Source organism: Euprymna scolopes, chromosome 20 (genome assembly GCF_053919585.1).
Source record: "Euprymna scolopes isolate OS-2025 chromosome 20, ASM5391958v1, whole genome shotgun sequence".
In the NCBI taxonomy this organism is placed as follows: domain Eukaryota; kingdom Metazoa; phylum Mollusca; class Cephalopoda; order Sepiida; family Sepiolidae; genus Euprymna; species Euprymna scolopes.
In genome coordinates, this window is record NC_136501.1 from 12,962,899 (window position 1) to 13,107,077 (window position 144,179).

Sequence of the window (144,179 nt, forward strand, 5' to 3'; positions counted from 1 at the left end):
ATGAAAAGTTATGAAAAGTTATGAAAAGTGGGTGTATGTGTAAAGAGATAGCTTCAAACTTTTGGGGTATCAAAGCCAAAGCGACTCCCTTAAACGAACATGAGGGGGCAGTAATGGGAATCTCTACTGACACAGACGTATGAATACTAATTAGGGTTCTCCATTATAAGTGGCCTCCATGGGGCCCAACCTCCTTCATGTGAGTGAACGATGTAACCTATGATGAGATTATCGTGGCAAGTTCAGTAGTTCTACATCAAACAGTGTGAGCGTACATAGGGTTCCCATTTAGTAGTGACCCCCTGGGATCCCACCCTGTTGGTGGGGATGAGCTGTATAACCTGTCAAAACCTCTCCCCACACCATGGTGGGTTATCCTGCCATATTTGGTACCTCTACAAGTGTAAATCAAATGATATGAGCATGCTAGAGGTTTCTAGTTATAAGTGATCCCTCTGGGCATCGAAACCTTCTTCTCCCCATGTTGGGTTATCTTGCCAAATTTGGTAGCTCTATGCTAGTGTGAGCGTGCATAGGGTTCCTCCACTGTGGCCCTGACCCCGTTGGTGGAGGGTGACTTAATTATACCCATTTTTGCTCCTTGATACTTCTTCTATCATTGTATGTGGTCAGTTTAGTATAATAATTCGCACACACACACACACATACACACACACACACACACACACACACACACACACACACAGACGTTGAGCTTTATTATATAGATATATATCAGCCAGAAATCAGTATATAAGCAAATTTGGACAGGTGCGGTATCCTCTTTTACATAAACTTCTACCATCCTTTCTCTACATGACAACTGAAACATGTGTAAGGGAATAAGGGAAAACAATGCTGGTTGCCAGAACACTGGTGGGTGACTTCTCCTTAAGACACAGATACCCAGAAAATGGAGAGATGAATGCATGCTTTTCCTCAGTTTGGGATGATGCTCATTTGCATCATTGTAAAACTCTGTCATAGACTTTATTAACTACTGTGTATGGTAGAGCCCCCATGAGAATGAGTAAACTCTTTTATTGTATGGTCTGTTATGTTGCGTCAATGCTTTAATAAATGTATTTTTTTTTCTGTGTCCCTCGAGTAACATTTATGTTTTTTCTTTACAGAAACATAGGGAAAATAAACCCCGGTTCGATGTTTTATCCTGACACCATTTTATATTATGGGTTGATACAGGTGAATATTAGTTAGAATCATGTTAGTAATTTGTTAGTGAAACATTCATTGAAGAGACGAAACACACGTGATCTCGTAACGAGGAGTTTATTTACACTGAATAGAAACAAAGCAGTTTACTACTAAAAAGAGTGTCACTCAACGGTAGTGGGAGGTTGCAGTCAAGAGTGACGATGGCAGTTACTAAGTCAAAGGGAAATAACTCGTGTTTACTCCATATGTAATACCCTTAACACATGATTGGTTTGAATAAAATAAAATACGTATTAGATACGTTTGAAGCCAAAACAACGCATTATTACAAAAACAAACAGATATTCACTTCTGTTTGAAATCCACGAATACATTTCGAAGCAAAACTCCATCCGCAGCACCCCCTTCCTTCCTCCCTTTTTTCCTTTTGCTATGTTGTTGTTCACACGACATTCACGTTAGGGGTGTGTGTTCCTTGATAGAAGCGTTGATTGAGTTTGAATAAAATAAAATACGTTATAGATACGTTTGAAGCTAATCTCTGCTCCAACAACAACATGGCAAAAAAAAAAAAAAAAAAAAAAGAAACACTGAGGACGAAGCCCCACCTCGAAACAAACTTCAAACAAAAACAAATATCCGTTCACCCTCACAACAATGTATTTGTGGATTTCAAACAGAAGTGAACATCTGTTTGTTTTCGTAATAATACGTTGTTTTAGTTTCAAACGTATCTAATACGTATTTTATTTTTTTATTCAAACTCCATCAACGCTTCTATCAAGAAATACACACCCCTAACGTGAATATCGCACCGTTCCGACATTCGAAAAATACTATCGGGAAAAACAACAAACGGACTTCTACTTAGTGACTCTCTGCTGCAACAACAATATGGCAAAGGGGGAAAAAGGGAGGAAGGAAGGAGGTGCTGAGGATGGAGTTTTGCTTCGAAATATATTTGTTGATTTTCAACAGAAGTGAACATCTGTTTGTTTTCGTAATAATACGTTGTTTTGGCTTCAAACGTATCTAATACGTATTTTATTTTTTTATTCAAACTCCATCAACGCTTCTATCAAAGAACACGCACTCCCTAACGTGACAGTTCATAGCCTGACAGTGTTATATTCTCTTCAAATCAGATCTCTTTCTCATTCAGATTACAGATCAATGACATCTTAAGAATGTGAACACACTGAAGGCAGTATAAAATACAAGAAAATGTCTCTCTCTGAAGGGACTCCATGCATCTCTTTCAGTCCTTAAATAAATAAAGAATAGTGCTCGACTGAGATTCACTCTATGGTCCTCCGCCCTGCAAAATATTCACAGCAAATACTCTATACATCTATACAAATACTCATCTAGCTACCACAACTATCTTTCACGTTACAGTTTGTAAACCTTGCTAAAACATGCAATTTCCAAGCCGTAAGTGTCGAAGTAAATAAAACCCAGCATATGTAGAACGGTTTTATTCGTGGCACTCTTTCTCAAGAAATCTTCCCCAAGATTTTGGGAAGCATACGAGACGGCAACATCTCTTGAACAAGCTTAAAAACATTATATATAATATAATATTGTTGCAATATTTTTTATATAATAATATATGATCACCGTAAGTTGGAAGGTTCTACTTATAGACACTGGTGATAAAAACTAACCAATCAAATGGAGCCATGTTCTGCTCGCAACCAATCAAAAACCAGAATTGCTCCATAAAAATTTTGAATATTTTTGCATTCCTACACATAATTTTTTTTGTATTCATACGAAAAAGATCTGTTGCACTTTGCCTACAAAACTTTAAAACGAGAGACTTATACTGTTTGTCTCCAGGACTTGTACAGAATAGCTAGCCATTTTTTCTGAAATTAAACATATATATTAGGGATGGGATGATTCCAATATTTTTTCCGACTCCGATCCAATTACCGATTCCATACTAAATTCCCAATTACCGATTCCGATTCTGATTTTTTATAAATCTCTAAATATTTAGCTATAAAGTTGTTATTTTTCTCGATTACCATAAAAACACATGTTAAATGTGCAGATCTTTTCTCAAACGTAAAAATACACTTGTGAGTGATGATCCATTGATTTTAGTTTTACTAATAGTTTAAAATCAATATATATTCATTATTTTAGTATTACTATCAGCGGGAGAATATTTTTCTTTATAGAAAGTCAAATAAAAAAGCCAATTAAAAGAATCGTTTTTGGCATCGAAAAATAGGCACAAAGTTTTTCTGATTTCGATACCATAAAAAGTTCCGATTTTTTCGATTCCCAAGTCCGATTCTGATTAATCGTCCCCCAACACTAATATATATATATATATATATATATATATATATATATATATATATATATATATATATATATATATACGAGCAAATAGTTAATAAAATAAAACATGTTAAAAACACTTTGAAAAAGAGTTAAAAACATATTTAATCTGAAAAGGAAACACTAGATAAGTGGATAGTCCTTAATCCGCAGAGTTTCGAAGAAATACTTTCCTTCTCATCAGAGGGTAGGAATTAGCAAAATGCGGGATCGGATTTTGCATGCAAAAGTATTTGATGAAACAACAAGTAAGTCAAAGATCTTACTTGATAACAAAAAAGTGAAGCAGAGGGAATATGGTGAAGAAAAAGGTGATTACACGTGAATGGATAGTCTGGTGGAAGATAAATAATCTTTATTTTTAATCTTAATTAATTAATTCTTAATTTTTATTTTATTTTATATATATATATATATATATATATATATATATATATATATATATATATATATATACTCACTCAAAGCAGCTTATGGAAGCAGTAAAACTGACATATTTGCTTTTCACTTGACTTGATATCCTGTGTTTATTTGAATTTCCTCGATGATTGATTATAACTTCATCCCTTAACGGCTTCCTGGATTATTCATCTCGACCACATAGGATTGAAGTATCACCAAATTTCACCATAATCTTTTAAGACTACTTGAAACTCTGGAAACAAATATATACTTCCTTCGCTTCTTGATATCTACAAAAGAATATATTACACCTTAGAATTACCCATTCCGGTGTGATTTTTTTTTCTCCTCTTTTTTTATTCACCTTGAAAACATTCTACAAACATTTTTCATTCTATGACCACCATCATACAATGCAGTTTCATAAAATGTTAAAACGAGCAAATTTTTAGCTCGGCTATTTATAAAATTTGTTAACTCATTTCTTTCCTCTGAAGAAAAGAATTTTGTATTCTTTGAAACTCCGTGGAATAAGGTTATTTTAACCGTCTTTATCTACTGGAGGTATTCTCTCAAAAAATAAATTTTACATGTAAATTTTGGTTTACACAGTTTTCATTTATGCTTCTAGTATATATATATATATATATATATATATATATATATATATATATATATATATATATATATATATATATATATTCAAGGATGGAGTACTGCTGCCACATCTGGGCTGGAGCTGCTAAAAACAGCCTATCCTGCCTTGACAGAGTACAAAATAGACTTCATGGCTTAGTGGGGATGCCCTTTTCTCTTCCCTGCAGCCTCTCTCCCACAGAAGAGACATTGCGAGCCTGTCTTTGTTTTATCATTATTTCCATGGCAAATGCTCATCCGAGCTCGCCAATCTTTCACGAAAAACCACCCGTCTAGCTGAAACCACTGTCAGTAATTTTCCCCACTCTTTATCTGTGCCTAAATCAAAACATAGATTCCATGAACAAAGCTTCTTTCTCAGAAGTGCAAGCCTATAGAACTCTCTTCCGTTTGCCTGTTTCCCACCTAACTACAACTTGGATGTCTTCAAGTCCAACATAAACAAATTTCTGATGGACCGCTCCCTTAAGTAAGACACTTTATCAAATCTCCAATACTAACGATTACTACAATACTATCCCATTGATTACTGTACACGCAATAACCCTTATCCCCGAGTGGATTCCATGCCTTGATAAGTGGTGACCTCCATGTAAAGTATATATATATATATATATATATATATATATATATATATATACATATATATAGTGATAGGACGATTCCAATATTTCTCCCGATTCCAATACAATTACCGATTCTGTATGAAATTCCCGATTCCGATACAATTACCGATTCCGATTCTTTATAAACCTCTAAATATTTTACTATTAAGTTGTCATTTTGTCCCGATTTCTGTAAAAACACATCTTAAATGTGCATATATTTTCTCAAACGTAAAAACACACTTGTGAGGGGGATGATCTATAGATTTTAGTTTTACTAGAAGTTAAAATCAATAAATATTTATTATTTTATTATTACTACAAGCAATGACAGATGTTTTATTAAATAGATAATTAAAGGAATGGGTTTGGCATCAGAAAATAAACTAAAATTTTCCTGATTCAAATACCGATTCCGATATCCCAAAAGCTCCAATTTTTCCAATTACCGATTCCGATTCTGATTAATCGTCCCAACGCTAATATATATATATATATATATATATATATATATATATATATATATATATATATATATATATATATATAGTTGATGCTTCCGTTCAGTCTCAAAAGCCAAAGGATTCTCCCTGTAGAAGGCAGTTGCACATATAATTATGAGACAAGAGTTGCGCAATCTCCAACCGCACCTCTCCTGAATTGGCACTGTTTGGGTGCAGTGGCAAGGAGAAGTCCAGGACAACTAGAAACAATGCCGAGATAAGTGGAGAGTACATACAGCACCTGGAAGTCCCAAATGGTTACCCATCTAGTACTAACCATGTTTAACGTTGCTTAATTTTGGTGATCCAGCGGGAACTGGTGTGTCAACCTGATTATGTCATATATATTTATATATTACTGCATAAAAAGATAAAATAAAACTACATGTTATAATAAAATGAAAATAATCATCGAATTAAAAAATAATGAAAACAAATAGTGAATTAATGAAATTCACTTTTGGAAACCAATATGCAAATTAGTTAATCTTAGTACATTGATTTTATACGTTTGATTAGTATATTAGAAAAAAGATATTGTTCTCCTATCTGGAATATGAATTTAATATTTGAATCTCATTGTCAGTATGATGAACTTTATGAAGAGAGGTTTGATGGTTTGTATTATTTGGTTGTTATCCTCACAGTGTTTCGGCCGATGTAACCTCCGACCTTCTTCAGGTGTATATTCACAATGGCTGTTAGTGGTAATTGGTGAAAAAAATATTTTATACTGAAATGAGTCAACATTCTTTCCGTTTCATAAAAATATTACACGTTTTGAATTCTAACGACTATTGTTGTTTCTCGGAAAAAAAGAACAAAAACATTCATTTTCACCAGCTTTTGTGAAGATATACCTGAAGAAGCTCGGATGTTACATCGGCCGAAACGTTGTGAGAATAACAATCAAGATGAGAAGAATAGTTTGAATAATCCAAATAACATAAATTATAAAGAGAGATTATAAATTCTTTTGGTTTAGTAATTACTAGCTTTGGTGCCTGGCGTTGCTCGGGTGTTTGGAGGCGTGTGTTGAGGAAAAAAACAAAACCAAAAGAAAGTGGTAGCAGGTTAGCAAGCTTGAACCTGTACCGTAAAGGAGAAAAAGAATGTGGAAAAAAAAAGTGACGTGTTTGCCAAACCAGAAGTGGCAAAGGTTTAAATTAAGGCTAGTCAATCGAAAAGAGGGGTTGACTTTCGAAAATATCGGCAAAAAAAGCAACCCCTTCTTGTAGAAAAGTGCCCAGTTGAGGGTGAAGAAATTATGTTTTTGACCAATTTTTCGATATTTGTTGTCCGAAGGGCTGAACTTCAAAACGACACCAATCATGTGAAAATCGTTGCCTCTGTCGAAAGTGTTTGGCAAACATACATACATACATGCATGCATATGATGATGATTGCAACGTCTTGTCAGACGAATGCCACTCCCTCAGACATGACCCCAAAAATACCTTTTTTTTTTTTTTGGTCCTACCGGTGAATTCACACGCTCAAATAGGTATCACAGTGAAGACGATCATTGAGATCAATTATTACATGCTTCCAGCATTTCAAGCCTCCACACGTCACAACTTTTCCATCACCACAGGGCCATTTTTATAGACAAATGCCTGAGAGAATATCTATACACAGATAATGTTACAGAGTCTTAACTTTGTACGACAGCTAAGTCTCTCTCTCTCTCTCGGTTCAAAATGTTGAGATCCAGCAACAAGCAAGAGCAAGATAGCCAGCAACAAGTTAAACTCCAGATCAGCTTAATGCAGGTACTGGTCTCCCGCTTTATGGTTTTTTTAAATCAGAGATTTGCTTCTCCTAGAAAAGTTATCTTCACCACGGCTTACAGGATCCCTCTCCACCCCAACACACACATACATACACACAAACACACACGGTGCTAGTTGGCCTTTGACCCCGAAAAAGGGTTCATTACATACATACATACATACATACATACATACATACATACACTTAAACAGACAGGTGAGGTTTATATTATAGATGGCGGGTAACATCAAATTCTCATAACACTAATATTTGTTTCATCTTTGTATTCATAAAACTATCAGACATGCTCTTGTATTTCTGTGTGTTTCTCACCTATACGTAACTTTATAAATATGCATTGAATTAATATATATCTATATTTTTATTTACTGTTAATCAAATATTTAAGTATACAATAGAAAAAAAACTAAAACGAATTAAAAAAAAGAAAGAGAACTGTATTTCCAATCATTTTTATCTAAGTTCCTTATATATCTCCATTTTTTTCAAATTTCTTATGTTGTTTTAGCTGGAGATGGGCTATCCTGCCGGATGCCAGACTTTCAACACTCCACTATCTCAGCCATTCAAACTGAGAGATCTTTTTAAGATTCTAACTGTTCCTTTAAGTGCAATTGTTTTTATTTCTCTTGCACTTGATTCACCGAGTATATTCGCCAGGCAATTTTAAAAATTCTTTTTCATAAGTTTAGTTGCTCCTATAATTACTGGAGTCATGAAGATCTTCCTAAGATTCCAGTTTCTTTTCATGTTGTACGTCAGACTTTGGTATTTCGTTATCTTTTTCCCTCTCAGCTCTGTTTAAACCAACATCATTCGGAACACTAACTTCTACTAAGGTTGTTTCTTTCTTCTTTTTGTTCCATATCACTATGTCAGGTTTACTAGCTCCGTTTTCTGGGTGCGTAGCTATAGGTATTGTACAGTCATAGTGAATATTGTGTAACTTATTTTCAACTGTTCTTTCTAGTATCCCTAGGGATTGCTGCTACATTCAATATTCAACTTTTTAAAGATGGTTCCGTGGAGATATTTACACGTATTGCATATTAGCTATGCTACAGTAGAACCTTAAAACTAGATGACAGGTGGTTCACAATCTTAACTTCTGCGTGGCAGTAGCAGGCGGTCAGTGTGCTTGCCTGCATTTTAGATAGTGCAAGGGAGGCAACTTAGTAAAATAATTAATGTCTTAAAAAAACAAAAGCACGTCACGATTTTGTTGACCTGATTCTATTAATGGCATTCTTGCAGGAGGGACCACGTAAAGGTTGCCAACATCCCTAAGCAGTTTATGGACCCTGCTATTTTTTTTTTTTTCAGATAAGACTTTCAAGTTAAATTTTTTTTTTTTACAGTATATTTTGTTTATTAAATTATGAAGTGCAAAATAGTGAACAATCCCCCCCCCCCTTTCTATATTAAAAATGTCTTTATAAATAATAATCGGCTATCGTTGGAGACACAAAGACTTCCTTATCCAAGATGGTGACCTGTCAACACATGAACTTGCTCTCAATATCATTTCGACACATACACTTACTTCCAAACAATATCAACTCTGTTAGCCTCACAAAACTAACTACCGACTTTTAAATAACATTCCTTATTACGAACTACGTAACCTTTTCTCTCATCCAGACTCGTGAACTTATAAAAATCTATATCAACACTTGTCTATTATTATATGTTTAATAAAGATGACAAAATAAAGTCTAATATAAGATGTTGTCTTCGCTTCTATACCGTCGCTAATTTGCATGCGTGAATTGTTGCAAAATATTGAGGCAGAGTTATTTCCCTTACCCCCACGAATTCCGGTTCTTCGTTCTTGTAGCGAAATTTGAAAATTGAAATATTGAATTTCAAGTGAAATTAATGGTATCTACTGAATTGTCATGTTGCACTGTTGCAGTAAGGAACATATCCAAACGTTATGAAAAACAATAAGGTAGAAACTTAATTATTAATGAAAACAGTTTTCAATTAGCGAAAATTAAGTTTTGCTAACTTGGTCAAAAGTTTTTAGTTTTCAGAAAATATTTACCTTCCTTTTGTTACAGTTGGAACTCTTCGTTTTTTTTTTTTTTGTTGTCAAAACTCAATTCTTACTAATTATTTCCAAAGCTATTTTCATTAATAATTCATTTTCTGCCTTATCGTTTTTTTGTAATTTTTTGATCACTGTGACATGACAATACCATAGATGCCATTGTTTTCACTTGAAATTCAGTATTCCAATTTTTGAATTCCGCTAAATTAATGAAGAAGAACTCAAATTCCTGTTGTCTTGAGGCACACAAAGAAAGAGAGCATGTAGCGGCCATTTTTCAATCTTAACCGCAGCTTGTTTTTTTTTTTTTTTACCATGTAGATTCAGTGTCATGTGTCTTTAGTCATGTAACGCATCAGCGCATCACTAGAGCATAGTAAGGTATTAGGAGCGTACTAAATTCATGATTCCGATACAATTACCGATTCTGATTCTTTATAAATCTCTAAATATTTAACTATAAAATTGTTATTTTTTTTTGGCATGACTACTGTAAAAACACAAGTTAAATGTGTATATATCTTCGCAAACGTACAAACACACTTTTGTGTGTGTGGGGAGGAGTGATTTTTAGCTATATCCGTTCTTCTCATCAGAGGAAAGATATTAGCAAATAAATATAGCGAACCTATGAATTTGTTGGTACTGGCATTAAGTGAAACAGCATTATATGAAAATTAATCATAAACGCAAAAAAAAAAAAAAAAAAAAAAAAAGTTTAGTGCAAAGAGTTCATGAAATTAGGAAAAGAAACGAAAAAAAATAAAAGTGAATTAAAAATGAAAAATGAAAAATCCAGATGAAATGATATGGAGTGGTTAAGTATTTTCAAGACGAAATGATCATAAAAGTCAATGTTCTCATAAGAAGAAGAAATCGGATTTATAACAAACTAGCATTTCAGCCCGGCGTTGCCCGGGTGTTTTGAGGTGTATGCTGAGCAAAACAAAACAAAAAAAAAAACGGTCAATTTTTTTTAACTTTGACCCCTATTATGACCCCTTAAAATTTATTGTTTAGGGCTCAAATCAAGTTATTAAGTTAGATCCGTGTCCAAAGAATCTATATCTAAAATTTCACATGTTTAGACCCAAAATTGTAGGAGGAGTTTGGTAGAGTTCTCAAAGGTCAAATCGTTGAACTTTGACCCCTTAATCGCCAAATTTCTGTCCGAAAACCAATCACATCGACTTTCCCAAATCTCAGTAACCTGTATTTCAAATTTCGAGTCTGTAGAATAAAAATTGACAGAGTTATTGCATAGGGAAATGTACACACACACACACACACACACACACACACACACACAGGCACATTCACTTTTATATATAGATTGATCCAAATTAAAAATCCAAAATGTGTGTAATCCACTCTGTAGAAAGATCCGGTTTGCAAGCAGTCGAGAAAGAAAGATTATTTCGAATCGTTAAAGTTTTTTCATTTAGCAAAAGCGGATTAAGAAAATCTTAATATTTCTTAGTTGAGTATTTGTCAGACAACAACTTCTAGTAAATCATAATTTACAGTCTTTAATTGTGTTCTTTTATTACAAGCTCTGTTTCCTATGTTGGTTGTATTAAACATTTTGATTTGATTAGGATTATTATATAAATATTAATATTTATCTTTTCTTTAAGTTTATATAAGCTTTTGGCTTGTAAACTTAATTTTTAATTCTTGATTTCATATAGTCATCCACATACAGTTTTGTTTTGCTAAGTTCCAAATATCAAGTTTTCTCAGTTGGTCATTTTTTACTTTTCAAAATGCATCCCTTAAAATATTGTTTCTTATTGCAACTAACAAGTCTGCAAAATTATGTTATTGCTGCATATTTAGTCACGTACTCTTCAGATGTTTACCTTAGATATATCTATAATATAAAGCTGAACGCCTGTGTGTGTGTGTCTGGTCATGAATAGGCTCGTATATGGTTGACTATTATAGAAAACTGATCACATATAATGATAGAAAATGTATCGAGATACAGGAATAGATATGTTTGATCTGGCATAATGATGATTTATTAAAATTGTGGGGTCTGCGTACGCATCTGGTCCACAAAGTATGGAAATAAAAAATTAAAAAATTAAAAAAAAAGTTTACAAGTGTTTTTAATATAGATGTACATAATAATAATTTGATAAGTATGTTTTAACTTAAATAGAGATGGTATAATAAAATTGTGGGGTCTGCGTTCGCGTCTGGTCTCCATAGAATGGAAATAGGCACAAACTTTAATAAAGACTTTTCATATCTATCTGCGTAAGTATACTTTGATAATTATGTTTCAGTTTGAAGAAATATGGTATAATAAAATTATCAGGTGTTCGATCGCGCCTGACCTCCATAGAATGGAGATATGTTACAATGTTTAACAAGATTTTTTAATATAGATCTACAGAATATTGTGATAAGTGTTTCAGTGTGAACAGGTATGGTATAATAAATTATGGGGTTTATCTATTTTATTTTTACTTTCATCATAATTTGCTTTGGTTTTGATACCCCCAAATTTGAAGCTATCTCTTTACAACCCTTCCTTTTCATAACCTATCATACTTTCATAAATCAGAGTCCATTTTCTGTAAGCTGTTTTTGAACCCAATCAACGACAGGTACTTTTGCTAGTATATATATATATATATATATATATATATATATATATATATATATATATATAAAAGAGAAAATAGTTAATAAAACATGTTAAAAAACACTTTTAAAAAGAGTTAAAAACATATTTAATTTGAAAAGGAAACATAAATAAGTGGATAGTCCTTAATCCACAGAGTTTCGAAGAAATACTTTCCTTCTCATCAGAGGGTAGGATTTATCAAAATGCAGGATCGGATTTTGCTTGCAAAAGTATTTGATGAAACTACAAGTAAGTCAAAGATCTTGCTGGATAATAAAAAGTGAAGCAGAGGGAATAGGGTGAAGAAAAAAGTGATTTCACGTGAATGGATAGTCTGGTGAAAAGTAAATAATCCAATGACGGTAAAATACAAAAATGCAAATCCAAGAAAGTTAGTTACATTTCCATTCGCACAAGTAAAATCCAAGGGAATCGCATAATTGGAAGATGGTCCAAAATAATCCAAAAGGCCGAAATCCATGGAATAATTCACAAATAGGTACAAGGAAAAGGGGAAAGAATTCCAATAATATTATCAAAAGAAAAATAAGATATGCATTAGATTCGGCTGCCGAGGCAAGGCGTAATTTCCTATTTAGTTTTATCGAGCTTTTACATCTGGTTGAGATTACTTTATAAATATTAATTCTTTAATATTTATAATATACTTTAGTTTTACCATCTTGGATCATTTTGGTAAACTTAACTGTAATTTTTATTTTATTATTTATATACAGCACACGTTATCACTAAGGAATCTGATTTTATTAATTTTGATTTGAACTTTAATCCACAGTCATTTTGTTAAACTGGTCGATGGTCGTCAAATAAATGATCTAGTCTTGAAAAGAGGTGATGCTAAAATATCACTAAAAAATAATAAAGGCGAAATCTGTAACTGTATTCTTAAAAATGCCCTTTTCATACCTACATTTAAGCAAGACATATTTTCCGTACAGGCCACAACAAGGTGCGAATATAAAGTTTGGCCATAACAAGGCAAAACTGATATACCTGAATGGAACTCTATTTGACATTAAAGAAAATGGCCATCTATATTATTTAAAAAGTATTATTCCCTCAAAAAATATCTGTCACGACTTGGAAACCTGGGATAAAATCCTGGGACACTGCAATACCATTGATATTAAAAAGTTATCAAATGTAGTTCAAGGCATGGAAATAATACCTTCAGACGATCACCCAAACTGAAATATTTGTGCATAGTGAAAAATTGCAGAATATATAAGTAAAACAGCAGATAAAAAGGACACAAAAATTCTCTCACTTGTGCACTGAGTTGACAGACCCGATAAGCCCAATGCAAAGAAATAATTTAAGGTATGCATTGAATTTTGTTGACGATTATTCAGGTTTAATTATGGTTTATTTCCTAAAAAACAAATCCGATACTATCCTCACCATTAAGAAATATTTAGCTGATATCGCCCCGTACGGTTTGAGAAAATGTATTCGCTCAGACAATGGGACTAAATTTACTAGTAAAGACTTTGAACTTCTATTAATTAACCATCATATTAAATACAAGAAACCAGAGTCGTATTTCTCATTTCAAAATGGCACTAAAAGAACATGGCAGTTCCTTTTCGAGATGGCAAGACGTCTACTTATCAAATCAAAATTAGCCCATAATTGATGGACGTACGCTTTGATGGTGGCGGCATATATCAGAAATAGATCGTTTGATAAAAGGTTGGGCAAAACACTGTATGAAGCGTTTTGTGGTGTAAAACCCAAATTGAATCGAATGCATATATTTGGTTAAAATTGCTTTGCATTTATAGAAAATACTCATAAATTAAATATTAAAAGCGAAAAAAGTTTTTTGTAGGTTATGATAAAAGCAATCCGGCATATTTAATCTACTTTCCAGACCAAAATGCCATAAAAAAGGTTAGATGTGTTAAATTCAATGATACATTGAATTTAAAAAATGATGAACCAGTGGATGAAAAACATGAGGAAATATTACCTAGTATTTTAATCAATCATCACGAAAATATTAATACTGATGACAATTTGACTAATGTATACCTATTAACCCTTATCCTCGAGTGGCCTCTGGGCCTTGATAAGTGGTGACACCCTTGTAAAAAAAAAAAAAAAAAAAAATTGCAGTAAAACTACTGCCGTAAATATTAACCAGACGCGTTGATATTCGATAAAGGAGCAAAAAAAGGCCAAACTTCTTAAAAATTGAAAAGAAAAATCGCTGTGGATTACTGTTACTCATTGAAAAACGCGATTAATTCATGATAAAGAATGGAAAAAAACTATGAAGTCTGAATTGAAAGCTTTATCTGAAAATAATACATGTAATGGTGGCAAAACCAAAGGATAAGAATTTCTTCTCGTTGGGTTTTCTCCAAAAAATATCACAGCCTCTGGAAGTGAAACTTTTAAAGCAAGATTTTTTGCAAAAAGGTTTTCACAAATTTCTGGAGTGGAATATTTTTTGCTTTCAATGTAATTGTTCCAACTCATGTTTCCTGTGAACGTTAGGCCAAGCAGTTTGAAAGATGTACTCTCAGATAAAAAGTCACTGGCCCTTGCTATTGGTGGCAGAGAAGGTTTCTTGTAATTATTGAAGGAAACCAGTTTAGTCTTGGCAGCATTGAATGTGACCATCCATTTTTGTCCCCATTCAACTACAGATTGGAGATCATCCTCTAGTGTTTTTGCCATTTCTTTAGATATATGTTCATTTGTTTTCCTGTCATGCCTGTTATAGAGTGTGGTGTCATCAGCATATATACCCATCTCACAGACAATTTTGTTGGGGAGATCATTAATGAATATTAGGATCAATAGAGGTCCAAGGATAGACCCCTGATGCACTCCCGCATTTATATCATATTGTTTAGATATACGACCGTCGAGGACAACCTGGATTTTTCTCTTATCTAAGAAGGATTTAATTATGTTAAGTATTCTACCAGTGATACCGTATGATCAAATTTTCCTGAGGAGACCCTCATGCCATACCCTGTCAAAAGCCTTGGATATATCTAGAGCTACCGCCCTGCCCTCCCCCGCTTTGTCCAGTGAATAGTATATACGTTCAGAGATTACAGTGAGGATGTCTGCTGTGGAACGGGCTTGTCTAAATCCATATTGTTTGTCAGTCAGAAGTTTAGCATCTGTAAGGTGACGAACTAGAGCATGGTTAATTATGGTCTCTAATATTTTGGCGAAAAGTGGGAGGAGGCTAATGGGGCAATAATTTGATGGGTCAGTCCTTTCGCCAGAATTCTTGAATACTGGTACCACAGAAGCAGTTTTCCAACAGCCCGGAAAGCAAGATTCATTAAGGCATTTGTTGTAGAGTTTGGAGAGAACTGGAGCTACTTCAGCTGAGCACTTTTTTAATAGTACAGCTGGGATGAGATCGGGTCCACATGCTTTTGAAGTGTCAAGGTTTTTTATGATAGCATGCACCTAAGCAAGGGTGATTTTAGATCGTCTAGCGTGGCGTCTGTCCGCAAAGGAAAGTCAGGGAGGGGGTGGTTGGAAGGGTCCAGTGTGGAGTTTGAAGCAAACCGACTGGCAAGCATATTAGTCTTGTCAGTTGCTGAGCAAACAACCTCATGATTGTTGGTTAGTGGGGAATTGTTGATTGCCCATTATTTACTACACTGCTGTAGATTTTCCAGAAGTCACGAGTTCCTAATTTTTGTGCTTCGATGTGTTTTTTTAGTGGTTTCAGTAAATTCTCTCTTAGCTGTCGCTATTTCTTTCTTAACGTTACTTCTAGCTTCTATATACTTCTGTCTGTTTGAACTGGACTTATGTCGGTTAAATCTGCGGTATGCATGCTGCCTTTGAGCAATGGCAGTTGTGCAAGTAGAAGTAAACCATTGGGGAGAGTGAGGCTTGCTATAGAATTTCCGCATGGGAACATGTGCTTCAATTGCTATTTTGAACCATTCAGTGGTCTCATTTGCGCACTGTTCAGCAGGAAGAGAAAAAAATATTTCCCCATGGGGCTTCTCTGATAAGATCTCTGATGGCTTCCCAGTCAGCCTTTTTATAATATCTCGTTGTTTTGAGCACTGGCTCTTCAGTTTTGGCTCTAGAGTTTAGGGCAATTTCGACCATTATCAATGCATGATCATCATTCCCGAGTGGGCTGTCAGCATTTATTATACAATCATCGGGAACTGTGGTCAGAAACAGATCTAGAAGTGATGCATGTTGTTCTTGCTGGTCAGGGAAATGGGTTGGAAACGTAACAATTTGTGATAGGGAGTGATATATAGCGAAGCTATATGTTGTGCTGCCCACTGCATCTGTGTATGTAGAGAATCCAAGCCAGTTTTTGTGGTGGACATTAAAGTCACCTAATACATGTACTTGTGCGCTAGTGTCGAAGGAGAGTGCTGTGTCTATGCTGTCAGATACTTTGTTTATTATGGTGCAGTCCTGGGTCGAGGGAGAGCGGTAGAGAATATAAAAGTAGCTAATGTTATGTTGTATGTTTAGTCTAAACACATAAAGGCTTGATCGTCCGATTCTAGGTTTGTTTCTCTAGTCAAGGGGAGGGTGTTATGAATGTAGACTCCAAGTCCATGCATATGTCTGTCAGAATCCTTACGGCAGAGTGGGAGATATCCAGGCATGTAAAAGTAGTTAGAGGGGATGGAGGAGTGTAGGTTAGTCTCATTTAGTGCTAAGATATCTGGGGTATTTGTTAGGAGAAATGCTTCAACATCAGCTAAATTAGTTCTAAACCCACGGATGTTCATGAATGCAAGCCTCAAGGGAGGAGGCAAGTTGAATTTGTTTGTCCCTAGGCCTGGTTTAAGCTTATTTTTTTATTGTACTGTCATCATGTTTTTAAAGAGTTTCAGTTAGGTAAGAGGTGTACGAGCCTTTTTCAAGTCTCACACAAAAAACACACATTCACATTTCAAGCGATGTCATATACATACGCGCACACAAACATACGCGCCCACGTCCACACACACGTATATTTATTCACATTCGCGTACATACACTCACATTCACGTGTATATACACATGCGCTAATGCACACATATGTACTCACACACGCGCACACGAATGCACACATGGACGACGTCACTTCTGCTTTCTAGGGAAATATACACATGCGCAAAACACCACCGGAAACGAGTATAAAACAAAGAGACAAGCTGTTTCTAACCCTTTTAGGACCAGCTCTCGACCAGAGAGGTTGGGCTAACCAGCCGCCTCCCTTTCGAGAGGCGCACGCTCGCGCGCGTCAATGCCACTTACTACTATGTATGGGGCATGAGCTAACAGACCGTATATACACATTCCCACTCTTTCTCTCTCTATCTACTACTGGTCCCTGAGAATACCTTCACGTAGCTGACTACTAACTGGCGTCAACTCTCATATCCTCTTCTTTGTCTACACGCTGGACTATCATTCTCATTTCCACTACAACACTCATTTCTCTTCCCACGCGTGAACAAACGATAGTGAGATGAACACACATTTCCTATTCTTGCTACAACACCAACCCCGCAATGAACATTGGTTACACATGCGCGGACATGAACACATGTTATTACTTAAAACATCCATTTTATCTAACATTAGAGTCTTTATTTCCATATGGTCCATTCTATCTACATTTTACGGTGACCCCATTATTTTAAAATCAAATGGATGAGGTTGAACGAAGCACTCATACACACACAGACTCTCTCTCTACAACAATAAACCTTCCTCTTCACAAGCTAACAGCGAGAGACGCACGCGAAACAATACACTTTTCTTCTCACCAGTTAACGAGAGACGCACGCTAAACTAACCACGTGTGGTACCCTTTTCTTTTATTTGTTTCTTTCACGAAACAAATTCCTGTTCGTTTAATTCAATTTAACACGTCGTTCGTTTCTTCCTCGAGACAATTCATGTTCCCTATTCGCACCACCACCACAAAATGGTGACAACCGAATGCGAGACGACCAAGCATTGCCTCCTATGCCACAAGTCCACAACAAACTGGCGCCCAACTGACGCGAAAACGAACAAGCATGGCGACCCTACCTTTTTTTAAATTAATTGTTTTGAGCGAGACGCGCATTTTATTTGATAAAGAAAAAAAAAACGAACTTTTCAACAAAGAAAAAAAGTGACCTACTACCGACAAGTGTCTCAACGAGCTACAATGACGAAACCCCTCGTCAGACTTGGCAAAAAAAAAAAACGAACACGGAGCTGTCGACTTTACTACCGAATTTAAAGAAAAATTTGAGCTCGGCAAACATTTTCACTGTTTCCTGACATTACCCTGCAACAAACGCGAGGAGCAAATCACATAGGCCTATTCAATTCCCTCCCGCACAGCAGATGTAACAACAAAGAAACAGGACATCCCTATCAACACATTGGAAGAAGTTGAATCAACAATACGAGTTGAGATGCACCACGCACGCTGATAAACTCATAACTTGGAAGTTTCGTTGACAGCCGGCAACCACGAACGAATGCACAACAAACGCCCGTACAGACAATGTGCACACACTACCGCAGACACACATGCGAAGACAACAGCAACCAAACTCATCGTTCAACAAGAACGAACGCGCAACTAGCGCCAGTCTAAACGATGCACACATATCCGCAGACTCACTTGCGAAGATACCGTCAACTGGACACACACACGACGTCACCATGAAACAAAAAAATTTCCTTCCAAACGGAACAATTCACTTCTCTGTCCAAGCAACTCTTTGCACATGTCAGCACACAACAAAAACCAAACAAATGTCAGCCTAAAAAAGAGTAAACGTATTTTCCACGCGTAAGTAAATACTTTTTTTTTATGAACACACTCCGTTTTTGACATTCCGTTCTTTTTGACGTTTTTCAAACAACCACACCAACAACAAAAAAAAAAAACAGGACAAAAAAATCAACTGCCGAAAACATTATTCACAAAAAAAATATATATATATACATAAATATATATACATTGCATGTATTTTTTTTTTCCTAGGAAGGGGAGTATTGTACGAGCCTTTTTCAAGTCTCACACAAAAACACACATTCACATTTCAAGCTATGTCATATACATACGCGCACACAAACATACGCGCCCACGTCCACACACACGTACATTTATTCACGTTTGTGTACATACACTCACATTCACGTGTATATACACACGCGCTAACGCACACATATGTACTCACACACACGCACACGACCGCACACGACCGCACACATGGACGATGTCACTTCCACTTTCTGGGGAAATATACACATGCACAAAACACCACCGGAAACGAGTATAAAACAAAGTGACAAGCTGTTTCTAACCCTTTTAGGACCAGCTCTCGACCAGAGAGATTGGGCTAACCAGCCGCCTCCCTTTCGGGAGGCGCATGTTCACGCGCGTCAACGCCACTTACTACTATGTATGGGGCACGAGCTAACAGACCGTATATACACATTCCCACTCTTTCTCTCTCTATCTACTACTGGTCCCTGAGAATACCTTCGCGTAGCTGACTACTAACTGACGTTAACTCTCATATCCTCTTCTTTGTCTACACGCTGGACTATCATTCTCATTTCCACTACAACACTCATTTCTCTTCCCACGCGCGATAGTGAGATGAACACACATTTCCTATTCTTGCTACAACACCAACCCCGCAACGAACATTGGTTACACACGTGTGGACATGAACACATGTTATAACTAAAACGTTCATTCTTTCAACAGCAAATAAACAACATTTATCTTATCCATCAATTGAGTCTTTGTTTCCTTCAATTCCATTCGTTTCATTATTTTCTTGTGGCGAGCTAGGGTATTATATCCTGGTCCACTATAAAGGTTATGCAGGGTATCAGACATGCAACACAAGTAGACCATCAGCTGACCTTCCTTCAACTAGACTGTGGCCTCAGGAAAGCCCATCGGGGATGAGTGTAAGGCCCCTTTCCATGCGCGACATGGCACTACAAACATCCCGATATTATACAACTGTTGATGGAGCAGCCGCTCTAAGCGCTACCAAAGAGTTAGGACCCCTGTACTACCAGTCGGAAACAGCAGCCAGGAACTGTCAATCTGGTACCCTCAGCCCATCAGAAGAAGGTCAACCCAATCTAATTGCACGGGCATGTGTGGTACTCAAGTACTCCCAAGTGCCCAGTTTTGAGGGGTGGGATGTGTCGGGAGTTGGGAAAACGGCGTTCATTGCCCTAGACAAGAAACAAAAACTACCATTAAGTGTTTCTGTCGAATCACTGTGATAGTGTCTCTGCGCCTGACTAATAGGCAAAGAAGGAGTATGGAAGTGGGGTGATAGACAGAGCCTATCTACTCCTTAAGCAGTTTAGGTTTGCAGACCGGTAATTTGTTCAAATCACCAGCTCTAGGAAGGTTGTCATCCAAGACTTAGGTTTAGTTTCAGAGTGTTCCTTCTCCTAGACGGGTGATCTGGGAAGATCTACTGGGTCCATCAGCCCTGAGAGGGTTTGCTCTGCGCCTTGGTCCTAATCCAGGTATTTCTGCGACTCCGCGTGGTTAGTTAATGTTATAGGGTTAGTTTGTAGAGGTTATATATCTAATGACTAGTTACACTCCTCAAAGTGATTTAGGGACATTGCTATTTCATTGTTACTAAGGAGCAAAAAAAAAAAAACTCATGCAGTGGAAGCAAGTATGTGAGCAAGCTTGTTAGAAGGACTTACCTTTAGATTTTTCCTTTTTTTTTTTTTTAAATTTATATGTTAGCAGGATAACGTTACAGTGTGAGTAGGTATTAGGAATTGAGCTAAGAATTTTGCCCAGTCACTGTATATTTTAGATTACAGGAGGGTTAAGATGTAGGTGCAGTACAGTACGAGTATAACCGGAGGTAAATTTTAAGTCATGGCGTATTCCGTATGTATCTATAATTAAGTAAATAGATATTTTGGCAAGTTTTCAGTAGATGCGAATAGATAGAAGTTGTAGGTGTTAGTGTGTTTCTAATATTGAAGGAAGATAATTTCAGTTTTCATTTAAGAGTCATCGAGCGTTTTGAATAACAGGGAGTATCGGATTTGGTTTTGTATTGATCGTTGCAAAACCATTTAGGAATAGAGTTGTCCTCATACACAAACATATTCTCACCTTTATAGATATACTAGCAGGCCACCCGGAATTGCCCAGTTATAAAATATGTATAAATATTATATTTTAATTAGTGCAGAATTCTTTATTTTAAATAGGCATTGCCGGCATTAAACATAATGTTAGAATCCTTTTAAAAAATGAAGTAAAAAAAAAAAAAAACAGAACTGAGACATGTGAAATTCAGTTCTCGTAAGTAAAAAAACACTCGAGCTGAGATCAAAACTAAACCTAAAGACAGTGGGTCAAGTACGATAACCATTACCCCAGCTTGACATGACTTTCAAAGCATGTTTTCAAACCAATTCATACTGAAACAGTTGAAAACAGATAAAAATCCAGTGGCCTCCCATGTACTAATTTTTCAATTTTGACGCCTTAGCAGCCCTTTTTTCTCGATGAAAACGGATTAAAATGTTTTCCACATGTCTGAATATCCCATATACCGAATTTCAAGTCTGTGGATCAAAACTTCGTTGAGTATATAGGTTGAGAATTGTCCTCACACACATTCTCACTTTTATAGAATATAAGATAGATAATAATAATAATAAGCAAATCAAAATACATGGAACTTGACGAAGAACTGAAAGAGAAAGAAAATGAAGAAAGTTAAGATAACACCCATAATCATAGGAGCACTAGGAACTCCTGAAAAACATTGAAAAAAGAATGGGAGAAATTGGAATTAGAGGGAAGACGCAACAATGAAAAGAACTGAAATCTAAAGAAAAATCAATGGTTATTGCCAACATGAAATTAATGATAAGTGGCTGTTGCAATAATATGTATATTTGTATGTATTTGTGTGTATATATAAATATTTGAAAAGTATATATATCTATATGTATTTGGTTGTATATGTATATATGTATGTATTTGAAAAGTATGTATTAAAAAACAAAAAACAAACAAACAAAAAAAAACAACAACTTAAAAACGCGATTGAAAATTACTACTTTTTACACACATTATACCAATATATTAATATTTTCTGACAATTAAGAATAAAGATAAATTCCAAAAATAAATAAAACAAAAGAAGAAAAAAAAGAAGAAAAAAAGTATTTTATTTATTATTTTTTATACTATCAAACCACATTGAGTCTGAAAGAACTTTTTCATTATATCAAAAAAGGGTGTTAAAATGCTTTTGACTAATAATGGCGGGTAGATATTTGTTTGCTGCCCATCACAGCAAAGTGTGACACAAGGTCGGAAAGTGGGGAATAGGCAAGCTTGCCTGAGCATCACCGATCGGCGCGCCTCAGGCGACAAGCAATAAACTTGCCACACCTAAAATCTGGGTAGCAAGGCCTGGAAGGGTAGACCTCCTGGGTGATATCCAGATGGCATACCTCAGTCCAACAGGTATTGGGCTGCTTCCCGGCCCCGCAACTGTTGAGCTGAGTGTCAAGAATGGTTCCTTGATGAATACTTTCTACCCAGTCTCCAAGCCACCGAAGCAGCAAGGAGACTCAACCCCACTAATAATGTGGGTATGACTCCAATGATTCCGACAATCGTTTTTATAACGACGGTTATGACAACCAACCAATGAGAGGCTTTCGACGTCATTATAAAAATATCGAATTTTGGATTCAATTCAGTTCGATGTCAAACCTCTATCTTGAAGCGATTAAATCGTAACTGCATTGATTCCTTGCCGCCATCTTTGTTACTAAGAATTACTCAACACTCGAACTTGTGACTGCATTGATTCTTCGACGATTTGATTTACTGCTGCCATCTTTGTTCCACATAATGTCTCAACACTTAACAGACTGTATTCAATTAATCCTTTTATTTATTACACAGTTTAGAGTGTGGAAATTCGTTCTGACTTAATTATGAAAGATAATGTCTCTTAAGTAGCCTCCATTCTTGGCTTTGCAAAATCAAGCTCTTTCTAAGCTATTCTCCATGGCAGTTCTTAACATCGGAGGTTGTAGGGAAAAAATTTCCTGTCGTATGTTTTCCTTAAGTTTTTGGATGGTTTGAGGCTTCTTTGCATACACTTTGTCGTTAAGTTATCCCTAAAGCCAAAAGTCTGGTGCTGTCAAATCAGGTGAACTTATAGGCCATTAAAAATCGGAATTTTGAGAGATTTTGAATCTGGTATTCTGCTTATTGACATACTAATTCAAATGGAAATGAGCCTCATCTCTCATGATCAACTTTTGAATAAACTCATTGTCATTTCTTACAGTTTCCTGAAACCTGGCAGAGTAATTTGGTAATTTTTGAAAGTCTGATGGTTGTAAAGATTACACTAATTGAACCTTGTAAGGATACATATACAAGTCTCTTTGAATATGCTGTAGAGAACTCCATGAGATGGCAAGTTCTTGAGAACGCCTTCAAGTGTATGTAGTTGGGTTCTCTTCAATGCTACGCCTCACATCTTCAGTATTTTCAGATGTATATACTGAGCGACCTCATCCACGTCCAGATCTATCATTTACAAAGCCCTGCTCTTGAAAAACGCGTCACTGTTCATTATTTCAGGCCTATTGGAGGATGTCGAACATTGAAATTGTGCATAACAGATAGTTGCATTGCAACAATTGACCGTCTACTTTTTAAAGTAAACTTTAATCATCTTCACTCGTTGTTCTGTTGTAAACTTAGTCATATCAAAATTTCCAAAGATTCTATTTTATAATTCTGAAAAGAGAAATTAAAATATATTATTAGAAAAAAAGTTATTTAATTTTTAAAATGTAAAGTGACTTATGGGTCATGCTGTTATATATAACCACCTTGTTATATAACAAATTTAATGGAAGTTCCAATCAAAGGCAGTTATTTTGGAAATATTCATTATTGGATGTTTTTTTTTACTGATTTTTTATTCAAAAACATCTAAAATTACTAACATCTCTGTTGTTTAAAAAACAGTTCATAATATATATTTTACAATAAAACTGCTATTTTTATGCTTGATTGAAAAAAAAAAACAGTTCATAAATATTATTGGAAAAAAAAAGAAACAGTTCATAAATATATTAAAAAAAGGTTCATAAATATTTTGTTCATAACAATTCTATTTTTATGTTTGATTGAAAAAAAAACAGTTCATAACCACTATTGGAAAAAAAGAAACAGTTCATAAATATTTTGTTCATAACAGTTCTATTTTTATGTTTGATTGAAAAAAAAAGTTCATAAATACTATTGAAAAAATAAAGAAAAAGTTCATAAATATATTTTTTTTAAAATGTTCATAAATATTTTGTTCATAACAGTTCTATTTTTATGTTTGATTGAAAAAAAAAACAGTTCATAAACACTATTGGAAAAAAAAAGAAGCATTTCATAAATATATTAAAAAAAAAGTTCATAAATATTTTGTTCATAACGGTTCTATTTTTATGTTTGATTGAAAAAAAACTGTCCATAAACACTATTGGAAAAAAAAAGAAACAGTTCATAAATATATTAAAAACAAAGTTCATAAATATTTTGTTCATAACGGTTCTATTTTTATGTTTGATTGAAAAAAAACTGTCCATAAACACTATTGGAAAAAAAAAGAAACAGTTCATAAATATATTATAAAAAGTTCATAAATATTTTGATTGAAAAAAAAAGTTCATAAATACTATTGAAAAAATAAAGAAACAGTTCATAAATATATTTTTTTTAAAATGTTCATAAATATTTTGTACATAACAGTTCTATTTTATGTTTGATTGAAAAAAAAAAACAGTTCATAAACACTATTGGAAAAAAAAAGAAGCATTTCATAAATATATTAAAAAAAGTTCATAAATATATTAAAAAAATGTTCATAAATATATTAAAAAAAAAGTTCATAAATAGTTTGTTCATAATAGTTCTATTTTTATGCTTACTACCAACACCTCTGATGTTTAGAAAACAGGCCATAAAATATTTTTATTATAAAAGTAAAAAGAAATATATATACAGCATAATCACGTTTGACACACTGGTTCCCGTCAGATCACCAAAATTAAGCAGCGATGGGCCTGGCCAGTACCAGGTTTGGGACTTCCAGGTGCTGTATGTGCTCTCAGTATTGTTGCCAGCCGTCATGGACTTCTCCTTGCCACTGGACTCAAGCAGTGCAAGTTAGGAGAGGTGTGGTTGGAGATTGAGCAACTCTTGCCACATAATTACACGCGCAACTGCCCCTACAGGGGGTATCCTTTATCTTTCGAGACTGAACGGAGGTATTGGGATCATCGTGATCCCCCACCCAGTTTATAAACCTATTTGATAAATGTTACCTTACGCTACAACAGAACCCGACTGATCACTCTAATTTGTTTATAAAGGGATATTCAAGGTCGCTAACAATGAATCTGATAATTAAACCTGTCGCAAATTTATTGTTTGCATGGTATGAACCCCTGGACCCAGGGACTATTTTATGCCATTTCACCGCCTTCAGTAGTGTATTCTTACATGATGTGTTCGTGTGCACATGTGCATAGTGAAGTGACTTATCACATCACTGAGGAGTCTTTAGCGAACATTTGAAATAACATAATTAAAAAAAAAAAAATGTGGTTCATTTTTTTTTTTTGTGTTACATAATTTTTAATGCGTTTTCATTGATCTAAAAAAAGGTTCCATGAGTTTACAAAAACATATTTTTATGTTTTCCGTTCTTTCTTTTTTTGGTGGTGAGGGGGGGTATTCAATTATAGAACTTGTTTAGTTTAACAGGTGCTTTTGCAGTTTAATTAACCGTTTTTCCGTAAGTTACGCGCCGACATTTACCAAGTAGAATACCGTTTAACATTTCACAAAAATTCTGTTTGCCTTGGGGTAGGGTGGGGGTGGGGGTGGTGGTGTTTTTTTTTTTTTGTCACCACTTATAAAGGCCCGGAGGCCACTCAGGGATAAGGGTTATTGAGTGTACAGTAATCAATGAGACAGTATTGTAGCAATCATTAGTACTGGAGACCTGATAGAGTGTCTTACTTAAGGGGGCGGTTTGTCAGGAATTTGTTTATGTTGGATTTGAAGACATCCAAGTTGTAGTCAAGTGGGAAACAGGCGAACGGAAGAGAGTTTGTTGCGGACCAGGATATAAATATCCTAACTTGCTACAAAAGAAAATAATGAAATGAATGGAAAGAAGGAAACAAAAACTCAATTACTAGATAAAATAAACATGTCGTTTATTTTCTGTTGAAAAATGAATGCTTTAGGTGTACCACGTGTTCATGTCATGTTAGGGTGTCACCATCGTTTGTTACGGGACTGGTGGTATAGAAAGAAATGCGTGTTCATCTCACGTTTGGGTCACCATCGTTTGTTCGCGCATGGAAAGAAAGGGAAATGGAGTAGAGAAATGAGAAATGGCAGTAGAAAGAGAAAGAGAAAGAGGGTTGTAAAGTAAAGCTGCATGCATATGGCGGTCTTCCGGCCACTAGCTGTGGATGCGAACTTGTCTGGTTGGCGAACCCAGACAAAAGGGAAGAAAGAGTGAGAAAGTCAATTCAGTTCATGAAGAGAGAAAGCATATAAAGTGTATGTACTGTCTGTTGACTTTTGCCCCACATAGTAGCAGGTGGCGTGAGGCGCGCAGACGCACGCGCGCCGAAACAGGCGAATGGTTCGTCGACCACTCAGCTCGGAAGGCAAGTTGAAAAAGAAGGAAGCAGCTTATTGCTCTTGCTTTTATAGTTGCTTCCGGTGGTCTTTTGCGCATGTGTGGATTTCCTTTAAAGGGGAAGTAACGTTGCCCATGTGTGCGCGTATGTGTGCGCGTATGTGTGCGTACATGTGTGTACGTTAGCGTGTGTGTGTATGCACATGAATGTAAGTGTATGTACGCGAATGTGAATATATGTATGTGCACGCGTATGTTTGTGTGCTCGTATGTATATGGCAAGAAATATGGCTTGAGATGTGAACGCGTGCTTTTGTGTGAGACTAGAAAAGGCTCGCGCAAGTTCCACAATCGTGCACTTCTGAGAAAGAATCTCTGCTCATTGAATCTACGTTTGGATTTAGGCACAAATAAAGAGTGGGGAAAATTATTGACAGTGGTTGCAGCCAGACAGGTGTTTCTCATAAAAGATTGGTGAGGAGGGGGACGAGAGATTGGAGCTCAGACAAGCACTTGCCATGGAAATAACGATAAAACAAAGACAGGCTCGCAATGTCTCTTCTATGGGAGAGAGGCTGCAGGGAAGAGAAAAGGGCATCCCCCACCAAACCACGAAGTCTATTTTATACTCTGTCAAGGCAGGATAGGCTGTTTTTAGCAGCTCCTGCCCAGATGTGGCAGCAGTACTCCATCCTTAGACATACTTGGCTTTTATACAGGTAGAGAATTGCATCAGTAGTGAGATATCTTCTGGAGCGGTAGAAGGATACCACCATTTTCCCAGCGTCCCTGGCAACAGATTTGATGTACGTGTTCCATTTCAGATCAAGAGTAAAGGTCAAACCCAGAAGCTTGTCAAAACATGGAGCCTGCCCAAGACGAGAGCTATCCATTTCAATTGATGCCAGATGGGGATCAGAGCGTTGATGATGTAAAGATAGAAGCTTGGTTTTGGATGCATTAAAAGTGACCAACCACCTCTTCCCCCATTGTACCACTTGCTCAAGATCAGAGGAGAGAGAATCTGAGAGAACTTTGTCATTTACGGCCTTTGATGTGTTGCCATAGATGGTCGTGTCACCAGCATAGATGTCAACGAATGATTTAAGTATGTGTTTTGGGAGATCATTGATGTAGATCAGGAAGAGAGTTCGACCCAGGATGGACCCCTGGGGGACTCCAGCATTAATACTGTGGGCCTCTGATTTCTGCCTATCAACCACTACTCTTATGAACCTATCAGAGAGAAATGATTTAATGATTGAGAAAATATTTCTAGTAGTACCGTAGCTGGAAATCTTGTGAAGTAGGCCCTTATCGAAGGCCTTTGATATGTCAAGAGCAATTGCCCTGGAAAGGAAACCTTTGTTAAGAGATTCACTAATCCTATGTGATATAACCGTTAGCACATCTGCTGTAGATCTTGCAGAACGGAAACCATATTGCATGTCACTAAGAAGGTTGTTTCTGTTGAGGTGGTTGACTACTTCTTTATTTAATATGGATTCCAACAACTTACTCATGACACACAGGAGACTTATTGGACTATACTGAGAGGGAGATGACTTTTCACCTAAATTCTTAAATACAGGGCATACTGATGAGGTTTTCCAGGGTGTTGGAAAGCACTTCTCCTTAAGGCAACGCTTAAACAGTTTTGTAAGTATGGGGGCAAGTTCTGGTTGGCGCCCTGTTACCAATATGTGGAACTTTTGAACACGTTTTCATTTTTATTTCTAAATATATTTTATAAATTTATTTTAAAGTAAAACAGGAAGTCCGGTCTGGTAATCGGAACATTTTCACATCGAGGCTAGGTTTTCATCTGACACCGGTACGGTCAGGCTCTTAAGAGTTGCTTAATCAGAAGGGACCCTTTGTAGGTTATCGTCGTCTACTCATCTGCTACGCAGTGACCGGAAATGAAACTCGGGACCGAATGTTAACTTTAATCGAAAACTTAAATACATAATATTTTATTAATATTTTTCGCATGTATATATATATATTTTTTTTTTTATATTAAAAAAATACAATTTTTATACGCATCCAATGTTATATGTTATGTAATAATCCCGCACTCATTTTGCACCCAAACAAAGCTTTGACATGTTTGCGTTCGGCGAAATAAACACTTCATAAAAACCTGGAATAGAAACAAGTTGAAACAGTATATAATATATTTATTTATAAATATATTAATAATAATGTAAGTCAATAATTTTCTCAATCGTAATTACTCGAAAAATGATCAAACTTTGGAATTACTTCGTTCTTCCTCTCTGAGCACCTCTTTTCGTAGAGATTTCACAAAAGCCAATATTTACTTGTTAAAAATTATTTTTTACAAAAAATAGTAAATAAATAAATAAAAATGGACAAATTCATATTTAACATTGTTTTTAGTGTAAATTTTAATTATTCTTTTTACCGAGAAACAAAAGGTGCTTGTGCAGAGAAGATACCGTGCTAGTTTTTAAAATCATATTTTTTAAAGTTAAATTCAATCTTAAATTGTTAGGTGAAAGTACGCCCTCCCCATGTGAAGAATGGGTTTCTAAATAATAACGTTATTATTTTAGCACGGTACCTTCTCTGCTTAAGTACCGAAAAAAAGTAAACAAAACAATAACCACACTATGATTGTGCCCCCCCTTTTTTTTTACTTCGTTGGAGGTACTTTAATTCCCCCATTTTTTTTTTATACAAACATGAGAAAACATGAAAGTGTTTCTCGTGTTTAAAATTTAAATAGTTAGATTATCTCCAATTTTTGTTATTCTATTATTCTGGGGGTGAGGAGAAGAGGGGGGTATGATCATAGTGTGGTTATTGTTATTAGGTTGGTGCAAAAAATAATGTTTTTTGACGTACAACTCTCTGTCTCTCTCTCTCTCTCTCTCTCTCTCTCTCTATATATATATATATATATATATATATATATATATATATATATATATATATATATATATATAAACGACATTATTTCTGCACCAACCTAATAATTGTTTACTTTACAGCCAAGTTCATGTGCTTATTTTAAAATTGGTAAACATTAATCAGAAGGGACTTTTCCGGGGAATTCATCGTGAAGCAGAACGGTCAGCAGAAACCGGAAGTAAAACAAACAAAAACAACAAAACAAAAACAACAAAACAAAACATGGAGTGAGAGACTAGTAGTAGATGCACCAGCCCAAATATGACAACAATACTCCATACATGGGCGAATGTCACATCCTTGTGCCTGTTTTACAAATACTTCAATGGAATGTGGTTTGATGAACTCATTGTATATGTACCCTCTTGACGTGCATACCCCTGACTAACCTGTCATGCAGCACAATCCTATCACTTCACTGTAGAGGTCCCTAAATGCCAGAAAGCTTTCTACTCTATTTGTTTCTTCCCTCAGACTCCTAAATTTTGGAATTCCCTCCCTGTTTCCTACTTCCCTGACTGTACTAACTTGCAGAAGTGTAAATGTAATGTGAACAGACCTCTTATTCATTCACATAGTCTCATGTTCGCATGATTCCAAATAGTAAACCACATGATGTCATATCTGTCTGTTTTTACCCCTACTGACCCCTCAGCTATCCCGTTAACTTAATAATATATATAGCAGATGATCTACCTTTTCAATAAATCACATACTCCCCGATTGAGGGAATGTTCTAATTAGTTTCTTATTTATATATAGTTAAAAACTAATTTGATACAAATCTAATAAAAGAAAGTGAGTCATTTAGATGAGATCGAAATTGCTAATTAGTTATATCTTTTCAGCCCATATCATTATACACTTGATGCTTCCGAATGAATTGCCACTTGCTATCACTCTCTCTCTTTGAGCCATGTGATGCTGTATCTGTTTTTAATACATTTCCACAGCTTAAGTAATTTTCAACCCCATAGAACAGTTACTTGACCTCTGCTAACCCCTTCGCCACCCCATTCTCAACTAACTAAATTATATACTAGGTACTCTGGTCATTCATACCTTAGTTGTTGATTAGTCTTCTTATATGTGTTCTACAATGATTCTCTCAGATTAAGGGAACACCTATTCTGTAATTACAGTTTCATATACCTTTAAAAAGACTAGCTCAACACAAATTTGATGGAAGAAAGCAAGTCATTTATCAGTGGAAGGGAGAGACAAAGTAAAGATTGAAATTGTTAATTTGTTATATTTTGTCAGCCCATGTTGTTATACATTCAACACTTTAAAACATTTCTACAGCTGAAATAATTTTCAGTTCACGGGAATATCAGGTTGATTTCTGCTGACCACTCAGCCATCCTCTTTTCTGTTATTCTCAACTAACTATATTATATACTAGTGGAGCTACTCACTCAATATCTAAAACGTGTTCATGATGACAGTGGGATAACACATGGTTTAATTGTTTTCTTTTATTAATTTTTTTCTGATATATTTGTAGAATGGGCAAGCGGAAGCAGGAAAATCCTCATCAGAGATTAGATGCTGATGTCACAGTTAATCTTCTGCAGCCTTTAACCGAGCGGACATCTCCGGTTACATCTACTCGACCATTCGCAAAGAAAAAAAAGAAAAAATCTGAAGGCTACGAATTCAAAAATGACAAAATCGAGAAAGAGTTTAATTATTATTTAAATTTCTGTTACGGACTGCTTAAGGTTCGGACGTCTCCGATCACCATTGAAGAAAACTTGATGTGTATCGGTAAATTCCAAATATCCATTCCCAGGACGCAGCATAATGAAGTGACGTGGAGTGAAGGTTTGTCGTCAGACCTTGTTTGTCATTGGTATTCGAGTGCAGAGAAGGAATGCAGCATGTTCTTCTTTGAAAAACCATTGGATAAGAAAGAAAAGAAAAATGGTTGTTTATCGAAAGCATATTTTTTGCAAGTTGATAGCGATATGCCTGAGGAATTGTTCAATGCAATGAAATGTCAACTTGTCGTCATCCATTGTGCTGACATGAACTTTGATGGCAGCATTGCCTACATGGAAATCTTCTTAAAACCGTTGGTTCTATCCACGCTGGCTTACCCGTCAGAAATGGTGCAGATGAAGAAGACTTCTGTGGCAATTCAATGTCTGATGCAGTTTTTCTATGGATTTCAAGAATCGTGTAAGTATCTGTTTAATAAGATCTTCCTTTGGTAAGTACATTATCACCTTGCACACAATTTAAAATAAAAAAAATGAAATCATTCAGTCACGAAATATGAAATGCAAGAATGTTATACTCTTTCACTCCAAACACGGCATATTGTCACTTAAAACGTAAGGGGTACAGTTTTTTCAGGTTACAATGTGGAATACAACATTTTTCCATCCCCTGGTTACGGTATTTGCCCCACCTTACAATATTATTTATAATGTTATTTGATTATATATATGTGTATTATATACTGTACTGTATTTTGTTACTAATTTTTAATGCCGTATCCCGGAGTTCTACCATATTTGGTGTCATGTCTAGCAGGAGACTGTGGGGAGTGAATTAGCGAGATGTTTGTTCACATTACATTTAAACTTCTGCATGTTAATACAGTCAGGAAAGCAGGAAACTGTGAGGAAATTCCAAAGTCTAGCAGCCCAAGGTAAGAAACTATTAGAGTAGAAAGCTTTCTGGCATCTAGAAACCTCAACAGTGAAGGGGTGGAATTTTGTTTATTAGGTTAGTCGGGAGTATGTATGTCAAGGGGGCACAAATGTAATGAGTTCATCAGAACACATTCCATTAAAGTACTTGTAAAACAGGCACAGGAATGCGATATTGCAGTGATGGGACAGAGGTTGGAGCTTGGCCGATAGTATGAGACCTATTAGATTTGAGTCTCTGTCTAAGAGCGAGAGACTAGTGATAAATACGCCAGCACAGATGGAAGAATGGTAACTGTGTAAAGATGTAGGGTGCTCTCTTGTGTGAGTTATTTTCTTGCACAATAAAGGGAGCCCACCTTCTTTGCAGCTGTTTAATAAAACCTTGCACATATGTTATCACCTTGCTTCCCTATTTAACAACAAAAAAAATGAGATCATCCAATCACCAAAATATGAAATGCAAGAAATTGCAGACATTGTTTCATTTCTGTAGTCCAAAAATGTGGACTACCAATCTATTATGTTTCTGAATTGCAAGGACGTGTGGCGTGACGGATAAAGTACTAAGTAAAATTCAGTTCTAAGCAACACTCTTCTGGAGGTTGAAGGTTCAATCCTTAATGCGGGCGATACTAAGAATACAATTACTTAGGACTTCTACCCAATCATGGCTCATAGAATGAGAGCATGCTACCCTCATGAATTAAATAAAGAGTTCCATTTGAGATTCCATACAAATTCCTAAGTTCGGCATGATACACCTGAAGAAGATCGGAGGTTAACGTTTTAAAGATAACAATCAAGATGAAAACAGTAGTCTGAAGAATCCAAATAATACAACATACTCATCTGTTATATAAAGGACAGTTCTCTGTTTGTGTGTTTGTCCAACTAAAAGTCAGAAACTACACATGACATGTCCACAAAGCTGATACATTCTTTATAAGCATTGCCTCAGATAAAATATGGATGCAGTTCTTTTGTAATTTTTATTCTTTAATAAGTCAGGAGGAGTGGATCGACATTTAGAAATTTGTTTTTTTATTGATCGTTAGGATGAAATGATGCTTTTCCTCTTGAGTTTTGAAAATGTAACGTATTTAAAATCTCATAACTTGTAATCTTTTTTGATACTTCTGCATTTATCAACCTGTGATTTCCACAAAGTTACTCGCGTGTGCCCGGTAGATGACAGGAAAAACTGGAAATGGTTTACAAATAGTTTTTTGAATATTAAGACATTTTTTTCTAATGTATTACATAATAAATTTCAGTGGTCGTTGCCATTCTTAACATGAGAAGGTGGGTGTAACAATTTGTTTTTGTAATAAAGCTCGCCCAGCCGTTTCCGGTTATTCTCATCATCTGCTGAGCATGCCTGCATAACTTTGTGGAAATTACAGATGAATAAATACAGAAGCGCCTCTTTTTTGACCAATCTGGGCCTTTAATAGCCTTGTCTTTCGTTTCTTTATATAACAGTATAATTAAAGAGTAAAAAAGTTTGGTGCTAATGGAGACTTATCCATGCTATTTTTTAAATCATATTTCCAAGTTTAATTAAAGTTTTATGATATGTTTTTTTATTCAATTGTAAGGTTAAAGTACAGAATAGGTTCAAAACACTCTCCCCATGTTAAGAATGGCTTTTTAAATAATAACGTTACTATTTCAGCACGGATCACTCTCTGCATGAGTACCAAAAGTTTAATGTGAAATTTAATAAATAAGGACTGTGCTATTGTCAGAATTTTTCAGGTAGTTTGTATAAAATGCTGGCCAATATTTTGTATGAAAAATTTATTATTTTTGTTATGATAATTTAATGAAAATTTAATTGAAAAATGAAAACGGTATTCGTTTTGTTTTTACAAAAAAAATGCAATGACTTTGACAATTTTTATGAAAATTTAAGAAAATTAAAGTTCAAATCAATAAAAAACACTCATTGTAAGGTAAGTTTCATGAATATTTATTTATTTTTTAGATAACAAATGACTGATATCAAACAAAAAATGTTTTGATTTTTTTATATGATTTTTTTCTTTTATGATTTTTTTTATTCAAATCAAGATATTTATTGCCTTTATATGTAATAAACTAATGATAGCAAATGAGTTTTCTTAAATGACATTGGCAGTTGGGATTTCCTTGACTCCGCATTTTGGCATCTTGCAGTGTTTTATTGTTTTATGTAAACTAACCAGCAAATTCTGACGATAGCATGGTCCTTATTCTATATAAGTACTGAAATTTAAATTAATTTACATGAATGAAAATAGTCATTTTTCTCTGGTTTTTTTCTTTGTCATATGACATGAACAGCTTATGGTAATAACCCTTCACAGCACAAGCCTGACATTGAAGAACTGTTTGCAGCTGTCCAGAAAATTCATTCTGAAAACGATTTGCCAATCAGTGATGAATTACAGCATGAATATCTTTTGCCAAGATTGAGGGAGTATCAAAAGAAAGCTGTGTCTTGGATGCTGAAACAAGAACATCTGGAAAATAACATGACTGGTAAGAAAGGAATAGACGTTATCTATTTCCTACTTGAAATCTCTTTTATTTCATTTTGTGATTGTATTGAATATGGTTCATACTACATGATCATTGTTATTATCATTGTTAACATTGTTATAATAATGAAAATAATAATAATACTAGGAATCTCTAATGTGTTGTTAGACTTCAGACCTCTGCTATTGTTGGTACTACCAATATTTTTAGGAAAACCATTGATCTTTGAAGCTCCTGGTTTGGAGCTGGGATTGAGGAAGAGTCCTTTGAGAATTAGTCCCATCTCTTTTCAGGGAGTTGTTATCAAACGAAATCTGAATTATTATTGTTTGTACTCACTAGAAGTTCTCACACAGGTCATTATCAGAGATTACTCACTGACAACAACCTGTGATGTTCCGTGGAGTCTGGATGACAACAAGTCTCCCCAGATTTCCAGTACTTTTCAGCTCTTTCGGTAATCTTTGCAAATGAATTTGCGTTATCGCAACGGCATAATTGTGTTGACACACCGGTTCTCGTCAGATCACCGAAGTTAAGCAACGGCGAGCCTGGTTAGTGCCAGATGGGTGATCATTTGGGAATTCAAGGCGGTGTATCTTGTTGAACTTGGGGAATCTTTCTGTAAAATCTGGGAATCTTTCTGTAAAATCTGGGAATCTTTCTGTAAAATCTGGGAATCTGCACAGAATTTTGAATAGAACCCTTTATTTAATCCACGGACGTAACATGCTCTCATTTTGTCGGTATAAGTCGGTAGAAGTCCTAAGTAATTCGCAATTTTATTTTGAGTGTTGCCCACATTTAGGACTGAATATTCAACCTCCCTCTCTACCCTAAGGACCCGGATAGATATATGTATGGGCTTGGAGTCTATATTCGTAGCATCTTCCCTTTAACTAGAGAGCAACATCTTGAATCGGATGACCAAACTTTTATGTGCTTTCGACTAGCCTTTCATCTCTGCGTTAGTTACTTATATCATTTTGCCTCAAGTCAAGACTGTACCCTAATCGATCATGCCTCTGATAGTATAGATGCAGCACTCTCCTTAGATAGTAATGCCTAAATATATGTGTCTGGTGACTTTAATGTCCACTGTAAAAATTGGCTTGATTTCTCAGATTGCACAAATGCAGCTGGACGCTTCTTTATAGCACATCCCTTCACCTCCCAGATTGTGAACACCAGCAGTATTCACTACTAGACCTATTTCTCACCACAATACCCGAGGATTGTGTGACTAATGTCACTTGGAAATGCAGACCACCTAATGGTATCAGTTGACATCACACTTAAATCCCAACCCTAAGGTGAGGAGCCTTTGCTCAAAACAGCAACGTACTACAAAAGGGCTGATTGGAAAGCCATCAGAGAATAAACCAATATCTTCTTTATTCCTATTGAACAGTGTGCCAATGAGACAACTGAATGGTGCATGCGGACATTGAAGCACACATTCCCATACAAAAGTATTATAGAAAGCCCCCCCCCCCTGGTTCACTGCAGATTGTGCAACTTCCATTGCACAAAGACAGCATGCATTCTGCCAGTTAATATGTTATAAGTCAAATACAAATAGGCAAAAATTCATGGATGCTAGAAATTATTGTAAGAGAAAAATAGCGACAGCTAAAATAACCACAGAACGCATAGAATCGCAAAAGATAGGAACTCGTGATTTCTGGAAAATTTATAATAGTGTAGTGAATAAAGGGCAATCAGTAATTCTCTCATTATCCAACAACCAGAAGGTCACATGCACGACAACCGAGAAGGTGGAACTGCTTGTCCGGCAGTTTGCCTCCAACTCCACCTTAGAGCCAACAAACAACTCCCTCTCAAATTTCCCTGTACAGATGGAGCCCACTGGATAGATGGGCGAAGCCCATGGATATTTGTGGATGCGGGCTTCAAGGGAGAAGGTGAATTGGTTTTGTTTGGGTGGTTCTCTGGTTTGGCTTGTAGCTCTTGATATATCCAAGGCCTCACATTCACTACAGAGTCTAGCATAAAGGGCTGCTAATGAAAATTAAATTGTACATTATAACTGAACGTATACTAAATATAATTAGATCCTTCTTAGACAATAGAAGCATACAGGTTGTCATTGACGGACGTACATCCAAGCAGCATAACATTAATGCGTAAGTGCCTCAGGGTCAATCCTTGGATCACTATTATTCCTGATATTCAAAAACAACCTCCCCGATAATATCGTGTCTGAGATGAGTATATTTGCTGATGATACAACATTCTATAGCATACACGAGGGAAGAACGGATGTAAACAAATCCAAGACAATGGGAGAATCCTTAGAAAATGACCTCCAGACCGTAGTTGAATGGGGCCGCAAAAAGATAACATTTAATGCTAGTAATACTAAGCTGCTCTCCTTTAACAATTACAAAACGCCTCTCCAACCACCTATATCCATGATAAATAACACCCTACCTGAGAATTCTTCATTCAGCTTAACATTTACGGGCAATATGAACTGGAACAGATACATAGAGGACATTGCAAAGGCTGCTGTAAAAAAGGTAGATTCCCTCTACCGTGCTAGAAGATTACTCTCACCTGAGATTATCCTATACTTCTACAAGGCCATCATTCGCCAATGCATGGAGCATTGTTGCCACATCTGGGCTGGTGCATCTAGCACTAGCCTATCCCTCTTGAATAGGGTCCAAAAAAGAGTTTTCAATCTAATAGGTCCCACTTTGTCAACTAAGCTCCAACCCCTGTCCCATTGCCGCAATATTGCATCTCTGTGCTTTTTTTACAAGTATTTTAATAGCATTTGCTCTGAACTCGTTGCACTTGTACCCCTTTGACGTACATAAACATGACAAACCCGCTTAGCAACAAAATCTCACCCCTTTTCTACTGTAAAGCTTTCTACTTTAATAGTTTCTCCCTTTGAACAGCTAGACTTTGGAATTTCCTCCTGCTACCTGCTTCCCTAACTGTACTGGTATGCAGAAGTTTAAATGTAATGTATACCAACATATTGTTAATCTTTCTTAGGCATAGTCCCATTTGCAATATGCCTTGTTAGAAGTGAATGTGAGTAAAAAAAAACTCACAGCTTCAACTGACTCCAACCAGTTTCGCTCTTTATCTGTGAACTGTAGATACATGATCGAGCCATGTCACAACACAGGCACACATCTTAATTGAGAGTAAGGGAGGAAAAAGTTGAGGAAAACTTGGAATGACCTCGAACAATGCCATATCGAAACCAACATAAATGAGAGCATTATAATAATCAACAAACATCTTTTTTTTTTACATAGCCATCACCACTTATGAAGGCCAAGAGACCACTCGAGGATAAGGGTTAAGAGTGTACAGTAGTCAATTGGACAATATAGTAATCGTTAGTAATGGAAATTCAGTAAATTTGTTAACTTAAATGGAACGGATCATCAAAAACTTGTTTACGTTGGACTTGAAGACAATCAGATTGTAGTCAGCTGGAAAGCAAGAAAACAGAAGACACTTCCACAGGCGTGCTCTTCGCTCTTCTAAGAAAGAAGTTTTGTTCATGGACTTTACGTTTAGGTTTAGGCACAGATAAAGAGTGATGGAAATTATTGATAGTGGTTTCAGAATTAAGATTCTGAAAAAACAAACATTGCTATAAATGAACGACACACCATAAGAAGAGTGATCAAAATGTTGATGAGGGCAATCGTCCAATGAAAACCAATGTACACCATGAAATATTGCGTAATCTCTTATTTTGAAGTAAAATTAAAACTATTTAATAAAATTCTATATTTTGTGAATTATTTGGATTATTTTTATTATGATTGTTATTTTCCATCCATATGACTTCAAACCTTCATCAGGTGAATGTTTTCAAACTTGGAAATCTTTCTGCTGAACATAAAACTCCATATAGAATTTCAAAGTGAACTCTTTATTTAATCCACAGCGGTATATTATTCTTGTTACATCAGCCATAACCAGTCAGAAGGTCAGAGGTTACATTGGTTGAAGCATTGTGAAAATAACAGCCAAGATGCGAATAGTAATTTGAATAATCCAAAATAATCCAATTCTCATCTAAAAAAATTCTTTGTATTTTTGTATTTCACAGAACGATTGCATCCCCTGTATGTGGAATTTAAAACTCTTGATGGAAAAATCTTGTACTATAACAAGCATGGAGGAATGTAAGTAATTGTTTCTGCAATTATTATTTACTTACTAGGAGTAGTTACACAGGCCATTATCAAAAATTTCTCTTTGGGAACAACTTGTGGCATTCTCTGGACTCTGAGTGACAAGAAGTCTCCCCAGATTTGCAGTACTCTCCACCTCTTTTGATAACCATTGCATTATCATAATTGTAATTGTTATTGTAACAGCCACTTACCATTGGTTTCTCATTGGTGGTAGCCATTGAAATTTTAGATGGCAAAAAGCCTTCCCAAGGTCCCAGTTCTCTTTGCACTCATCCAGCAGTGGTCTGGCTAGTGTTTCAGTTTTCTTGATTCCATGTGATGCTCCTTTGTATTTTACATCTGTAACATTTTCTGTATGTTCCGTTTGTGCCTGTAGCTCATGTGTGTTAGTCTCCACATTCAAGAGTTTTCTTTAATATTTCAGCCGTTTTCATTATTGTTATCCGTTGTATCTTATCAGTTATCCCTCTGATTCCAATCTCTCCCATTCTCTTTACAAAGCTTTTCAGTATTGTTATTTTTATTATTCATTATTTACAGGCAAAAAATCTCTTTAAAAAACCCCCAAAAAACTGGATTCATAACACTGTGCAATAAATTTCAGCTTAAAAAATGTACATGTTTTAGTGTAAGAAAATTATCCTGATCCTAAAGTTGACTGTTATTTTTCTAGATTAGGCATCGTTTCATGTACCATATTATTATTATTATTATTATTGATTATGAGTTAAAAATAGAGATATCAGTTTAAAAAGCGGCTGTCCTCTTAAACCTCATGTTGAGCGTCATCCTCCATTTTTATATTCCAGCAATATTCTGCTAACATGCCAGGGTTCCATTTTTCTATTTTTTTTACAAAGGAGTAACCACATATTAAGGTCCAGAAGCCTGTCAAGGATAAGGATTAATGAGTGTACAGTCAATGAGATAATATTGTAGTAATCATTAGTAGTGAAAATTTGGTAAATTGGACTACTTAAGTTGACGGATCATCAAGAACTTGTTTTAAAAATGTTTTACTATTGTTAGTAGTAAAAAAATCAATTTGTAAATAGATCTACTTTTTAAAATTTGATTAGACAAACAACTTTCCAGATTGAGTAGAAATATTAAAAAGATAGACCAATAATGACTTTGCTGTCATTGGGCTGAGGTATGGTTCTGCTCAATCTAAGGAGGTTCACCCTCTCAGGCTTTGCCTTCTCTCTTAGAAGGGGTTAGTTTATTTATAATCGCCTGAGGTGGCCTTGCTGGGGAATGCTGATGGGGTTGCTCAGGCATATTTTGTAAGACAGACTGCGCTTACCCTAATGTGTTGGCATCTGAAAATTATGCCTGGCAGGGAGGTACATATTATATCCACCATAGTTAGAAATGTTATAAATCCTTTATGACCTGGTTGAACTAATTCGTTCAGTTATAAATAAATGAATATGATGGCATAAATAAAGTGGGAATTGATTGAAACACGCCTTGTACGTATTAGTTCAGTATCTGGGTTGATGCCAGATACCTCCAGATTGCAACTGTTCATTGTTTACATTCAACATGCCGCCATCTGTTTCAGAGAGTGGAGGATTTCGTTTGTTGTCATAATCACTTTTTCATGCACTATGGATAATAATCAAGTTAAGTTTATGAAATGCAAAAATTCTTAGTAGTAATTTAACTACTGAACTTCATAATTTTTCCAGTTTGAAGAAACTCATAGTATCATTACCCTTTAAACTAACTAAAATGAAGCAATAAGTATTTTTTAATCATCTACATCATAATTCAGGTCATAAAGGGTTAATTACTTTAAAAGTTTCTATCAAATCAGCTCTCTAGTAAAGTAGCTAATCCTAATTTTTCTAATCTTTTATTCTTGTTGTTAGTTATGTTACTTTTCTTTGCATGCCTTCCAATCTCAATCTTCCAATTTCCATGTCCAAACACCGGAGTGCAGGTCTGAGATATGATAAAAAAAAATTCTGTTTATTTTTCAGAATTGTGAACAAAAAACCGACCGTTGTTCCAAGGACGCCTGGTGGTATTCTTGCTGACGAAATGGGTTTGGGAAAAACAGTTGAGGTTTTATCTTGTCTTTTGCTCAATCCACGACCAAATTTACCCGAGTGGACGTCAAACTTTCACGCTTTGAAATCAGCAAATATCACACAGGTAATTTCATGTTTTTTTTTGTTGTTTTTTTTTTGTTTTGAACTATCATCCTTGCTTTTATTTTATTTTTGGTACTCAGACAAAGAAGGGATTGAATCTAGTAATTCACTCATGTTCGTCCATTTGCAATTTTCTTAATAATTACTCCTTTGATTTTTTTGAAAATTTGCGCAAACAATCGTCATGGTGAAAGTAAATTTTTGCCAGAACGGATTTTCTGGCATATATTTGGTTGCCCCATGGTGTGGGGCAGGATGGTGCAACATTAATCATGGTGAAAGTAAATTTTTCGTGCATAAGCATCTACAGTAATTGTCTGTATTTTGGAGATGAGGTGTTTTCATTGATTGAGATTGTCGGACTGACTTCCTCATCTTGGTTGTTATAGTCACAACGTTTCGGCCGTTTTGCCCTCCAGCCTTCATCAGGTGTTTTGTATCGAACTCGGGAACAAAACACCTGATGAAGGCTGGAGGGCAAAACGGCCGAAACATTGTGACTATAGCAACCAAGATGAGGAAGTCAGTCCGACAATCTCAATCAATAAGCATCTACCATTAAAATATTTGTAAAACAGGCAGAATGCAACATTTCATCGATGTGACAGACATTGAAGCTTAGCTGACAGTTCAGGACCTATCAAGTTGGCGACTCTCTTTTGAACTCTGTCCAGGAGTGAGAGACTAGTAGCAAATGCACCAGTCCAAATTTTGAAATCGTAAACAATGTAATCCAAAGAAAGCTTCAAAACAATGTCAAAAGCTATCACAAGAAACACTTGTCCTCAAAACCCTACACCTACCTGAACAATCCAACTGAAAGACCACCTAAATCTGAAACAAATCGAGACCTCCATCACAGTACACATGTCACCGGCAACACATGTCGCTTAAGCAATGCCGAGCTTTAACAAAAAATAAAACAATACAACACAACTGTAGTGTAAACATGCATAATGCTGCATGTTTAGTTGGGTGCATTGAGTGCATAGATGCATGTTGCAGATGATGAGGAAAATATTTGCCTTGGGTTTCGATCACATAAGAAATCGATTGTGCCCTTTGGAAAAAGTGATTACCTCTTTTAAATGAGGTTTTATTGTAGGAAATCACATTACTCAAAATTTTATGGAATTAATGATGTTCTGTAGGTTTATTGCTTGTTCAGAATTTCCCCTATATTAAATAACAAAATAAAGAAAAATCTGTATGATGTATGTACTTATCATATTCCAAAAATCATATAAATTGATCAAGTTGTTTTATTTTTAAATAAGAATATGAAATTTGGTGACCAAACAAACAGTGACAATACTGCAGTGTCATCTTGAAAATAAGGGAAATAACTCCAAATAATTCGAACTTGCAAGATTTTAGAAAACCATTTTTAACATGGTGATATTGGAAAAACTAAAATTTGGTTGAAAGTAATTTTCTATATAAAAATAAATCTACTTGGTCAGTTTACGTGATTTTTGGAATGCGATATTTCCTTTCCATCATAAGTATGTACATCATAAAGATTTTTGTTTATTTATTTAGGGAGGAATTCTGAACAAGTACCATATGTTTTTATGTTCAATGATAAATAAAGCAGCCTGTCATTTACAAGTAGGCTGGCTGATGAGACCAATATCTCCATTAAATTCCAGGCTCAGTAGATGGATTGGGATTCTGTGGGTCTCAGAAACAAATGGTCCTTAATCTGATGTCCTGTTTGTGTTCAGTTGAAAGATATTTGTCCATTTTTGCAAGCCTGTCGTTTGGTGGAGAAATTGGATGTCATTGTAACCTTAACCCTTTATGGCCTGGTTGAACTAATTCATTCAGTCGTAAATAAATTAATATAACAGCATAAATAAAGTGTGAATTGTAGGTATTAGTTTTAATTTAAGCTGTTATATATAAAAATGATTTTATAAAATCAACAGTAGGTTCTTTACAGTGCAATGTAAACTGCAAAGTATTGTGGACTAAGTCACTGTTGGGAGGCATGTGAAGCTTCCTCCCAGTGCACTGCTATGGGTCCCCAACTAGAGCAGGCAATTGATTTGATTGAAAAAAAAATGTCCGATTTCACTGCTTTTGATGACAATAAAAATGAGTGCGAAACATTTGTTGATCATCATTCAATCCTGGGCAACGTCATGTCTCCCTGCTAGTTTGTATACATTTCAGCAAGACAGGCTAAGGAGATGGATTGGGATTTTGTGGGCCTCAGAAACAAATGGTCCTTAAGCTGATGTCCTGTTTGTGTTCAGTTGGGAGATGTTTATTCATTTTTGTAAGTCTGTCGTTTGGTGGAGAAATCAGGTGTCATTGTAACCTTAAAATAAGTTGAGTTGTGATGTTGCTTAGAAAGAAATTTCGGTTCTTGTCCAGAATTCCACCCTATATTAAAATCAAACAAAAGTATCATACTTAAAAATAATGTAAATCGATCAAGTAGTTTTATTAAATAATAACATTGAATTTTATGAGTATCTGAGGGGTGAAAAATCTCTAAAAAAACAAATAGGAGATAACTCAACAATAATTCAAACTTACTAGATTTATGTTGTAATGCCTACAAATTCCCATTAATTTCTTAAAAATGATTTTCTTTTATTAAAATAAATATATCTCATCAGTTTACATGATTTTTTTTTTTCAGGACGGATATGTTGTACAAACTTTTCTTTTTTTGTTTTTTTAATACTGGGGCAATTTTCAACAAGAATCAAAAATGCTTTCATTATAGCGGTGACCATTAGCACATAATTGACGCTACAGCCTATGTTGAAATCGAGCAGTGAATTTCATCGTAAACAATGAGCAATCATTGCCCATCCAGTTTTCGCATGCAAACGACGATTTGCGATAAAATCATTGATTTTAATTGGAATTCATTATTGAGATGAGTATTATTTATTAATTTATTTATTGCGGACTATTATCCTCATCTTTCTTAGTTGTTTTGCAATGTTTTGGCTAACTATTCCTCTGGCCTTCATCAGTCCGCAATAAATAAATTAATATAAAATCATTGATTACCTTTATTAAGAATTGCTTTTATTTTCTAGGATCCGAATCGAGAAGATGCTGAATTTCAATGTATATGTGGTTCGATGGAATTTCTGGGGAATGAAATCCAGTGTGAGTTTTGTGGAGTTTGGCTTCATTATGATTGTGTTGATTGTGATGAGGATCTCAACATTTCTTCGTTCTTGTGTCCCCACTGTCAAGTCGGATCAGTAAGTATTCGTTTATAAAATCGGTTTTGTATTATTTGCACAACTATTCTCATTTTGGTTGATCCGATTAACACACAAGTGAAATATAACAGTTAAAAATCAAATAAAACTGTTTCATTTACTTATGTATCAACCAAAACTATTTGTGCTTTTTTTTTAACTGTTATTTCACCCCAAACAAGGCACAGGGATACTTTGACGTTATGGCTACAGAGAAACTATGTAGGGATTTGAGCAGCAAGATGTCTATTCATATTACACTCGAACTTCTGCACGTCAGTACAGTCAAGGTAGAAGGGACTCTGAGGGAATTTCAAAGTCTAGCAGTTCAAGGGAAGAGACTATTAAAGTAGAAGGCTCTCTGATATTTAGGGATTTCTACAATGAAGGGGTGGGATTTTGCTGCTTGTTGAATTAGTCAAGGGTATTTACGTTGAGGGTGTACAAGTGCTTTCAGTTTGTTGGAGCACATTTCAATAAAATACTTGTACACAAAGATGCAATATTTAAGCAATGAGACAGAGGTTGGAGTTTAGTTGATAGGGTGAAACCTATTAGGTTGGTGTTTTTTTTTAACTCTGTCTTAGAGCGAGAGATTAGTGGCAGATGCACCAACCCACATTAGTGAATAGTTTCTTTGTAAAGGTGCAAAGTACTCTCAGATGTGAGTAATCTTCTAGCATGGTAGAGAGAGCCCAGCCTCTTCACAGCAGCCTTAGCAATGTCCTCAATGTATTTGTTCCAGTTCATGTTGCCTGTGAATGTTAAGCTGAGGAGTTTGAATGAAGAACTTTCAAGTAGTGTATCATTAACCATGGCTATCAGTAGTTGAGCAGGTTTCTTGTAATTATTAAAGGAAAGAAGTTTAATCTTAGCAGCATTGAATGTTATCATCCATTTATGTCGCCATTCTACTACAGGCCGGTCTTCGTCTAAGGTTTTAGCCATTTCCTTAGATACGTGTTCATCCATTTTCTGCTTAAGTCTGTTAAAGAGCATGGTGTCATCAGCAAATACATCCATATTGAGTAGAGTTTTAGTAATAAATAAAATTCATATTCATATTTCCAATATGCGTCTTTAAGCCAACATATCTAAGATTGAAGCCATCATGCAGTCGGTCTTGTCCTTCAGAGTTAAATAAAAATGCGGATAAATAAAAAATAAAGAAAAATCTGTATCATGTATGTGTCCATGACAAAACAAAAATATTGTATTCCAAAAATAATGTAAATTAATCAAATAGTTTTATTTTTATAAATAAGAATTAAATGGGAATTCATAGACATTATAACATAAATCTAGCAAGTATGAATTATTGTGGAGTTATTTCCCTTTGTTTCTTGAGATTTATTTTTAAATGGTGAGTGAAACAATCAATCCATGGATACTCATAAAATTTGCATGATTTTTGGGATATGATATTTTTGTTTTGTCACAGGTACGTACATTATACAGATTGTTTTTCTTTTTTTACCAGATGGAAAATTCTGGACAAGAACCAAATAATTCAATTTTTATTAAAATTTTACTTAATAATCTTTTGTAATTTTTAGTGTACACAAATATTTTTGCCTGATACATAAGTACATCAGATACTTTTCCCCATTATTTTATTTTTGACTGCATTACTCGAAACAACCACTGATTGTTATTTTCAAAATGTTTTGGTCAATGTAACCTCTCACTGTCTTTATGTGCAGCTTTACAGTTAGGGAATCCTTAACAAAAATTACAAAAGTAATCCAGTAAAAAATAATTACAAGTAAAAATAGAATTTATCAAAATTTCAAGTTTTATCGTATGTTTTAATGTAGAAGAGTTGTGCAACCAATTTAGTATGACAAACTGACTTATCTCCCTTAACTTAAATTAAGACCCTGCCATTTTTATACACATTTGTAAACAACATAATTGGGAATGATTTTTTTTGTTAAGAATCCATCTAGCACTGGATAATCTTTCGTAATTTTTAGAATTTATACTAATTTATTTCGGCACGACCCGTAATTACCTAAAATGCATTTATTCAACGTTTTATTATACTGCACAAGCACCTTAATTTCTTATAAAAAAAAGAAGTAATCAAAATTTATTTTTAGGATCCCATTCCTTCTGGTGCCACATTAATTGTTACCCCGATGTCAATTCATCATCAGTGGTTAGACGAGATCAAGAAGCACATACATAAGAATGCTGTTAAAGTCTTTGTAAGTATAAACCTACATAGTTTATTTCACATTGAAATACACGATGACAAAGTTGAATGTATCAGTTTTAATAGGTTAATGTAGTTTGCTTGAAGCAAGGCAATACAATGCAGAGGTGTAACGGATCGACACAAACGGAAGCAAATTAAGATCAAAGTGTGCAATAAGCTATGCAGCTTCACTGTAATTGATTCAATATATTTGTTTGTGTGTGGTGTGTGTGTGTGTGTGTGTGTGTGTGTGTGTATATATATATATATATATATATATATATATATATATATATGAATAAGTAACAAATGAGAAACAAAAGTTATATACAACTTTATTATATCATTAGATTAATAAAGAATGAAATGGAAAAAAAGAACCTCTTTATACCATGGCATTTTGAAGCTAAATGCTTATCATCAGGAGAGGACAAAAGCCAGAATTTTAATATTCAAAAACAAAGAAAAGACCAGCTTGAGGCCATTTAGTTTAAAAATGAACAAATATAAAAGATATATAAATATATATCAGTAGGAAAAGCAAATGGAAGAATGGGTACTAATTAAAGAGGAGTAGAGAAAAAAAAGGTATTAGATTGGAGACTCTTTTTTGAACCTTACCTAAGATTAAGAGACTAGAGGTAGATGTATAATTCCAGATAAAATCAGTAAATAATATGAATTTTTCTAGTCTTTTGTTAATTAGAAAAAAATATTAATTTCGCAATTCATATGCATATTTTTATTATTTTTATTATTGCATTATGTATTTTCATATTTATTTCAGGTATACATGCATATACATATATATACATATACATATACTTTCATATTTATTTCAGGTATACATGCATATACATATATATATATATATATATATATATACATATTTAAAATTTTTTTTTTTTATTACATTTTCACCCTGAACAAGGCATTGCCACTTTGTTGTAGGTGGCTACTATCAGGGACATAAGCATCAGGGATACTGTGTGGGAAGTTGGGCAACAAGATGTTGGTTCATGTTGCACTTGAACTTCTGCATGTCAGTGCAGTCGGGGAAGCAGGGACCCGGAAGGGAATTCCAAAGTCTAGCTGTTCTGGGGAAGAAATTACTGGAGTAGAAGGCTCTCTTGCATTTAGGGATCTCTACTGTGAAGGGGTGGGATTTAGCTGCTTGTCGGGTTTGTCTGGGGTATTTACATCGTGGGGGCACAAGTGCTTGCAGTTCGTCAGAGCATTCTCTGTTAAAGTACTTGTAGAACAGGCAGAGGGATGCAACATTTCGTCGATGGGACAGAGGTTGAAGTTTAGCTGACAGTTCAGGACCTATCAGATTGGCGACTCTCTTTTGAATCTTTTCTAAGAGCGAGCGACTAGTGGCAGATGCACCAGCCCAAATATAATACTCCATACATGGGTGAATGGTGGCCTTATAGAGGTATAGGATACTTTCAGGCATTAGTAGCTTTCTATCATGGTAGAGAGAACTCACCTTCTTCATAGCGGCCCTGGCGATGTTCTCAATGTAATTGTTCCAACTCATGTTTCCTGTGAACGTTAGGCCAAGCAGTTTAAAAGATGTACTTTCAGATAAAGAGTCATTGGCCATTGCTATTGGCAGTAGGGAAGGGTTCTTGTAATTATTGAAGGAAACAAGTTTAGTCTTGGCATCCTTGGACATACTTGGCTTTTATATAGATAGAGAATTGCATCAGTAGTGAGATATCTTCTGAGCGGTAGAAGGATCCCACCATCTTTTCAGCGACCTTGGCAACACACTTGATGTACATGTTCCATTTCAGATCAAGAATAAAGGACAAATCCAGAAGCTTGTCAAAACACGGGGCCTCTTCAAGACGAGAGCCATTCATTTCAATTGATGCCAGATGGGGATCAGAGCGTTGATAATGTAAAGATAGGAGTTTGGTTTTAGATGCATTAAAGGTAACCAGCCATTTTTGTCCCCATTCCACTACGGATCGGAGGTCATCCTCTAGTGTTTCTGCCATTTCTTTAGATATGTGTTCATTTGTTTTCTTGTTGTGTCTGTTATAGAGCGTGGTGTCGTCAGCATACATACTCATCTCACAGACAATTTTGCCAGGGAGGTCATTTATGAATATTAAGAATAGCAGAGGTCCAAGGATAGACCCCTGAGGCACTCCCGCATTTATACATCATATTGTTTAGATGTCAAGGACAACCTGGATTTTTCTCTTATCCAAGAAGGATCTAATTATGTTATGTATTCTTCCAGTGATGCCGTATGATCTGCTTTTCTTGAGAAGACCCTCATGCCATACCCTGTCAAAAGCCTTAGATATATCTAGAGCTACCGCTCTACCCTCCTTCGCTTTGTCCAGTGACTGGTATATATGTTCTGAGATTACAATTAGGATGTCTGCTGTGGAACGGGCTTGCCTAAATCCATATTGTTTGTCAGTCAGAAGTTTAGCATCTGTAAGTTGCCGGACTAGAGCATGGTTAATTATGGTCTCAAATATTTTGGCGAAAAGTGAGAGGAGGCTAATGGGGCGATAATTTGGTGGGTCAGTTCTTTCGGCAGAATTCTTGAATATTGGTACCACAGAAGTGGTTTTCCAACAACCCGGAAAGCAGGATTCATTAAGGCATTTGTTGTAAAGTTTGGAGAGAACTGGAGCTACTTCGGCAGTGCACTTTTTTAATAGCACAGCCAGGATGAGATGCTTCTGCAGTGTCAAGCTTTCTTATGATAGCATGCACCTGAGCAGGGGTGATTTTCAGATCATCTAGTGTGGCGTCTGTCTGCAAGGGAAAGTCAGGCAGGGGGTGGTTAGCAGAGTCCAGTGTGGAGTTGGAAGCAAACCGTCTGCCAAGCAAGTTAGCCTTCTCAGTTGCTGAGCAAACAACCTCATGATTGTTGGATAGGGGGGGGGGGAATTGATTGCCCATTATTTACTACACTGTTGTAGATTTTCCAGAAGTCTCGGGATCCTAATTTCTGTGCTTCGATGTGTTTTTGGGTGGTTTCAGTAAATTCCTTCTTAGCTGTCGCTATTTCTTTCTTACAGTTATTTCTGGCTTCTATGTACTTCTGTCTGTTTGAACTGAACTTATGTCGGTTAAATCTGCGGTATGCATGCTGCCTTTGCGCTATGGTAGCTGCACAAGTTGAAGTGAACCATTGGGGAGAGTGGGGTTTGCTATAAAATTTGCGTGTGGGAACATGTGCTTCAATTGCCGCTTTGAACTATTCAGTGGTCTCATTTGTGCAATGTTCAGCAGGAAGTGAAAAGATATTTTGTCATGGAGCGTCCCTGATGAGGTCTCTGATGGCTTCCCAGTCAGCCTTTTTATAATATCTTGTTGTTTTGAGCAGTGGCTCTTCAGTTTTGGCTCTAGAGTTTAGGGCGGTTTCAATCATTACCGCTGCATGATCGGCGTTCCCAAGAGGGCTGTTGGCATTCGTTACACAGTCATCGGGAACTGTGGTCAGAAACCCATCTAGAAGTGATGCATGTTGCTCTTGCTGGTCTGGGAAACAGGTTGGAAACGTAACCATCTGTGATAGGGAATGAGATATAGAGAAGTTACGTGTTGTGGTACCAGCTGCGTCTGTGTAAGTAGAAAATCCAAGCCAGTTGCTGTGGTGGACATTGAAGTCACCAAATACATGAACTTGTGCACTAGTGTCGAGGGAAAGTGCTGTATCTTTGCTGTCAGAGACTTTGTTTATTAGGGCACAGTCCTGGGTCAAGGGAGAGCGGTAGAGAAAATAAAAGAAGCTAATGTTATGTTGCATGTTAAGTCTAAAGCACATAAAGGCTTGATCGTCCGATTCTAGTTTAGTTTCTCTAGTCAAAGGGAGGGTGTTTCGAATATAGACTCCAAGCCCATGCATATGTCTGTCAGAGTCCTTACGACAGAGTGGGAGGTATCCAGGCATGTTAAAGTAGTTAGAGGGGATGGAGGAGTGTAGGTTAGTCTCACTTAGTGCTAAGATATCCGGGGTGTTTGTTAGGAGAAATGCTTCAACATCATTTAAATTAGTTCTAAGCCCACAGATGTTCGTAAATGCGAACCTCAAGGGAGAAGGCAGGTTGTTTTTGTTTGAGTTTTGGCCTGGTTTTAGCGTAATTTTATATAATTGTATATACATATATTTTCAAATTCATTTCAGGTATACATGCATATACATATACATATTTTCATATTTATTTCAGGTATACATGCATATACATATATATATATATATTTTCATATTTATTTCAGGCATACATGCATATACATATATATATATATACATGTATTTTCATATTAATTTCAGGTATACGAAGGTGTAAATAAACAAAGTTATGTCCACCCGTGCAAGCTGGCATCTTATGACATTGTTGTGACGACCTACCAAACGTTGTGTAAAGAACTCAATTATGTTGATTTACCGCATAGCATTGGTAATTCTTATATGATTTTTTTTATTCACTTTTACAGAAAATCATATTGAAGGCATTAAAATTAATGTTTATGTCATTAAAAACTAATTATGGTTTATGCTATAAAATTACTGTTTAAGCCGTTAAAAACTGATTATGATTCATACAAAAAATGTTTATGCCATTAAAAATTGATTATGATTCATACTATAAAAAAATTAATGTTTATGCCATTAAAAACTGATTATGATTCATACTATAAAAAATTAATGTTTATGCCATTAAAAACTAATTATGGTTTGTGCTATAAAAAGTAATCACTGTATATGGTATTGAAATCTAATTCTGGTTCATACTATAAAAATGAATTACTGTTTATGCCATTAAAAACTAATTATCATTCATACTTTAAAAACTTAATTACAGTCGACTTGATTCTCATAAGTTTTTGTAAATAACAAACAGGGTCCTGAGCAAATTTATAATACCTCTATACCAACGTGATTTCCTAACCATCTGCTAAAGCTAAATTTTTATAAAAAAATTTGCAATGAATTTGACCCTTTGCGATCAAGGATACTTATTTCCAGAATTTTCCTCCTACGACAGAAAAATCTTCAGGTGAATATCCAAATTACTTTCTAGGATGTTGCCAAACTAATCAAGAACACTGATGCCAATAAGGCAACTGGTCCAGACAACATTATGAACATAATACTCAAGAAACTGCAAATAGTTTCTGTCTTATGAAGCTGTTCAATTGTTGATTAAGAGAGAAATACTTCCCATCATCTTGCAAGAGTTATTTGTCTAATATTTAAAAATATCCTCTGCATCTCAGTGTATCATGAGCAATTTGTTTAAATTTATAATAAGAAGTTGTCAACTATCTTAGCAAAAAGAAATGACTTAGTGACAAGCAATATAGATTTTGTTCTGCAAGATTAACAGTTGACTGTGATACTACACAAGATTAGTGAATTTATTGACGGGATCTTCATCCATAGAACGATAGCTCTTGATAAGCCATTAAAAGTCACTGCAATGAAAAGCTATTAATGGAATTTAACATTAAATTTACATGTAAATAAGAGAAACCATAAATCTGTTAAATTGTCTGATCACTTTATATAATTGACGATGACATCAGCTTGGGTGTGTGCATAATGTCAAAAGGCAAGATGCAAATTACTTTGATAACCTCTCATAGATGGATTTTGTTGTGGTTGCAATGTTTTTGTTTTTATCTTATTTGTATCCTCATCATCATGAACCAACCCCAAGCTATGGGCAAATACCTCCATTGCCTTGTGGATGTCTCGGCAAAGGCTAGGGGAGTAAACCTTGACAAAAATCTGGTTTGAATATTATATATATATATATACTAGCATGGATACCCAGCATTGCCAGGGTCGACGAAGTTTGGTTTGGTCACACCTGCTATACTAAGAATATTGAGCAGTTGTTCATTATTATATGTCAACTCCATCATTACCCCAACAAAAAATTTAAAAAATAAAAGAATGAATGAAAACACGAAAATGTACCCCCCCCCACCTCCAAAAAAGGAGAAGTATGTGACAAACTCTCAACCAGATATTTCGGCACTATAAACAATAACTAACACACCGCTAATTAATAAAATCAATTTTCCCTAATGTAATATGCAAATGACGTCACCTCTTAATTGTATATTTTGCAAGAATCATACTATATATAGAAATGAATGAAATATTAAATTAATAGGACTTTTGTATATATTAATCAAATTGTGAACAAATAAACAAACAGGCAGGAATACGAGTTTATATATATAGATGTAGTACTGATTTCAAAAGTTAAAAATAAGTGCCTTAAGTGCTATCAGCTAGAATCAAAACAGTGTTCCAGCCACGTTCCCTATCATTTAAGCTATCAACAGATAGATAAGAAAGATTTAAAATTAAACCGCTTCAAGCTATGAATTAATTTGCACATACACAAAAGCAATAGAAATATGTTGGCAAGTTGAAATAAACATTTTGCATTTCAACTTGTTGGCATATTTCTGTACGCATTATTCATCCAAACAAAGATTTTACTTGTTATGACTCATCCTTGGTGTATGATTATTATTTCCTGTTAATTTCAGTGCTATGTGACCTGTAGTTTAAGAGTTTATCAGTTAAATATTTTCACACACACACATACATACATTTACGGTTTTATTTATATAGATTCAAAAATGGGGTATATATTGGTCATGAAAATGGTTTATAACTGTGGATGGCAGAAAGACAGTTTCCGGACTGGATGTTTGAGACACTTGTTTTATCATGGGCTCAGACTCCTAACAGTCCGCATATGTAAAATGAAATGTTTAGTTTTTAATCATTTTTATTATTTGGATTATTTGGACTAATGTTCTCATCTTGAGTGTTCACAACGTTTCGGCTGATGTAACCTCCAACCTTTTTCAAGTGTATCTTGTTGCATTCTGGGATTTATAGAATAAGAGACAACGAGATGAATGGAGTTTCATTCTATATTAATAACCAACTTTATTTGTCATTTTCGTTAGTAGCATTAGTACAAGAGAGAAACAGGTTAGTAGGTTGAAATGTTCTTGTGTGAAGATAGATTCAATATATTGCCAGCTTGTTGAGGAGAGAATAGTTCTGTTTACATGTGTTTATAGCTAGTAGTCATTTGGATGAAGGAAGCTGGTTAAAGGAGAAAGAAAGGGAAAGGTCTTCAGTGTATTTACTTGTTGTCATGGGTGTGTGTGTGTCGGTGTATTGACGAGAGCAGTTTTGTAGCAGGACAAACAAAGTTCGTTTGGGTACTGCATGTGGAAATAAATGGGAGTTTGAAAGGTCACCATGTCAGCTTATTGTACTCCCGTTCGACCTGGGGTCCGGCAGAGTTAGGAAGAAAGAGGGTTAAGAGTTTCAGATTTCGCCTTCTATGTACTCGGTCACGTGATTGAGAGCTGGCTTGTGATTGGACAAGCCAGGGAGAAAATGGATTTCAAATCTTGAGCCGCAAGAATTAGCTCCTGCCTGTGATTGTAGCGAGTTTTGTCTGCTACAGATCTTTCTGTGAAACTCAGGAACCTGTGTGAACCTGTAACATAGTTGATAAAGTATTTGATAATTTACACTCTTCTGGAGGTTGAAGGTTGAATCCTCAGTGCAGGCGACACTCAAAATACAATTGCGAATTACTTTGGACTTCTACCTAGTCATGGCTGACAGAATGAGAGCATGCTAACCCCGTGAATTAAATGAAATGTTCTGTTCAAAATTCCGTGCAGATTTCCGAGTTCGACAGAAAGTTTCCCAAGTTCGACAAGATACACTTGAAGAAGGTGGGAGGTTACATCGGCTGAAACGTTGTGAAAATAGCACTCAAGATGAGAACAGTAGTCCAAATAATCTATGTATACTACTATAATAGCAATACATATTATCAATCCTCATCTAAAAAATTTGAAGCATCATTTATCTTTTTTCTTTGAATACTTTGCAAGACAAGATATTTCTTAAAACTGTATTACATTCCATCTGTCTAAGGGTTGTTGCATAATTAGCCAAATGGATATGCTCACAGACTACAGAATCAGACCTATTATGGTCATTTGCACGCTAATAGGTTTTCAAAAGTATGAACTCACAATTTCTCTCTCCAATCATATGTAAAATAACAACTTGCGTTTGATTAATCATATACAATCAATGGTTATAATATTTTTAGTTTTAGCATTGTATAACTCCCAAAGTTAATGTTATGGTAATCAGTTAAACCAAATGTGTTTATTTAGGTTTTTTTTCTTTTTCTGTTCATGTAGGAAAAAAGTTCCGCCAACCCAAGAGATTTATGACAGTTCCGAGTCCGTTGGTTGCTGTCCAGTGGTGGAGGGTAGGTTTAATTTTATCTGCTAATATCACAATTCATTGTAAGTAAACTTGCAACTGGAACTTTTTATCCTGTCTGCCTTTTTTTTTCTTTTTTGTTTATCTTTTATATAAATCTCACCTGTCTGTTTAAATGTATGTATGTATGTATGTTTGCATTTCTGCCTAAAACTTTCGACAGAGGCAACGGATTTTCACGAGATCAGTATCGTTTTGAAGCACGACCCTTTGGATTGACTAACCTTAATTTAAACATTCATCACTTCCGGTTTGGCGATGGGCACAACAGCAATGATGTCACGTTTTTTTTTTTTTTCACATTATTTTCCTCCTTCGTGGTATGGGTTCGAGCCTGCCTGCCTACTATCACTTTTTTTGCTTAACACACACCTCCAAACACCCGTGCACCGAGGCTAGTCTATTATATAAAGGGTAATTGTCTGTGAATTTGTATGTGGGTATGCCCAGTTAAAACTTGAAAAATATACAACAAACCCTTACAAAGTTGGTATTTTATTTATCAGTGTAGCCTTGGAGAAATGATATCTATGATTTAGAAAAAGACACGATTCATTCTTTGTCTCATTGAATGCTATCAAGAATTAAACGCAATTTTTAATCTTACTTTTTTTTTCAAATTGGAAAACGCTAACTCCAGATTTAATTTATTGTTCCTTAACTGTTTTCATTTCTCTACAAAGAAAGAGGGAGAAACATAGTTTTAGTAGTGCTCTGGAGGCATCCTTAATTTTATTTAGATGCTTCTGGGGGAGAGATATGGAACTTCACACTATTTAACATCTTCTAATTAGTTTTATATGGCCCCAGACAATGCTGGGTAACTCTGCTAGTTACTAACAGAAAAGTGTTAGCGTTCATTTCATTCACCGAATTTTGTTACATAACAAGAACCATGTCTAAATAAAAGTTTGAGTTTCGCCCAGGGATTTTCTAGATCTTTGTCTGACAAGACTTCAAGCAGAAAAGATGTGTCTAAGTGCTGTCCTCAATGGGGAGCGAGCAACATGCACTATATGGCTGAATATAGTGAAACAAACTATCCGTCTATCTTTCTCATACCCATGCAAGTAACTTGTCTGTTTGGTGTTTCCTGTGACTGCCTTTCTTTTTAAATAATCCAGAGCCCCCCTCCCCCATTAAAAAAACAAAAATGGGGAAAAATCTATATGAAGTACATACACAAGATGAAACAAAAATATTGTAGTTTCATCACGGATACGTACATCATACAGATTTTTGTTTATTTTTTGCTTGTAATATTTAATACTGATTGAATACATTGGCATTATTTAGCATCCAAGTTGAACCTGCATCCATCATCATTCACAATATTTAGGTTTGATTGCATCAATATGTGATGAGAAGCTTCAGTTTTAAGAGTTGAATGACGGTCTTTATTTATTGTTTTTGTTTACATGTGAATATTTTTAATTGAATGATACGTTTTATTTTTTATTATAGATTTGCTTAGATGAAGCCCAAATGGTGGAGTGTACTTCGACTAAAGTATGTTTGACATTTAACATTTTTATATTCATTAATATTTTATTACAATAGTTTTTTTTGTTTTCATAACGTGATTTTATTATAACGTGGTTTTGTTGTTCATTCTTTTTTTGTGGACTGTTATCCTCATCTTCATAGTTGTTGTTGTTTCGCCATGTTTCAACCAACTCATCCTCTGGCCTTCTTCAGGTGATTAACTGCGATGAGGTAGGAACGCTGAGTCTCGTAACTGTATCCCCAGTAATTACTGCCTTCCATCGTTGTCTCATGTTGAATGAATACACAAATTATGAAGCCTCATCTCAAAGGATTCCAAAAAATAATATATGATACCATTCACTACAGACCCAACAATGGAAAACCAGATAAGATCTCAAAATTGGATTTATAAAACCATAAAATCCAACCTTGATCGCCCTTCAAGACTCAAGGCGTTGAGTCTCTATGGTTCCAGGTGAGTATTATCTGAAGATAGCGGTTTCAATCCTATCCAAACAGACCAGAGGATTAGTTGGCCAAAAATGTGGTGAGACAACAATTATGAAAGGCAGTAATTACTGGCGATTCAGTTACAAGACTCAACATTACTATCCTGTTGTGATTAATCACCTGAAGAAGGTCAGAGGATTAGTTGGCCGAAATGTGGTGAGATGACAACAACTATTGAAGGTAGTAATTACTGAGAATAAAGTTAAGAGACTCAGCATCCCTATCCCATCGTGATTAACCGCCTGAAGAAGGCCAGGGGATGAGTTGGCCGAAACGTGGTGAAACAACTATGAAGATGAGGATAACAGTCCTCAGAAAGAATGAATGTACAAATTATGAAATTTCATTTCAAAAGGATTAAAAAAAAAAAAAATGGTATAACGTTATTTTATTATAAATGTGATTTCTAAATAGATTACTGACTTAATGGCTTTATTTTAATGTTCATGTTGCATGACATTTTCAACGTTAACACAAACAGTTTACAAATTTCTTTCCAATAAATGCATGAGGTGCACACGTGCGTTTTTGCCAGTGACCTATCAAGAAACAAACCAGCAAAAAATCTTTTTACGTGCGCAGTTGCTGATCTTCATTCTTTGATTATTGCTTTTTCCATGTGTGGGCCGCAATCCTCTTGTCGTCGTTGTTGAGCTTCTGTTTAACTTAATACAAATCTACTCATGCATGATAACACAATGGATACTTACTGAGCTTTCAAAGGTTTTATTTTTTTTTTAAAGAATTGTTGTTTACGGGAGGAGAGACCAATATCTAATTCTAATTACTTCTTAACTTGTTTTTTCTAACTTAATCTTAAGATGATTACGTACAGACAGAGTCTTAAGGCAACATACATTTGCTTGGATTATCTCTACATTGTCAGACGTACATCGCCTCACGCTTATCGACTCTGACTGACTAGAAACTCTGTTCTGTTCCCCAAACATGCGACATCATTTCTATGTAATATCATTCGACACTTTAAATTCTAGCACATTTTCTCTAGGGAAGTAATCCTTGATAATCCTTTGCTTCAATCACGTCAACTGCAGATGGGTCTATTTATATTTGTTGCCAAGTTATCTTGACATGTGCTTATGTGACCCTCACCAAAATTCGTCTCTACTTATTGACATAGAATCCGAATAATTAACAGTTGTAGCCAGAGATGAGGAAGGACAAGTGAGTGTCTAAAAAAAAAGTCAACTCTTGAATCGGTTTTAAAAAACTGACTTTGACTTCCAACTTGTGCAAAAATTGTTGACTCCTGATTTCAGACAGAATCTAGAAATACTAAAATGGCCACCAATGTTTTAGTGCTCATATTCATAAATATCATGATGTGGTTGTCTACATAGTACCAGTTTTGAATATGACAGAAAAGGGGATAATACAGTTCTACTTTACAATTGGACCAGTAAAAAAAGACTTTTTATTCTTTGAACAGGCTAGGTGATTTTTTTGTGGGAGGCGGGGATACTCCAATTATAATAAATTCTTATTTCAATAATAATAGTTTTATGTTTTGTGAATTTAAAATATTTGCTTATTATATGATGTGATTGGGATATCAAACACACACAAAGGGAAGGTGAAGTGTTTTTTAGCTGTGGTGGGCAATCACCCAGAGATGGTGTCTACATTAGAAACACTTGTCCCCCATCACTTCAATGGGCTAGCATAAAGAAGCACATCATACCTATATAAATGTTGCTTCAATTAAAAAATACGACTTCCAAAGACAATTGGTTGCAGTTTTTAGTTCTTGTACAGAATCATCCTTAAAAAAACAAAAATAAAGAAAAAATCTGTATGATATACGTAACAATATTCCAAAAATCACATAAATTAATCAAGTAGTTTTATTTTTATAAAGAAAATAATTTTTGAGCCATTAATGAATATTCATAGGCATTACAACATAAATCTTGTAAATTTAAATCATTGAGTTATTTCCTTTTTTTTTTTTTTTTTAGATTGTTTTCAAAATGGCGAACAAGACAGCCATTTTTTGATTACTCATAAAGTTAAATTATCTTATTTAAAAATAAAACTACTTGATCAATTTAGGTGATTTTTGGAATATGATATTTTCGTTTTGTCACGGCTACATACATCATACAGATTTTTCTTTATTTTTCTTTTTTGTAATGTAGAGGGAATTCTGGATAGCAACACATTTTTTTAGTTCAGCACATGCAAACATACAAAATGGATATTAAACTAAAAATGATGATATTTACGGGTGTCACCATTTTATCTATCATGAAACTGTGGCAGAACAAAACGATTGCTCTCTTGAAGTTTTTGTGTATGAAGCATTGAAAATAAGTGAAATAATAAAAAATATATCAATAATTATTTAACTGTTATTCATGTACTTTCTTTATTCTGTTTAAAAATAAAACAGACAGCAGAAATGGCATCTCGTTTGACCGCTCTCAATAGATGGTGTGTCACCGGCACCCCAATCCAGAAACATATTGACGGTATGTCAGCTTTTTTCTGTTATTTTGTTTGAAAGATGAACAATTATTGATTTGTAAATACTGTTGGACATTCACAACTAAAACTTGGTGGACAAGTCAGGCATAAACTAAGGTTTACCGAAAGATTCACAATGAATTTTAATAATGATTCCATTTTTCGGAAGTTATCCTGTAATTATTTCATTAAGGTTACTAAAACATAAAAGAAATATGTACTTTGCATTTCATCAAAAAGAATAATACTTTTAGATGTTTTGATTTAATATATGTTAGAAAATATGATATAGGTTACTTATACATTCGATACGGAAGCCATATAAAATTTAAAAATGAAGTATGTTTAATTTGCATATGCCAACGACATTCACTCTTGGTGGGTTGAACCAGTCGCATGTATAGTTTTCATAGCTTAATATTTTACTGTTCAAATTTTCTTCCTTTTTTTTTTCTGCAAAAAAAAAAAGTGGGGGGAGTGGAGTTGCAGGTAACAGAGGTGGACAGTCGGCTGTATGGGCTTGCGAAAATTATATCAAAGGATCCTGGGCATGGCACCAAAATTATGTCTATGGTGTGATTCATAAAACTAGGTGGATTGCTAATCAGGGTTTGTTTGAAATCCATACAATTATACATACCTCCACAATAGATGTAAACACAAAAATAATACAAAACAGGAATGAATGATTTGAAAATAATTTTTATTATTAAGTGACAACATTGACAGCATGGAGGGGTTGTGGGGTAGAGCGTGTGTGTACCTGGATCCAGGATCGCTGCCTTGACCTAGGATCTGAGCGACTTTCTTTTGACATCATCTTTGCAAGCTTGGACAGCCGGCCATCTACCTCTGCTACCTGCAACTCCCCCGTTTGGAATAACTCTAGATAACATGTTCGTTTTCAAGTCCAATGTAAACAAATTCTTATTGAATCATCTTCTTAAATAATCTAATTTCTGGCCAGTCTCAACCATTATTGCTAATCTTAACATTGTTGTTTCACAGTCCTCCTGAGAAACTCATTAATCCTTATCCGTAGTTGCCTATGGACCTTGATACGTGGTGATTCATGAATATATAAAAAAAAATCGCATTAGCACCTGCTTCACCTCGAATTGTATCAGCAAAGTGCAAACATGAAGTACATTAGGATATTATTATTATTATTATTATTACTATTATTATTATTATTATTTTTATTATTATTATTATTTTTATTATTATTATTATTATTATTATTATTATTATTCTATTATTATTATTATTTTTATTATTTTTATTATTATTACTTTTATTATTATTACTTTTATTATTATTATTATTTTTATTATTACTATTTTTATTATTATTATTATTTTTATTATTATTATTACTATTATTATTATTATTATTTTTATTATTATTATTATTACTATTATTATTATTATTATTATTATTATTATTTTTATTAGTATTATTATTATTATTATTATTATTATTATTCTATTATTATTATTATTTTTATGATTATTTTTATTATTATTACTTTTATTATTATTACTTTTATTATTATTATTACTTTTATTATTATTATTTTTATTATTATTATTATTTTTATTATTATTATTACTATTATTATTATTATTTTTATTATTATTATTATTATTATTACTATTATTATTATTATTTTTATTAGTATTATTATTATTTTATTATTACTATTATTATTATTATTATTATTATTACTATTATTATTTTTATTATTATTAATATTATTACTATTATTATTATTATTATTATTATTATTATTATGATTATTATTATTATTATTATTACTATTATTTTTATTATCATTATTTTTATTATTATTATTATTTTTATTATTATTAATATTATTACTATTATTATTATTAATATTATTATTATTACTATTATTATTATTATTACTATTATTTTTATTATCATTATTTTTATTATTATTACTATTATTATTATTATTATTATTTTTATTACTATTATTATTTTTATTATTATTATTATTATTATTATGATTATTATTATTATTATTATTATTACTATTATTATTATTATTACTATTATTATTATTATTATTATTATTATATAAATTGTTTTTATATGTGAACATGTTTATTGTATCTATACATTTGTGTTTTGTAATATCTTCTTAACTAGAAATTTATTTTTAATATCTTTTCCTATTAGACTTGTATGGTCTGTTCCTGTTCCTTGGCGTTGATCCCTATTGGGTGCAAGAATGGTGGAATAAGTTACTCTACAAACCTTATCAGCATGGAAATAAGGAACCTTTGTTTAAGGCGATTGCGAGTGTCCTTTGGCGAACAGCTAAAAAAGATGTTCTCAATCAGGTTAATATTTTTTTCATCTTTCATTTCGTTATTGATGGAGGCATTTAAAAAAAAAATTCTTCCACTAAAACTTCTTTCATTAGATTGATTGACAAGAAAAATTAGGTTCTTGTCTAGAATTCCACCTACATTAAAAAACAAAAATAAAGAAAAACCTGGATCATTTATCGTAATTTACTGAATTTATACTAATTTTGCCATGATGCGTAAGTACATCAAAATGTTTTCACCTGAAATGTGTTTGCCACCAATGTAAACAAGTACCAAAATCTGTATGATGTAGGTATCCGTGACAAAATGAAAATATCATATTGCAAAAATTACATAAATTGATCAAATAGTTTTATTTTTATAAAGAAAATCATTTTTAAGCAAAATCATTTTTAAGCTATTGATGGGAATCTGTATGCATTACGACATCGTAAATCTCGCAAGTTACAATTATGTTGAGTTATTCCTCTTTGTTTTGTTTTTTTTTAGATTGTTTTCAAAATGGCAGCCAAGACAGCTATTCTTCGATTACTCATAAAACTAGATTTTCTTATTTAAAGATAAAACTTTTTGACTAATTTAAGTCATTTTTGGAATATAGTGTCAAACTCTGCAATCGGTACAGAATTTCAAACAGAATCCTTTATTTAATCCATGAGAGTAGCAAGAACGTGTGGCAGAACGGATATAAATACTAAGTTAGAATTAATTCCAAATGACAGTCTTCTCGAGGTTGAAGGTTCAATACTCCGTGAAAATTTTAATGCATGCAAGAACTGCCTTGAGAATTTAAAGCTCTAGTAGGAAAGAGTGATACAGTTTATTTTTTTGTAAGTTTCTATTGAGAGCTTTCACCTTAATTTAGTAAAAGATTTGGTTCTTATTCAGAATTCTTTCTACATTAAAAAAGAAAACTGAAGAAAAATCTGTATGATGTACATACACATGATGAAACAAAAATATCATATTCCAAAAATCACGTAAATTAACCAAGTAGTTTTCTTTATTTTTTTTTAAAATTAAATTTTATGAGTAAGAGCGGTGTGACTAACTTATATCATCATCTTGAAAATAATCTCCAAAAACCAAGGGAGATAACTCAATCATAATTGAAACTTTGCGAGATTTTTGTTGTAATGTAACAAATTCCCATTAATTGCTTAAAAATGATCTTCTTTATAAAATTAAAACTACTTGATCAATTTATGTGATTTTTTGGGATATAATATTTTTGTTTTGTTACAGCTATATACATTATATATATTTTTCTTTTTTTTTCTCATTGTTCCTATATTCTATTCTTTGGTTTCTGTTGATGCAAAATTATGTATGGAAGATAATTAGCAATGGTGTTTATTTTATTTATTTTTTTTTTTTTTTACAGTTGTATTGAATATAGTATTGAGTATAGTATTGATAATTTATCACACTTTTATTATCGTTATATTGAATTCTAAACTATCTCCACCCAGGTCTTTATTTATCCCTTTTTCTCTCAAGTACATCCTTATCACTTCCTTCCATATTGGTTCCCCAAATAAAGGAAGTAATTGGACCTAATAATTCATCCCTGTTCATTCGTCCACACTTTTCTCAATAACCACGCCTTGGATTTTTTAAAAAATTTTGTACAAACATTAGTCATGGTGAAAGTAAATTTTTGCCAGAACAGATTTTCCAGGATAACTCTGGTTGTTCCCCTAGGGGAATTTTAGGGAAAAACTGCCCCCAAATCTTTCATGCATTTATTTGTTTGCACTTAATAATCACGCCTTGAATTTTTAAAAAATTTTGTGCAAACATTAGTCATGGTGAAAGTAAATTTTCACTCGTGGAGGGAGACCCCACATGCTTGACTTTCACCTACCAACTGACCCACTACCTTGACTGTTTTATATCTACCAACTCCAAATTCTTATCAATTCTTTGAATGTGACCAAACCAATGAAGTCTCCTGTTTTGCACATATTTACTTATATTGTCCAGATTTAATCTTCCATCTGAGATTAACAGATCTAAACCCATTTTGAAAACTATTGTATCATTCTCATATCATTTCTCAACCCTCACTAGTTTTTTTTTAATATAGGGAGAATTTTACACAAGAACCAAGTAGTATTTGATGATTTAAGCATCGTTTTTGTTTTTTTTGCTTAACCTTTATTTTGCTTTCATTTCAGATTAACATTCCGTGCCAAACTGAGAACGTGGATTTATTATCGTTCATTCCAGTTGAAGAACATTTCTATCGACGGCAATATGGAGAATGTTCAAAAGATGCCATGAAAGTGAGAACTTTTTCCTTCGTCTTCTTCTTCTTCTCTGTTGTCTTCTTCTTTGTTGTCTTCATCGTTTAAGCAAGGTTGACCATAGATTGAAACTCAGATGGCAAGTGCTCATCTAAACTTTAATCTATTGTCGCCCTCCCCTCTGCCAAACTTTTGCAAAATATACTCATCTAGCTACAACCACTATCAACAATTTCCCCCACTCTCTATCTGTGCCTAAATCTAAACACAAATTCCATGAACAAAACTTTTTTCCTAAAATTGCCCACTTGTGGAACTCTGGTATGTTGGCCTGCTTTCCAGCTGAATACAATATGGTCGTCTTCAAGTCCAATGTAAACAAGTTCTTGTTGAGCCGTTCCCTTAAATAATCAAGTTATATCCAATTTCCACCACTAATGATTACTTCACTGCTATCTCGGTGGCAACTGTACACTCATTAACCCTTATCCTTGAGTGATCTTCAGGCCTTAATAAATAGCGATTCCTTTGTACAATAAAACCCCAAAAATATGTCACTTCCACACGGTCAGTTGCATGTTTGCTATGGTGGCCCAAAGTGACTTTCTCCATAAAACTCCATTTTTGTTGGTCCGTGTTATTACTCAAAATAATCTTTCATTCGTTCCAAGTCTTTCTCGTTTTTTTTCCTCACGTAATTGATACGTGTGGACATCTGTTTATACAACCAGAGTATCAGTTAACACATCCATACTACTGTTGACTGTTGCAACGCAGAAGTCTTGGCATCTTTAGCTTCAATAGCAGGAAGTCAGAACTAATTCTGTCATGACTGTGCACACTAATTAGCCAAAACATTTCACTTTTCAGACGTTATTCATTAGCTATATTAACCTGTTGTTGGTGCTTCTACAGAAATTGAACCAAACTAAATCGATTTTTGCCAAATGAGATTTACATAAACCATGAGAAAAAATTGAGTTAAACTGAGCCATCATCAAACAGTCAAAACTGTAAGAAAACAAAAAACAAAAAAAAAAAAACACTCACCATATTTTTTTTTTAGATGAAAAAGGATTTATTTTGAAGCTAAACAATAAAATAGTTTTTCTAATCTGTGAAATTTTTTAGTCATTTAAAAAAAAATCATATCTTTTTTTTTTTTTGTTCATCCATTTCGTATGATTATTGCTTTTTTTTCTCCCGATATCTTTCTAAAAAGAAATTTGGTACTTCTAGAAGAGATCACATAAAGGTTGTCAACATCCTTAAGTGGAAATAGAACAAATTGGATCTGAACTTGACATCTTTCTGTTGTTGTTATTGTTGTTGTTTGAAAGTGTTTCCGTCATCACCAAACAGTCAATTAGTACATAGTTTAGGGTTAAAAATAAAACTTGTCCTTCATGCATTTTTGTCCTTGTTTGCATTTTTAAACATTTTCTTTCTTCTAAGAAGTTTTCTTAGTGCTTCTTCGTTATTAGAACGAAATTAAAAAATCGAAATATTGAATTTCAAGTAAAACCAAGGGGATCTACTTAATTGTCATGTCGCAATGATGAACATATCCAAAAATTACGAAAAACGATATGGTAGAAAATTAAGTATTAATAAAACTAGTTTTCAAAAACCATTATGGAAAATTAATCTTTACTAAAAAAAAGGAATGTCACAGTAATGAACATATCAAAAAATTACAAAAAGTGATGAGATATAAAATTAATTATTAATGAAAACGGTTTTCGAAGACAATGAAAATCGACCTTAGATTTTCAAAGTTTTCAGAAAAGAATTACACGATTTTGAACTCTCCTGAGGTGGAAACAAAAGCCAACCACTTAACCATCTTGGCTATGAGTGAGAGAAATTGGTTATTGTGTTAAGTTAAGGGTTATAAAGTGAGTCAAAGAGGTTTGATTGACAGGTAGCCGCTTAATGAGGTCATCGCAGGAGCGTTACGATGACGTGGCAGTATTTTATTTACTGTGGGGCAGCTTTTGGGGTTTGTTTACTTTGTTTCAATGCGGGGCAGTTTTAGCTTCCTCAAGATTTCTAAAAGTATCTCTAGCACATCTTCTAAATAATAAAATACTCCACAGAAAGTAAAAAACAAATGTATAACAAATAAGCATTTCCATAGCCAATAAAATTTACTTTAAAACCTAAAATAATATTTTTGTATTTAAACTTATTTGAAAGCGTTTATTCAGTTCTAAAAAGAAAGTGTCGACATGATAAGTCACAGCTTTGAAGTCTAGATAATCGGTCAAGAATATAAAATTAAATCAAATCATCAACAGCAATAAAAAAAAATGCAAAAAAAACCCCCAAAAAACAAATATAGCACCACTAAAGTTTTGATAATCGCTCAAAAATAGAAAATTAAATATTGGTAGCCATAGAAGAAATGTTTTTTAGGGCCATTTTGGGGCGTATAGTGGCGTGTTAGTATTTTGTGCATATTTACATTTCCAAACCAATGCTGTGTTTCCATTTTGAGTGTGTTCCGTCTGAGCAAGGAAAGAGCAATATGCGTTTGATAACATTTTATGGTAGTTCCATGTGCGCAAGGAAAGAGTTAGCAATGCGTGTTAAAATGCCAATAATTCTCAAACATTTGTTAGATCTTGCTGCAGTAAAATTTTAAGGGCTCCAGTATTTAATTTTTAAAATTTTGAGCGATTATCAAGACTTCAAAGATGTTATATATGCTTTTTTAGCAGAATTGCATCATGTGTAGGAATTGATTTTATTTTATATGTTTGTGCGATTATTGAATGTTGAAAGATGTTATGCATGTATTTTTTCTACTTGCCTGTAAATGTATGTTAGCATGCTGAATTGTTAAAAATAAGTTGCCAGTATTTATGAAACTTTAGGATAATTTTAAGGTTACCCGTATTTAATTTTTTTGTTTTGAAGTGATTATTATGTTTGTATTTGATTTTTTTAGCAGTATTGCATCCTGTAGAGAAGCGTTCTTTTTTTTTTTTTGTTAGAATGTTTTCTCAGAATCCACCATGCAATTATTTTATTGCAGTAATCTGTAAGAAGTATATTCCACTTAAATGTAAGCTTTTTACGGCATCTGTTATTAATTTGTTAGGTGAAAGTATGCAATAGTTTCAAAACCGTATCCCCTCCTTGCATTTGTAATGGGTTTCTAAATAATCACATGATTATTTCAGTGCGCTTCAGTAAATCCATAAGTCTAAAAGGAATATAATGAATGTCGAAAGAAGAAAAATTGATTATATAAAAGTATGAATTTAGAAAAAAAAAAAAAAAGTTAACATTATTCATCAAAGAGCAGCATATATGTTTTGTGTAAACATCGCCCTCCGCTTGTAGGCAATCAGAATAAGAAAAGAAAATGTTATCGTAACAAATTAGTTAATGTGTAGAATTAGATGTGTAAAGGAAAAAAATAAGCAAACATAATTCATTAAACCCGACTGATATCGGTCAACAACTACTCGTATGTTGTTTATATTTGACGACAACTACAAAGAAAGAATTTAGAAGATAGGTATTGTATCTAGTAGTAAATGTATGTTTGTGTATGTTTTAGTCTTAGCAGAAAAGCTAAACAGTCATTCGTTATGTAGAAAGGGTGGACGATGCATTCGCTGTTATTAAATGTTGTAAAATAAGTGCCTTTTAACTGAAATTGATGCCGTGCAAATAAGTATTTGTCCTTTACGGGGAAAAATAGGTACTCCTTTCTCTAAATATGTTGCAATTGTGGTGGTGTTGCTCCTAGGATGTAATGTAATATCTTATTATCACAATTGAATTCTTTATGATGTATGTATTTGTCACGCAACGAAGATGTCTTTTTTAATTACTAAAAATAGTAAAACTTGATTTTCTTAATTACTAGCAGTTCAGCCCAGCTTTGCTCGGACCCTATGTACTGTTCATAACTTTATGTGCATATATATATATATATATATATATATATATATATATATATATATTAAAAAGTTGGACTCATGTCCAGGTAACCTACATCTAAAATTTAAAGTGTTTAGACCGAAAATTCACGGAGGAGTTTGGTAGATTCTGCAAAGGTCAACTCTTTCAGCTTTGACCTCTTGGCAGCTAAATTTTCGCCTAAAAACTGATAAAAAGGTTTGCTGCATGTTTGAATACCCTTTGTGTAAAATTTCAAATGTTTAGATCCAAAGTTGGCTGAATAGTTTGCTAGAGACCACAAAGGTCAAATCTTTTGAACTTTGACCTCTTGGCAACCAAATTTTCAGCCAAAAACCAATTAAAAAGCTTGCCCTATGTCTGAATACACTTTATATACAATTTCCAATCTTTAGACCAAAAATTGGCTGAGTAATTTGGTAGAGGCCGAATAGGTAAAATTTTTTGAACTTTGACCCAATTTTGACCCCCTTAACATTTATTGCTTTGGGCTCAAATCAAATTAAAAAGTTTGATCCATGCCCAAGTAACCTACATCTAAAATTTCAAGTGTTTAGACCCAAAATTGGCAGAGGAGATTGGTAGAGTTTTCAAATGTCAAATCGTTGAACTTTGACCCCTTGACAGGCAAATTTCTGGCCAAAAACTGATTAAAAAGATTTTCCCAAATCTCACTACCCTGTATATCAAATTTCGAGTCTGTAGACTGAAAATTGACAGAGTAGTTTGGTAGGGAAATGTACACACACACACACACACACACACACACACACACAGACAATTTCACTTTTATAGATTTATAGATTAAAAAAAAGCTACTTGATCAATTGACTTGATTTTTGGAATATGACATCTTTGTTCCATGACAAGTACGTACATCGTAAAGATTTTTTCTTTATTCTTGTTTTTTTTTTTTTCAAATAAGTGTAATTCTAAATAAGCACCTTGTATTCTTCTGGCAGCTTTTTTTTTTTTTGCTAATGCATGATATGTTTTTATAAATATCTTTGCTTTTATTTTCAGCAACTGGCAAAATTTAGGCACAATACGACAAAACTCAGTGATATTGATCGGAAAATTTTGAGCCGTGTAAGTAAAAAAAAGGTTTATTTGAAATCCCAACTGTAAATATTGTTAGCTCAGATTTTGGAATTTGGAATGACGATTTCCAAACACATTTGTGAGAGTAGAGTTTGTGGACTCTGAATAATAAATTTTATTTTGTATTAAAATTTTATTTGCTTATTTTATTTTTTCGTAATATTTAGTGTACACTAATATTTTTCACTGATAAATAAATATACCCGTAAGTGGTAAATGTTAAAGGTTGCGGTCAAAGAAGAATTCAAGAAACAAAATTCTGTATAACTATTAAAATGGTTGTTTTTGTTAAATATCGTTAAATGAGGAATCATTTCCATTGTAAAATCCATTTAGTATTATGCATGTAAAATTGAGTAAAGCATTGTTAAAATGTGTTAACATTAGATGAATAAACTAAAACAAAACAAGATGGCCACCAATTTTGATCCAATGTTGTGTTTATTTAAAAACAAAACTCAAATTTAAACTCAAAATGATTCTTCATTTAATAATATTTATTAATAATAACATAATTTAATAATATTTAACAAAAATAGCAACATACTTGCATTTTTAATCTATATACTAAATTTTTTCTTGCGTTTTTCTCTGACTGCAATCTTTAAACATTACCAAAACAATAATAATAAGATTTATCCGAACTAAATGTAGTGTATCTTTTTATGTTCATGTTTTGTATGTAAATAGTCATATCTAATGATATTTTTGTAACAATCGCACCAATTAAGTTTTTCAACTAGGGTGGCTGATAGTATCCTTAAGAATTCAATATTAAATCTCTTCAACAGGACATTTTTATTTAAAATCTACTCATAATTATGCATGTAAAATTGAAAAAAAAAAGTACACTTCGTTTTTAAATAAACATGACATCAGGTAAACTTTGGTTGCCACTTATTATGTTGACACATTTCAAGTGTGCTTTTTTCAATTTTACATGCATGATACTAAATAGATTTTAAATGGAAATGATTTCTCATTTAGCAATGTAAAACAAAAACAATGACCACCATTTGTAGCCTATACAAAATTTTTTTCTCGCATCCTTCACTGCAACTTTTAATATTTATCCTTCATAGATGTTATTTTATTTTTGAACTGCCATGTTTCACTGGAGTCTTAATATAAATAAGCACCTTTTATTTTTGGATTAAAAATGTGAAAATCAGGTTCTTGTCCAGAATTTCCTCTATACTTAAAAACAAAAATAAAGAAAAATCTGTATGAAAAGAAAATATTGTATTCCAAAAATCACATAAATTCATCAAGTAGTTTTGTTTTTAATTAAAAAAATCGTTTTTGGAGTGATTAAATGGAAATTCATAGACATTGCAACAAAAATCTCGCAAGTTTGAATTACTGTTGAGTTATTTACCTCATTTCTGGAGATTATTTTCAAGATGGCAACACAAAACTGTCATTCCTCTCTTATCCATAAAACTTGATTTTCTTAGTTAAAAATAAAACTACTTGATGAATTTACGTGCTTTTTAAAAATATATTTTTTGTTCCATCACAATGTTTCTTTATTTTTGTTTTTTTTAATATAGGGGGAATTCTAGGCAAAAACCCATTAATTTATTAGAAATTAAAAAACAAATATGCTGCATGTACCTGTGACAAAATAAAAATATCATATTCCAAAAGTCATATTAATTAATCGAGTAATTTTATTTTTAAATAAGAAAATCAAATTTTATGAGTATTCGAGAAGTAACGGTCTCATTTATCATTTTGAAAAAATCTCAAGAAACAAAGGGAAGATAACTCTACAATACTTTATGCTTACTAGATTTATGTTGTAATGCCTATGAATTCCCATTAATTAAATTTCTTTTTACTTATTTAAAAATAAAATTACATGATTAATTTACATAATTTTTGGAATATGATATTTTCATTTTATCACGGCTACATACATTGTACAGATTTTTCTTTAGTTTTGTTTTTTGATATAGAGGAAATTCTGGATAGAACCAAAAATTATTTCAAATTTTTATTTCGAATTTAATTTTTGATTAAAAATTTTTTTTTTAATATTTTCAAATTACAGAAAATGCAAAACAATCTGTTTTTATCGATTTTTATTTATTTTTTATGTCAGTTGTTACAACCGTTAGTGAAGCTTCGACAAGCTTGCTGTCATCCTCAGGCTGTAAGAGGAGAGTTTCAGTATATGAACAAAGAGTAAGTTGAATTATATTTTTTTACAGTGAATGGAATATGATACTTTGGTTTCAACGCACATCATCCAGATGTTTTCTTTATTTCTGTTTTTTAAATATAAGAGAGATTCCATGTTACCGTAAACTGTTATGTCCTGTTTATTATTTTTTTACTTGTTCTACTTATTAAACGTCTCTATTGCTATTCTCTTTTACTGTTTCTTGTTACTTTTCACTATTCTTCTTACGATTGCTTTTACTTTTAAGGGTACTTTTACGTGTCTGTGTTCTTACATATATGAGTGTGCGTATGTATGCTCTTATCCTACAGTTTCTTGCCTTGGAAGGTCTCGATGTGTATGTGCAAATAACATCATGTGTACATACCTGCTTACCTTGGCCAGCATATGATGCTTTCTTGGATGCTGGTCTCCATCTCATTGGGAAGTGGTCACTGCAGACAGATGCATCGATAACAAGAAGATGGATTTGAACCTTCAATTCTTTTATTAAAGGCAAGCCTATCATCTGGACCCTGGTTGTCTGAGACCCGAGATTTCCCGTCTGCATTCTCTGCTGCCCAATACCAACTCTCAGCCCACCTACGACCACAATTCAGTATCGCCCCTAATTTCTGGTGCATTCTATCTAGGTGGATACCTGTCAAACCTAACCTTCTGTGACCCTGCTAAATCACTGATGGGAAATCCAAAATGCTTATATAAATTCTATTTCTAAAAACTACCTATATAGTATTTAAGCTGGGATTCCCAATACTACATCTAGACAAGAACCAAACATTTTATAGGTGTACATAGTGTGTTTAACATTAGCAAATTTTCGTTTCAAATTGTTTAAGAAAAGATAAACAAAGAAAAACAAATATCCTCCTCCTTTTCCTCCTCATAAGCAATATTTATTTTCATAAAAAATAAAAACTTTTTCCAAAATTACTGAATTCAGCATTAAATAATCGTGGAAAGGTTGCTATGCTGTAAAACAAAACATCCAAACCAAACTCCATTAATAAATATTTAAAAATATAAAAAATTTGAAGCCAAAATCTTTTTCCAAAATTACTGGATTTGGCATTAAATAACTTGCAAAAGGTTGGTAAGCCATAAAACAAAACTAATTATACTAAAATGTTTAAGGCAGGGCAAACATAAAAGAAAAAAAGCATAGTCATCATTAGGACAACAGAATATTCTTTTCATTGTTTTGATTCTCGAGTACATATCCAACAAAATTAGATACAGTTAATCAATCGAGAACCACGTCAGTCTATATACAAGCATATGATATCAATGGATACACACTCGAGAGTCAAAACAATTAAAAGAATATGCTGTTGTCCTAGCCCTAGTCATCGTTATCTTAATGAACAATATTTTCGAAAAAGTAAATGTTGTGTTTACAAGTGTGTGCATATTTGTATTTGCATCAAACATTTTTTTTTCCTTTCCATTTGCAAAACTCCTGCTCTGCAAAGTTAAAAACAAAAACAACAGTTTTCAAAGAATAAGTTGGATTATATTTTCACAATGAATCAAATCTGCCTTGTAGAAATCTCTGAAGTGCATCCCTAAATTCCACAAGGAAAATAATATTTATTCAAAATTTTCTTTTATTTAAAAAAAAAAAAATTTTAATGTATTTTTTTTTTGTGTGGGCAAATAAATAAATTGGAAGCAAACTATATTACAAAGCAAAAATAAAGAAAAATCTGTATGATGTGCGTACATGTGACCAAAAGAAAATATTGTACACCAAAAATTATGTAACTTGATCGGGTAGTTTTTATTTTAAAAAAGAAAATTAAATTTTATTAAACTATGAGTGATTAACTTTTGACGCCATCTTGAAAACAGTCTGAAGGAACATGAGAGATAACTCCAAATCGAAATTTTAGAAAGCCATTCTTAATATGGAGAGGGGAATACTAGGAAAATACAAATTTGCTTAAAAATGATTTTCTTTATAAAAGTAAAAGTACTTGATCAATTTAGGTGATTTTTGGTGTATGATAATTTTGGACAAGCACTCATAGTTTTTTAGATGATGATCGATAATTTGCATTATTTGCATTATTCAGCCATTCTCATCTTAGGTTTCACAAAAAAAGCAAAAACAAATAGCAGCAATAATAATAATAATAGTAGCAGCAGCAATAAGTAGTGGGATTCTTAAGTGTTTTTCCTGAAAATATTGATAACTATGAATTATTTTTCTCTTTTTTTTTTAATTCATATTATTTAGATTTTTCCAATTTCTGTTCTCATCTTGAGTGTTATTTTTGTCAATGTAACCTCCAACCTTCTTCAGGGGTATCTTGTTGAACTTGGAATCTGCACAGAATTTTGAATGGAACCCTTTGTTTAATCCATGGTGTAGGGGTAACATGTCTGTCAGCAATGGCTGGGTATAAATCTCAAGTAATTTGCAATTGTATTTTGAATATCACCCTTACTGAAGATTGAACCTTGAACCTCCAGAAGAGTGTAACTTTACAAATGAATTTTGCACAGTACTTTATCCACTATGTCACAGATCTTTGAAATGTAGAAATGCATAAATTATAGTTATTATTTTTCTTTCCAATGCATACACAGATGTGAAAGCTGTTGTTTGTTTTCTGGTATTCCAAAATTATGAATCAAAACAAATGCTTATACTATCCCCCAAAATATGCATCTGGCAGCAGACAAGTCATATTATTACACATCTAAAAATAAATTCATACAACAAATGTAAAATTTATTGTGATAATTTTTTGAACGCAAACTCTTCACAAGTTATTGTTACTGTCTATTTCAGATCATTATTTTATTAAGTTTAACCTGTTGTACCCAGGTAAAATAAAAAAAAAGGTACCTTTCAAAATATTCTGTATAATCCATGATTCTTTCACTCACAAAAAAGGTCACCTTATACCACTGGAAGATACCCCCCCCCTGCAAAAAGAAAATCATGATCCTTTAATTTTTATACTTTATTGTGATTATTAATACTTTTTATTTTCTCATCATTGGCCATTTATTCTCGATGGCAAGTTGAGTTCTTGCTTTTTCTTTTGATCAATATCATATTTTTTCATGAATTTGTTTTAGTCTTCTATAAAACATTGTTTTTAATCATCACATTACAATCTTGTTACAATCTTGTAACTCTCACTTCCCTTATTTTGTCATTTAGTCCTCACATTCCATGAACAATGTTTCTGACAAAGGGGGAAGGATTGCTGTTCTCTGGGCCAGAATCTCACACTTATCATTGGCTAGTTTTTGACTTTGAAATGATATTTTCCTTTTTTCTTTTTACATTTTTTTTTTTTCACAAAGGAGTCACCACTTATCAATGCCTGGAGGCCACTCGAGGATAAGGGTTAATAAGTGTACAGTAGTCAATGGGATAATATCTTAGTAATCGTTAGTAATAAAAATTTGGTAAATTGGATTACTTAAGGGGGCGGTTCATCAAGAATTTGTTTATGTTGGACTTGAAGACAACCATATTGTAGTCAGCTGAAAAGAAGGCAAAGGGAAGACAGTTCCACAGTTGTGCAGTTCCAAGAAAGAAGCTTTGTTCATGGAATCTATGTTTAGGTTTAAGCACAGATAAAAAGTGGGGGAAATTATTGATAGTGGTTTCAGCTAGATGAGTGTTTTTCGTGAAAGTTTGGCAAAGGGGACCATAGATTGGAGCTCAGCCAAGCACTTTCCATTTAAATAACGATAAAGTAGAGACAGGCTCACAACGTCTCTTCTGTGGGGAAAGATGTCGCAGGAAAGAGAAAAGGGCATCCCCCATTAGGTTACGAAGTCTATTTTGAACTTTGTGCTCTAAACAAAAACGTTCATTTCGAAGACGATCAGATTTTATCAAGAAACCTACTACTAAACGTCGGTTCTTCTGCTTATATGGTGATAATACTTATCAAATGCACTTGTTATGTTAGGCTGTATAAGGATGTTAACTTTGGTCAGAATTGAACTGTTCCTTTTTTTAATCAGATTTTTTTGATTATTGATTTTCAATACTTATCGAAGGCATTCAGATACAAAATCTATCTAAGAACACTCTCAGACACATAAAGTGTATTTGTGTGAATTATAAAAAAAATCATCTCAACCATTCTGGAGTCCATAGGGAACAAACTGACGTACATATACGGACACGATACATTTTATATATATAAGTCGAGATAATATATATTTTATATATATAAGTAGAGATAATATATCAGTGTCTATGAGCAAAAATTATATGCCAAATATAAATTACTAGCCTATCCATGACCCATTGGGTCAGTATCATTTATGGCTAGCTATGGAATCGTGAGTATATTAATTATGGCAAAAAATATACACATTTGTGCATACGACAATGGCCATCGCTTTTAGCACAACGAATTACATTGCTTATTATCTGGAAAACTGCTTATTTGCGGAAAATTTAAATGCAATATTCATTTTCAGCATAGTCGAAAACCTATAAAAGTCATCATTTTAAGGGAAAATGTTAAGGTGGAAATCAAGTAAAAATTGACCAAAAACTTCTATTTTTATATTTGCTTTAAAAAAAAAAAAAAACTACATTATATACAGTGTTGGTCATCCGAACTTTAAAATTTGTCTGATGTCACTTCTGCCGAATGACTTTGCAACAAAAAAAAAAAGTGTGACTTAATGAAAGCACTTATCACAAGTCAATGGTCATAACTTTTACCGTTGGATATGTTGTCACTGATCTGAGGGAGATAACTCTATTTTACTAAGACATTAGCGTACAGTGAGCAGCCACTTTTTAGCCACTTTAACTCCCAAGTTTATTTTTTCTTATTAGTTAGTGTGAAAAAAATTTATTTTATTTAAAAGAAAAAAAAGCTGATATTTGGGCTTGACAATGAATTCTCTGGAAAATGCAATGCAAACTGCAGAGTGAAATGTAATATCTATATATCTATAAAAGTGAAAGTGTTGGTCTGTTTGCCTGATTGTCTGTCTACATTTTCCTACGCAATAACTCTGTCAATTTTCAGCCTACAGATTCGAAATTTGATATACAGGGTACTGAGATTTGGGAAAATCTTTGTAATCGGTTTTCGGCCACAAATTTGGCTGTTAAGAGGTCAACGTTCAACGATTTGACCTTTGAGAACTCTAACAAACTCCTCCGGCAATTTTGGGTCTAAACATTTGAAATTTTAGATATAGGTGCCTTGGATATGGATCTAACTTAATAATTTGATTGAGCCCAAATGTTAAGGGGTCATAATAGGGGTCAAAGTTAAAAAAATTGACCGCTTTTTTTTTTTTTTGCTCAACATTTCAACACGCCGGGCTGAAATGCTAGTTTATCAAATAAACAAGTTTGAGGAAAGTTTTTAGTACGAGTCTAAAAAAACAAAAACAAAAAAACTTTTACTTATCTTTTTTTTTTATTTCATTTTTCTTTTTCTTAGAACAATTTAAAACATTTTCATTTAGTTATATTTAGAGTCATTTTAACTTAAAAGAAACAAAAAAGAAGCTGGTATTTAAACATTTTTCCATGCAAACATTTCAATTTATCTGTTCCAAATATCAACTTTCTTTTTGTTATTAATGTTTTGTAATGTTAAATTTTTTGTATTTTTTTAGCGTCTCAAATTGTTGTATGAAAAAAATGAACTAAAGAAGTTTTAAACTCTTAAAAGAAAAATGAAAATGAAAGAAAGTTTTTTTTTTTTTTTTTTTTTAATTAAAGAATCATACTAAAAAAATTTGTGGCATTTCCTGAAGAATCTTGGATTGGATTCGAATTATTGTTTGTTTTAACTAAAAATTAATTGTTTGAAAATGATTCCAACTTGTAATGAAAGTTAAATAAAAGTGTAAAAGAATACCTCTAAAAATCAGGCTTAAAAAGATAAGTCTTTAGTTGATACTCTGGAGCATTTTTACCTAATATCATAATTTTTTTTTTTTTAACTAAAAATTTATTGTTTGAAAATGATTCCAACTTGCAATGAAAAATACAAATAAAATTTGTAAAATGCAGATGAAAAAAAAAAAGCAAAAGGTATTTAGTTATGTTTTTATTTGCATATTTTAAACGCCATAAATTTGTTGATTCAAAAAAAACAAACTTTCATGGCTTTGTTTTTATGTAATTATACATATTCAAAATTTTTCAAACCGGAAGTTGTAGACCGGAAACATGGTTTCAACACTCAAACAAGACGATTTGAGTTTTAATATAATAGATATAACAAATATAATTTATCAGCATAAATATCTGTAAGGAAAGAAAATGATGTATTTGTTTTTTATTGTATTTAAATGTTTTCTGTTTAGAACAATGAGTATGGAAGAACTTTTGGAGTCTTTGATTAAAAAAGGCACCGTAGAATGTGAAGAGAGTCATCGTCAGGCAATTTCTACTCGCCATGGACTTGCTGGAATTTCCATAATCAACAATAAGGTGAGTTTACGTTCTAATTATTTTAGTTATTATCTAAAGGAAAATTGTACTTCTGTCTGCACACACATGTGAGCATGCTCAGCTAAAAGTCAGAAACTACACAAGACACACTTATAAACCTTGCGTTATCAGGTTTATAAGTCTCTAAATATGAAGTAGTCAATAACTTTTATGTTACACAAGAGCATATAAATAACTGCATATTAATAGAACTTAAAATTTTCAATATAAATTGTTTCAATTTTGTTTTTCAAGCATAATAATTATCTCAAATCTGAATGTAGTTTTTAGCTGCGAAATATGAAACATTGGTTGTTAGTAACTGATGATTTGGGTAACAGTATCAGGACTTCTCCTTTGCTTTCCTCTATTTCTAATTTTTAAAAATAATGAAATATTGATCAGGACTAAATATTAAAATCAATTCAAAATAAATTTTGCTTTTATAGATTAATAATTGACCGAAATTACTGATTAAACAGATTTCTTTATCTACTCTTTTGTCATTAAAATTATGCCCACCTGTCTAATAGGAGAAAATTTGATTTTAATCTATTAGTTAAAGGGCAGATGCTGGTGTGTTTGTATGTCCAGGTAAAACTTAAAAACAAAAAAAAAAACACAAACCCCTACAAAGTTGATATATTTTTTTTTAATTCTGGAAAAAAATAATACCTAAACTTTAGAAAAAAAGATTCATTCCCGGGGGGTCAAATGGTTATTTTTATCATTGAATGTTATTAAGAATTAAACACAATTTTTAATGTTTTCATGAAATAAGTCAGCATTTTTTTCAAATTGAAAGCCGCTCACTCCAAATTTAAGTTTCTTCACTCTTATCATTTCTCTTCAATGAAAACTTAGTTTTACTAGTGCTCTGGAGGCATCCCTAACAGCACTCTAAAAACCTAAAATTTATTTTTTCACTCCTCATATAAAAAAATACTCTTCTGGTGGGGGAAAGAAATTTAGCACTATTTAACATCTTCTATTTAATTATTTATAGCTTCAGACAATGCCGGGTAGCCCTGCTAGTCTATTATATAAAGGGTAGTTATCTGTGTGTTTTTATGTTTGTAAAATGCTTAGATTATTCTTTTAACATCTATATATCTAAAAGCGAAAATGTATGTATGTATGTGTGTATGTTTGCTAAAAACTTTCGACAGACACAACGAAAATTTGCAAACTCGGTATCATAGCGAAGCCCCATCCTTTGCTCGAAAAATATCGAAAAATTGGCCGAAAACGTTCATTTTTCCCCCTGAAATCGACAATTTTCGACAGGGGGGGGGTCAATAAAAACGGTCTTCTCGTGACGACGAGCGGTTCTACGCATGCGCCAGATGACGTCATGACCTGATTTACTTTAAATAGTTGAAAAACTGACTAAATTTCATGTACGTTGCGTTAGGTCAGTTGATTAGCGCATTTGTTCATTATCTAAACGTTTTGGGTTCGAATCGTGGTGTGAGATGTCTTTTTTTTTTTCGATTTTTTAAATTTAAATATTGAACCAGTGTTATTTAAGCTATTTTTCACGTAACGTTCGTTTTTCTGTTTTTTTTTTTTACTTCGCTTATCCACCCTCGACCACACATCCAAAAACACCCGGGTACCCACCGATTTTTTAAATTTTGATATCGAAACAGGCTTATTCAAGCCATTTTTCACGTGTTCGTTTTTCTGTTTTCATCGTTCTTTTGCCTTACGTTAGTTTTTTTTGTGTTTTTTTTCAATGTTTTGATTACCCCCCCCCTTAATTAAAACGTTGTTTTCTTTTTTTACTTCGCTTTTAACAAACAAACCTGGTCATTGACGTCGTCGTCGTCACGCTCGACGACTTCCGTGCGTGCACCTGTCAATTTGGTTCTTACTTAAATAAATTCAAACATCTTTCAGTAACTCATTCTGGCTGGCCGATTTTATTTTCAAACTTCGTCTCAGGGCTTCGGGTTCGACCCCCCCCCCCCGATTTCTTTTTTATTTAAGAGCACACACCACACACCTCCAAAAACTCGGGCAATGCCGGGTACCCCCGCTAGTCTATAATATAAATCTCACCTGTCTGCTTAAATGTATGTATGTTTGTATGTCTGCCTAAAACTTTCAACAGAGGCGACAGATTTTCACAAGATCAGTATCATTGTGAAGCTCGACCTTTCGGGCGACAAATATCGAAAAATTGGCTAAAAACATTAATTCCTTCACCCTCAACTGGGCACTATTCTACAAGGAAGGGTTGCTTTTTTCGCCTATATTTTCGAATGACATCCCCTCTTTTCGATTGACTAGCCTTAAATTAAACCTTTGTCACTTCCGGTTTGGCAATGGATGCAATGGTAAAGACGTCACTGTTTTTTTTTCACATTCTTTTTCTCCTTCGCGGTACAGGTTTCAGCCTGCCTGTCTCCTATCACATTTTTTTTTGTCCTCAACATACACCTCCAAATACCTGGGCGACGCCGGGTACCTAGGCTAGTCTTAAAAGAGAGAAATGGGTTGGACAGAGGTAAAAGAGTGTTGGGAAGAAAGATGGTAAAATGGAGAATAGGGGAAAATGATAAAGAGACAGTGAAGGGGAGAGAGAGAGAGAGAGAGAGAGAGAGAGAGAGAGAGAGAGAGAGATGAATAGAAGTTTAAATTTATAGATGTTGCACATACCATTTAACTTTTTATTTAGTTTTTTTTTCCTGGGCAATGCTGGATAGCTCTGCTAGTCTGTTGTATAAAAAGCAGTTGTCTGTGCTTATGTCCTGCTAAAACTACAAACCAAATCCCTACAAAGTTGGTATTTTTTTTATCGTGTTGCCCCAGATGAATAATATCTAAAATTTAGAAAATTTTATTCAGTCTTCGACCTTAAACTGATACAGACTTCATCAGGTGCGGGTAGCATGCTTTGCAGGTACGAATTTATGCTGACTCATTCCTTGAAAAATCTACATAAGCGAGAGTTGTCTGTCTGTATGTGTGTGTGTGTATCCAAAAAGAAAGGAGTGGGCTAGACAGAGATGATAGAGGGAGGGGGGAGAGCGGAGTAAAAATAGAATTTTTGCACTTTTGCCCTGGGCAATGCCAGATAGCTATGCTAGTTTATATATAAGATTAATAAGTGCAATTTTTTTTTTTTGCTTTTTTAAAAATATTTTCCAGTTGGCAGATGCTGTAAATTATTACCGAGATGTATTGGCAGTTAGCCGTGAACATGAGAAGAATTTGAGGGTGGATAATCTTCAGCTGTTGCATTGCTATCATAATCTGCATGAAATTTTGCAGTTAAAACCTGATGAAATCAGCCACTCTTTGGACGATGATAACCTTCAACAAAAGGTAAGCGACCATCATTTTTGTATTAATAAAATCATGAGACATGATTTGGTGTGTAGTTCTTGTCTATATATAACTTTCATAAATACATATTGAATATTATTGAATTAATTATACATATGAATTATTATTAAAATATTATTATACATATTGAATATTATTGAATTAATTATACATATGAATTATTATTAAAATATTATTATACATTAAATTATTATACATATTGAATATTATTGAATTAATTTGGAATTATTTTGGACATGAGTAAATTGTATTGTTTTTATTTCATTATTTGGACTATTATCCTCAGCTTTTAGTTGTTGTTTTCACAACGTTTCGGTCAATTATTCGTATTATTTATTGCCAACTATTCATCAGGTTAACCTGACGAAAGCCAGATATGTGGATATAGTTGGAGGATTCGACATTCTTATCCCGTCGCGGTTAACCTGATGAAGGCCAGAAGAATAATTGGCTGAAACGTTGTGAAAACAACAACTAGAAGATGAGGATAATAGTTCAAATAATGAAATAAAAATTACATATTGAATAGTTCCTTTTTTTTTTGTTTTTTTGGGGGTACTTGTGCAGAATAGGGATCATTATTGTTGGCATATACCAGGCATTTAAAAAATTTTTTTTACTGCAAACGATGGCTAATATTTAAAACAATAGCAAGCATTTAAAAACTAAAGAAATAATCATGTAATTATAATTGAAAATAGTGTATGGTAATTTCAACTAAAAAACCTTATTGTGTAGTTTATGGGCCATACTGAAATAATAACACTATTTAGAAAGCCATTTTTAATATGGAGAGAAAAGGGGGGTACTTTTTAACTATTCTGTGCTTTCACCTAAGAATTCAATAAACAAAATTAATAAACAACAATCATTGCCAATTGTTGGCTGCTGTGATTTCATTGACTAAGCATTTTGGCACCTTTCTGTGGTTCACGTAACAAAATATGTAATAATGCTGCCCTTATTCTGTATAAGTACCACTTTTTAATTTTTTATTTACTACTAATCAAATATTTACTGAAATCAAAAATAAAATAATAAAAAATTAAAACAAATTTTTAAAATCATGATTCAAAGACATGTATGTTATTTATTGTTACTCGCGGGACCTGTGGAAATTCCACAGCGGACTCTTTTGTATGTAATATATTGATGTTGGCATTCTGTGGATGTTCAGCGTAAATAGAGATGCCTTGATATTGTTGTTAAAACTGCAAATATATTTATCTAAGCTAGCAGGGACGCCTTGCATAGCCCGGTCATAAAATACGCTTAAATATTATATTTTAATTTATGCAGATTTCATATATATTATTATAGAGTCAATTTTCTATCAATTCTTATATATTGTAAAGTTGTGATTTCAAAAAATATATACATATGACTGGGGTGCATCAGCTTTAATCGAAACTAAAACCAAAACTTATGAAGAAAAAAAGAATATATATATATATATATATATATATATATATATATATATATAACTTGAGTTTCTTCAGCTATAATCGAAACCAAAACCAAAACTTATGAAGAATTCTTGGTAAAATTATTTATAAAAGAATATATATAACTTGCGTGCCATCAGCTATAACCGAAACCAAAACTTACAAAGAATGGTAAAATTATTTATTACAAGAAATGGAAGGTTATAAAAATTAAATGACAGTCGCTCAGAAGTCTCTCGCTCCTTGACAAGGTTCAAAAGAGAGTCGCAAACCTGATAGGCCCTGAACTGGCATCTAAGCTTCAGCCTCTGTCCCATCGACGAAATGTTGCATCCCTCTGCCTTTTCTACAAGTATTTTAGTGGTGAATGCTCTGACGAACTGCAATCACTTGTGCCCCCACGACGCGAGCACCCTCGACAAACCCGACAGGCTACTAGATCCCACCCCCACACTGTAGAGGTCCCTAGATGTAAAAGATCTTTTTACTCCAATAGTTTCTTCCCCAGAACCGCAAGACTCTGGAATTCCATTCCAGGTCCCTGCTTCCCCAACAGTACTGACGTGCAGAAGTTCAAGTGTAACGTGAACCGACACCTTGCTGCCCAAATCCCTACATAGTACCCCAGTAGTTGTTGCCCCTGATAGTAGCCCCCTACACCAAAGTGGCAATTTGCCTTGTTTGGGGTGAAAATGTAATAAAAAAAAAAAAAAAAAAAGTAAAAAAAAAAATGTAAGCATGACATAACACACACGTTATCATATTAATATATAGATAAGCATTATGTTCAAAGTTTAATGTTTTTTAAAAAGACAAAATTTATCTGTCTATCCACTTTTCACAATTTCCCTGCTCAATGCAGACCTATGACTCACGACAACTACAAATCACTGTACCTTGAAGATTGTTTATAACAACAACAACAATAACAAATTGCGCTAATCTCAATACTGGACCCTGATTGTCGGACCATTTAATAATTTTCTTTATATAACTGTAGTTTGTTGTCGCTTTTCGGTTCATCAGAATCATCTCTTCTTTAACGTGTTTTGATCTTTATATCTGCAGTGGAGATTAATCTGTTATGCTTCGTTTTTGTATTGTATGCTTATGATACTGCAAAGAAAGTGGACTCTCTCTATTATGCTAGAAAATTACCCACACCTGAAAGTATCCTATATCTTCACAAAGCCACAATTTATCCGTGGAGTTTTATTGGCACATCGGCACATCTTATGCATTTACTACTAGTCTCTTGCTGGTTAGACATAGTTTAAAAAAGAGTTTCAAATTTAATAGGTCTCACACTGTCTACTTAGCTCCAACCTCTGTCCCATCGCCGCAATGTCTCATCCCTATGTCTGTTTTACAAGTACTTTAATGACATGTGCTCTGATAAACTCATAGTACTTGCAACATACATACTCCAAAACAATCCAACAAGCAACAAAATCCCATCCCTTCACTGTTGAGGTCCTTAGATACTGGAAAGCCTTCTACTCTAATGCTAGACTTTGGAATTTCCTCCCTGTTTCCTGCTTCCCTAACTGTACTGACATGTAGAAGTTTAAATGTAATGTGACATCCCGCTACTCAAATCCCCACAGTTTCATGTTAGACATGATCTTAATTAGTTGCACCAAGTGGCAATATGCCTTTTTTGAAGTGAAAAGGAGTTAAAAAAAAAAAAAAAATCTGGTAATTTCTAAACTTCTTGATTCACTTGTAGACGCTTCTCCACGGTAAAGCGATGTTCCGTATTGTATACGAAACATGCAATAAATTTTCAGAACTGAAATTTGATCTTTGTTCTCTTTATTTCTTTGCATTCTCACAGAAAAGACGTGAGTCTATCTCTATTCTATTATCACTTTTATGATAGGTGCTCGACGGAACTGCAACCTATCGTCTTCCTCTCTTGTAAAACTTTTGCAACGAAAGCTATTCTAGCCACAACAACCTTCAACAGCGACCTTCAACAGCGACCTTAAACGATTTCCTTCAACAACTTCCTTCACTTCTATCTGTGCCTAAAACTAAACAAAAATTCCATGAACAGAGCTTCTTTCCTAGAACTATCTGTTTGTGGAACTGCTTCCCAACTGATAATAGCATGATCGCTTTCAAGTCTTATGTAAAAACTAGCTTGGGTGCCCGGCGTTGCCCAGGTGTTTGGAGGTGTGTGTTGAGCCAAAAAAAAAAAATGGTAGTAGGTAGGCAAACTCGAACCCGTACTTTGACAAGCTTCTGGGCTTGACCTTTACTCCTGATCTGAAATGGAACACGTACATCAAGTCTGTTGCCAAGGTCGCTGGAAAGATGGTGGGATCTTTCTACCACTCTAGAAGATATCTCACTACTGATGCAATTCTATATCTATATAAAAGCCAAGTACGCCCAAGGATGGAATACTGCTGCCATATCTGGGCAGGAGCTGCTAAAAACAGCCTTTCCTGCCTTGACCGAGTACAAAATAGACTTTTTGGCTTAGTGGGGGATGCCCTTTTCTCTTCCCTGCAACCTCTCTCCCACAGAAGAGATGTTGCGAACCTATCTTTGTTTTATCGTTATTTCCATGGCAGGGGCTCGTCTGAGCTCCAATCTGTAGTCCCCCCTTGCAAATCTTTTACGAAAAACACCCGTCTAGCTGAAGCCACTGTCCAAAATTTTCCCCACTCTTTATCTGTGCCTAAATCAAAATGTAGATTCCATGAACAAAGCTTATTTCTTAGAACTGCACGCCTGTGGAACTCTGTTCCATCTGCCTGCTTCCCACCTGACTACAACTTGGATGTCTTCAAGTCCAGCGTAAACAAATTCCTGATGAATTGCCCCCTCAAGTAGACATTTTTATTAAATCCCCACACTAACGTACTGTACATGCAATAACCCTTATCCCTGAGTGGCTTCTGGGCCTTGATAAGTGGTGATCACCTTGTAAAAAAAAAAAAAAAGAAAAAAAAATGTGCTGTTGCACCCATCGCCAACCAGAAGTGACAAATGTTTAAATTAAGGCTACTTAATCGCAAAGAGGGGAATGATTTTCAAAAATATTGGTGAAAAAAGTGACCCCTCTCTGTAGAAAAGTGCTCAGTTGAGGTTGAAGGAATTGACGTTTTTAGGCAATTTTTCGATATTTGTCGTTCGAAGGGTCACGCTTCTAAACGATACCATTCTTGTGAAAATCCGTCACCTCTGTCAAAATTTTCAGGCAGACATACAAACATACATACATACATACATACATACATACATACATACATTTAAACAGACAGGTGAGATTTATATCATAGAAGATAAGTTCTTGTTGGATCATCTTCTATACATATAAAAGCGAAAATGTGTGTATGTATGTATGTTCGTTTTTTGTGTATGTCCGCAAAAGGATTTTTTCTGGCGGCTTCTCGAGGCCGTCGCTTATTTTTAAAACTTTTTATATGCTGTCTAAATGATAATATCTCTGACTTAACAACGGAGGTCGCTCGTCTATTTAATTTGCCCGACTTTGAAACGTTAAATATTCAACATTTTCGGATTGCCGCATGTTGCTTTCATTTTTCGGTATAAAAAAAGCGAAACTCGATTCGAATCCTGGCCTATGGCCAGTGGTCTCTAGAAAGCAATGTAACATTTGGTCAATGTCGACTTACCGTTGTCATATCAGATGGTTGCTTTTATTTCAAGACGAGCCACTCCCTAATAAATGGGGGGAGCTGTTTTTCCTCAAAGTTAGGTAAAAGCAAACAAACCGGGTTATTGACCTCATTAAAAACTGTCCCGCAGAAAATATTAACTGCTGAATAGCTATTGCTTACGTCGTCGTCGTAACGCTCGCACAAAATGTTAACTCTACGACTTCCATTTGGCGTCATTAAGTGCGGGCACCTGTCAATTCTCTTCTTACTTAAATAAATTCAAACTTCTTTTAGTAACTCATTCTTGCTGGCCGAGCGGTTAACGTATCATGTTTTTTTCACATTTTATTTTCCAACTTAGCCTCAGGGCTTCGGGTTCAATCCTACCTACTTACCAAAATTTTTTAACCCCCCCCCCGTTTCTTTTTGATTTAAGAGCACACACACACCTCGAAACACCCGGGCAACGCCGGATACCCCCGCTAGTCTTATATAATTAAACTCTACCCAAGTTCCATCACAACTGATCATCACGGTGTTGCCTCACTTTCTACCTAACACTCATTCATCCTAATCCTAGAGTGGCTTCTGGGCCTTGATAAACAATGATCCTCAAGTAAAAAAAATGCTGAGCAGCTACATTTGTTATTGCATAACACAAGAAATAACACTTGTATCAAGATCAAACCTCAGTTACGTGAGCATAAAAGGACACGGGTATTGGGGCAGTGACTAGCAGAGATCAAGTGATGCTTGGGTCCACTGCTTGAATGTATGCCCCAAAGATATAAGTATAAGTCCTAGTACTGAAAAATATTATGAGAAAGCAAGTCTTTTATTTTTTACTTTTATTCATCTTAAAAAAAAGTATGTTGCTATTGGGACATACTGTGATAGAAGTCAGATTTATAGGGGGGGAGGTAATCCCTAAGTCGTGAGTTAGGCAGCAAGATATTTGTTCACATTACATTGGAATTTCTGCATCTTAGTATTGTTAGGGGAAACGGGGAGCAGGAAGGGAATTCCAAAGAGTAACTGTTCAAGGAAAGAAGCTATTAAAGTAAAACAAGATTTTTGACATCTAGGAGACCTCTATAGTAAAGGGGTGGGATTTTGCTGTTAGTCGAATGGGTCAAAGATATTTTCGTTGAAGTGGCACAAGTGCAGTAAGTCCATCAGCACACATTCTGTGAAAGTGCTCGTAAAACAATGATTGACCAGTGGTGGGCAGAAATCCGGTGATGCCTGAAGCTAACTACTTGATTTTGTGTCTCAAAGATTCAAGTATAAGTCCTATTATTGAAAAATATGGAAAAGAAAGGAAGCTGCAATCCACCCCCAATCACACTGCTCTTTCTGCTCAGTACTGTATTGCAGGCAGTGCACTAGCTTAAAGAATGTTCTGGTGAGAGTGTGCTGTTAATTTATGATTTTCTTTTTGTATAAATTGCAGGTGTTTGATTTTTATTGTAATATATATTTATTTTTTATTTTGTATATATTGCAAGTGTTTGATTTTTATTGTAATATGCATTATTTTTTTTTTGTTGAACAGGCTGATGATATCCGTAATAAATTAACCAAAAAACAAATGTCTATCGTAAAAGAAGACAATGATCATTGGATGAAAATAAAGAATAAAACGGAACATCTTGAAAAACAGGTAAACTATTTACGTTGCTATTTTCTATTTGTTTTACTCAATAAGTCAAAAGTTTTTCATTATTTTTGTGACTTATTTTTTTATTTATTGTTTAACAAAGGAATCACCACTTATCAAGGCCCAGGGGCCACTCGAGGATAAGGGTTAATGAGTGTACAGTAGTCAATGGGACAATATCGTAGGAATCGTTCGTAGTGGAAATTTAGTAGATTGGATGACTTAAGTGGATGGCACATCAGCGGTTCAGCAAGAATTTGTTTATATTGGACTTGAAGTCAACCATATTGCAGTCAGCGGGAGAGTAGGGGAACAAAAGAGTTCCACAGGCATACAGTTCTAAAAAAAAAACTTTGTTCATGGAATGTATGTCGAAGTTTAAGCACAGATAAATAGTGGGATAAATTATTGACAGTGGTTTAAGTTGGATGAGTGTTTTTCGTGAGACTTCGATGAAGGGGGACCATAGATTGGAGTTCAGATGAGCACTTGCTGTGAAAATAACGATAGAGCTGAGACAACGTCTCTTCTGTGAGAAAGAGGTTGCAGGGAAGAGAAAAAGGCATCCCCCACTAGGCTACAAAGTTTATTTGGACTTTGTCAAAGCAGAATAAGGTGCTTCTAACAGCTCCTGCCCAGATGTGGCAACAGTGCTTCATCCGTGGATGTACTTGACTCCTCTGCAGGTAGAGAATTGCATCAGCAGTGAGATATCTACTGGAGTGGTAGAATGATTCTACCATTTTTCCAGCGACCTTGGCAATGGATTTGATGTACGTGTTTTATTTAAGATCAGGAGTAAAGGTCAAACCCAGATGCTTGTCAAAACATGGAGCCTCACCAAGACGAGAGCTATCCATTTCAATTGAGGGTAGATGGGGATCAGAGCGTTGATGATGTAAAGATAGAAGCTTGGTTTTAAATGCATTAAAATGAACCAGCCATTTCTTTCCCCATTGCACCACGTGATCGAAATCAGAAGAGAGAGAATCAGAGAGAACTTGGTCATTTACGGCCTTTGAACTGTTGCCATAGATGGTAGTGTCATCGGCATAAACGTCTACGAATGATCTTAGGATGTGATTTGGGTGACCATTGATGTAGATCAGGAAGAGAGTTGGGCCTAGGATAGACCCCTGAGGGACTCCAGCTGTGAGCTAATTTCTGCCCATCAACCACTACTCTTATGAACCTATCAGAAAGAAATGATTTAATAATTGAAAAGACATTTCCAGTGATATCGTAACTGGAGATCTTGTAGCGTAGACCTTTATGCAATACCCTATCAGAGGCTTTTGATACATCAAGAGCAATTACCCTAGAAAAGAAGCCTCTGTAGAGAGATTTGCTAATCCTATGAGATATAAATATTAGCACATCTGCTGTAAATCTAGCAAAACGGAAACTATATGGCATGTCACTAAGGAGGTTAATTTTGCGGAGATAGTTGACTACTTCTCTATTTAACACAGATTCCAGCAACTTACTCATGGCGCACAGGAGACTTATTAGTTTATACTGGGAGGGAGATGAACGATCAACTGAATTTTTAAATACTGATGAAGTGTTCCAGGTGTTGGGAAGCAATTTTTGAGACAACGCTTAAACAGCTTTGTAAGTATGGGAGCTAGTTCTGGTTGAAACTTTTTTAGCACTATAATTGGAATACTGTCAGGGCAATTGCTTTATTGGAATCAAGGTTTTTGATTAGCTTGGCAATATCATGCACAGATATTTGTATGTCGCATAGTATGTTTTCAGATACAGAAGGAAATATGGAGGGGTGGCGGCCTGGATCACATAGGGTAGAAATAGCTGCAAAGTTCTTGGCAAAGTTGGCTTTATATTATTCAATTGTAATTCATTATTGAGATGAGTATTATTTATTAATTTTATTTTTATTGCAGACTATTATCCTCATCTTTTTTTAGTTATTTCACAACATTTCGGCCAACTATTCCTCTGGCCTTTGTCAGGTGGTAACCACGACGGATAGGAACTCTGAATCTCCTGACTGCATTCACTGCAATTACTGCCTTCTGTAGTTATTGTCGTCTCACCACGTTTTGGCCAAGTAAGCCTCTGGCCGGCTTTGGGTAGGATTGAAACCGCTATCTTCAGACATTTCTCACCTGGAACCGTAGAGATTCAACGTCTCTATCAACTGCGCCACGGGCCCTGAAGCACGTCTCTATCAACAGCGCCAACAGGAGGACTGTAACACCACATAGTATAGTTTCCCATACTGTATTAATGTACCATAAAGCCATTTTCTGTGCGTACAACATATGTATTAGAATTGACAGAAAGTGGAACAAATTTAAAGGCAAACTTAGATAAATACGTTATGCACAGTTAAGAAAATAATAATAGCGTACATAGAATTAAGCGTCTAACCCATGAATATGTGGGGCTACAAATGGGGAATGGCAAACAGGTGTGGATATGCTGTCATTATAAAACATAATCACATGACGAAATTATGGAACAAATGCAAAACAATAAAAAAAAAATCTTCATGAAAAAAAAAATGTAATATTATAGAAATTACTGAAAATAAAAAAGATTGGGTTCTTGTCCAAAATTACCTCTTTATTAAAAAACAAAAATAAAGAAAAATCTGTATGATGTACGTACCCGTGATAAAACGAAAATATCATATTCCAAAAATTATGTAAATTGATCAAGTAGTTTTGCTTTTATAGATAAAATCATCTTTAAGATTAATTGAAATTCATAGGCATTACAACATAAATTTAATAAGCTTGAATTGTTGAGTTATCTCTTTTTTTTTTTTTTTTTTTTCCGATTGTTTTCAAAAATGACGGACAAGACAGCCAGTCTTCAGTTACTCATAAAATTTGCTTTTCTTATATAAAAATAAAGCTACTTGATGAATTTAAGTAATTTTAGGAATATGATGTTTTTTTTTCGTCACGGGTACATCATGCAAATTTTTCTTTGTTTTTTTTCTTTTAATATAAGAGGAATTCTGGACAAGAACCAAAAATTGTTATAGTAAATCGGAAGATGATTTTTTTTGCTTGCTTATTTCTTTAAAGCTCACGGATCCAGATTGGTGGGCAAAGGCAATAAATCTTATCAAAGACCAGAACAAAGGTGAAGCGCTTCTCGGAAAGATTTATGAAGAACTTGAGTCGGTTGACAAAGATAAAGCTTCGTTTATTGACCAGTAAGTGTTATTTTTTTATATCTTTAAAAGCTTGTGTGTATGTGTGTGTGTGCACATATATATATATATATATATATATATGTATATCGTTATAAAGGCAGAGGTGGAAAGACCTAAAAACTCAATGACCTTTCAACTGTCTAGTGTGGGCTTTTTCAAGAGTAAAAAATGTTCTTTGATGAGAAGGCTAGTTAATTAGGCATATATATATATATATATATATATATATATATATATAAGAGGTGTGTGTAGGGAGATCAGCATATTTATTTCATGTAAACAAAGAAATTGTATATACATTTATACATTATATAAATGACTATTCAAAAAAAAATGAGATTTTATCTGTTGTCAAAATTATTTTCTTGAATTAATATTTTGGATATTTAATAGGTATGGAAAGATGTGAAAGAAACCTTTTCTTTTTTTATTTAATTGGAGATTAGAGCAGATTCAATTGAACGACGTACTAATTTGTTGTGTATCGTTTTTAAGTTGCATTCTTAAAGTTAAACTGATGATCATGCTCCATACTGTGGGTAAAAATGGCGTTAAGGGTGTTGCTTGTTTTTATATCTTTTGTTCATATATTCTCTTATCAAGGTTACATTGCGCCTATGTATATTTTTTCACGGCAGTCATGGCAGATTATAGATTATACATTATACATTATAGATTATACATTATAGATTATAGATTATACATTATAGATTATAGATCATACATTATACATTATAGATCATACACCTGCTTTGATCTTGGAATTGGTGTTAGATTTAGGTTAATGGATTAAGTCTTTGATTGTTGAAGAAGTTATTTCTGGTATTTCAATACCCATAACAATGGAATAACAATGAATTAAAGTACAAGGTTCACCGTAAACAAACCAACAAAAACGAATATGTAGATATAGTAGTGAATGGGACAATGTCGTAGTAATTGTAAGTAGTGGAAATTTGGTAAGTTGGATTACTTATATGGAACGGCTCATCAAGAATTTGTTTACTTTAGACTTGAAGACCTCCAAATTGTAGTCAGCTGGAAAGCATGCAAACGGAAGAGAGTTCCAAAAGCGTGCAGTTCTAAGAAAGAAACCTTGTTCATGGAATCTATGTTTAGGTTTAAGCACAGATAAAGAGTGGGGGAAATTATTGATAGTGTTTTTAGCTAGACAGGTGTTTCTTGTGAAAGTTTGGTGAAGGGGGATCATGGATTGGAGCTCAGACAAGCACTTGGCATGAAAATAACGATAAAGCAGAGGCAGGCTCCTCGCAATGTCTCGTCTGTGGGAAAGAACTTGCAAGAGAAAAGGGTATCCCCCACTAGGCTACGAAGTCTATTTTGAACTCTGTCAAGGCAAGCTAAGGTCTTTCTAGCAGCTCCTGCCCAGATGTGGCAACAGTACTCCATTCTTGGACGTACCTAGTTCTTATATAGGTAGAGAATTGCATCAGCAGTGAGATATCTATTGGAGTGGTAGAATGATTCCACCATTTTTCCAGCAACCTTGGCAACGGATTTGATGTACGCGTTCCATTTCAGATCAGGAGTAAAGATCAAGCCCAGAAGCTTGTCAAAACATGGAGCCTCACCAAGACGAGAGCCATACATTTTATTTGATACCAGATGGGGATCAGACCATTGATGATGTAAAGATAGAAGCTCGGTTTTAGATGCATTAAAAGTAACCAGCCACCTCTTTCCCCATTGCACCATGATCAGAGGAGAGAGAATCAGAGAGAACTTGGTCATTTATGTGGACAGGGTAGAGCTTGAAAGACATATCATTTTTCAGAGTCTGGAGTGAAAGAGAGCAGACTGAGTCGATGGCCAAGGGAAAAAGGACGGTCAACGGATGGTGATGACTCTCAGTAGAGGGGATCAGAAATGGTGATAGTCTAGAACCAGTGTTGCAGCTTTCAAATGAGGGAAACATTTGGTAAATAATTATCACCAAGACTTTATGTCGTAGCTTTTTCAAGGATTTGTCAAACAAGACTAAAGATGGACCAGGTATGTTTCTCTGATTTGCCTGATGTAAAACCCCAGAGACTGTTATTTTCCCCTTTCTGTTGTAAATGTTACATATCCATTGTTAAACTGTATCTGTTAATATATCAACACCGTCGTAAGTGTTATACACACATCAATTCAACGAACAAGAGAAAAACGAGATTAGACCAACACATGTATATACACACGTATATACACTCTGTATACACACATTCATTAGGAGAAGATTTTATACCACTAGATGATAAACAAATTTAGACATGTGTGTGTGTATATATATATATATATATGACACACATACATAATATATACTCTCCCAGCATACAACAGTATTTAGTCATTAAGTATTTGATGTCTTTTTCTACTTTTTCTTTACTTTCAGTATTTCCACGTTGACTGGCCTTAAATATATTGTTAGCAACAAATTAATGGCTTTCACATCTGCAAGAACAAAGTTTTTGAAACTCTTAAAGAAACATAATGGCAGATTACCAACACCGACTGAAATCGATGAGTCTGTGAGTTGTTGCATTCGACCAAAAAGTTATCAGTTAATCACGTAAGTTGACAGTAATATATGTTGTTTACCATACATTTAAATTGTTTCATTCTAATTGTTATTCTTATCATCTATTTACACAAATTTCATAAACAAAGTTTTGTTCCTAGAACTGCCTGCTTGTAAAACTCTGATACACTGGCCTGCTTTTCAGCTGACTACAATATGGTTGTCTTCAAGTCTAATGTAAACAAGTTCTTGTTGAGCCGTTCCTTATGCGGACAGACGCCACACTAGACGATCTGAAAACCACCCCTGCTCAGGTGCATGCTATCATAAAAAACCTTGATACCTCAAAAGCATGTGGACCCGATCTTATTCCAGCTGTGCTATTAAAAAAGTGCTCAGCCGAAGTAGCTTCAGTTCTCTCCAAACTCTACAACAAATGCCTTAATGAAGCTTGCTTTCCGGTCTGTTGGAAAACTGCTTCTGTTGTGCCAGTATTCAAGAATTCTGGCGAAAGAACAGACCCATCAAATTATCGCCCCATTAGCCTCCTCCCACTTTTTGCCAAAATATTTGAGACCATAATTAACCATGCTCTAGTCCATCATCTTACAGATGCTAAACTACTGACTGACAAACAATATGGATTTAGACAAGCCCGTTCCACAGCAGACATCCTAACTGTGATCTCTGAACGTATATACCATTCACTGGACAACGCGGGGGAGGGCAGAGCGGTAGCTCTAGATATATCTAAGGCTTTTGACAGGGTATGGCATGAGGGTCTCCTCAGTAAAATCAGATCATACGGTATCACTGGTAGAATACTTAACATAATTAAATCCTTCTTAGATAAGAGAAAAATCCAGGTTGTCCTCGACGGTCGTACATCTAAACAATATGATATAAATGCGGGGGTGCCCCAGGGTTCTATCCTTGGACCTCTATTGTTCCTGATATTCATAAATGACCTCCCCGACAACATTGCCTCTGAGATGGGTATATATGCTGATGACACTACACTCTATGGCAGGCATGACAGGAAGACGAATGAACACATTTCTAAAGAAATGGCAGAAACACTAGAGGAAGACCTCCAATCTGTAGTGGAATGGGGACAAAAGTGGTTGGTCGCGTTCAATGCTGCCAAGACTAAACTAGTTTCATTCAATAATTACAAGAAACCCTCTCTACCCCCCATAGCAATGGCCAACAACTCTTTATCTGAGAGTCCATCTTTCAAACTCCTTGGCCTAACGTTCACAGGAAACATAAGTTGGAACAATTACATTGAAGGCATTGCCAGGGCCGCTGCAAGAAAGGTGGGATCTCTCTACCGTGCTAGAAAACTACTAACACCCGAAAGTATCCTGTACCTCTATAAGGCCACCATTCGCCCATGTATGGAGTATTGCTGCCACATCTGGGCTGGTGCATCTGCTACTAGTCTCTCGCTCCTTGACAAGGTTCAAAAGAGAGTCGCAAACCTGATAGGCCCTGAACTGGCATCTAAGCTTCAGCCTCTGTCCCATCGACGAAATGTTGCATCCCTCTGCCTTTTCTACAAGTATTTTAGTGGTGAATGCTCTGACGAACTGCAATCACTTGTGCCCCCACGACGTGTGCACCCTCGACAAACCCGACAGGCTGCTAAATCCCACCCCCACACTGTAGAGATCCCTAGATGTAAAAGATCTTTTTACTCCAATAGTTTCTTCCCCAGAACCGCTAGACTCTGGAATTCCATTCCAGGTCCCTGCTTCCCCAACAGTACTGACATGCAGAAGTTCAAGTGTAACGTGAACCGACACCTTGCTGCCCAAATCCCTACATAGTACCCCAGTAGTTGTTGCCCCTGATAGTAGCCCCCTACACCAAAGTGGCAATTTGCCTTGTTTGGGGTGAAAATGTAATAAAAAAAAAAAAAAAAAAAAAAATAATCAAATTATACCTAACGATTACTATGCTGTTGTTCCGCTGACCACCTTACACTCATCAACCTTATCCTCAAGTGGCTTTTGGGCCTTGATAAGTGATGAGACTCACTTGTAAAAAAAAAAAAAATAACATAAATCAGTTTATAGGGTTCTGTACAATTTTATTGGTTTCTCACAGATGCCGCTGCAGGCAAACTGTTGATGAGTTTGACCTGCACTCCTGTTCAGCAGATTCTGTGCTGGTTGTCAGCCTCGTCAATATGAACTCAATGACGTAGTTAAACAAGATTTTAATACTGTTGGGTTTGCATCAATTCTTGAGCAAGTCAGCCTGGACAGAGGTGATGGTCATTGACTCTTTGCTTCTAGAAAACCACTCATACAAATTTTTCTTTATTTTTGTTTTTGAATATAGAGGAAATTTTGGACAGTTACTCATACCTGAGAGTATCCTGTATCTCTACAAAGCCACTATTTGCCCGTGTGTGGAGTATTGTTGATACATGTGGGCTAGTGCATCGACTACTAGTCTTTTGCTCCTAGATAGGGTTGACAAAGAGAGCCGCCAACCTAATAGGTCCTGCACCATCAGCCAAATTCCAACCTCTATCCCATCGCCAAAATGTGGCATCCCTGTGCCTGTTTTACAAGTATTTTAATGGAAAGTGCTTGGACGAACTCAAAGCACTAGTACTCCCTCAACGTAAATACCCCTGACAAACCCGACAAGCAGCAAAATCTCACCCTTACACTGTAGAGATCCCTAGATACCATAAAGCCTTCTACTCAAATAGCTTCTTCCCTTGGACTGATAGACTTTGGAATTCCCTCCTATGCTCCTGCTCTCCTAACTGTACTGATATGCAGAAGTTCAAGTATAATGTGAACAGACATCTCGCTGCCCAACTCCCTACATAGTATCCTAACAAATCTGGTCCCAAATAGTAGCCTCTTACGACTATGCATTGTTTGGTGGTGAATAAAAAGTTAAAAAGATAAAAAAACAAGAACAAGAAGCAAACTTAATTGAATAATTTTCCCATCACGACAATGTTGGATTCCTGTGTTTATTTTACAAGCACTTTAAAAAAAAGTGCCATGGCAAACTCTTAGCACTGGTGTCCCCTCAATCTAAATACCCCTAACTTACTTAACAAGCAGCAAAATCCCACTCCTTCACTATAGATGTCCCTTGATGCCGGAGAGTCTTCTTCTTTAATAGTTTATTCCCTTGGACTGCTAGACTTTGGAATTCCCTCCTTGTTTCCTGCTTTCAAACTGTACAGGGTGGAACGATAAAATTGTCGCCCTAAAAAAGATGACATGATTCCATTTCCGTTTGATTAAAAACCGTTTTCATTTTTTGTTGCAGACCATCTACTAGTTGGCCAGTTGTGTACAAATCCCAAGAGCGATTGGAACCTTCTATCATGTCTGAAAGTGACACAATGTTCAACAAGCGAGATTGGAGATGCGCCGCTGTACAACTCATGCTCTCTACTGATCCAAGTTATGACAACAAGATCATTGGCAGCATCCTTTTAAATGCATGGCTCAAAATGTATTCTTGGATTGCCATGAATAACACGGATGTGTCCAGAGTGATGAAAACAAAGTTTCCGGCCACCGTTATGGTCTTTGGTGTGGTTTCAAGTGAGGCCCACATCATGCTACCTCACATCTTCAAAGTAAGCTTGAAAGTCAACACCAAAGTGTACCTGGATGTGCTGAAGAGTATGGCGACTTTGGAATTCCCTCCCTACTACCTGCTTCCCTGACTGTACTGATATGCAGAAATTTAAATGTAATGTAAACCAAGATCTTGTTGATCTTTCCTGGGCATGGTTCCAAAAAGTAGCCCCTTACTTCCAAGTGGCGATATGACTTGTTAAGTGTGAACGTGAGTAAAATAAATAAAAACAGTAAATGTAAGGTTTACTTTCGGCAACTTTGCAGCTCTTGCTTTTCTTTATTTTATCCTCTAGCTCTCACATTCCATGAACAATGTTTCTGACAAAGGGGGAAAATTGCGGTTTTCTGGGTTGAAATCTAATCATATAATACATCATTAGCTAGATTTTGACCTTGAAGTATTATTTATTTTTTTCAAGTGGCTTCATGCCTTGTCTGGAACGATTTCGATTAAAAAAAAAAAAAATACTTTAAAATTCTGCATCTTAGTACAATTACTGAAATGAAGACAAATAAAAATCACATTTCGTGTTAAAATGGCCTGCTGCTGATTTTTAAACAGTTAGCATGCAACACACACACACACACACACATCTATATGACAATATGTGGGGGGATGAGTTTCATGTTCACAATTTAAAAATCACATGAATCTTTAATATTTGAAAACTTGAATTTTTGAACTCATTTTTTTTCTCTCCTTTTTCCTTATGACCAGTGCTGTGCTTTTTTTTTTGATTATGCAAAGCCAATCAGGATCAAGTTTTAATGCGGCGGCTCCTTATCTGTAGAACACATTATCATGGGAATGCTTCCCTGCACATTACAGCATGATCATCTTCAAATCCATATGAACAGATTCATGTCATTTTTAAATGGTGAACATGCAACCCCCTCCACATACATGTATGTACATATATATAAAACAGACATACAGTAACGTCATACACAGTTTACTGATATTAGTTGCATAAATAACTATGAACATTAGCATTACTGATATTCATTTTTTTTTCTTTTCAAGGTGTTCAATGTGCGTGTTGCGGAAAGATATTGAAGAATACGAAACCTGTGTCTACAGTGTAAATAAAATGTAAAGTATTTATATGTTTTTTTTTATTGAAAAAAAAATCTGGGTTTGTATTACTGTACACATAGATTCGAAAAAATTGTCACAAAACAAATATATAACAAATAAATATTATCAAAGGCAAGATAAGTTACTTTTCTACCTAACTGGATATGTTTTTAGTGTTTATATTTAATGTAACATGTTTATTCAGCTCGAAAAACCTAGTGTTTACCGATGTTTTCGGAAATTTAAAATGACAGCCGACTCTGTCTTTGAGGCGGTAAGTTTGGAAAAATTAGTTTTAAATAAAAAAACAGACAAAATACTGTTAGAAACTCGCTCAATATATGTTACCGTGACATAGGCTGACATATATTCGGCGGATTTTTAACAGTATTTTGACTGTTTTTTTATTTATAACTCCTTTTCCCAAACTTACCGTCTCCGAGAGAGAGTCGGCCGCCATTTTGAATTTTTGAATACATCGGTAAACACTGTATGTTTTTCGAGCTGAATAAACATGTTACATTAAATATAAACACTAAAAACATATCCAGTTAGTTACAAAAGTAACTTATCTTGCCTTTAATAACATTTATTTGTTCTATATTTGTTTTTTGACAACTTTTTCGAATCTATGTGTACAGTAAAACAAACCCAAAAATCTTTTTATTCAAATCTTTAATATTTTAAAACTTGAATCTTTGAACTCATTTCTTTTTCTCCTTTTTCATTATTTCCAGTGGTGTGCTTTTTTTTGATTATGCAAAAGCCGATCAGGATCAAGTTTTAATGAGGCGTTATGGCAACTGGAGGAGTGGCAAGTTGGAGACATTATTGAAATGCATTGCCAGTTTTATCCCATTCCTTTATCGTGAGTAGCTCTTCAGCCTTGATTTTACCTATATATATATATATATATATATACACACACACACACACACACACACACACACACACATATATATATATATATATATAGGAGCAAACGATTAATAAAACATGTTAAAAAACACTTTGAAAAAGAGTTAAAAACATATTTAATCTGAAAAGGAAACACTTGATAACTGGATAGTCCTTAATCCGCGGAGTTTCGAAGAAATACTTTCCTTCTCATCAGAGGGTAGGAATTAGCAAAATGCGGGATTGGATTTTGCATACAAAAGTATTTGATGAAACCACAAGTAAGTCAAGAATCTTACTTGATAGCAAAAAGTGAAGCAGATGGAATATGGTAAAGAAAAAGGTGATTACACGTGAATGGATAGTCTGGTAGAAGATTAATAATCCAATGACGGTAAAATCCAAAAATATAACTTCAAGAAAGTTAATTGAATTTCCATTTGCACAAGTAAAATCCAAGGAAATCCCGTAATTGGAAGATGGTCCAAAATAATTCAAAGGCCGAAATCCATATATATATATATATATATATATATATATATATATATACATACACTCATATCTTATGAAATTTGTTTCATTTAATCACACGATTCCATGACAATTTCTTCATCTTTTCCATCTTATGATGAAAATAGTTGTCAGCTAAACGAAAGCCACTTTTAAATTGACATTTACTACAAAATTCTATTTATGATGTCATATTCGATTTTGGAACAATTCATTTTGAAATAAGATTTTTTGCAAGTTTTTAATGGACGAAAATAATAGTCAATGACTTAGAATGAGGACTTTATGGCAAATTGATGGTTAAATATGTGCTCATTCTAGCATTAAATACTAATCCCTATTAATCCTTAACTGTGCATCAAACGGATACCATAATACTTAGTTTGTTGCACTTTATCATAACACAGGTCCATACAAAATTTCAGTCAGATCAGTATTATAGTTTCCAAAAAGAACTCCTAGATTAAATGTGGTATTATGGTTACTAATCCCTACTAATCACTAACTGTGGATTGAACGGATACCATAATACTTGGTTTGCTGCACTTTATCATTAAAAAAAAGTCAGCACAAAATTTCAGCCTTATCGGCCTAGTAGTTTCTGAGAAAAACTGGAATGGACAGATTGAGAGAAATATAAAGTCTAGAAGAGTAAAATATAAAATTTTGCCAGTTATCGACACCAGGCAATGATTAATTACTTTTGTCTATTTCATCTTATTGACACAATCACATAAAAAAAAGAAAATGAAATTAAAAAAAATTAATAATAAAAAAAATTAAATATGATTTTATGAGCTTTTATCTTCCCCTCCCTCCAGTTTCCAAACATAACTTATCTTTTTTTAAAAAGTTAATTAAAATTAAAATCACATAAGATTTTCATTTCGTTCCTTTATATCATTATCATTTTCTTTTCACAGGCGAAAACAAGGATTTGGATGAACAGTCTTCTATTAATTTAAAGTTATTTGAACTTTATCGCAAAGAATATCCAGTAAGTTTCTTTCAAGGTTTTTGTATTGGTTAATGTTATCCTTGCAAGGTACTGAGCTGAAGGTGTTCATTATTATTATGTCTAACTTTCTCTACAAATATTCAAACTCGATCCATTTCATTAATCATTATCAATCCTTTCAGAATGTTCTTCATGTTTCAACTGAAAATTATTCCATCTCATCAGCCCTTATTCTAGAGAGACATTATTAGTCTCTCTCTGCTCTATCATTATTTTCATGGAAGGTGCTTGACTGAGCTTTTATTTATTTATTTATTTTTTTTAATCAATTTTCACCCCAAACAAGGCACAGTGCCACTTTGAAGTAGGGGGCTACTATCGAGGACAGAAGTTGCAGGGGCATTATGAAAGGAGATGAGTAGCAAGATGTTTGTTCACATTACACCTGAACTTCTGCATGTCAGTACAGTTGGGAAAGCAGAATCCCGGAAGGGAGTTCCAAAGTTTAGTAGTTCTGAGGAAAAAACTATTGGAGTAGAAGGCTTTCTTACATCTAGGGATCTCTACTGTGAATGGGGTGGAACTTTGCTGCTTGTCGGGTTTGTCACGTCGAGGGGGTACAAGTGCTTGTAGTCCGTCAGCGCATTCACCATTAAAATACTTGTAGAACAGGCAGAGGGATGCAATATTTCGTCGGTGGAACAAAGGTTAAAGCTTAGATAACAATTCAGGACCTATCAGGTTGACGACTCTCTTTTGAACCCTGTCCAGGAGTGAGAGACAAGCAGCAGATGCACCAGCCCAAATGTGACAACAGTATTCTATACATGGGCGAATGGTGGCCTTATAGAGGTACAGGATGCTTTTAGGCGTAAGTAGTTTTCTAGCACGGTAGAGAGAGCCCACCTTCTTTGAAGCAGCCTTGGCAATGCTCTCAATGTATCTATTCCAGTTTATGTTCCCTGTAAATATTATGCCGAGGAGTTTAAAGAAAGTACTTTCAGGTAATGTGTTCTTGGCCATTGCTATTGGTGATAGAGAAGATTTCTTGTAATTGTTGAAGGAAACAAGCTTAGTCTTAGCAGCATTGAATGTGACCATCTATTTTTGTTCCTATTCCACTACAGATTGGAGGTCATCCTCTAGTGTTTCTGCCATTTCCTTAATATGTGTTCATTTGTTTTCTCCTCGTGCCTGTTATAGAGAGTGGTGTCATCAGCAAATATACCCATCTCCGAAACAATTTTATCAGGGAAGTCATTTATGAATATCAGGAATAATAAAGGTCCAAGGATAGTCCCCTGAGCTCCAATTTTTGGATCCTTCTTGTAAGACATTTACAGTAAAAACCTCATCTCTTTACAATAACGAACAAAAAAACTGTCTTTTCTTCCTCCATGTGCCTAGCATCAGACGGAATTTCCACAGAGTTTTTTTGCAAAAAATGAATAATCCTTATCTATCTAAATAATCCTTATCTAACATGTTATCATGGAATTACTTCCCTACATATTACAATATGGTCGTCTTCAAATCCAATGTGAACAGATTCATATCATATATTCAAACTTTGTCCATTTCATTAATTATTCTCAATCCTCTCATAATGTTCTTCATCTTTCAACTGACAATCATTCCATCTTATTAACCTTTATCCTTGAGTGGCTTTTGGCTTTGATAAATCATGATGCATTAGTAAAAAAAAACCCATCTCAGATTAGATCTGCTTTTTGTAGAGTTGGAGTTGAGGTGTCTTTTTAAAAACTGAACAAATTCATAAGGTTAAGAGTTTTTTTTTTTTTGTTTAATTCAAGAGTAACCAAAAAAAAAAATGATACTTATTGAAAAATGTTTGAAACCAAGAAAAAATGTATTATTTTAGTTGGAATTCATTCTTGAGATGAGTATTATTTATTAATTTATTTTTATTGCGGACTATCATCCTCATCTTTTTAGTTGTTGTTTCACGTTTCGACCAACTATTCCTCTGGCCTTCGGGGCCTGTGGCGCAGTGAATAGAGATGTTGAATCTCTATGGTTCCAGGTGAGAATTATCTGAAGATAGCGGCTTCAATCCTACCCAAAGATGGCCAGAGGCTTAGTTGGCCAAAATGTGATGAGGTGACACCAACTACGGATGGCAGTAATTGCTGAGAATGCAGTTAGGAGATTCGGAGATCCTATCCCATCGCGGTTACCACCTGACGAAAGCCAGAGGAATGGTTGGCCGAAACATTGTGAAACAACAACTAAGAAAGATGAGGATAATCGTCCGCAATAAAAATAAATTCAATAAAAAATGATTTCTATGGTTGGAGTCTTTCAGCACTTTAAATTCTGAGTTGTACTTTTTGGCTACGTGTTCGGTAGTCATAGTTTACTGTATGCACCAGATTGGTAAGAATAATTTTATGGAATAATTGCACATTTGCAAGCAATTAATGTAAAATTATTCCATATTTATTCATGAAAATAGTTTTCAAATAAAAGTCAAAAACTACCCAACAATAAGTGTAAGATGGATAGATTCCAACCGAGAAAACAGCAATTCTTTCCCCTTTGTCAGCAAAATTGTTTATGAAATGTGAGATTTAAAGGACAAAATAAGAGAAGTGAGAGTCATGAGGCTGCCGAAAGTAAACCTACTCCATAAATGTAAAAAAAAAAAGCTAATTTTTAATTGTCAGATTTGTAATTTTTAAAAATTCTTATTTTCAGCTGATGAACAAATTGGTTTTAAGTTTGCGGGAACAAGTAAGGGTTTACGATGAAATATCGATGTGTATGACACGACTTCGGCTGCCGTTTCCTGGTGAAAAGCGAGAAAAAAGTTCTGTTAATGTTATCTTGCCTGAAGAAGTAAGTATTATTCCAATCCTTTTTTGTTTCTTTACTCTTGTTTTCACCACGGACAAGGCATATTCCCGTTTGGATTGTAAGATTATATCTAGCAGGGAACTGTGGGGAATTCAGCAGCAAGATGTCTGTTCACATTACATTTAAACTTTTGTAGGTTAATATAGTCAGTGAAACAGGAAACGGGGAAGGAATTCTAAAGTCTAGCAGTCCAAGATAAGGAACTATTAAAGTAGAAGGTTTTCTGACATCTAGGGACCTCAAAAGTGAAAGGGATGGGATATTGCTATTGTCATGTTAGTTGGGGATATTTACATGGAGGGGGCACAAGTGCTGTGAGTTCATCAGAGTATATTCCATTAAAGTATTTGTAAAACAGGCACAGGGATGCAACATTGTAGTGATGAGTCAGAGGTTGGAGCTTGGTTGATAGTGAAGGACCTAGTAGATTTGAGTTTTTTTTTTTAGCTTTGTCTAAAAGTGACAGACTAGTTGTAGATGCACCAGTCCAAGTGTGGCAACAATATGCTATGCCTGAGCGAATTATAGGGCAGTCTCTGGTGTAAGTAATTTTCTAGCACAGTAGAGGGAGCCCATCTTCTTTGCAGTAATCTTGGCAATGTATTTGTTCCAGTTCATGTTGCCTGTGAATGATAGGCTGAAGTGTTTGAAAGATTTCTCAACATTAATTTACTTATCAGTCTTTTTTCTCTTTGTTTCAATAATCAGACATTAAATAATGTAAGATATTCAATAAATATATTTGTTCTTGTCCAGAATTTCTCATATATTAAAAACAAAATACAGTGAAATCGAAAATATCAAATTCCAAAAATCACATAAATTGATCAAGTAGTTTTAGTTTTAAATATGAAAATCAAATTTTATGATTAACCGAGGAGAACATTTTGCAAAAAATAATCTCGAGAAACAAAAGGAGATAACAAGAATAGTTAAAACTTGTAAAATTTATATTGTAATACCTATGAATTCCTATTAATCGCCTAAAAACGATTTTCTTATTTAAAAATAAAACTACTTGATCAATTTATGTGATTTTTGCAATATGATATTTTTGTTTCATCATGGGTATGTACAGCATGCAGATTTTTCTTTATTTTTCTTTTTTTTTTAATATAGGAGAGGATTCTGGACAATAACCAATAAAGAAAGAACCACCACCAGCTCAGATATGGCAAAAACATTTCATACATGAGCGGATGGTGGCTTTATAGAGATATAGGATACTGACAGCTGTGAGAAGTTTACTAACCTGTTAGAGGGTGTCTACCTTCTTTGCACCAGACTTGGCAGTGTCTTCTATATATTTATTCCAGTTCATATTTTTAGTGAATATTTGACTAAAATATTTGAACTTTGGACTCTTGGGAAGAGTGCTATCAATTGGGATAATCAGTGGCTGGAAAGGTTTCTTATGAATGTTGGGGAAAACCATGTTACGGTTATCCTTATGAAAATGAAGAAAGTTGATCTTATTTACAGCCGCCTGATGAGGGCTGGATGTGACACAAGGTCGGGTTAATGTGCGGGAGGAGGGATATTGAGCTTCCTAAAATGTGGCACTCTGAATGGGACAAAAAATAAAACTTGCTTTAGCTGAGACGAATATGCCTTTCTCTGTCTCAGGACAGAACAGATACTATACTTTGAAGATTAAGAAATGCCAGCAAGATCAGGTAAGAAAACAAGTGGATCAACAGAATGCAGGTTTCATTTAAAACACAAACAAATGATAATTTGAAAATTTAGAAAACTGAATAATGTTATATGATTTTTTTATTAAATGATTTTTTTCTGAGAATTTCGTTGTTTAAACAACTTTAAAAATTACAAAAGGAAAGTCTTCTTCTGTGAATGAGTTATTTTAACAACAAAAGTTTTAGAAAAAAAAAGATTTTATATTATGACCCAGGCAACGTTGGGTGTCCCGGGGAGACAGGTGACTGACCGACATTTGAACTGGTGACTATGTTATGGAAATTACAAATATCACCTATTTTTTTACATTGATTGAAGCCCCACTCGGTTTGCCATCTTCCTTGGTAAGATGCGAAAAGTGTCATTAATCAACTGAGGATATGCTTCTATGAGTGCAGAACTCTGGTAACAGCATCATTGAGCCTTGTCATAGAAATGTAAAAAGGATTGATACAATGGTGTACTATAGGGAAAGCAGTATACTAGTACAACATTGTGCTAAAGGATTACATGTCCTATGCTACAAGGTCTATCTGTACCGTATATGGCTGAAAGGAATCAATGGAACACCAGTGCCGACACACAATCAACAGCTGGGATAGAGGGTTGAGAGACGGAATGGCACCTAGCTGGAGTAAAATTGATAATTAAAATGTAGACAGTGTTCAACCTTTTTAAGTTAGGAACAACATTTGGAATAAAAGTTGCTAAAATAAACCTGAGTTCTGTTGCTTGTAGTAGAATTTTCGTTGCCACTTTCCATAACAAAATCAAAGATGAACCAAGTGTGGTGTGTTTCCTAATTGGCCAAATGTAACCCCATAGAACAGAGGTCCTAGATATGACCTTAAACTATATCCAGTGGTGAGGCCCCAACTTGTTGGCTTTGGGGAGTGTGGAGCCATCCTTTAATTGCCATTGCTCCCAGGTCCACTCTGACCCGGAGTGATAGTACTTGTTAGGGTTCCAACTATGGGTTAAAAGAAACTGATTTGAAAACAACAAATATATTCTATTAAAAAATTTTTCTTCAAAATAACTGAATTCGGCATTACATAACCTGAATAGGGTTGATATGCCGTTAAGCAAAAGCAACCAACCAAACGGTATTCATCCCTTTTGTGAAGGTATGTCTTCCTTTGTCTGGCAAGAGACAAAGCTGCTTATCCCGTCCTTTATTTGTCATTATATGTGAACCAGATAAGTTGTTTTGTGACATTTTGAAAACTAGGCGATCACACGTAAATACATGTATGAAGAACAGATACACACCTCCTCAATAATACTACATATAACCGTTTGCTGCCGTTTCAAAATGCCTCTATATTACATATCCCTGCTTTGATACCCCGCTTTCCAACATTTGATCATTTAAAAAAAAATCATATAACATTATTTGGTTTTCTAAATTTTCAAATTAAATTTATGAAATAATGTTTTCAAAGATGAGACCCTGTTTATCTATTAAAACTTCATACCAACCATTCAACACACATTAACTCAGGCTTTACAACAACCATCAACAACATTAGACATATACCTTTTTTCTCTTCACAAGGGTCCGACTCCTCTGGTTTAATTCCACCAACAAAATGAAGAGAAAAAAAAAACACTAAATTTTCTATGAATAAGTTGTCTTAACAAAGAAAGTTTCAGAAAAAATTTTTTTTTAAAATCTTTATTTGAAATTGTATAACATTATTTGATTTTCTAAATTTTCAAATTAAACTTACGAAATAATGTTTTCAAGATTTGACCAAGTTTCTCTTCAAATGAATAATAACTAACAATCCAGAAAGCATTGATACACTTTTTAAACTTTCAGGGAGATAACTCTCGTATAATTAACTCACGAATACTGTCTCTGTGAAATAGGTCTTTTATGAAAACATTGCAATCACATTTAGTCATATTATATTTTGCAACTAATTATAGCAAACAGATAATCAGTATATATGTGCTTGAAATTACTAATCATTATTTCACAGTTTAATTCTCTCAAATGGTCAACTATTAAAGTGTGATCCATTCTAATTTTTTAATTAGAACTGATTATATTTTAAGGGAATTAATTCTGCCCATCCTAATAAATGTAGGACGGGTAAAATTAATTCACTGCGCAAAACAGTTTTCGTACCACTTTTATCATGATATAATGCGAGTAAACCTTATGTCTAGAATCCTTAATCCAATTTTGATCCTAGAAAGCGGTAACAATGGTTGAGATTGGCCAGAAATTAGATTGAAAGAACAACTAAACAAGAATTTGTGAATATTGTACTTGAAAATTACCATGTTGTAGTCAGCTGGGAAGCAGCCCAGTATTATTGTATTCCACAGATAGGTAGTTCTTGGAAATACCTTGCTCACGGAGTAAGTTTTAAGTGCAGAGAGGAAGAAAGGAAAATTATTTACAATGGTTGTAGCTAGACGAGATTTTGTTGTAAATATTTTACAAGTGGGGGGGGGGGCTGCCACAATGCAGCACACATAGAAATTGTTCTGAAGATTTCCCCTTGAAATAAATGATTGAATATTGTGATCTGTTTAAAATTTATTTTGTGTTTATCCTTTTTTTGTTTAAAACTGGCCACCATTATTGTAATAAAAGTGTTTCTTTTTGTTTGTTTAATCAAAAATATCTTTTTAACATTTCTATTTTTAGTGTCCGAGCTATGAAAGTCAACTGAAGTTTGATAAAAAGCAAGCCGATAACAATCTAAAATACAAACTCGGGCAATTATTTTATCTCCAGAATTTAGCAAAGGTGAGATTTTTAAACATTTTCATGTTTTTTTTGTTTTTTTCATTCACTAATACGTCTAATGAAGAAGTCAAATGTTTCGCCTAAAAAAAGAATATTCTTAAGAGAACAAATTTGAACGATATGTTGAGATGAAACATTGTTATCAAATTTTTGTTTTATATGAAAAAAACAAAAACCTAAAAACATTATTAACCGATAGCTAATGTGGTGGCTAGAACCCCCAGTGAGTCTTGTGATATTAGATATCATTTGCTATTTACCGAGTAAAAATACCCATATTCACTGATTTTAATCACTGGAGGTTTATGGATATTCGCAAGTATTAATGGCTTGCAATAATTAATTTCAATGAATTTACAGCCCAAAATATACCTCTGGGGTCATTAGAAACACCATCAGACTTCCATGTCTCTACTTCATTTCAATTTTGTTGCAATTTTAAAAATTTTGTGTTTTCCAGGGTTAAGATTATTCTGCAGAATCTACATCAAATAATTGTTCCATATTATTAAACCAAAATCAATAACATGTCTTTTAGTTTAACATTTAGTTGCTTATATTTACTGGTTTTAAAAAATGGTGTTTTTTTTTATCATTTTTCATTTCTTACGTACATATAAGAAAAAAAGATTTTCTGAAAAGTGTCCGTACAACTTAATGCCACAATTGGATGTTTATCATCTGTAATTTTAAGATAATTAAACAAAAAATTAATTTTATTTTTTCAAATTTTATTAAAATTCAATAAAGTTATTCAGTAATTTTGTTAAATGATTGTTTTTTTCTTTTCATCTTTGTTTTTATACTCACATTTTTTAATGTTTCAGAAAACCGACACGGATAACTCAAGCCCAACTCAGTGCATCATTTGTTTTGAGGCCTTAAAAACAGAGGTAAATATCAAATGTTTTGTGTTGAAAATAGTCATAATATTGAAATCAATATTATTTTCATGTTGAATTGAAATTTTCGGGCCAAATAAAGAATAGATACCCTGTAGCAGAAGATGACAATTGCCGCACATTTTAAGTGACACCGGTGATTCGACCTTGATATTGGCACAACCACATGGCACTTGGAAACTCGTAAATAGCAGACGTGGTTGAAATGTTCACAAGCAAAATTAAAAAAAAAAAATATATTTATAAAACTTTTAAATCTTAAAAAGAAAAAATATATATTTACAAAACATTTTTTTAATATTAAATATTTACAAAACTTTTAAATCTTAAAAAGAAAAAATATATATTTACAAAACATTTTTTTAATATTAAATATTTACAAAACTTTTAAATCTTAAAAAGAAAAAATATATATTTACTAAACATTTTTTTAATATTAAATATTTTCAAAACTTTTAAGGATTAAAAAGAAAAAATATATATTTACAAAACATTTTTTAATATTAAATATTTACGAAACTTTTAAATCTTAAAAAGAAAAAATATATATTTACAAAACATTTTCTTTAATATTAAATGTTTACAAAACTTTTAAGGATTAAAAAAAAAAACTTTTTTCTATTTACACAAAACTTTTTAATGTGAGCAACAAAACGAAAGTATTTAAACAATATATTTAAATAACTGAGTGTCTTTCTTAGTGTGTTTTTTTAAAATATATTTACAAAACTTTTAATAAAACTACTACTAATAATAATTATAATTATAACAAAAATAAATAAATAGAATGAGGTATATTGATTACAAAACATTAAAAACCGATGTTATAACTGAGAATTTCTGCACATCTATTTATTTAAATGCATGTTTAAATGTTGTTTCGTTACATTAAATGCTAAAACTTGTATTTAATTTGCCCTTGTGGAGAAGTAAGCAAATAGCAAGTTTTTTTTCAATGAAAATAAAAGTTTTAAAAAGATTTGTATCTTGTGATACTACACTTCATCTTTATAAAAATAAAAGTTATAAAAGAAATATGTGAATAAAATAATATGTTTTTAAATCTCGATTGTTTATACTTGTTGCTTATACTTGTGATTTCATTATGCAGAAAAATTGCCTCGGTCTAGAAGGATTTCTCATTCACTGCTACACCAACATACATCACACTTTAAATAAATATTAAATTGTATTAAAAACGCACACAGAAAGAAAAAAAAAAAAACACTGTGCATAAAAATCAATTTCGGTCGCAAAAAAAAAAAAAGCGAAACATTCGCAAAAATCTGAACAAGTCAGTTATTTTATATTTTTTTCTGTCATTAAGAAGTTTGGTTATAATAATTTTATTTAAAATTTTTTTTAAATTATGCATTTTTTAATAGATCAGCATCCGAAATTCTCAATTATAACATTGGTTTTTAATGTTTTTTAATTAATATAGATCATTTTTTTTATGTATTTATCTTTATTATAATTATAATTATTATTAGTTTTATTAAAAAATTCTGTAAATATATTGTTAAAAATAATTTCTCGCAAACATTCAACTATGTCTACTATTTGACGTGTTTACAACCAACGCCAATGTCAAGGTTGAACCACCGGTGTCACTTAAAATGTGCGCTAATCCTCATCGTCTGCTACAGGGTTTCTATTCTTTACGTGATCCAAATTTTCAAGCTAAGTGTTAATAATGAATTATTAAAATCTATCTTATTTTTCTGTTTGTTTGTCTTCCACTTTATTTTTGCAAACTACTAATCTGGCTGAAATTTTATCTGAATTATTTGGCTGAAATTTTATATGGATCATGCAGTTAACTAAGTATTATGGTATCTGTTTGATATCAGTTAGGAATTAATAGGAATTAGTCACCACAATACCACATTTATTCTATAAGTTTTCTCTGAAACTACTGGGCTTATGTAGCTGAAATTTTTTATGAACCTTTGTTATGATAAAGTGCAGCAAACTAAGTATTATGGTATCTAGTATTTATAATTCTTTTGTTGTACGTTTTGTTTCTTTCAAAATAGGTTATAATGAGGTGTGATCGCTTAATAAATTATGTATATATATATATATATATATATATATATATATATATATTTAGTGGAGATGGTAATTAATAAAAACTGAAGAAAGTGCATACATTCATATATATATATATATATATATATATATATATATAAAATTGATAATAAATTAAATTGATATATATGTAAATGAATAGCTATTAATAATTGTTTAATAATAAATTAAATCAATAAAAATTGATGATAAAAATGAATAACTGCATTCAATTTATCAATGAAAAACAAATACATTGAAAAAAAAATAGCTTTTAAAATAATTTAAATTTCTATGAATGTAAATTTATTTTTTATTAATCTCATTCAATGTAAGAATGAGATTTCTCATGAAAAATATGCAATCGGACGTATATTTTTTAGTTTCTATAATTCTTCTATATCGTTTTATATATTTTTTAGTTTCTATAATTCTTCTATATCGTTTTATATATTTTTTAGTTTCTATAATTCTTCTATATCGTTTTATATATTTTTTAGTTTCTATAATTCTTCTATATCGTTTTATATATTTTTTAGTTTCTATAATTCTTCTATATCTTTTATATATTTTTCAGACTATTCTCTTTTCAAGATGAGAACAGCAGTTCTAATGATTCAAATAATACGAATTATCTGAAAAAATTCAGAAATATTTCTTGTATATCGTATGTTTTACTTCTTCTTTTGTAGTGGACTGTACTAATGTGTGGTCACTTCTACTGCTTGTCTTGCATGGACCTGTTGGTCAAGCGCACTGTGAGCTATGTTAAATGTGCCACCTGCAGACATACAACACATCATAAGGACATAAATCATGTTTCAACCATCAGCAAACATGATTTTGGTGGCTTAAAAATAAAGGTAAGAAACTTTTAGTTTTATATATGTAATAAATCAGATGCAACAAATCATTTGTTTTTTTTTAAATTGAACAAATAAATCCATTAAATTATGAAAAAAGCAAAAAAAAAAAAATTGATGGATTTGATGAAAAAGATTGAAATTGGTCAAATATTCCAAACTCGCGGGAGGGGTCGGTTTTGCCCGGTTGTAAAATACGCTTAAATATGATATTTTAATTTGTCCAAATTTTGTATATATTACAGAGTCATGATTTCAAAAGTAAAAAGAAAAATATTTGGGTGCCATCAGTTAGAATTGAAACAGAAAGCAAAACTGTAGCATTCAAAGCTGGTCATGTTACCACTGTATCAACATGACACACGTATATGAACTGATTAAAAATTAAAAATAAACTAAGATGAATGTACAAAATGTATAACGATTTTTTCAATTTTAGCCCCTTTTTAACCCTTTAAAAACTATTTAACCCAGCTAAAGACCCATAAAAGAACAGTCTATAAAAAATCCAATCATTTGAGGCTCCTAGCACCACTCTGCAATTTTTAGTTTTGGAAGAGATAGTTTGAAAATATGGAGACAGACAGACAGACAGACATATAGCCTTTTATATATTAAACTTTGACAAATTCTGGAAAAAAAATCTGGAGGGTAAAACATTTTAAATGCTGTGATTATAGCAACTAAGTTAGTAAAAGCGATTGTTTGAAAGTAAACAAAAGTCGTTTCTTTTTTTTTTAGACTAGCTTGGGTGCCCAGTGTTGCCTGGGTGTTTGAAGGTGTGTGTTAGCCAAAAAAAAAAAAGTGGTAGTAAGTGGGCAGGCTCGAGCCTGTACCGCGAAGGAGGAAAAGAATGTGAAAAAAATGTGATGTCTTTGCCGTTGCGTCCATCGCCAAACCGGAAATGGTGAAGGTTTAAATTAAGACTAGTCAATCGAAAAGAGGGGATGACTTTCGAAAATATCGGCAAAAAAAGCGACTCCTCATTGCAGAAAAGTGTCCAGTTGAGGGTGAAGGAATTAATGTTTTTAGTCAATTTTTTGATATTTGTTGTCCGAAGGGTCGAGCTCCGAAACAATATTGAGCTCGTGAAAATTCGTCACCTCTGTCGAAAGTTTTAGGCAGACATACAAAACATGCATACATGATGATTGCAACGTCTTGTCAGACGAGTGCCACTCCCTCAGACATTTAAAATCCATGAGCCCAAATGTCTGAGGGAGTATCTATACAAATATGATGTTACAGAGTCTTAGCTTTGTACGACAGCTAAGTCTCTCTCTCGGTTCAAAATGTTGAGATCCAGCAACAAGCAAGAGCAAGATAGCCAGCAACAAATTAAACTGCAGACCAGCTTAATGCGGGTACTGGTCTCCCGCTTTATGGTTTTTTAAATCAGAGATTTGCTTCTCCTAGAAAGGTTGCCTTCACCACAGCTTACGGGAGCCCTCTCTACCCCAATGCATACATACATACATACATACATACATACATTTAAACGGATAGGCAAGATTTATATTATAGATGTTAAGACAGATATAAACAGAAATGTAATTTTGAAACTAAAAGATTTTTTATGTATATTTTTTTTGAACAGGGCAGTCACTCTACTAAAGTTTCTGCAATTGTGCGGTGCTTGATAAAGATGCGTATGGAAGATCCAACGGCCAAAGCTTTAGTCTTTTCAACTGTGAGTAAAAGAAAATATTTTATTTTTATTTGTCATCATTTTTGGTTTGTTTGTTTGGCAGCTTTTAGAAATTTACTGCCAAACTAACCTATCTCTGCCAGGCGTTTATTTATTCCTCTTTCTCCCATTTTTTTCTTGGCCTTCCCTTGACAACCAACCCTGCTACCTCAACTGTTCTACATCCAAGTAAACTCATCCGTTTTCTTTAATGTAATCAAACTTCTGTGATCATCGTATCTATGCCTGTCTTTAATGCTCGCATTACACCTTCATCATTTCATTTTCATATCTTTTCCCCATGCAACACATATCCTCAACTCTCTTGGGCCAGGCTTCACTTTCATACATCATCACTTTGTGTTAGATTTGTATATAAATTAGCAGGGATACCTGGAGTTGCCTGGGACAAAAGTGTGACCTATATCTATTAAAACTTATATTTCCCTTCCTCTTTCTATCCATATTTCTCTTTCTTTTCCCAACCCTTTCTTCTTCCTCTGCCCAGCCTATTTTACTCTTGATCGGCACACACAAACACAACTCTCCTTTATATAATAGATCTCTTCCCTTGACGAAACTCAGCCAAATCGACTCCCAGAGTATGAATATTTTTTTCTAAATTTTAGATATTACTAGCAGGCTACCCGGTGTTGCCCGGTCGTTATATACGCTTAAATATGATATTTTAATTCATGCAGATTATGTATTTATTACTGGGTGGCACGATAAAAGTGTTGAAAACAACACTACATTTTTATTTTAAAACTTTTATTGAAAAAGTCAATTCAGGCAACTTGATTATGAAGTTTAGCTGACATCTATTTAATGTAGCCGCCTTCAGCCTCAATCAACGTCTCGATGCAGGTCTGGAACTGGGAACATGCCTTTTCCACAAGTGCCGGCGGGAGCTTGGCGAATACTTGGTGGATAGTGGCAATCTGGCTGGCTTTAGTGTTGTGGGAGGTCATGTTGGTGATGTTCTCGACGTATGATCAAACAGAGTAGTCCAGTATGTTCCAGTTGGGAAGGAGTGGGGCAAGTGAAAGAAGGGTACAAAGTCGTAGCTAAAGTCTGAAGCCAAGCCTGGGTCTCTTTGGACTTGTGGACACACAGTGTTTTCCTGCGGCCACCTGATTGCACCAAGGGCTCATCACACTTTTCAGCACATCTAGGTAGACTTTGGTGTTGACTTTCAAGCCACCTTCGAAGATGTGAGGTGGCATGATGTGGCCCTCACTTGAAACCACACCAAGGACCATAACCGTGGCCGGAAATTTTGTTTTCATCATCCTGAGCACGTTCCTGTTATCTGTGGCAATCCATAGATACATTTTGAGGGTGCTGGCAATGGTCCTGTTGTCATAACTTAGATCGGTAGAGAGAATGAGTTATACAGTGATGCATCTCTGATCTCGCTCGTTGAACATTGTGTCACTTTCAGACATGAGAGAAGGCGCTTATTGCTCTTGGCATTTGTACGCAACTGGCCAACTAGTAGATGGTCTGCAACAAAAAAAGAAAACTGGTTTTCATCAAACAGAAATGGAATCATGTCCTAGGGCGACAATTTTATCGTTCCACCTTGTATTATAAAGACAATTCTCTATTGATTATTATATTGTACCTAATATATAGTAATGAGATCAAAACTAAAAAATATATATATATGACTTGGGTGCCATCAGCTAAAATTGAAATCAAAACAAACTTTCCACCCTCATTCCTTAACCTCTGAATCATACCCATACGCATATGTATATATATTAGTGTTGGGCCAATTAATTGGAATTGAAAATCGCAAAAATCAGAACTTTTTGCGGTATCAGAATTGAAAAAATTTGTGCCTATTTTCTGATACCAAAAACGATTCCTTTAATTATCATTTTTTTTATTTGTGTTTTAGTTAAAACAAGATCTTCCACTGCTGATAATAAAAATAAAATATTAAATATTTATTGATTTAAATATCCAGTAAAACTAAAATGTATAGATTCCCTCCCTCCATACACACACAAATGTGTTTTTACATTTAAAAAAATATCTGCACATTTAATTGGAACAAAATAACCATTTTATAGTTAAATATTTAGAGATTTTTAAAGATGGAATCTATAATTGCATCGGAATCGGGTAAAAATATTGGAATCATCCTATTACTATATATATATATATATATATATATTACTTGTTCACTGTTTTGGGGAAAGAATTCCATCAAAGTGCTCGATTACAAAGTATTTTTTTTATTTAAAACTGTATAGAAGATCAGAAAAACATTGGTACCGTCGGTTTCAAGCCTAACATAAGGAGGACCAGTTAATGGTAAATAATGTCAGGCTCTCGTCATCCATATTGTGTTCTGTTCAATATGGCTGACGAGAGCCTAACATTATTTACCATTAACTGGTCCTCCTTATGTTAGGCTTGAAACCGACGGTACCAATGTTTTTCTGATCTTCTATACAGTTTTAAATAAATAATATATATATATATATATATATATATATATATATATATATATAAATTCACCTGTTATCCCTGATGGATTTACTTGATTGTTGAAGACAAGATGCAAGGTAGCAAGGCCCACAAAGTTTTATAATTTTATAGATTCATCCCAGGCAACAGTAATCAAAAATATACCAACTTTGTTTTGTAGGTTTTGATTTTTAGCTAAACATACAAACATACAGGATGCTGATCTCTCTTGTCGGCTGTCAGTGAAGGTGTAATGCTTCTCTACTCTGGCAATTTTTATGCACGATAAAATCAGAAATATAACCAACAAATATAAACAAGTGAGATTTGAAAAATACATAATTTTTAAAACTTTTTAATAAAATTATTTAAACTAAACTTTTTAATGAATTCTCGATTATTACACCAGTTTTTAATGTTGGGGAAATCCGGTTTCGCAGAAAATGTTTTGTAAATAATATTTTTATTATTATAATTATTTATTTTGTTAAAATACAATTATCGATTTGGAGCATCTCATTTCGGGGAGCTTATGTCACAAGTAAATAATATGTCTTTTTTACTATTATTGTTTTTAACTTTTCCAAATTGTGTGATACCATCTCTGCACGACATCCATTTTTTTTAATGTATTTTGTTTGTACATAAGATGCGTTCAATAAGTTTCCAGACTTTTTTTTCGTAAGCATTTTTTTTGGTAGTACACACATGAAAGAAGTAATCTCCTCCAGCTGTAATGCACTTGTTATACCATTCCAACAACTTCTGGAAGGTCGCATGGAAGTCCTCTTTTGTGAGTGTGTCAATGATCCTTGTCATAGTCTCTTTCATCTCCTCAATTGTCACATAACGACAGTCTCTAGGTTTTCCTTGAGTTTAGGGAATGCCCAACAGTCACAGGGAGCAACGTCTGAACTATAGGGAGGGTGAGGAACTGTCTTGATGCCCATCTTCGTCAAATAATCTGTGACAACGATGGAGTTGTGAACTGGTGCATTTGGGCAAATCTTTTGCATCTTCAGTTCTTTGCGAATAATTGTGTGTACAGTTCCCACACTGACATCAAACTGCGCACTTATTTTCTCTATAGACACACGACGGTCTTTATCGATGAAATTCTTTATTTGACCAATCAATTCTGGTGTTCTGGCTTCCTTATTCTTTCCACACCTCTCATCATCCCTCACAGACTCCCTGCCTTCCTTGAATCTCTTATGCCACTCAAAATGATGTTCGATTCATGGAAGATAGTTCAAAAGCAATCTGAAGCATTCCATGCGTTTCTGTGGCATTTTTCAAAGTTTTTAAAAGAATTTTATTGCATGTCGTTCTTCTAAAGTGCCCTCACGTCCAGATTGCACTTTTTGAAATTCAACAGCTGTGAAAATCAGGCTTTAGTAGGGTGTATTCCAATTCCTGCTGTAGCTGTTCATTTGAACCTGAAATCATAAAAATTGTTCAGTCATCTCATAAGATGTATAGCAACAACATACGGAATTTTCAAGAGTCTACGACAATTTTCAATGCCTATACAAAAAGAAAGCCTGGAAACTTATTGAAGGCACCTCATAGGTTGTGAATAAATTAAATCGTTTTTATTATTATTATTAATTTTCATTTATTTTTTCCAGTGGCAAAGCGTACTTGATATTATAGGCAAAGCTCTAACATGCAATGAATTGAAATATTGTTCATTGACTTCTGCTAAAAAAGAAGCCCAGGTGAGTTTTTATTTTAACTAATGAGTTATCATTTATCCAAGTTAAAAAAAAAAAACACTTGTGGATATGGTGTTTACGACGCATAGATTAATAATTTAAAGATGAAGACTATTATATGAGCATTACACTTTTTAACCTATTAAAAACAGGCAAAAGTTATGGCTCGTTGACTTAGAACGAGTGCTTTATGTTGAATTGATGGTTGAATATAGTTAAATTTGTGCTCATTTTGCATTAAATACTAATCCCTATTAATCTTTATTAATCCATAATTGTTCATCAAGTGAATACCATAATACTTAGTTCGCTGCACCTTATTATAACAAAGGTCCATAAAAATTTTTAACTAAATCGACCCAACAGTTTCTGAGAAAACTTCTAAAGTAAATGTGTAATTGTGGTGACGAATCCCTATTAATCACTAACTGTGAATCAAATGGAAACCATTACTGCACCATATCATAACAAAGGTCCATGCAAAATTTCAAACAGATTAGCCCAGTAGTTTCCAAGCAAAAGTGGCATGGACAGACAGATTAAAAACTTGAATTTACTTTGAAAATACTCTCCAAAAATACCACGGTATCTTCTCGGTATAAGTACTAAAAATGATTTTTTTAATAAACTATAAAAAAATGCATTTTTACTAACCTATAAAAATAGATTTTTTAATAAACTATAAAAAAATGCATTTTTACTAACCTATAAAAATAGATTTTTTAATAAACTACATAGAATGGGCTTTAAATAAATTATTAAAAAAGTTATTTTTTAATAAATTGTAAAGTATGGGCTTTTTAATAAAACTACAAAGAATGGTTTATTTATCAAAAACCACACAGAATTTATTTTTTTAATTAACTATAAAGAACATTCTTTTTAGTAAGAATTAAAAAAACAACAACAATTTATTAAAATAACATACAGAATTAACTTTTTATGAACTACAATCTTTGAGTTAATTTATAAATTCTTGTAGAAATATTATTTTCCTAATAAAATAATTTTATTTTTGCACAGAAAAATCTGTTCAAGTTCAAAACTGATGACGATGTCGTTGCTCTGTTGTTGCCTGTTCATTCTGGTTGCAATGGCCTCAATCTTATTGAAGCAACACACGTCATTCTAACTGAACCCATTTTGAATCCGGCTCAAGAGTTACAAGCCATTGGAAGAGTTCACCGAATTGGTCAAAACAAGTAAGTTTTAATTAAGACTTTGTGACTGTTGCAATACCCCACCAAAAATTGAACAATTTAAAAAGTAATGATGACTTTTGTAACTATTGGAGTAGCTCCACCAAACATTGAACAATTTAAACAGTCATAAAATGATCTTATTACTGTTTAGGTATCTCTACCAAAACTTGAACAATTTAAAAATGTAATAAGATGACTTTATGACTATTGAAGTACATCTCAAAAAATTAAATTTAAATAATAGTAAAATGACTTTGCTATTATTGGAGGATTTAAAAAGTTAGATTATATAATCATTATTGGAGAATGTAAAAATTAAACTATTAAAAAAAAAAATAATAATAATAAAATAAAGAATTTTTTAATTAACTCTGATTGTAAATTTAAGAACATAATAAGATGACTAATGGAAATGGGACAATTTAAATAACAGTAAATTGACATTATCATTTATATATTTAAATAACAGTAAATTGACATTATCATTTATATATTTAAATAACAGTAAATTGACATTATCATTTATATATTTGAATAACAGTAAATTGACATTATCATTTATATATTTAAATAACAGTAAATTGACATTATAATCATTATTAGAGAATCTAAGAAAATTTGACTCTTTAAAAACAGAAAAATCACTTTTTCATTATCTGTGATTGTAAGTAAGCGATGATTCTTTAGAATTTTTTTTTTTTTTAGTTGCCTTTTATCCATTTGTATTTTGTTTTTCATTTTTTTAATAGAATTTATTTTTAATAGAATTTTTTTTTTTTATCCATTTGTATTTTGTTTTTAATTTTTTTTAATAGGCCGACCGTTATTCATCGATTTTTCATCAAAAGCACAATTGAGGAGCGGATGCATTCGATGTTGTCGAACGTGAAAAAGAACTCGTCCGTTACAGACAGAAGGGATACGACTTTAACTACGGCTGACCTGTTCACTTTGTTTGGTGAGGCACCGTACACTGACGTCGTTGAAGAAGTCGAAGAAATCGAAGAAGAAATAAATGCTTTTGAGGAGGTTGTTCCTGAAAACTCTGTTTCCATGCCAACCACAGCTTCCGATAGGGCTGAGATGCAATGGAGATGCGCAATGGCTGCACTAAACCGTCTTTCAGAAACAGTAACCGTCCATCCACATCAATCATCAGACAACTCGGCTATCGACTCGCGCGCTACCTCAGAATCGGACGGACCAGAGAGTTTGCTTCCCGGTTCTATGTCTTTAGATTGAACACAACAAAACAGAGTTATCATAATGCGTTATCTCTCGAAAGGCTTTTGAAGTTTGTTGGGCGAAATGAAAAGGTTTTTGATATTTAAAAGAAGTGTAGTACTTTACCATCTAGTAGTGTCGCGATTAATCAGTTTTCTAGTAATAACATATAGTGTAAAGTTTGCGAGTAGCAACAGGTTGTTACTGTACCTAACACATTCTTGCATAAAAGATATCATTAACGATAGAAATATTGGTATATTATTTGGATTATTCAAACTACTATACCTAACACATTCTTGCATAAAAGATATCATTAACGATAGAAATATTGGTATATTATTTGGATTATTCAAACTACTATTCGCATTATTCTCACATTTCAGCTGATGTAACCTTTGGCCTTCTTCGCATGTATAGTATCGACTTCAGGGATCTTTATCTTGAATTCAAGAATCTGTATGGAATTTTGAACTGAATACTTTCTTTAATCCACAGGGGTATATTGTTCTTGTTCCATCAGCCACTACCAGGGAGAAGTGTTAAATAATTTATGTTACAGTCTTAGTATCGCCTGATTAAACTTTCAACCTCCAGAACACTGTCACTTCGACCTGATTATTTATTTAACACTTTTATCCACTATGTCACATGTTTATGTGAACTATTCATCTATTGCAAACGATCAATGGGAGAATTCCAAACAGAAACATTTGTATCGTTTATGGATTAATTTCATTCGAGAGATTGTAGAAAAAAAAAATCCGCTTAAAAATCTGAAGTTTCAGGTGAATTGTATATTTCGTTTTTGAATAATGTGCTACATACGAAAGTACTTATCGTTGAAGAGGTCTTCCTCCCAAGCAGTACCTCCCTCATTGCACAAGAGGTAGGTTTATTATCTTTTGCATGAGATGCTCTCACTTGTGAGATGAGAGATGATGCTGAGGGAACTGCAGCTATTTTGGTAACGATAAAGTGCTCTCCGGAGGTATGTAAATACAAAAGTGTTACTTCTAAAGTAAAAAGTGTTTTATATTAAATTTTTGAAATGTTTCGTTAGATATCGGATGAATGCAATCTGATTAATCAATTAATGTACATGGTGAGCGGAAAGATTTGCCACATGTTGAACGTATATAGCAACAGTGGTCGGCTGTCCCAAATTCAACAGCCCATATATGAAATGGCCTTTTCCCTGTTGACTAGATCCTGTGCAGTTCTAGGTCCACTCTCCCAGGCTTTGCCTTCTCTCTTTGAAGCATCTCTTTTTTATATATATAAAGAAGCTGATGAGGCTACCCAGGCATTTTTTTTGCAGGCCAGAATGTTCCTTCTCGGAGGCACTGATTCTTCAATCTCATTTACCAACCCTTGTGTTACATCTTCTTGCTGTCAGAGATAGATAAGAACACATCTAGAAAACCAAAACTGATTATATTTCTAAAAAAAAAAATGCAATATTTTTGTTTTAATGGATTTTACAAAATTATATCATGCCAGCATGTAAAACGGACATTAAACTGAAGATGATGATGCTAAAGAGTTGGTGGCTGTTCATTGATCATTCCCAAATTGTTCTTTATGGCTGTCTATGTCATTTCGCATGGAATTCCATTAATTTCCTCTCATCCTTTTCTTTAAAGCCACAACAGTTTGAAGATGAATTTGAAAAACCTTTTCTTTTAGGTACCCCCATTTTCTTCAACACTCCATCATCATTGATAGTTTGAACGAAGTATTTTAATACTGTGGTATAGCCAGGTTGAACAAATAGTCGTTTCTCATCAGCCAAGAAAACAAACTCGCAACACAAATTTGTTAGAAAAATATAAAATATTATTTTATTTCTTACTTTGCGTTGCACGCTTTAATCAGTAGACAGGAGAGGAGAGAGCAGGAGGTCGCGGATTCAGCAGCAACTCATGGCTACTGTTGCTTTTTTGACAGACTTGCTTCTCTTTTGCCTCGCTTGTTTATATCGACCTGTTCTCTTGCATCAGTTGTGAGGTCAACTCTTTGACCTATTCACCTCTGGTGACATCAATTTTGACAGGTCTACCTCATCACTCGGTGCTTTTAGCCTGCAAACCGCCAGTGTGTGTGTGTGCATGTGCGCAATCTCAACACGCGACAATGAAATGTGTTCTGATAAATTCATAGCACTTGTACCCTTTCAACGCACATACTCTCGACTGACCCGACAAATCTCACTCTTTCACTGTTGAGATCCCCAGCTGCTGGAAAACTGTCTACTCTAATACTTTCTTCTCTTGGACTGCTAGACTTTGGAATTCCCTCCCTGTTTTTGCAGAAATTTAAAATTTAATGTGAACAGACATCTCACTGCTCAACTCCCCATATAGACATAAGCGCAAATAGTAGCCTCTTACATCCAAATTGCAATATGTCTGGGTAATATGCCTCTTTGGGATAAAAATGAGTAATATAAAAAAATTAAGAAGTAATTTATTTTCTAGTCAAATAAATTATTGATCTGTGCCATTTGCAAACACAATAGACATTCCAATCTATTTCATGAATTACATACTAAATTCGGTCCAATATTTCCTAGAATAAAAACCACTTCAATAAAAAAAGTTGTGTTTATTAGCAATATGAAAATTTCTCATGTTGTCTGTGTAAGTACTTTTAAATGCTATTTTGTTTAAGGTGATTTATTTATTCATTTTCTTTTTTTTTTTTAACTTTTATGTTTACAGATAAAAACTAGAAGCAATTTACTTTTTTCAACATCATACTTCAGATTTTAAAATTTTCATTTAAAAGCAAAATTTGTCACAAATTAAAATTTGTACATTTATTTCAAGCGTTTCCATTTTTTTTCTCAGCGAACAAAAGTCATGGATTCTTGTTTTGCAATTGTGATTGTATTCCTTGTTGATAAGCAAAAAAAAAACAGAGTTCATAATTTAAATTTAAAACTAAACAATTTATATTTTGAAAAAAAAAAATGGATTTTGTTTAAAACATTAAAATTCAGTTTTTCTTCATTTACTTTAATCACTTCTAAGTTTTCTTCAAAAAAACAAATTTTTTTTTTTTTCCTTTCAATCCTTTGATAATCTATGAATTCATATTATTTGGATTATTCAAATTATCGTTTTTATCTTAGATGTTATTTTAAAAATGTTTTGCTTGATGTAATCTCAGACCTTCAGGTGCGTCTTGTCGAACTCTGTGTGGAATTTCAAACGGAACGATATCAAACTATGCTATGGAATAAATGAAAGGTTCCATACAAAATTTAGTTCTAACCACTGGACCATGGATCGGTGCTCGTAAACAACCATCAAATGTCCATTAAATAAACATTCGCCCAATGTTTTTACAGTGCTCAAGCTGCTAGTTTATTTACAAACAAACAATGATATATATATATATATATATATATATATATATATATATATATATATATATAGTTTTGTATCATTGTTATGATTATGCACAAAAAGATAAAATAAAATTTACATTTTTTTATTCAATTCTATTAAATTATCAACAAAACAGCGACATGGATTCCCCTCTTTTTATTCATCTTGAACTCATCACAATTCTTTAAAAACTAATATTGCAAATTGCATTCTTTGTTTAATAAAAATGAATTTATGGAAATGACTCAGACAAGGCATGAAGCCACTCGATGTCAGGAGCTACAAGAATACTATTTCACGGTCAGAAAGTAGCCAACGATAAGTGTTAGATGGATAGATTCTGACCTAGAAAACAGCAATTATTTCTCCTTTGTCAAAAACATCATTCATGAAATGCAAGAACTAAAGAATAAAATAAGGGAAAGTAAAGTTACAAGATTGGCAAAAGTTGACTATTCCTTTTTAGATGTCATCAGGAGCGATTATTGTTGTTGTCCTTTTCTTTTCCTTTTCGGCTTCCTTTGAGTAGAATATGGCTGAACAACAACTTTTGGACACCATTTTGTACAGCATGCCGACTGAAATAAAAAAGACTGTTCAGCAAATGGAAAAGATATCCGGAAAAATCGGAAAAAAAGAATAACTTTGTCATGTTCAATCAGATGTGCTTGAATAATGACTTGCTGCCAAAATATGTATATATATATATATATATATATATTCCAGGATGAGAAACAAAAAATATTTGGTTCTTCATTATTAGAGCGAAATTAAAAAATCGAAATATTGAATTTCAAGTTAAATCAATGGTATTTACTTAATTGTCATGTCAGAGTAATGAACATATCCAAAAATTACGAAAAACGATTTGTTAGAAAATGAATTATTAATGAAAATAGTTTTTTTAAGACAACAAAAATTTAGTTTTGCTAAAAAAAAAAAAAAGAAACCAAAGAGTTCGACTCCTAACAAGAGAGATAATTATTTTCTGAAATCTTGGACCAATTTAGGAAAACTCAATTTTTACTGCCTTCGAAAACTGTTTTCATTAATAAGTAATTTTCTGCCTGATGACTTTTTGTTATTTGTGGATATATTCATTACTGTGACACGACAATTAATGGGTACCATAGTTTAGAATTTTCAGAAAGTGAGATGATATAATTATTTCCACGGTCAAACAGTGTCTCAATTCATACAAGCCTTGAAAGTTAACAAATCAGAATTGCAAAACATACATGTATACATAATCACTTAACTGTTATTAGGCAAGTTGGAGGAGATGGTTACGAGTGTTTTTATAGGTTTTAACACTAATACCAATAATTAGTTGGAGATGAATGTAAAAATATTGTTTATTCCTAATAAAGGTTTAAGGTTTAGAATATGACTTTTTTCACTTGATCTGACAATTTAACATTTTTTTATTAATAACTCAAAGCTTATCAAGGATAAGAGTTGAATGATGATATAATATGATGAGAGGATTGAAAATGATAAGTGGAATGGACAACGTCTTGATTACTTATGAGAACGTTTTATGACTGATATTAGATTTGAAGACAATCATGTTGTAGTTTGCAGGGAAGCATTCCCAAAGTAATATGATTCACAGATGTGAATTCCTTTGTGGAATGAAATATAAACGTTTTTTGTGAAGTTTACTTAATGAAAAGTGTGATTTTATACTGATATCTGTATTAGGACGCTTAACCGGGAATCGGAAAAATCAGAACTTTTTGGGGTATTGGAATCTGTATCAAATCGGAAAAAAATTGTGCCAATTTTCTGATATATAAAAAAAAGAAGATACTTTCACTTGTCTTTTTTTTTCATCTTTGTTTAAGACTAAATTTTCCATTTCCGGTACTAATGATAAAATAATAATTATGTATTTCCAAAAACCAGTAAAATGTATAGTTGCCCTCCTACCTACAAGTATATTTTTACGTTTGCAAAAAATATATGCACATATCGAATGGGTATTTATAGTAATCTGACCGCCCCCGCCCCACCAAAAAAAGAACAAATTTATAGCTTAATATTGAAATATTTTAAATAAATCTGAATCTGTATCAGTATTGGAAATGTTAAACAGAATCGGTAATTGTATTAGAATCAGGAAAAATATTGGAATTGTCCTATGACGAATATATATATATATTAAGTGAGACGATTCATTATTTTAACTGATCAAACATACTTTAGAACAGCGTTTTAAAGTAATATAAACGAGAAGGCTAAAATAACAGCATGCCAGAGGATAGACTTACTCAAATTGAAGCAGATTTTATAATGGAGATAAAAGGATTATCTGCCTTACACACGACGAAAATGCTAGTTCTATTTTGGTGTCTTTAACTGTCCCCTCCTCCCATTCTTTGCTGATGAGGAGACTTTGTTATTAAAGGACACAATTTTTGTCAAATAATTATCAATATTTATTGTCAATTTAAATAAAATGAACATCGTTTCTGAAACGATCATACAATTTATTGGATTTTGTTTGTTTTCCTTTTGAAACTGATTTTTAATTCAAAATTATGAATCATTTTACTCAATATTAAAATAGCTCTAGGATATCTATACCTATTGAACTAATTATATGTCTACAGTACAATGAGAACTGTTTTCTTTTAATCGTATTAATACATTTACTAATACATTAAAATAAACTCTGCTCTTTAGACTCCAGGTCTAATTCTCTCAATATATATATATATATATATATATATATATATGATTTTGTTAGTTTAATTTAAAGTTCTATCAGAAAACTTAAAAACCTTTTCATTTTATAAGCCTTGTCAACTTCATTGTCATTTTCATCATTATTTCTATAAGAAATTCAATGCAACAAATGTTCATTCGATAACATTTCCACCCGTTGTGCTAAACGGTTCTGTAATTTCTGATATGGATTTTTTTCTGTTTGTTTTAATTTGTTTTTATGGCAGTCACTTCAGACAAAGCATGAAGCCACTTGATGTAAAGGGCTAAAAAAACAAAAAACAAAAAAGAAAACGCTTCAAATTCAAAAACTATCCAATGATTAGCGTGAAATGGATAGATTCTGACCCAGAAAACAGTAATTCTTTCCCCTTTGTCAGAAGCATCACTCATGGAATGTGAGAGCTAAAAGGAGAAAACAAGGGAAGTGAGTGTCATGATTCATTAAAATTGTCATTTCATGTTTTATTCACTGTATTCATCAATCGCGTTTTTTTTGGAAAAAACAAAAAAATTGTCTTTAATAAAAAAACAAATCTCGGTGATTTTGCCTTTGTATCAGCAACAAATATTGATTTGTTTTTGTCTTGTGACTTTCTAACTTTACGATAAGAATCATTGATTTTGAATAAAGCAAAACGTATCAAGATAAAAAAAAGCTCAACACTATTAAGAGGAGCAAACAATAAAATTAAATGAAAGATGAGGAATGAAAGTTGTATACCAGCAAAACAATAAGGAAAAGTTAAGAGGAAAATTAAGAAAAAAAAAAAAAAATTTTTTGGCCATGGCATTTCGAAGCTAAATACTTCTCATCAGAAGAGGAGAAGGGCCAGAATTATACAAAATGCAAATATAAAAAAAAAATTGGCTTAATAACATTTAGATATGAAATGAGATTGAAGGAATGAAATAAAGTGGTAAAATAGTAATTAAAAGTAGATACAATATGCTTGTATATTATTTTCCCCTTTTCTTATTCTTCTGATGATGTAATAAAATTATATATAAATTTTATTCCTCATTTTTCATTTAATATATTATTTTGTAATCATTCTAATGCAGGGTTTCCCAACGAGGTCCGTACCGCCCACCAGGGGGCATTACAAGACTTCAGGTGGGCAGTGGCCAAATTTATCATATAGAGGGTCCCTGAGATCCTTTGGTCGGTTTGGTGAAAGAGCTAATAACATTACTAGGTATTTCTCAACCTATTTTCTTAGCGATTCACAATTCATGTGAAAATTGATTGCATCAAACTTATTTTTAATTGGAAAAATTAATTCAAGAATCACACACCATAATGTTGAATAAACTATACGAATATTTATTTATTACTTTATTTAAGGAGAGTGGTAGTTGGTATCCGAGTGTTCTGGGGAGGGGGTACAGTTTCCGAAAAAGGTTGGGAAACCCTGTTCTAACAAATAAAAGAGAACTTAAAAACTTATTACAAAATATAACAGGATTGATTTATGCTTACAAGTAATACGCCATACGCGTTAAAGCTTTCTAATCAAATGTGGATATATGAAAAGCAAGATTTACTGATGTGTAATTATTTTCTCTGCATCAATGAAAATTTTACCTTTGTGGTCTCTAGCAAACTATTCAGCCAATTTTGGGTGTAAACATTTGAAATTTTACATGAAGTGTATTCAGACATGCAGCAAGCTTTTTAATCAGTTTTTAGGCGAGAATTTTGCTGCCAAGAGGTCAATGTTGAAAGAGTTGACCTTTGCAGACTCTACCAAACTCCTCCACCAATTTTCGATCTAAACATTTGAAATTTTAGATGTAGGTTACCTGGACATGGGTCAAACTTTTTAATATATATACATATATATCTATACACACACACACACACACACACACATACACACATATGCACATAAAGTTATGAACAGTACATAGAGCCCGAGCAAAGCTGGGCTGAACTGCTAGTGTGTATATATATATATATATATATATATATATATATATATAAATTTAACTTTCTTGGATTCTGCATTTTTGGATTTTACCGTCATTGGATTCTTTAATTTCACCAGACTATCTATTCACGTGAAATCACTTTTTTCTTCACCCTATTCCCTCTGCTTAACTTTTTGTTATCAAGTAAGATCTATGACTTACTTGTAGTTTCATCAAATACTTTTGCAAGCAAAATCCGATCTTGCATTTTGCTAAATCCTACCCTCTTATGAGAAGGAAAGTATTTCTTCGAAACTCTGCGGAATGAGGACTATCCACTTATTTAGTGTTTCCTTTTTAAAATTAAATGTTTTTAACTTTTTTTCAAAGTGTTTTTAACATGTTTTATTAACTATTTGTTCTTATATATGTATATATATATATATATATATATATATATATATATATATATATATTTCAATCTTTAGAATTCACTCCTAAACTAATTAACTGATACTTATGTATTTTGGAATATGACTGTTAGTGTGACAGTTGGTAATGTGGGCTACATATATTTTTTTTTTTTTTTTTTACAAAGGAGTCACCACTTATCAAGACCCGGAGGCCACTTGAGGATAAGGGTTAATGAGTGTACAGTTTTGAGACTTTTCATGATGGAGTTTTAGGATTTGTGGAATAGGTCAACAGACTTGGTTAGAGCAGGGAGAGGGAAAGTAAGGGAGAAAAAGAAGTGAGGGGAAAAAGGAGTGTGTGGAAGCCCTCTGTGAAAGTTCACACACCTCCAATTTGTGTGAAATATTAACTATAGGCATTAATAAAGATTTCTTAAATTTCAAAGGATTATGGGATACATAATTTGGACACAAACTTTAATTTGATAAGTCGAGCATTTCGCAATCAGTAAAATAGAGTGATTTCCCTTTGTTCTTAAATGATGGTGCAAGGTCAAAATAATTTTTATATTTTTGCATTTTATTCAACAATAAAACAAATGGTGCTTGTGTACATTGTACTGTATTTCAGGTGGAAACATTATTACATACTTATGTGTTATGTACAAATTAGTATAAATTCAAAACATTACAAAAAATGATCCAGTAGAAGATGTGCTAAATGTATTTTTAACAAAAAATTCTGTACAATTAGTTCAGACATAAAATATTTAAAAATGTCGGACTCTTAATATGTCAAGGGAGATAAGTCAGTTTGTTGTACTGAATTCATCGCAGAATCATATATATGATAAAACTTGATAATTCGATAAATTCTATTTTGACTTCTAATTATTTTTTTTACTAGATCATTTTTCATAATTTTTGGATTTTATACTAATTGCGACATGACACGTATCCCTTTCTCTAAATTCTAACCTAAAACTCCAACCCCAACCCTTTCAAAGTCTTTCCCAGGAATGGTTATTTGTATAGCACTTATATAATTATACTTTTTATCATTAAAAAACTTGTTTTTATAAAAACTTTGCGTTTAACTGTTTTTATTTGATGAATTCTCATTTGATACTTTTGTGTAATTGTGACACGATTGACCCAACTTTTGCGTCTTGAGAGTTGCTTCCTTTAATTTACAAAAATAAGCAAGACGATTTTCCTCCAATGACTTTGAAAGAATGCTTTTATTTCTTAGTTAAATTACTTTATAAATAGGTCTTTGGGGTGAAGTGGTTGTGGTACACCGACCTCCTCCTCTTCTCTATGAGTTGGTATTACTGTCAGGTTTTCTGTTCTCTTGCCATCAACAGTGGAAAATGTTAAATAACGTTGATTCACGTCATACAAGATCAGTTCTGAAATCAATTGCTGTTACCCGATTCTCAAGTTGATAAGTTTTTTGTTTTTTTTAACATCTCTCTCCACCTGGGTTGCCTACTGTTGTTTTGATCCCCACCCCCTACGTCTCCACACCTGGGCACCTCCTGCTACTACCACTTTTTCTCTTCAGGCAGCCTACTGTTGTTTTGATCCCTCCCCCTCTGCATCACCTCTCCACACCTGGGCAACGCCGGGTACCCCCACTAATCTATATATATATATATATATATATATATATATATATATAAAGCAGTAGCGTTCGTGTGTGTGTCTGTATGTACAACTCTCCTACAGCCCAGATCATTGGACTGATCATGACCAAACCTGACATAATGATGGTCTTCAATATAGGGATGGTGAACACCATTTATCAAGGTAAAGGTCAAAGATTAAGGTCATGTTTGGTGTAATTAATATAAAAAAATAATTCATATAAAAAATAATTCATATAAAAAATAATTCATATAAAAAATAATTCATATAAAAATAATTCATATAAAAAAAAATTCATGTAAAAAATAATTAATATAAAAAATAATTCATATAAAATATAATTCATATAAAAAATAATTAATATAAAAAATAATTCATATAAAAAATAATTCATATAAAAAATAATTAATATAAAAAAATAATTCATATAAAATATAATTCATATAAAAAATAATTAATATAAAAAATAATTAATATAAAAAATAATTCATATAAAATATAATTCATATAAAATATAATTCATATAAAAAATAATTCATATAAAAAATAATTCATATAAAAAATAATTCATATAAAAAATAATTCATATAAAATATAATTCATATAAAAAATAATTCATATAAAAAATAATTCATATAAAAAATAATTCATGTAAAAAATAATTCATATAAAAAATAATTAATATAAAAAATAATTCATATAAAATATAATTCATAAAAAAATAATTCATATAAAAAATAATTCATATAAAAAATAATTCATATAAAAAATAATTCATATAAAAAATAATTAATATAAAAATAATTCATATAAAAAATAATTCATATAAAATATAATTCATAAAAAAAAAATTCATATAAAAATAATTTATATAAAAAATAATTCATATAAAAAATAATTCATATAAAAAATAATTCATATAAAAAATAATTCATATAAAAAATAATTCATATAAAAATAATTCATATAAAAATAATTCATATAAAATATAATTCATATAAAAAATAATTCATAAAAAAATAATTCATATAAAAAATAATTCATATAAAAAATAATTTATATAAAAAATAATTCATATAAAAATAATTTATATAAAAAATAATTCATATAAAATATAATTCATATAAAATATAATTCATATAAAAAATAATTCATATAAAAAATAATTCATATTAAATATAATTCATATAAAATATAATTCATATAAAAACTTATTTATATAAAATATAATTAATATAAAAAATAATTCATATAAAACATAATTCATATAAAATATAATTCATACAAAAAATAATTCATATAAAATATAATTCATATAAAAAATAATTCATATAAAAAATAATTCATATAAAATATAATTCATATAAAATATAATTCATATAAAAAATAATTCATATAAAAAATAATTCATATAAAAAATAATTCATATAAAATATAATTAATATAAAAATAATTCATATAAAAAATAATTCATATAAAAAATAATTCATATAAAATATAATTCATATAAAAAATAATTCATATAAAAAATAATTCATATAAAAATAATTCATATAAAAATAATTCATATAAAAAATAATTCATATTAAATATAATTCATATAAAATATAATTCATATAAAAACTTATTTATATAAAATATAATTAATATAAAAAATAATTAATATAAAAAATAATTCATATAAAATATAATTCATATAAAATATAATTCATATAAAAAATAATTCATATAAAAAATAATTCATATAAAATATAATTCATATAATATACAATTCATATAAAAAATAATTCATATAAAATATAATTCATATTAAATATAATTCATATAAAAAATACTTCATATAAAAACTTATTTATATAAAATATAATTAATATAAAACATAATTCATATAAAAAATAATTCATATAAAATATAATTCATATAAAATATAATTCATACAAAAAATAATTAATATAATAAAATAATTCATATAAAAAATAATTCATATAAAAAATAATTCATATAAAAATAATTCATATAAATATAATTCATATAAAAATAATTCATATAAAAATAATTCATATAAAAAATAATTCATATAAAAATAATTCATATAAAATATAATTCATATAAAAAATAATTCATATAAAAAATAATTCATATAAAAATAATTCATATAAAAAATAATTAATATAAAAATAATTCATATAAAAATAATTCATATAAAAAATAATTCATATAAAAAAATAATTCCTTTAAAAAATAATTCATAAAAAATAATTCATATAAAAAATAATTCATATTAAATATAATTCATATAAACTATAATTCATATAAAAACTTATTCATATAAAATATAATTAATATAAAAAATAATTCATATAAAAAATAATTCATATAAAATATAATTCATACAAAAAATAATTCATATAATATATAATTCATATAAAAAATAATTCATATAAAAAATAATTCATATAAAAAATAATTCATATAAAATATAATTAATATAAAAATAATTCATATAAAAAATAATTCATATAAAAAATAATTCATATAAAATATAATTCATATAAAAAATAATTCATATAAAAAATAATTCATATAAAAATAATTCATATAAAAATAATTCATATAAAAAATAATTCATATAAAAAAATAATTCATATAAAAAATAATTCATATAAAAAATAATTCATATTAAATATAATTCATATAAAATATAATTCTCTATAAAAACTTTTTTATATAAAATATAATTAATATAAAAAATAATTCATATAAAAAATAATTCATATAAAATATAATTCATATAAAATATAATTCATATAAAAAATAATTCATATAAAAAATAATTCATATAAAATATAATTCATATAAAATACAATTCATATAAAAAATAATTCATATAAAATATAATTCATATTAAATATAATTCATATAAAAAATAATTCATATAAAAAATAATTTATATAAAATATAATTCATATAAAAAATAATTCATATAAAAAATAATTCATATAAAAAATAATTCATATAAAAAATAATTCATATAAAATATAATTCATATAAAAAATAATTCCTATTCAAAATAATTCATATAAAATATAATTCATATAAAAAATAATTCATATAAAAATAATTTATATAAAAAATAATTCATATAAAAATAATTCATATAAAAAATAATTCATATAAAATATAATTCATATAAAAAATAATTCATATAAAAAATAATTCATATAAAAAATAATTCATATTCAAAATAATTCATATAAAAATAATTCATATAAAAATAATTCATATAAACAATAATTCATATAAAAATAATTCATATAAAAAAAAATTCATGTAAAAAATAATTCATATAAAAAATAATTCATATAAAAAATAATTAATATAAAAAATAATTCATATAAAATATAATTCATATAAAAAATAATTAATATAAAAAATAATTCATATAAAAAATAATTCATATAAAATATAATTCATATAAAAAATAATTCATATAAAAAATAATTCATATAAAAAATAATTCATGTAAAAAATAATTCATATAAAAAATCATTAATATAAAAAATAATTCATATAAAATATAATTCATAAAAAAATAATTCATATAAAAAATAATTCATATAAAAAATAATTCATATAAAAAATAATTCATATAAAAAATAATTCATATAAAAATAATTCATATAAAAAATAATTCATATAAAATATAATTCATAAAAAAAAAATTCATATAAAAATAATTTATATAAAAAATAATTTATATAAAAAATAATTCATATAAAAAATAATTCATATAAAAAATAATTCATATAAAAAATAATTCATATAAAAAATAATTCATATAAAAATAATTCATATAAAAATAATTCATATAAAATATAATTCATATAAAAAATAATTCATAAAAAAATAATTCATATAAAAAATAATTCATATAAAAAATAATTCATATAAAAAATAATTTATATAAAAAATAATTCATATAAAAATAATTTATATAAAAAATAATTCATATAAAATATAATTCATATAAAATATAATTCATATAAAAAATAATTCATATAAAAAATAATTCATATAAAAAATAATTTATATAAAAAATAATTCATATAAAAATAATTAATATAAAAAATAATTCATATAAAAAATAATTCATATAAAAAATAATTCATATAAAAAATAATTCATATAAAAAATAATTCATATAAAAATAATTCATATAAAATATAATTCATAAAAAAATAATTCATATAAAAATAATTTATATAAAAATAATTCATATAAAAAATAATTCATATAAAAAATAATTTATAAAAAAATAATTCATATAAAATATAATTCATATAAAAAATAATTCATATAAAAAATAATTCATATAAAAAATAATTCATATAAAAAATAATTCATATAAAAAATAATTCATATAAAAAAAAATTTATATAAAAAATAATTCATATAAAAATAATTTATATAAAAAATGATTCATATAAAAAATAATTCATATAAAAAATAATTCATATAAAAAATAATTCATATAAAAAATAATTCATATAAAAAAAATTCATATAAAAATAATTCATATAAAATATAATTCATATAAAAAATAATTCATAAAAAAATAATTCATATAAAAAATAATTCATATAAAAAATAATTTATATAAAAAATAATTCATATAAAAATAATTTATATAAAAAATAATTCATATAAAAAATAATTCATATAAAATATAATTCATATAAAAAATAATTCATATAAAAAATAATTCATATAAAAAATAATTTATATAAAAAATAATTCATATAAAAATAATTTATATAAAAAATAATTCATATAAAATATAATTCATATAAAAATAATTCATATAAAAAATAATTCATATAAAAAATAATTCATATAAAAAATAATTCATATAAAAAATAATTCATATAAAAAATAATTCATATAAAAATAATTTATATAAAAAATAATTCATATAAAATATAATTCATATAAAAATAATTCATATAAAAAATAATTCATATAAAAAATAATTCATATAAAATATAATTCATACAAAAAATAATTCATATAATATATAATTCATATAAAAAATAATTCATATAAAAAATAATTCATATAAAAAATAATTCATATAAAATATAATTAATATAAAAATAATTCATATAAAAAATAATTCATATAAAAAATAATTCATATAAAATATAATTCATATAAAAAATAATTCATATAAAAAATAATTCATATAAAAATAATTCATATAAAAATAATTCATATAAAAAATAATTCATATAAAAAAATAATTCATATAAAAAATAATTCATATAAAAAATAATTCATATTAAATATAATTCATATAAAATATAATTCATATAAAAACTTTTTTATATAAAATATAATTAATATAAAAAATAATTCATATAAAAAATAATTCATATAAAATATAATTCATATAAAATATAATTCATATAAAAAATAATTCATATAAAATATAATTCATATAAAATACAATTCATATAAAAAATAATTCATATAAAATATAATTCATATTAAATATAATTCATTCATATAAAATATAATTCATATTAAATATAATTCATATAAAAAATAATTCATATAAAAAATAATTTATATAAAATATAATTCATATAAAAAATAATTCATATAAAAAATAATTCATATAAAAAATAATTCATATAAAAAATAATTCATATAAAATATAATTCATATAAAAAATAATTCCTAATCAAAATAATTTATATAAAATATAATTCATATAAAAAATAATTCATATAAAAATAATTTATATAAAAAATAATTCATATAAAAATAATTCATATAAAAAATAATTCATATAAAATATAATTCATATAAAAAATAATTCATATAAAAAATAATTCATATAAAAAATAATTCATATTCAAAATAATTCATATAAAAATAATTCATATAAAAAATAATTCATATAAACAATAATTCATATAAAAATAATTCATATAAAAAAAAATTCATGTAAAAAATAATTCATATAAAAAATAATTCATATAAAAAATAATTAATATAAAAAAATAATTCATATAAAAAATAATTCATATAAAAAATAATTCATATAAAAAATAATTCATATAAAAATAATTCATATAAAAAAAAATTCATGTAAAAAATAATTAATATAAAAAATAATTCATATAAAATATAATTCATATAAAAAATAATTAATATAAAAAATAATTCATATAAAAAATAATTCATATAAAATATAATTCATATAAAAAATAATTCATATAAAAAATAATTCATATAAAAAATAATTTATATAAAAAATAATTCATATAAAAATAATTTATATAAAAAATAATTCATATAAAATATAATTCATATAAAAATAATTCATATAAAAAATAATTCATATAAAAAATAATTCATATAAAAAATAATTCATATAAAAAATAATTCATATAAAAAATAATTCATATAAAAATAATTTATATAAAAAATAATTCATATAAAATATAATTCATATAAAAATAATTCATATAAAAAATAATTCATATAAAAAATAATTCATATAAAATATAATTCATACAAAAAATAATTCATATAATATATAATTCATATAAAAAATAATTCATATAAAAAATAATTCATATAAAAAATAATTCATATAAAATATAATTAATATAAAAATAATTCATATAAAAAATAATTCATATAAAAAATAATTCATATAAAATATAATTCATATAAAAAATAATTCATATAAAAAATAATTCATATAAAAATAATTCATATAAAAATAATTCATATAAAAAATAATTCATATAAAAAAATAATTCATATAAAAAATAATTCATATAAAAAATAATTCATATTAAATATAATTCATATAAAATATAATTCATATAAAAACTTTTTTATATAAAATATAATTAATATAAAAAATAACTCATATAAAAAATAATTCATATAAAATATAATTCATATAAAATATAATTCATATAAAAAATAATTCATATAAAATATAATTCATATAAAATACAATTCATATAAAAAATAATTCATATAAAATATAATTCATATTAAATATAATTCATATAAAATATAATTCATATAAAAAATAATTTATATAAAATATAATTCATATAAAAAATAATTCATATAAAAAATAATTCATATAAAAAATAATTCATATAAAAAATAATTCATATAAAATATAATTCATATAAAAAATAATTCCTATTCAAAATAATTCATATAAAATATAATTCATATAAAAAATAATTCATATAAAAATAATTTATATAAAAAATTATTCATATAAAAATAATTCATATAAAAAATAATTCATATAAAATATAATTCATATAAAAAATAATTCATATAAAAAATAATTCATATAAAAAATAATTCATATTCAAAATAATTCATATAAAAATAATTCATATAAAAAATAATTCATATAAACAATAATTTATATAAAAATAATTCATATAAAAAAAAATTCATGTAAAAAATAATTCATATAAAAAATAATTCATATAAAAAATAATTAATATAAAAAAATAATTCATATAAAAAATAATTCATATAAAAAATAATTCATATAAAAAATAATTCATATAAAAATAATTCATATAAAAAAAAATTCATGTAAAAAATAATTAATATAAAAAATAATTCATATAAAATATAATTCATATAAAAAATAATTCATATAAAAATAATTCATATAAAATATAATTCATATAAAAAATAATTCATATAAAAAATAATTCATATAAAAAATAATTCATATAAAATATAATTCATATAAAAAATAATTCATATAAAATATAATTCATATAAAAAATAATTCATATAAAATATAATTCATATAAAAAATAATTCATATAAAAATAATTTATATAAAATATAATTCATATAAAAAATAATTCATATGAAATATAATTCATATAAAAAAGTATTCATATAAAAATAATTCATAAAAAAATAATTCATATCAAATATAATTCATATAAAATATAATTCATATAAAATATAATTCCTATAAAATATAACTCATATAAAAAATAATTCATATAAAAAATAATTCATATAAAAAATAATTCATATAAAATATAATTCATATAAAAAATAATTCATATAAAAAATAATTCATATAAAAATAATTCATATAAAAATAATTCATATAAAAATAATTCATATAAAAAATAATTCATATAAAAAATAATTCATATAAAATATAATTCATATAAAAAATAATTCATATAAAAAATAATTCATATAAAAAATAATTCATATAAAAATAATTCATATAAAAATAATTCATATAAAAAATAATTCATATAAAAAATAATTCATATAAAAAATAATTGATATAAAAATAATTCATATAAAAAATAATTCATATAAAAATAATTTATATAAAAATAATTCATATAAAAATAATTCATATAAAAATAATTCATATAAAAAATAATTTATATAAAAAATAATTCATATAAAAAATAATTCATATAAAATATAATTCATATAAAAAATAATTCATATAAAATATAATTCATATAAAAAATAATTCATATAAAAATAATTTATATAAAATATAATTCATATAAAAAATAATTCATATGAAATATAATTCATATAAAAAATAATTCATATAAAAATAATTCATAAAAAAATAATTCATATAAAATATAATTCATATAAAATATAATTCATATAAAATATAATTCCTATAAAATATAACTCATATAAAAAATAATTCATATAAAAAATAATTCATATAAAAAATAATTCATATAAAAAATAATTCATATAAAATATAATTCATATAAAATATAATTCATATAAAATATAATTCATAAAAAAAATAATTCATATAAAATATAATTCATATAAAAAATAATTCATATAAAAAAAATTAATATAAAATATGATTCATATAAAAAATAATTCATGTAAAAAAATAATTCATAAAAAAAATAATTAATATAAAAAATAATTCATATAAAAAATAATTCATATAAAAAATAATTCATATAAAAAATAATTCATGTAAAAAATAATTCATGTAAAAAATAATTCATATAAAATATAATTCATATAAAAAATAATTCATATAAAAAATAATTCATATAAAAATTAATTCATGTAAAAAATAATTCATATAAAAATAATTCATATAAAAAATAATTCATATAAAAAATAATTCATATAAAAAATAATTCATATAAAAAATAATTCATATAAAAAATAATTCATATAAAATATAATTCATATAAAAAATAATTCATATAAAAAATAATTCATATCTAAAATAATTCATATAAAAAATAATTCATAAAAAAATAATTCATATAAAAAATAATTCATATTAAATATAATTCATGTAAAAAATAATTCATATAAAAAATAATTCATATAAAAAATAATTCATATAAAAAATAATTCATATAAAAAATAATTCATATAAAAAATAATTCATATAAAATATAATTCATATAAAAAATAATTCATATAAAAAATAATTCATATAAAAAATAATTCATGTAAAAAATAATTCCTATAAAAAATAATTCATATAAAATATAATTCATATAAAAAATAATTCATGTAAAAAATAATTCATATCTAAAATAATTCATATAAAAAATAATTCATTAAAAAACAATTCATATAAAAAATAATTCATATAAAATATAATTCATGTAAAAAATAATTCATATAAAAAATAATTCATATAAAAAATAATTTATATAAAAAATAATTCATATAAAATACAATTCATATAAAAAATAATTCATATAAAATATAATTCATATAAAAAATAATTCATATAAAAAATAATTCATATAAAAAATAATTCATATAAAAAATAATTCATATAAAATATAATTCATATAAAAAATAATTCATATAAAAAATAATTCATATAAAAAATAATTAATATAAAAAAATAATTCATATAAAAAATAATTCATATAAAATATAATTCATATAAAAAATAATTCATATAAAATATAATTCATATAAAAAATAATTCATATAAAAAATAATTGATATAAAAAATAATTAATATAAAAAAATAATTCATATAAAAAATAATTCATATAAAAAATAATTCATATAAAATATAATTCATATAAAAAATAATTCATATAAAAAATAATTCATATAAAAAATAATTAATATAAAAAAATAATTCATATAAAAAATAATTCATATAAAAAATAATTCATGTAAAAAAATAATTCATATAAAATATAATTCATATAAAATATAATTCATATAAAATATAATTCATATAAAAAATAATTCATATAAAATATAATTCATAAAAAAAATAATTCATATAAAATATAATTCATATAAAAAATAATTCATATAAAAAATAACTCATATAAAAAATAATTCCTATAAAAAATAATTCATGTAAAAAAATAATTCATATAAAAATAATTCATATAAAAAATAATTCATATAAAAAATAATTCATATAAAAAATAATTCATATAAAAAATAATTCATAAAAAAATAATTCATGTAAAAAAATAATTCATATAAAAATAATTCATATAAAAAATAATTCATATAAAATATAATTCATGTAAAAAAATAATTCATATAAAATGTAATTCATATAAAAAAATAATTCATAAAAAAAATAATTCATATGAATTAATATAAGTCATATGAAAAAATAAATCATATAAAAATAATTCATATAAAAAATAATTCATATATAAAAATCCATTTAACAAAATAATTCATATAAAAAACAATACGTATAATTCATATAAAAAATAATTTATATAAGAAAATAATTCATATAAATTCAAATAATTCTTTTGAAAAATTTAAGATAATATTTTCCCCTTTTCAGATACGGACTAAAGATTCCGCCTATACGAAATATTTAGTTGGTGCAAAGATAATATTTTTCAATGTTTACATATATATATATATATATATATATATATATATATATATATATATATATATATATATAATAAAAGTTGACATTATTTTGCTCCAACCTAATAGAAACAAAACTGAGGAAGAAAGATTGGCAAGATCAGAAGCTAATAGACTGATTCGCTGCAAATCGGACCAATGAAAACGCTTCACATCGGGAAAGATGTCTGGAGCTCAACAGAATATGTTAAAGAGAAAAGAGAGCAAGATTAACAAATTGAGAAAGAGCAACGCAATGTGAAGCTGACAGAACTAGACATGCTGCAAGGTGGTTCAGTTCATCACAAGAAGAAATTCAAGAAAGGCAAAGAGATGGTCTGGAAAGTGAAGCAATATGACGAGCAAATGAAACAAGTGAGGAAACATAAAAAAAAAGACGTACATGAGGTCAGTTGAGAGAATCAAGACGAAAAGTAAATGAAACAAAGGAAGAAACAAAAAGAAGACGTAAACGGGGTGAGTTGAGAGAAGCTTAAATAAATGAATCAGAAACCAAACAAATCTTTCGCCCAAGAGTGTAAGCAAAAAGTTGCAAGGAGAGAAAGTATGATTTTGCTCCAGCGAATGACAGAAAAAGAGGCAGCTGGACAATGACTGCTTTGAGATAACAAGAAATAGAAAAAGATTGCTCTACAACAAAAATGACTCACTACAGCTGATATAGGAAAAATGAACAAAGTAGGAAAGACTCCTGGTTGTTGTTGTTCTTCTTCTGGCAAGGTTGTGCTTGATAACTTTCCACCACTGCCTCAATTGTTGCAAGATTTGCTCTCATGCAAACGTCAAATCTCTAAAGAGGTCCTCCAAAATCTATGCAGTTACAACAACTGTTTGACAATGGGACGCCAAAGTTTATTCAAATCTACTTCTTGGATATTCTGGAAAAGAAACCACATAGTCGGGGACATAACAGTAGATTCAATTAAGACATTCTCCAAAGGCTGACTGAATTTTTACATGAGAACAACTGCCTAATTTGTCAACTGAAAACAATAAAGGAGAGGATTGAAGAAGAAAACTTGGAAGAACATAAAGTTGTCATAATGGAAGACTAAAGGTCACAAGGAGAGCACCGATGGCGATTCGATGCTCCAACAACAATGAATGAGATTGGAATATTAATGAAAAACAAACCAACAGCAAACTGAGATATTGTCTTGCGTTTAAAAATAATAAACCCATTAATGTACCCCGATGGTTCTCCATCTTACGACATCTACATGAAGGTATCCAATGAGCGAAAAGTTACCCAACAGCAGTTTGATGACTCAGCCTGGAAACTATATTCTTCAGCGCTGAAGGCTGTTTCAACAATGGCTGGTGGATGTATACTGCAAGATTGAAACAGAATATTTACAATTCCTGAGGTGGGAGCAACAGACATTGAAAGCTGACAATTATGGCAACTTGAGGGATTCAATTCTTAGGGAGGATCAGAATTCAGACCAGATTGGTCAACGAGTGGTCCTTCCAGCAACTTATACAGGAGGCCCTCAATACATGTTTGAGTGCCAGAGTGTTGCCATGGCTTATATTCGGCGAATGGACTGAACTGACTTCTTCATCATTTTCATGACAAATTCAAAGTGGACGTAAATTACAGAAAATTTTCTTCAAGGACAAGAACCTCAGGATTATAAAAATATTGTTGACAGACTCTTTAAACAGAAGCTAAAAAGGCTAAATTTATTAAAAGAGGAGGATATAACAGGTTGAGAGCTTTCTTGTACAGTATTGAATATCAAAAGGGAGGACTGCCGCATGCACACATCTTCATCTCGCAGGCCCCAGAGGACAAAGTTTGACCAGAACAAATAGATCTCTTCATATTGGCAGAGATCCTTGATAAAGAGGAAAACCCTGACCATCACGCGAAAGTGGATGCATATATGGTGCACGGACCTTGCTCCAAAAAATACCGGCCCTGTCGGTGGGGCATTAGAATATGCCGACTGCCTCCCTGCAGAGGGTAAAAGTCCCTCAATGGGGGTCCTGCATATGACCTTAAACTATATCCAGTGGTGAGGCCCCAGCTTGTGGGCTTTGGGGAGTGTGGAGCCACCCTTTAATTGCCATTGCTCCCAGATCCACTCTGACCTGGAGTGGTAGTACCTGTTAAGGTCCCAACTATGGGTTAAATAGAAACCGACTTGAAAACAACAAATATATTCTATTAAAAAATTTTTCTTCAAAATCTTTGGATTCGGCATTAAATAACCCGAAAAGGGTTGATATGCCATAAAATAAAAACAACCAACCAACAACCAACCAAAAAATACTTGAATTGCTTCAGTGTACCGAATTGCTTCAGTGTACCGAGCAAGGCCAGGACTCTTATCCCAAGTGCAAGTGAAAGAAACCAGAAGATGGAGGCCAAACTGGTACAATAAGGATGAAGAAAAATGGTTGGTATGTTCATCAAGAAATTACAAACCAATGAATTGTTCCCTACAACAAGGTCCTCCTTCAGCAGTTCAATGCTCACATTAATGAAGAAATTTGTACCCAAGCATACAATTCTCTATTGATTATTATATATTACGAGAAATAATTTGTCCAGTGGACTAATTCACAAAAAAAAAAAAAAAATGATAATGTCGTTCATCAAATTCCGTCTGTGTTTGTTTACAATATCATGTCAGCTGATATCTGGGCTTGACGATGAATGCCCTGGAAAAATCACTTCTAATTAATCTTTAATTTTAAAATATGAAAACAAAGAAATAATTTGTAGCAATTTTAAATGGTATCTCTCCTTTTATCGTAAATTGAACTCATTAATATGAAAAGAATTAAAATAAAATGGTGA

At 31.7% G+C, this 144,179-nt stretch overlaps 1 protein-coding gene across 1 annotated transcript; it reads left to right on the forward strand.

Moving 5' to 3' along the window:
- The first annotated feature begins 28,994 nt into the window (after positions 1–28,994).
- LOC145241331 (E3 ubiquitin-protein ligase SHPRH-like) lies at positions 28,995–120,448 on the forward strand. The gene is made up of 31 exons (XM_080104165.1): positions 28,995–29,124; positions 31,363–32,039; positions 34,844–35,041; positions 39,150–39,225; positions 41,226–41,400; positions 44,462–44,632; positions 46,735–46,842; positions 51,142–51,268; positions 55,077–55,147; positions 56,626–56,670; positions 59,573–59,651; positions 61,852–62,015; positions 64,187–64,294; positions 69,215–69,280; positions 71,400–71,482; positions 77,799–77,925; positions 81,082–81,258; positions 87,915–88,022; positions 91,082–91,212; positions 93,608–93,784; positions 98,384–98,452; positions 99,175–99,305; positions 100,768–100,841; positions 103,521–103,661; positions 108,043–108,144; positions 108,972–109,037; positions 111,812–111,982; positions 113,580–113,672; positions 117,782–117,871; positions 118,892–119,070; positions 119,886–120,448. The coding sequence occupies exons 2-31, from the start codon at positions 31,364–31,366 to the stop codon at positions 120,310–120,312; spliced, it is 4,410 nt and encodes a 1,469-aa protein (XP_079960291.1). The 5' UTR covers positions 28,995–29,124; position 31,363; the 3' UTR covers positions 120,313–120,448.
- The last annotated feature ends 23,731 nt before the right edge of the window (positions 120,449–144,179 follow it).

Coding starts and splice junctions, on each gene's coding strand:
- LOC145241331 (XM_080104165.1), top strand. CDS start 31,364: ATGGGCAAGCGGAAGCAGGAAAATCCTCATCAGAGATTAGATGCTGAT. Junction 46,843..51,141: donor AGAATGCTGTTAAAGTCTTT/GTAAGTATAAAC, acceptor TATTAATTTCAG/GTATACGAAGGTGTAAATAA. Junction 93,785..98,383: donor AAAAGTTATCAGTTAATCAC/GTAAGTTGACAG, acceptor TTTCTTTTCAAG/GTGTTCAATGTGCGTGTTGC.